This window comes from Equus caballus, chromosome 8, assembly GCF_041296265.1.
Source record: "Equus caballus isolate H_3958 breed thoroughbred chromosome 8, TB-T2T, whole genome shotgun sequence".
In the NCBI taxonomy this organism is placed as follows: domain Eukaryota; kingdom Metazoa; phylum Chordata; class Mammalia; order Perissodactyla; family Equidae; genus Equus; species Equus caballus.
This window is the reverse complement of record NC_091691.1, coordinates 21825740-21967787: the sequence shown is the minus strand read 5'-3', so window position 1 is coordinate 21967787 and position 142048 is coordinate 21825740. Positions and strand designations below refer to the sequence as shown.

The 142048-nt window shown below is 49.9% G+C and overlaps 2 protein-coding genes, 1 long non-coding RNA gene and 1 pseudogene across 7 annotated transcripts; 2 read left to right on the top strand and 2 right to left on the bottom strand.

The window, feature by feature from the left end:
• The first annotated feature begins 21594 nt into the window (after positions 1–21594).
• RPH3A (rabphilin 3A) lies at positions 21595–117156 on the top strand. Of its 4 annotated transcripts, none has more exons than XM_003365490.5 (22): positions 21595–21733; positions 22276–22396; positions 55586–55674; positions 59757–59768; positions 68539–68685; positions 84666–84795; positions 86067–86153; positions 86621–86786; positions 89189–89227; positions 89325–89477; positions 94892–94978; positions 96662–96724; positions 97755–97994; positions 100169–100248; positions 103201–103275; positions 104683–104792; positions 106677–106803; positions 108948–109004; positions 109715–109869; positions 111069–111150; positions 114088–114184; positions 114980–117156. In XM_003365490.5, the coding sequence occupies exons 3-22, from the start codon at positions 55604–55606 to the stop codon at positions 115108–115110; spliced, it is 2109 nt and encodes a 702-aa protein (XP_003365538.2). In that variant the 5' UTR covers positions 21595–21733; positions 22276–22396; positions 55586–55603; the 3' UTR covers positions 115111–117156. The 4 variants fall into 4 exon arrangements, with proteins under 4 accessions (XP_003365538.2, XP_070131564.1, XP_014583080.2 ...); XM_014727593.3 differs by lacking the exon at positions 21595–21733 and adding an exon at positions 21847–22126; XM_070275463.1 differs by lacking the exon at positions 59757–59768.
• Positions 114681–117061, bottom strand: LOC111774649 (uncharacterized). Its single transcript, XR_002809724.2, has 4 exons — positions 116914–117061; positions 116297–116493; positions 115255–115361; positions 114681–115038 (listed from the first exon to the last, which is right to left on the bottom strand). It is a non-coding gene; the product is annotated as an uncharacterized lncRNA (long non-coding RNA).
• Positions 117157–120972: 3816 nt separating the features above from the next.
• Positions 120973–139309, top strand: OAS1 (2'-5'-oligoadenylate synthetase 1). 2 transcript variants are annotated; one of them, XR_011441244.1, is made up of 7 exons: positions 120973–121725; positions 122559–122847; positions 133251–133435; positions 136627–136859; positions 137513–137666; positions 138068–138315; positions 138808–139309. XR_011441244.1 is itself a non-coding variant. In NM_001082489.1 (6 exon segments), coding segments are annotated over 6 exon segments (1197 nt in total). In that variant the 5' UTR covers positions 121491–121548; the 3' UTR covers positions 138967–139306.
• On the bottom strand, positions 128684–129623 carry LOC111774648 (dual specificity protein phosphatase CDC14B pseudogene; annotated as a pseudogene).
• Positions 139310–142048: the final 2739 nt, after the last annotated feature.

The window sequence follows — 142048 nt, the reverse complement described above, 5'->3', positions numbered from 1 at the left end:
TACTCCCTATTCACCTGCCCAGATCATTCTAGCACTTATGTTTGTTGCCAGGACATTGGCCCCAGGAGGACTTTTGTGTGTCATGTTCCCTGCTGTATCCCCAAGTGCCTAGAACGGTGCCTGGCACAGTCAGAACTCAATATTTTTTGGATGAATAAATAAATGTTAGCTCTTACTATAACTGATAAGACTGATGAGACTTTTAATCTTTTTATTTCCCTCTCATGGATGTCTCTTGCAGATTTCAACCTGACACCTCTTTGAGGCTCTTGTTTGTTCCTTCTAGCTTATCCTCACTGGGCGCTGATTTCAGAGGTAAACATTGTCCTTCTAGTATAATTATGAAGTTTCTCTAGAAGATAGTTTAATCTCCCCTTGAGTTTCATCTCTCCTTTTCTTTAAAAGGCATCAAAACCCTCTACTGAATTCTACACTCTAATGAAATTCGTTTCCTAAAGCTGATGTGGAAGCTAATTTGTGTAAAGCTGTCAGTTGGAAGGTTTTGACGTTAATTGTCTCAGCTAACCTCGTTGAGATCTAACCACATTCCGTTTAGTGCTTAAAAGCTTATCTCCCCCTTGCTATCCGATAGGGTGCGAGCCCTGCCGTATTCTCTCTCGGGTAGAGGAATGTGGTTTTTGTTGGTTTCAAAATGGAGATGGAGAGCTAAATGGTAGCAGGAAGAAATCTTAGATTGGGAGGCAGATTTTAGACCTTGGATTCTAGAAATTGCTCTGAAGTTGGCTGACTGTATGGCCTGGGGTCTGGCTATTCTTTCTGAACCCTTTGGAGGGGGTACATTCTGAAATAATTTTTAATTATATAAGTAATACATCAATGCATTTTTTAAAAAGTTAAAACTTACAGGGCCAGCCTCAGTGGCCTAGTGATAAAGTTCGGCATGCTCCACTTCAGTGGCCTGGGTTTGGTTCCCTGGGTGCGAACCTATACCCCTCATCTGTCAGTGGCCGTGCTGTGGTGGTGGCTCACATACAAAAAGAGGAAGATTGGCAGCAGATGTTAGCTCAAGGGCGAATCTTCCTCAGCAAAAAAACAAACCGAAAAACCACCACAAACTTACAAATAAAACATCCCCTTTGACTATGACTCTCCCATGCTCCTGAAGTGTCCTGTCATTTGTTAGATGTTTATATTTCCAGATAATTTTATGTGCATTTGTATATTAACTTACAGTATTGTTAGATGAATGTGTGTTTTACATAAATGTGCAAGACTGTCATACTGTGACCACAACTTGCTTTTTCCATCCAACATTATGACTTGAAGTTCTTTCCATGTCAGTATATGTATATTTTTATATTTTTGAATAGCTTCATGGGGTTTCTATTAGTCAGTTCAGGCTGCTATAATGAAATACCATAGACTGGACGGCTTAAACCACAGATGTTTATTTCTCGCAGTTCTGGAGGCTGGAAGTCCAAGATCCAGGTGCTCATGATTCAATTCCTGGTGAGGACTCTTCCTGGCTTGTGGATGGCTGCCTTCTTGCTGCGTCCTCACTTGGCAGAGAGAGAGAGAGAGAGAGACAGAGACAGAGAGAGGGCTCCAGTGTCCCTTCCTCATCTTGTAGGGACACTAATCCTGTCATGGAGACACCAGCCTCACGGCCTCATCAAAACCTAATTATCTCTGAAAGGCCCCAAGAATATTCCATCGATATTCTTACTGATGAATGTTTAGACTGTTTTCCTGTTTTCCCTATTACAACCCGTGCTGCAATGAGCATCCTCGTTCAGGCCTCCTCTTTCAGGTGGACACTGAGAAATGGAATGTCTGTATCATAATCCCATCATTCTTCACGTGATGAAATTAAAAAAGTTAAATTTTAAATCATTTCCAGTTTAACCCAGGTATAATTGGGGTCTCACGTGGCCCAGTCTTTGTCCTGTGTCAATTCAAAGAGACAATTTGACAGAAAAATTTAATCGAACACAATTCCACTTTTTTACCTGGTTGCTCAGGAAACCCCCAAAGGCAGTGGTGTGGTGGGAGGTGGGGGGGTCAAAGCCAGGAATACATTCTATTTTGTGAATTGGTTTGTTTGTCGTTTTCAGGTATAATTTCAGGTGGAATGGAGTTTATCTTTGTTGAGTTTGGCAAAGCAGTTTTATATTTTTAATTATAAGTACACACATAGATAAAAGGTAGGTATGGTTGCCAATTAAAAGGCGGAAAAGGGTGGAAGGTTAGGATCTTCCCTCCCACATGTGCTCCCTAGTTCTCTTGCCAGAGACACATGTTACTTGCATTCTCTTCCGTATCCTCTCGTCTAGCAAAGCAAATCGGCTTAAACACAATTGGTAACATACCAAAATAGTTCCCATACTTGTCTTGTTAATTTTTTAACTATGGGAAAATTCCAACATATACAGAAATAGAGAGAATAGTATGAGAAATCTCTCTGTACTCATCATTCAACTTAACAGTTATCAGGATGGTGCCTTTGCTTTGTCAACTATATGGTACACCTTGGACCTCGTTCCATTTCGGTTCGTCTGAACTTGCCTCATTTCTTTTCATTGTGGCTTACTATTCTATAATGAGGATGTCCCATAATTCATTTTACCAGTCTCCTACGATGGACATTTACATTATTTCCCATCTTACATCACTACAAACAATGCTGCAATGCATATCCTTTTCCATCCGTCTTTGGGCACACGTGTGAGTAAATCTGTAAGGAATTCCTGGAAGCGGAATTGCTGAGTCAAAGGCATATGCGTTTAAAATATTGATAAAGACTGCCAAACGGCCCACTAATGGAAGTGCGTTAATTCTCGCTCTCACTAATGTCTATGAGATGCTCATTTCCCCACATGCTCATCAACACAATCCGTTATCACAATTTTTATCTTTAAAATACTCTCTTCTAGTTATGTCTTCAGCAGTGTTTTTCAAACCGAGAAGTGAGATCTGTTTAGTAAGCCGTAAAGTCGATTCAGTGGGTAGAAATCATCCTGGAAGAGAACGTATGAGAGAACATCGTTTACGGTCCGGGGAAGTGTTGCTTTGTGAAACGCTTGCTTTGGTTTCACGTCTGTGTTCGTGTGTGTAAATGAGCTGAGTTGGGATGTAAGGTGTAGTTCTTACTGTGCATCTTGTTCTAAAGAGTCCGAAAAACGTTGCTCCACAGTGATGGCAGCGACGTTCTAGAACAATCTTCTCTCACTCTCAATTCTCATTCTAAAATTAAAAATAAGAAAATCCCCTCAATCCTCTCTTTCTTGGAGTCCTCCTTTCCCTTTCATCTCCAGTCCTGTCCTCTGAGACGCAAATCCTTTTCAGTCCCTCTCTCTCCGCTCCTCCCACCCACCTCACCCTGTCGGATGTGAGCTGGTGTAGACGGACTTCTCAGAGCGCCTCCGGGAGGGGCTGCTCAGGACTTTGTTTCCCAAACGGGGTGCTGTTTACATTCAGGGCACATCAGTCTTCACGGTGAGGGGCTGTCCTGTGCGTCACAGGGCATTTAGAATCCTTGGCCCTGGACACTGAGTGCCAGGAGCATCCTTGTGGTTGCTGCAGTAAAGAAGCCCCGTGCCCACTTTCCTGTGTTCCCCCTAAGGGGCTGTAGCATCCCCAGTGGAAAGCCTCACGCAGGTGCTGGGGTGGTGGACACAAGGGCTACAGCTGTACCGTCACAGCTTCCGTCTCCGTCACCTTTGCCTTAAGTCCTTCCTGCTTCCTCTGCTTGGAACACTCTAAGCCCCCAACTCCCGTACGTGTACACACACACACACACGCACACTCACACTGCTTGGCCGATTCCTCTCCTCATCCCTCAGGTCTAAGCATCACTCATTTGGGAGGTGCCCCTCTTAGTCTCTCCTTCCTTTCATCTCGCCCTCCACAGTTGCAATTCTATTCTATTTCTCGTTTATTTCGTTTATGACCTGAATCTCCCTCTAAGGTTTACGCTGCTCCCTGAGGGCAGGGACCCTGGTTGTCCCATCCACAAGCGTATCCCCGGCATAGTGTCTGATATCTAGAAGGCACTCCATAGCTACTTCTAGAAAGAATGATTTATAAATGTCCTCCCTTAGTATCAGAAGCGGTGCTGACGGCCCAATGACCCTCTCCTAAGGGTACTGAGTAATCCTCCTTCCTTTGGCGACTGCGGCTTTTTGTGGTCCATGAAGTGAGAGTCGGAGGAAATGCGGATGAATTGTCCTGGGCGGGCGTATCAGCCAGGGGCCTGGCAGGAACGGAAGCACACTCCATCCAGGAAATCTGCAGACGATGAGAGGACTATTCACCAAGACGGAGGCAGGGTTTAGGGAACCTGCCAAAGATGTACAGCGACCTGGGGACTTGATCCAGCAGGAGAAGACTACCACCTCTAGGTATTAAGAGGGGAGGGGAGAGAGAAGTTACCTGAACCTTGAGAGAAAGTTGTGGAGAGGGCCACTTGACAGGGGATGTGTGGCATTTGGTCAAGTGAATTGGCCAACCTATGATGACCAGAGGGAGAGGGCATGGGAATGAATACCCCAGTCTCTCTCTCCTCCCATCCTCACGTCTCCTGCCAGGGCCTCCCATTGGCTGAACCCAATGGGCAAGGGAGCCCAATGAGGCAGTCTACACAGGTCGGCCTCCTGAATGCTCAGTCCACACAGAACAGAATGGACAACGGTGGAGAGCACTCAGGAGGAGAAACAGAAGAAGATGGGACAGTGACTTATCTCAGGGGACAGTAATGGGATGGCCTTGAGAGGCCAAGGAGTGGAGTGGTTAAGAGCGTGGGCACCAGAGCTTAAGTTCCTGGGCTTAAATCCTCCCTCTTCCCCCCACTAGGTATGTCACCTCTCTGTGCCTCAGTTTCCTCATCTGTAAAATGGGAATAATAGTGGTGCCCACTACATCGAGTTGTGTGGGCATTGAATGTGTTGTACAACATGCCGTGTACTTAGATTAGTGATCGACATGTGGTAAGTGCTCCATAATTGAGAGCTCTTATTAGTATTATCATTGGAGGCATTGTACTCCTAGGCTTGCACAGAAATTTAAAAGGGAAGGAGAAAATGAATAAGACCTTTAGTTGAGGGATGGGGCTTTGCAGAAGCAAAAAGCAGTAGAATATAATGACAGTGGAATTGGTTCCCTGGTGCAGAAAATATCTCCCTCTTTCCCATTAGGAGGCCTGACCCCAGCTTTGAAATTTTGATTGCTAGCACAAATTGAGTTTATTTATTTTTTTCTCACTTTCAGCACTGTCATCTTTTTTTTTTTTTTTAATAATCTATAGGCTGACGGAACATATTTGAATGGAGAGATTAAATGAGTTTTCGTTTGCTATTTTGAAATGTTTTAATCCCCTGAAGAGAAAGATTAAAGCTCTTCACAGAGGGTCGGGGTGTATTTCTTTTTTAAATTAATGCTGATATCCTGCCGTCCACAGAACCTTCCTGCATTTCCTGGTGTCAGGGGGTAGAATAATTTCATTGCCCACGTCACTACTGGGCCACAGTGACAGGGAGGTGAGGGTTGGGGGAGGGCTGAGGCTCCTGGAAAGAAAAATCAACTAACAAATCTACTTCATGAAGAAGGCGCCAGGGAGGGGAAGGATGCTGAGAGGTACAAGGGCTGCCCTGACAAAAGAACACCAGCTACGTCGGGAAAAAATATACGGTTGTGAGCTGCATAATGACGTTTCAGTCAACAATGGACCACATAGCTGGTGGTGGTCCCATAAGATGAGTACCATACAGCCTAGGTGTGCAGTAGGCTGTGCCATCGAGGTTTGTGTGAGTACACTCTGCGATGTTCACACAGTGATGAAATCGCCCAATGATGCATTTCTCAGAACGTATTCCTGTCATTAAATGATGCATAACTGTATATTTCTATTTCCATCTCTACAGATAGATAGATAGCTATCAAGATAAATATATAGATATAGACAAGTAGATATTTCAGAGTAACAAATTTTTAATAAGGGTAAAGAGTTTGGAACGAACGAAGAGCTCTCTCAGGCATGAGAGACAACTTCTCAGACTGCCACTGGCATATAAAGTGCTATGATGATTAAATGTGAACAAAATATTCATGAGAGGGGAACACTAAACGTCGTCCGGCTGCCAATATCCTGGAGACTTCAGAGAGCACGGGGCTGAGAGTCCAGAGGCCTGGCTTCACCCTCTGGAGCCTCCTCTCTCTGGTTTGTTACCCTCCCAGGACACCGAGCGCCTCTGCCTCATATCCTAGTTACAATATCTGCACTGCTTACCTTACAAGGTGTGGGTTGGCAAGTGTGAAAATCCCTTGAAGAATATAAAATTGTCTATAAGAACATAGTAAACGTCGTATATGTTTAAAGTGTAATAACAAGCAAAGATAAGCATCCGCTCATCCAGTAGCATTCCTTGTGCATGTACAGGGTGCAGATGCTGTGCCAGGGCCTGGGGATACAGGGGTGACAGCTCTGAGGGAGAGAGATAAACAGGGCTAGATGCGCAAGACAGTAGAGAGAGACTAGAATTAAACTATTCTGCCATTGCATCTTGGTGGAGACAATCTCTTAATTTTAGATTAAGTCACATACGCATGTTAAAAAATGGAAGGTAACCACTGAAAGAATAGAAAGAAAATATAACTTCCCTACTAGCAGTGGGGGAAATAGCAGCAGAAGAGGCGGGGGGGGGGGGGGGTGGACCATGTAAAAAGCAGGTAAACAGAATGCACAAAAGAAGATGGTACAGCAACCTCCAATATATCCGTAGTCATAACGGATAATATAAATGGTCTAAACTTGCCTGTTAAAAGCTGGAGATCAAAGATGGGAGGTGGACGGAATCCAGCTATGTCTAACACATAAAAACAGAGAAAGATTGAATTGAAACTCATAGTTGTGTCAAACACATCTTTTTTTACTGCTGGCATTTCTCCTTTTCTCTAGGGACCTTATAATAGAGTAGGGATGGAGTTAAAACCAAGGAGAAGTTAGAGGTGGGAGAGAAGAGAAAGGAAAGAGCATTTGTTGATTCAGCTCCTGTGCTGGGTGGTTTTGAATGGGAACAAACTTGCTCAGGATAGAAATATTGATTCTGGTATAGCCTATTAGGCAAACACTCAGACTGTGGTGTCAGACAGATCTGGACTTGGTTTCCAACTCATTTATTCATTCATTCACTCATTTCGTTAACATTTATTGAATATTCACTGGGTGCTAAGAAGTCTGCTGGGAAGTCGCTGTGATCTCTCTCTGACTGAGTTTTCTCATTCTATCAGTTGTCTGTTTCCACAATAACATCATGTAAGAAACAACCACAACCCCAGGGGCACATAACAATAAACATTTATTACCACTCACCAGTCTGTGGGTTGCCTGGGAGGACGTGCCGATCTGGGCAGGGCTTGGCTAACCTTCCTGGGCTTGCTTCTGGGCTGTGGGTCCCTGGAAGGTCAAGAATGACCTTGGCTGGGTCCATTTCTGCCTCATGTGGCCTCTTGTCTTTCAGCAGACTAGTTTGGGCTTATCATCCTCAAGGGAGGAAGCATAAGTTGGAAGGACCCTCCAAGTCCGGGCTCCTGGCATTCTGTCGGCCAAAGCAAGACGTGGAAGAGGGAAGAAATTGACTCCGTCTCTTGATGGACAGAGCTGCAAAGTCACGCTGCCATGTGAAGTCACGTTGCAAGTGCTGTCAGTACAGGGAAAGGAAGAATTAGAGCCATTTTTGCAACCGGTCCACCACAATCATCTTGTTATACACAGATAATATGAGCACCTCCTTCCTAGAGCTATTGGGAGAATTCAGTAAGATCAGGCATATAAAGCAGTGATTTTGAGCCAGGCTTGCAGGAGGTGCTCTGAAGGTAATAGCCATCATTGCTGCCATTGCTGTGATCATTAATGTTATTATTATTATTGATCTGAGTCCTCCTCATCCCTGGGCATCTGCTCAGTGCCGTTCAGAGGTTCAGATCTCCTAGGCAGCTTTGTTTCTGCATGCCTGATTGCCTTTCCTCTTAATAAAGGAGCAAGTCAGTTGACGGAAAACTTCCTTGATTTTGGAACACAGATGCCACTGTGTGTTAGCATCCCTTGGCCATTAGCTGTCAAGGCAGCCAGGGCAGAGATCTATTTAAAGAACACGTAGGTGCCTTTGTTTTCTTGCCATCAAAGCTGTGCCAGGGATGGAGACACATCTGACACAGGGGCAGAAGGGTCCTGATGTGGGGCACACCTTCCTTCTGCCATCTGCATTTACTCAGGAAAGGGGAACGGATTGCCTAAGGAAGTTCAGTCTCCTCGTGTTAACTAAGGATGCCAGTAGCTAAAGGTGAATCGTTTATTATATATTTTTATTTCTAAAGGAGAGAGATTGAGCCTCGAGTTAGAAATGCCTCACAGGCTGCAATTTTACTAAATTCTGTGGTCCTACTCACAGTGCCTCAGCAGGCTGATGCTCTTGCATTGAGCTAAGGGAAAAGGCATCATTGAGTCTCGGCTTCGTGGAGGCTCTTGTTTATTTCCTAGCAAAGAGTGGCCAAGATGTTTTCACCCGTGTAGGACAAACCTGAACAGTGGTTGATACTGTGGGCCTGACATCAGGCTCCCCCAATGGGAGGCATGAGCATTTGCAAAAAGAATCGACCTTTAAGGGAGGAGAGCAGAACCAACTTATTGATAGAAATCTCCAAAAATTTTAATTTTTTTCAAAGAAGGGGAACCCCTTCTTTTGAGTTTTATCCCAAAACAGAAGAAAAGCCAGAGATGGGATGCGTTTGTGATTCATCAGAAAACAGATTTTATTTCTCTTATTTTTAGAGGGAGCTGTCTAGGTACCGGGTTCTGTCGAACAAGAGAGGGATGATTATATTTGGAAATCCTAATTGTGGAGCGGCCTTCTTTAAAAAGCAGCCTAAAGCCAGACTGGCTCCCACTGATGCTTCTTTGGGTGTTTCTTTTTTCTCTTTAATCCTTCTGACACTCTGAAAGTAGTCCACACATAGAATTAAAAGAACCCATTCTGTCCATCCTTGATATTTACTTGGCTTTGTAGCTGCTTTCCAGAAGCCACGATCTCATCGTTTGGCCCTCACTTTGAGGAATGGTATCAGGAAAGTTATGAATTTAATTTTTTTTAGGGGGCCAGCCCCATGGCTGAGAGGTTAAGTTTGTGCTCTCTGCTTTGGCGGCCTGGGGTTCACCAGTTCGGATCCTGAGTGTGGACCTAGCACTGCTCATCAAGCCATGCTGTGGCAGCATCCCACATAGGAGAACTAGAATGACCTACAACTAGGATATACAACTATGTACTGGGGCTTTGGGGAGAAAAAAAAACCCAAGAAAAGTCGTGAATTTAATTTTTTTTAGATGGAACACTTAACTCAAATAGGCTAAAATAAAAAACCCCAGAATATGTTGGCTTACATTATGGACAAATGTAAGAGCTTCAGGCATGGCTGGATCCAGGCGCTCAAATAACGGCATCAGGAATCAGTTTCTCACTTTGCTGTCTCTTTTGCATAGACTTCAGTCTTAGGCTGAAGGGTGGCAAAGATGCCCCTCAGCAGCTCCAGGCTTAGCAGCATGGTAACCCCAATGTAAAAGATATACCTCCTTCCTAAGACAACCAGCGAAGTTTCTCACAGGGATCTCACTGGCTTGCATTGGGTCACATGCCTTTCTCTGTCCCAAACATTGGCCATTGTGGCTGATCCACTCAGTGGATTGGTCAGGCTTGGGCACGTGCCAACCTGGAGTAGAGGGAGGCGTCAGCTCCACCCAGGCCCCAGGGCCAGCTATGCAGGAGGGATGTTGACTAGAAGGGCAGTCAGGAGCAGGGACGTGTGTGCTGATCAGGCAAAGGCAACAGGTGGTTTCTGGGATAATCCAGTCCAGGTCCTCCAGACACCAGGACGGGATGGAACCTGTAAGGACTTAATTAGGGAAACACCTGTGGAAGAAACGAGGCAGGCAGCCAGGACGGCTTGGAGAGCTGTCAGACCAGGCGTGAAGAGGAGAGGGAGGAAAGGTTGGAAGGGAGCATCCGTGCAGTCTAAAGAAATTTCAGCAAGGCATCCAGGAGTCCTCCAGCCATCGTCCCCATCAGAGGAGTCCTGCGTCTCCCGTAGCAGGCCTGTTTCGCATTCCTGCTGCGCTCCGTTGCTGGCAGGGAGCAGCCCCTGGGAAGAGTGGCCTCGTTTGCACCGATGGATTTCAGAGCTCAGCAGCTGGGGCCCTCAGTCAATTAAGCTTCCTGCAGCTGGAGGTCTGCAAGGCACATTCTCAAGGCTGCCACAGACAGTAACTCATCTTTATAAAGTACCTGATAGATTAAAAGGTGCTTTCATAGCTGTCGGCAGGGTTGATCCCCTGTGATACAAATAATATTATTGTCCCCTCCTCCCATCTTACAGACGGTGAAGGCGAGGCAGGAGAGATCATGATTCGTCCAAGGCCACTCTACTGGTCAGTTAAGAGCTAGCGCTCGTACCCCGACCATTGCCTCCCTGCCCGTCACACTCACTCTGCACTGGGTTGAATAGTAAGCCACCCTGCCCCCACCCACCAAATTCACGTCCGCCTAGAGCCTCATAATGTAACCTTATTCGGAAATAGGGTCTTTGCAGATATGATTAGTTAGATTAAGATAAAGTCATACTGGATTAGAGAGGGCCCAAATCCAATGTGACTGGTCTCCTTAAAAGAAGAAGAGATTAGCGCACAGACACAGAAGAGACAGAGGGACGAAGGCCATGGTGACGGAGGCAGAGACCAGGGCAATGCAGCCACGAGCTGAGGAACACCAAGGACTGTTGGCAGCCCCCAGAAGCAGGAGAGGGGCGCGGGACAGACTTCCCTGGAGGCTCCAAGAGAGCACGGTCCTATCAACAGCGTGGTTTTGGACTTCTAGGCTCCAGAACGAGGAGGGAAGAAATTCCTGTTGCTTTAGCCATCCAGTAGCCGGTAATTTGTCATGGTGGCCCCAGGAAACTGATACGCCTCCTACAAGAAGCTGCCACCCTCCAGTTCTCTTTGTTCACACTGTGTGACCTGCCCCCAACCCAGCCCCGTCTAACCAGCACTGCTGACTAGGTAAATCCAAAGCCACAGAGTCTGCTCGGATAGAAGAGGCATTGAAACGCTGAGACAAGACGACCTGGGTCACGTGCAAGTCTGAGGAAAGAGACTAAGATTCTTTTTCAGCCACTTTCCTCAGACAAGGTCGTGAAACAAGGAAAGACTGAGAAAGTGTCACAGATTGAAGGAGACTAAGAGACGTGATGACCAAAGGTAACGTTGGATTCTAGGACAACCGAAAAAGACGTCAGTGAAATCCAAATGGAGTCAGTTAATAGTTTTGTACTGACATTAATGTCTTAGTTTTGACAGATGTACCATGGGAATGTAAGACGTTAACATTAAGAGAAGATGAATGAAGGGTATAGGGGGATTCTCAGCTTTTCTGTAAATCTGAAATCATCACCAAAAAAAAAAGAGAGAGAGAGAGAAAGACAAGAGATGGAGAAGCAAAGCAAAGAAATATCCTGGGGCCACTCAGAGACAGGGAGAAAACTTGGTTTGTGATGTACTTCTTGTAAATCATACGAGGTCTGGTTAGATTTCATATCCTATCCTTGGATGCATCTGTCCATCCATCCACCCACCCATCCACCCATCCATCCACCCACCCATCCATCCATCCACCCATCCATCCACCCATCTATCCATCCACCCACCCATCCATCCATCCACCCACCCATCCATCCACCCATCCATCCATCCATCCATCCATCCATCCACCCACCCACCCATCCATCCATCCACCCACCCACCCACCCATCCATCCATCCACCCACCCACCCACCCATCCATCCATCCATCCACCCATCCATCCACCCATCCATCCATCCATCCACCCATCCATCCACCCACCCATCCATCCATCCATCCACCCATCCATCCACTCATTCATCCATCCGCTCATCCACCCACCCACCCACCCATCCACCCATCCATCCACCCATCCATCCACCCATCCATCCATCCATCCACCCATCCATCCATCCATCCACCCATCCATCCACTCATTCATCCATCCGCTCATCCATCCACCCACCCATCCATCCATCCATTCATCCATCCATCCAACAAGCTTTCATTGAACATCTATTATGTATTAGGCACTATTCTAGGTTCTAGGGATAAAGCTGTGATAGACTATTAGGTATCTGATCTCATAGAACTTATACTGTGGTAAGAGAAACGGACTCCATCATCTATCATCTATCTATCTATCGATCTATCAATCTATCTATCATCTATTTATCTAAATTAACAGTAAACTATCAGATGGTGATGAGTGCTATATAGAAAGCTAAAATAGGCAATAAGGGGGAGGTCATCAGAGAAGGTCTCTCTGAGGAAGTGACTTAAGCTCACACCTGAATGACAAGAGGAGAACATGCCATGAAAGAAAAGGAGGAAGTGCCGTACAGGTAGAAGGAAGAGCTGATGCAAAGGCCCTGAGGTGGGAACAAGCTTGGGGGTTTGATAAACAGAACAAAGGCCTGAAGCTGGAGCATAGTGAGAGAGGGCATGGGGTAGGAGATGAGGGCAAAGGGGCAGGGGGTGGGAGTGGGGGCAGATGATGTAGGGCCTATAGGCTGGGTAAAACCTTTTTTTTAAAAAGTGCAGTGGGGAGATCTTAGAGGGGGTTTCAAGAGAGGGAAAGTCGTATGTTGGTTCTGAGGACACGCCTTTGGCTGTGTGTAGAGAACGCGCTGGAAGGAGATGGGACTGGAGGAGGCAACTACAATGGTCCAGGCGAGTTGACGGTGGCTGGGAGGCTGGGGTCTGGACTCCACGAGATCCATCTTTACAATAAAGTCCCTTTCGCTCCAGCTGCTCTGAGGGGTTTCTGTTTCTTGCAACCGAATATGTGCTGATTATGCCTGAGGTCGTCTGATGCCCCAGCTCGGGTTCCCCCATGCTCTGAGGTCTTCACTGAAATTAGCAAAACTTCCCCTTAGTATGTCTGACTTTCCTTATTCCTGTGTGCACCCACTTTCTCTCCTCTGTGTAACCAGCCCTCTCAAAATCCCTCTCTCCTTGGGGTCCACCTTGGCCTGACCTCTGAGAAAACACCTCCTGACCCCTAGTGTTTCTCTTCTTCCTTCAAAACTTACCTGTCCTGCGCCATTTTCTCAAGTCTCTTTCCCGTGCTAGGGACAGGCTGATAAGCGCAATCTTGCCAGGCTGGAGAGGGGTATTTTTTCCAGATAACAGTGGTGTTTTAATGGTGATTTTTATTGCTTTCAGACTCAGAAGGCATTCATCGAATGCTTACTATTTGCTTAACTCTATACTGGGCTCTTTCACATTTCAATGCCCTCTAATCCTTTTAAACACTAAGGGAAGTAGACACTCTTCCTCCTTTTGACAATGGAGGATGGAGAGGCTCAGAACCTCTGCTCCCTTTCCCTGCAATGAATTATGGGAGTATCAGGATAGGCCAATGAGGAGAAACGATTTTGTGCTTTGATGCTCCTCAAGGTTGACTTGAGAATGACATATAAATTCTTATGAAAAGTACCCTCTGGAACTTATCTGGTTTCTCTGAAAAACCAGTAGGCATTTTGGAATGCAACCAGACTGTGTCCCCTGGGGCTTTCTCTGTCTTCCTTTCCTGTGCTAGAACGGGCTGGCACCGAGGTTCCTGGGCTTGCTGTCTGAGTGAGCAGGAGTGTTGCATGGGGCTTCAGCTTTAGAAGCTTCAGCTCTGGGGCTCGAGATTTGCCGCTGACCCTCCCTGCAGGCATCACTCCTCATCTTTTCTCCAAGCCTCCTCTTTCCTGGGGTCCGGTCCACGAGAGGGGCCCTGGGGGAACTGGTGCCCTGAATTTCTGCTCAGTGTGTGTTCAACACAAACAATGTGTGCTGAGTCCCGGCTTGGGTACTTGCTAATGGATAAGTTTCACAAATATCCTCTCTGAGCCTCAGTTTTCTCATCTGAGAAATGGAGATCAATCTCAGGACTTACTTCCCAGCGTTGCTGGAAGTATTAAACCATAGCCTGAGTGTAAAGAACTTAGCTGAGGTCTTGGGGAATTGCTGTTATCATTCTTTGTAAATTATGGGGAAATTTACTATCAGGAACCAGAAAAGAGGAACTTCAGTCTGGACTGGTGTCATCAGAGAGGTCTCCCAGAGGAAGTGGCCTTGAGTCTCTAAGCTTGGCGAGAGCAGGAATTGGTATCCCTTTTGCGTCCTTCTGTGCCTAGCATCTGGCACATAACTTGGTCCTCAGCATACGTTTGTTGAGTGAATAAATGAGTGACTGGCCAAGACCTTGAAGGAAGGATAGAATGTATATGAAGATGGAACTTTTCGGCATGTGTTTCTTCCCAGGGACCATACTTATTAATGGGGTCAAACTATAAATACCATTTTCTAGTTTTTTTTTAAAATATGGGGATTATGTCTTTTCAGGGTTACACCAAGACTATCACGGTATGGAGCTGCTTCACCTCCCCTGGGATGGAATATGCCACAATTTATTTAAATGAGCCTCCTATTGTTGGGCATTTAGGTCGTTTCCAGTTTGTCATTATTGTATGCAATGCTGTGATGATAATCTGTGTACATATGCCTAATTATTTCCTGTGGTTAAATTCCTTGAGAGAGGCTCACGGGGCACATGGCTGGTGCATGTAGTTTCTCAGTTTGTGGACACATGGCGCCCACTCACCCTCCAGGAAGCCCGGGCCGGTTTACCTTGCCACCTACCCACCCGCTAATCTGATGGCTCATCGGCTGCCTGAAAGACGGCCTCTCACCATTCCTGCAGCAGTCCGCACTGCCTTGCCTGCCCAGCCAAATGGGCTCCGTGGGGAGGGCCAGCTGTCCCTTTCTCAAGCCTGCTGGATATCTGTCGTGTCATGTTAGGATTACATAAGTATGATGTCGAGAAATCTCCTTGGAGAAGAGATGCTCCCCAGATGTTGGAGCAAATGCTGGAGCAGGGAGGGAGAAACGCTCAGGGCGCTGGGAGATCAGTCACGTGGCATGCCCCCTGCCCCCACTTCCCTGGTCCCTTGTGGAGGTAACCTCGCTCAGTCTCTCCCCACCTCACACACATGGCAGAAACCCACGTCCTCTCTCTGGCAAGCTTCTCACAGCTCTTTTATAGCACTTGTCACACTGTTTTGTAATTTGGGGGCCTCTTTTTGCTTTCTCCTCTTGGCCTGTAGCATGGAGGGGTGGCATCTTACCCATTTCAGTATCCCAAGAACCTGGCAGAGGGTCATGATAAAAAACTAATACAATGAGGATGATAATAATAGTAACTAATGTGTTGAGGACTTAGTCTGTGCCAGGCACTTTACACACTGTGCCAACCCACTGAGTGGTCCCCATAAACTAATGATGTAGGTATTATTATTATCTCCATTGTCCCGATGAGGATACCAAGGCTCAGAGAGGTGAAGTGACTTACCCAAAGTCACACAGCCAGTGAGTGGAAGAGGCAGGATTCAAACCCAGCTCCCTCTCATCCTTGTGCTAGGTGCTTGGTGGGTCTCTAAATGATGCTCTAAATAAGCCACCAACTGAGGAGGCAGCTTTCCCTCTGCTCCTCCCCAACACTAGCTACTGATGGGAGATCTCAGCAGAATTGAGGAACCGGGTTAATTCATTTCCAGGGAAAAGCCAGACAGGGGCTTTGAGAGGGTCTTCTTGGAGGAGGGCTTTGAAAGACCCGACAGGAAATAGCTCTGTCTCTCCTGCCGGCCCCACCTCCTGTCACAGTGCCTGGGACCCCTCCCTGGAGGAGTCATTCCTTCTCTGTCAGAGCTTAAAGCTCCCTTTGAAAATGTAGATTCTCGCCGCAAATGTCAGCCCCTCCATCCTGAACGCCTTGGTGGGTGTCAGGACATCTGAGCTTTCTACTCAAGCTGCTCTCCCTCATGCTACTCTTTTCTTTCCACTTGCCCAAATCCAGCCAGCTCAAATGTCACTCATCAGGCTGGTTCCCCGGCCTCTCCCAGCTCCTTCAGCTCTCTCCCTCTGGTGTCGATCATCTGGGATGACGATCTAGACCAGGTCCTGCTAAAATTGTTCAAAGATAGCCGCGGGTTGAAGATACGGGGCTCCTCGCAGAATCCTGTGAACTACTGACATATCCCATTTATGATAATTAAACCTGCAATTTTGGGTGGTCAGATGCCCCCTTCCTGAGACTGCAGGAAGATAAAAGATACAAGCATCAAAGTTCTAAGAATAATTCACTTATCCAGCATTGACCAAACATCAAATTTGTTCTGGGTCCTGAGAACTCAGAGATACGCAGGACTGAGCTGTGTTCTTGGAATGTCCGGTCCAGTGGAGGAACCAGTTATGATGCAGGCTGGACCCGGGGAGAAGCTTAGGCTATATTGTAGGGGCTCAGATGAGGGAAGTACATATGGGCAATCTTTGCTATGTGTTAGTTATTTATTTGTTATAGACCGGAAGAAGATTCTGGAAGGGCAGTGAGAGAGGCGAGATCCTGCATCCTCCCTTTATTTTCTTGGCATCAGACTGTGCTTCTGGCTTGACCGGCATAACTGGGAGGCCGCCCCTGAGAGATGCAGTTGCTGAGGGGTGGGGGTTAGGTGAGCCCAGCCCAGCTAGAGGCTGATTTCAGGGCAGATAATGCCATTGAGGTGCTGGGAAGAAAAGAGAAAGTCAAGCTTATTTTTGCCCTACATTACATCCACTTAAGTACATTTGCATAGAAGAAAACGTTATGTCACTACTGGAATGGAAATACAGCATTTCTCTAATGCACTTTAAAATAAAGATGTCACATTTAAACCTTTAAAAATACGCATCCACAGATGACCTAACTTCATCTTTTTTCTCTCAGCACAGCACATCTCACCCTTTTGGAAAACACCTCTCTTCAATAATAATAATATTCATGAGAGCAACAATAATAACTAAAGATGACCCCCACATAGGGCTTTCTCTGCCAGCCATTGCTCTGAGTGCTTTTACATACATTAGCTAATGTGATCCTAATGGCAGCCATATGAGGAGGTAATGTTATTACCCTCCACTTTACAGATCGGGACACTGAGGCACAGAGAGGTTTAGCAACATCCTCCAGGCCACACAGTTTCTATGCGGTAGAGCCAGGTTGGAACCCAGCCGGCCTCGCCCTAAAACCTGGCCTTTTCACCATTTCATTATACTGTCTCTGCCAACGCTCCTTCCTCCAGGGCCTCTGGCAGCTTTGGGCAGGTGCTTAACTAGACTCCTCGAGGAAGAAAGGGGTCCAGTTCTATGGATTGGAAATCCCCTGTCTTAAGAGCTTGGCTCTCCGAGTCCTGCAGCGTCTTCCCTGCAGTCACCTTCTCTTCTCCTGAGGGGGCTCGTGGGCTTCCCCAGGCCTCGCCCCTCTCCCGGTGGGAAGGGGTCTCTCGGGGCACACAGGCCAGTCTCAGCCATTGTCTCTTGCTTGCTTTCTCTCTTTCTCTCTCTCTCTCTCTCTTTCTTGCTCTCCCGTGTCTCTGCTCCATCTCCTTTTGTCTTGGACTGATCCCCTGTGATGAGTTGTGCCCTGGAAAGCTGCAGTGTGACACTTCTCCCCTTTTGTGTTCCTGATGATGGCTTTTCCCCAGAGGCTTTTAAAAGAGAAGGAGGGAGTGACAAGAGCGCTGTGTGCCCTGGCGGTGGCATCCAGTGACAGAGCCTGGCGGTCGGGCTAAAGCTTCGAGCGAGTCCTTGATCTTGTGGGGTCTCTTTCCGCGTGTACATGTGTGCAGGTGTGCACACACACACACACACGCACACACTGCGTGTTTGGAACAGGCTGTGATATGACTGAAGGATTGGGCCCTCTGGCTGATTTGCTACGGGGTTCTTATTGTAGGGTCCCCTGACAGCCTTACGGTACTGGTTTCCTACAGCCACTGTAACAAACAAAAACAAAGTTAGTGGCTCAAAACAACACAGATTTATTCTCCTATAGCTCTGGAGGCCAGAAGTCCTAAAACCAAGGTGTCGGCAGGGCTGTGCTCCTTCTGGAGGCTCAACGGGGGGATCTGTTCCCTTGCCTTTTCCAGCTTCTAGAGGCTGCCCTCATTCCTTGGCTTGTGGCTCCTTCCTCCATCTTCAAGGCCAGCAACATAGTATCTTCACCTGTCTTTCTCTCAGTCCTACACTCACTCCATCCCACCTCTCGTCCATGACCCTCCTGCCTCCCTTTTCACTTATAAGCTCCCTTGTGATGACTTTGGACCCACCCAGATAACTCACGGGAGTCTCTCCATCTCAAGATCCTTAACTTAGTCGCATCTATAGAGTCCTGTTTGCCACACAAGGTGACATATTCGCCACTCTGGGGACTAGATCATGGACATCTTTTGGGGCCATTATTCCGCCTACCACTCTTGTTAACTGAAATGGGAACATTCTCACTTTCTGGGCTGTCTCATACCCGTCTCCCTGGGAGAGAGCAGAGCACAATAGGCCCTGAAACAAACTGTTTAGACTCACACCCAGCCTCCCCCCTCTTCCTAGCTGTGTTACCTTGGGTAAATCACCTGACCTCTCTGTGCCTAATTTCCTCATCTCTAAGAAGGGCAAATAATGTACCACAACTTCATTGCCCTGTTATAAGTCATGAGTAGTCCTGGGGAGATAAAGCATGCCACCTGGGGAATAGTAAGCGCCAAAAATAAACGGGAGAGACAATTATAATTAGGAGTGCCATGTAGCATACAAGTTATAAACTCAGAGGGCCTTGGTGCAAATCCCAGTGCTACCATTTATGAACCAAATGGCCTCGGGCTAGTTGCTTTAGGCATCAGAGTCTGTTTTCTCATTTGTAAAATGCAAATGAAACTATTGCCATCTTAACACATAGAACCGCTGCGAGGATGAAATAATAATGCGGTGCGCATACTCGAACATAGTGGGAAGCTTTGGTTGTTAATAGTTATCGCCACCGTCATCATTGCCTGTCTTTCCTGGAGGTGATGGAGAGTCTTAATGGGCTGCCTCTGGCCTCAGCAGGACAAGGACAGGACAGGGCAGCTTGCTGAATCCAGGGCGCTGAGAAATCCCTTTGCAGTGCTCCGTCTTGGAGAGGATCAGAGCCCGGCCGGGCTCAGCCTGGAGGTGTCTGGTCTCGAGGCTTCTCTCTGCTGCAGGGCTGTCGAGCTTACCATGGCTGCTGGTTCTTTGAACTCCCCAGGAGCTCTCAGAATGGAAGAGGCGTTTGGAGATGGGGACCAGAGAGGTGGGAAGTGTGGGGGCAAAGTGCCCTGAGAAGGCAGGGCGAGTTCCTCGATGGTGTGGCCACCAGGGACAGTGCACAGCTCTGGTTTCAACCGTATTATTATTTTTTAATTTTGCTGCAAAGTCCTATTTCAATGAAGGCTTGGGCAGATGCCCAGTATGCAAAACAGCTAAAAGCCAACTGCTCTGGTTGAAACCAGGGTATGTGGGGGGCAACTCAGGCCTCCTTTTCACTTCCATGGGGGCCTCTGGGGGGCCCAGGTTGAGAAAAAACTAGAAGGGTGGCAAAAGCACACAGGCTTTGGAGTCACACAGACCCAGAATTTGCATCCCTGTCTGTGCCACTCCCTGGCTGTGTGAGCTTTGGCATTTTACTTTGCCTGTCTGAGCCTCAGTCTTCTCATCTGAAAATGGGACAATAAGAGCACCCACCTCACGTAGTTGGGAAGACAGGAGATGGTCACTGTAAAGTGCTTAGCACAGTGCCCGACACACGGTAGGTGTCTAGGCATTTAGCAGGTGGTAGCTATTTTCACTCCCTAGGGGAGATCTGAATTCATGACAGACCCTCCCAGAACATGTGCCTAATGCCCACAGAAGCCATGACAAGCTGGGTAGACATTCCTTGGGACTGAGAGCCCAAAGGCCTATCTTTGGGGCTCCTTGGGTTCTGATTCTGCCACCAGCATCCTGTGACTTTAGTCCCTCTCTGGGCTTCTTGCCTCACTCTTCATATGTTTACTGAGGGTCAACTATGTGCCAGGCACTGTCCTAGGCATTAGAACGCAGGCCCTGGCATCTGAAAGGCAGAGTTCCAGATTCAACTCTGCCACTTCCTAGTGCTTTATTACGGGCGAGTCACTGGCCCTCTCTGAGCCTCAGTTTCTCTGTGCGTAAAGTGAGGGGATTGAACTTATGTCATAGGGTCTCCCCAGAAAAGATTGAATGAGATCCTGCCAAAAAATTGTAGAATGCCTTTGAACTTGGCTCTGAGAGAGAGACATTCTGAGGATGAGCTTTGGGATCATATAACCCTGGGTTTGAATCCTGTGTCTGCCACCTACTGTGTAAGATTATGCAAGGGACTTAATTTCTTGAGTCTCAGCTTCCTCGTCTGTAAAGTTGGGATGATAATAGTACCCTCAAAGGGTCATGATGAGGATTCAAGGAGAGGATACCTGTAAACTTCCTAGCAGAATGGCTGGCACATAGTCATTTCTCAATAAATGGTAGCTGCCATCATCACCACCATCTCCATCATCATCACCATCATCATCATCTATAACGTGAGCTCTAAATGCTCTCTAAGATCCTACTTTTCAAGGGAAGAATTAAGTGACAATATGGTAGCTCACCCTGGGCCATCTCAGTGAGACACTTTGGAGGAGGGGCCCCAGTAGAGAGAGTTCTCCTTCATTTTGCAGAGAAGCTGTAAACAGATCCCGATCCCCTGGAGATTTCCTGTTCTTTCCCCACAGTCAGCAAGAATAGGACCCTTGAGATCTGGCACACTGGAAGCCATGGGAATCCATTTCTTTTTGTGTGTTTCTCCTTTTAATGACTTTGTTTTCGTGTCCATATAGTGATTTCACTTCAGAAGGCCAGCATGGATCTTTTGAGGATGGGCCTTTGGCCAAAGCTCACTTGTCTGGTTTAGACCTCCTAGAACCTCCCAACTCATCCTGCTCAAACCACGTGCTGAAAGGTGAGGCTGGCACATTCCACCCTGGGGTGGCTGTCAACTCCTTTCTCCCTCTGTCAAAACATTTGAATTGTAGGAGGGGTTGTGGATCATGGGATCATAGCACCCTGCAATTTGAGTGCTCTTAATTGTTGCTTTTTAACCTCTTGCTTCCTCTCTTTAGGAAAATCGGGTAACCACATCCTCATTTTACAGATGGGACTTGGGGACATTAAACGTCTTTTCCAAGGTTGTGCTGGGGCTGGACTTGGTTCCCAGAAACTTGTCAGGTCCTTATTCAATGAAGCCATCCTACCCCTTAGAAATTTCTGTTTCCTAAGCCTCATCTTTCCTGCTCTGAATTCCGAGGCACCCAAGGTCCAGGTCAGAAATCTGCAGCAATGTGAATGAGGACAGGTCAGCTGGGCTGATGTGGGGGGGAAAACCTCTTGGAGGCTCCCACACTGGGGTCAAACTCTTCTCTGAGCCGAGAGGAGTAGTGAAGGTCTGGGGGCGTGTGTGGGGAAGGTGCTTCGAAGTCACAGCTCCTTTGCTCTGAGAGCGAGCGACAATATTAGAACAAGTGTGGGGTAGGTAGGCTGTCACTGATTTCACTGTGTGGTGTCGAGAAGTCCCGTCCCCCACTTCCGTGGACTCCCCCTCTCTGCTCTAAGCATCCAATAACTTAACTTCGCTGCCTGAGGCTTCGCTTCCCGCCGGTCCCCGCCTCCCCGCATCTTAGCGCTGTCCGCGGTGCTGATCGCCAATCTCCTGATTGCCGTTTCCACCAGCTGGGATCTCTGGTGCGCCCAACCTCTCCGCCCGGCCTCCCACCTCTCCTTCTCCAGGCACCTCATGCATAAATCACGGGGCGGGGGGGAGGCAGGCTTGGTTCCCCCTGCGCCGGGAAGCTGCTGACCCCTCCCTCGCTCACACAGGGTTTTGCAGCAGTGGTGGCAGCCGCCACTGATTCGGGCACTGGGGAGGCAATTGATTCGTCTACCGCTAGCAGCCCGGAGTTGCCTACGCGGACGCGGACGACAGAGAGAAAGAGAGAGAGAGAGAGAGAGAGAGAGAGGGAGGGAGGGAGAGGCTCACAGAGCGAAAACCTTCTTCCATGTGGAAGGCAGTCTGAGGAAGCCACTGTCTTTGCCTTGTCCACCGACGGGTTTCAGTTTTCTCCTCTTCTAGCAGTGGTATTTCTTTTCATCTTGGTCCTGCACAATTTAGGGGTAGTTGTGTGTGTATGGGGGGGGGGGTGGGAAAGAGGGAGAGAGAAAGAGTGCTCGTGCTTTGATTTTATTTTGGGAAGAGTAGGAGAGTCAAATGAACAATTTTTTTTCAGGCACCTCCACCGAGCTTTCAAACCAAGTCATTGGGAGTTAGCATCTTCCTACCCAGCAGGGAAGGGAGGAGTTGGCAAGAATTCAGCTCGCCCATTCCACCTGAAATCCGCTGGTGTTGTGGTAAGTGATATTCTTCTCAGTTGCGCAAATGAGTTAGGGGTATTGGAATCCCAGTTGCGATGATGTGTGTACATGAGCCGATGGGATGGAGGGGAGGTGGGAGGGGAGGGGTATGGAGGAATAGCCATGTTATTTGCCCACGTTCTGCAGTGTTTTATTGCCTAAATGGTACCCCAAAGCCAGATGAGATTTCAGCTCAGTGCCCAAGGAGGGGGTAAGAGATGCTCATATTTTAGGCAATGGAATAAAATTTGTGGCTTCTGCCCAGTTTGCCCTCTTCCTTGCAGCAGAAGCTGGGAAAGTAGCCGGCAGTTCTCTGAGAGAGTTAACCCTTTGTGGTGCTGGCCAGCCTGGCATAGAGGGTCCCTGTGTGTTCTGATCTAGCGAGTGGGCACCTTGGCCCTGGATGGGAAAGGGTCACCCGAGGCTGGAAGGTCACCTAGGCACACCAGGTGAAGCTTGTATAGGACAGGGCTTGGATGGTACCATCTTCCAGGGAGGTAAAGGAATAATTTAATTGTGGTGTTTTTTGCAAGCTTGGCTGTTCTAAGCTTCCTGGGAGTCATGAAAGGACCACAGTTTGCTTGGCGTGAGTGGTCAGGCAGGCCAGAGGGGAGCAGCCAGCTGTCTGCTGAGCAGACGGTGTTTTATTTTCACAGGTGGTGTAACCTGTAAGTTCAGGTATGGGGGAGTATATCCTGGCATCCTTGAGCCTGTCTCTGAGTAGGAAAAGAAGGGAACAGGGTTTGTTCAGATTCTGGGGAAGGGCTCCAGCTTCAGATCCGTTCCAGGGCAGGCCATGCTCCACTCTAGCTTCTGTTTCTGAGATCCTGATGGAATAAGCCTGCACCAACCTGTTAGTGAGGAGGAAGTGGAGGTCTTTGTGACCGAATCCAGAAACCCACATTTAATTTTAAAATGCCTTTGCTGCTAATCTGTGACCCATCAAAAGGGGATTTCTCTTTGCGGTCTGCTTTGATTACATCTACCTTTCTGGAAATGAACGTCCTTATTTTTAGCATCTTCGTCATTATCTCAGGGGCCACCTCAGGCTTCTGCAGCCCCAAGGATTTCCTCTTTAGGTTCTTGCACTTAGAGGTGGGAGGAGTAAAACATCAGCCCCAGAGACCAGAAAGCCTGAAATGGGAGCCGGGCTCACTCTGCAATTTTCTCCAGCCCCAGAGCCAAGTGGGGACGCCAAAATCCCAGGGCGTGCGCCTGGTCAGGCAGAACATGTGAGGCAGAGGGGAAGGTTGCTGGGTGGTTAGTGCCAAAGATTTGGTCCTCAAAATCCCAGGTTTCCCTCGCTAGGTGACCTCAAGGAGGAAGTTGCCTTAGTCTCCTCCTTGGGAAGTCTCAAGTGTGAATGATGAATGTGAGGAAATTTGGTTTAAATAAGGAGCCACAGATCTGGCCATGGGTGATATTTAAAATATTGAACTTTGGGCACTAACGGGATCAGGATGGACCATGGTGGGGCCCTGGCGTGGGGGATCTTAGGGGTCCCCTGCTGTGCTGAGTGTTAACCCTTTAATTGCTGGATTAAGGGGAGGTTTGGGGGAGCCTGGGGGGGGCATCAGGGGGACCACGGGGACCTCAGTGCAGCGTCTCCATCCAGCGCGGGCGTATTTTAGTGTTTTAATGACTGGGTTAGCCATGCAGTACGTGCCGGCCCAGCTGAGGTAGCCGGGACTCGTCGTCCGCATGTGGGTGCTTTTCAAACACCTCCTTGCAGCCTCACTTCCTTGGGGGTGGCTGAGATCCAGGAGGCTGCCCTCCCTCCTCCCCAGCACATTTGAAATGGTGCATTGTGGTGCACCAGGCAGAGGGAAACGGAGGCTTCTGGAAAGAACCTTAGACTTGGATCAGGAGACCCGGCTTGCAGCCCCAGCTCTGCCTCCCCTTTCCAGGCCTCCGTTTCCCCATCTGTGCGATGAGGAGGTTGGTCTAGGTGGCCCCTAGGCCCCTTTTAGCTCTGAGATCCTGTGACTGTGTGATGGGGGGGTGTGTGTGCTTGCACACTTCTAGGAAGCATCAGCCCAGTGTTTGGGAATTTGTCATGTGTATTGAGGAGCTCCTGTTTGGGGTGAAGGGGGATGGGGGTCTCTTATCAGATCTTTGCCGGGTTCCTAGAATCCGGTGCTCAGCTGGAGAGAGACCTGCTTTATTCATGGCCTCCGATTCACAGACATGCAGATCTGTGGCCCTTAAAGGCCCGCTAGAGACTTATCCCAGGGGTGGTGGCCAGGACCCCTTTGAGAACCTCCACTCTGAACGATGCTTATTCACGCAAACACACAGCATCAGGAGGTTCGTGGACTCTCCCTGATGCCTATCCGAGCACCCCAAGTTCAGAACCTCTGATCTAGGCTTCACGGGTCTCAGAGAGGGAAAGCAACTTGCCCAAGTGCGCCCAGTAAGTTATGGCACAGCAACACCAGCATCTACCATCATGAAGACAGGGCCTCACCCCGCACTCCTGCCTCTGGCTGCCTCCCACCTCCCCCACCCAGGTGGGGTGCACACGGAGGGTTTCAGCAGCCCTCTCCAGCCTGCGCTGGTGATCGGGAAGCATAATTGTGGCAACAAATGTGGACATTTCCTTCCTCACTGGCAGGAGACAGGCAGCAGCCCGAGATAATGCAGTTCCAGCAGGGTGGCCTGGAGAGGCCGTCTCACCGGCTCGCTCTGCCTTTTTCCCTGTTCTCGCTGCTCCTACACATCCAGGCTGCCCGTTCCAGGCTGCGTGTTCTGGTTGGGCCGGCTGCTCCGGGGGTTATTTGTAGGATGTGGTACTTAACCCTCTCTCTCTCTCTGTGGGTCACAGAGGGTTTGTGACTTTCTAATAAAAACCACCCTGACATATGGACCTGTCTTCTGCTCTTTATCCCCTTGGAGCGGGGAGCTGGTGGTAAATGCAGACAAATCAGGAGTCGATGTGAAGACGATGAGAAGCAAACAGCACGGTTTATTTCTGTTGAGCGCTGTGGATGTAACCTGGGATAAAAATAAATCCGGGACCCAGTAGTGGTGGGCTGGAGCCAGCGAGCTTCAATTACTCAGCTGCCACCCAGGATGGAGATCCTTGACGTGCTGGAGAGTGAAGGAGGCACCACAGAAATAGCCTCCTCTCCTTCCTGCCCCCCCACCCCGCCTCGTCTGCCTCCTCAACCAGCCCTTCGAGGGGCTGTGGTGTGGGACTCTGGGAACAGCCAGACCCGAGTTCGAATTCTGACTCCAGTGCTTCCTTGCTGGATGACTTCAGGCAAGACTCTTAACCTCTCTAAGCCTGTTTCCTCAGTTAGTTATATTAAGGTAGTATGGTGTGGTGGCTAAGAGTGTGGGCTCTGGGGATAGACCTCTTAGGTTTAGATCCTGGTTCTAGTACTTTCCATTGTGTCAGTTTACCTCTCTTGGCCTCAATTTTCCATCTGTAAAGTGAGGATAATAAAGAAGATGTGGGAGTTTTAAGTTAATGCTTGCACGGTGCTTAGGACTGAGCTGGCCAGGAGTAAATAGCCAACACACGTTAGCAATGGGGACGATATTGATGATAGTGACAGTGAAATTACCCCTGGCTGAAACAGGAGTGGGGTGAGGTGGAGGAAGGTGGATCCTTCGGGCCAGCTGAGCAGCTTTGGGACCCAGGAGAGACGCCGTGCCTTGCAGACAGGAGGCTTCCCGTCCACTTATTCCCTCCGTGGGCTGCGTGCAGTTGCTGGAGGTCCCAGACCTCAGTTTCTCCATCTGTGAAATGGGCATAATGACCTTCTTTCCTTAAAGCTTATGAGGCCCCGAGGAGAGACAGCGGCTGTGAGGGTGGTGGGCAGGCTCTGGAGCGAGGGGCCCAGGAGGGGAAGCCCCGCTGAGCTGTGAGTCTTTGTTCCTCCAAATCCTGGGGAGGCTTTCGCTGAGTCATCCGCTCTCCAGCCCAGAGCCTGTGGATTTTTCCTAGGAGCCGAGCTTTCCCCCTCTTTCCTGCCATGGGGCATGCCCTGCCTTCCACGGCGCTCCTGCACAGGGCTCCCGAGGGGCTGCAAGGCCAGCTCCTCCAAGGCCACGGCTGTGCTGTCTTCATTTTTGGAGTCGAGGTTAGCACACAGCAGGGGCTCAGCAATGACTTGCATGAATGAATGAATGAACGAATGAAACCTCAAGTGATGGACTAGTGGATGGGTCAGTTTGGGGGAGGTGTCTTTGGACTAGGGTCCAGCCAGAGACCAGTATGCAGTCGGCACTTAATTAGCGTTTGTTGATTATGATGTGTCACTGGTGAAGAGTTTGGAAGGCTTTCATCTCGAATCTGCTACACGCTAAGGACAGGCCTCTCTCTCCTCCTGCCAGAGCATCCACTGACGTTTATTCACGTGTTGCACACTTATTGAGTACTTATGGTATGCCTGGCACCATGGTGGGGATTGGGAATAAAATGGTGACAAAGACACAGTCCCTGGGGATTTAGATAAAGTAAGTCACTGCGTACAAAATGTGATCTTTTGGGGGGTGGTGCCAAGAGGGCTTCCTTAGTCGCCCTTTTTAGGGTGTCTTCACTCAGCCCACGGCTCTCTGAAATGCCGTCATTAAAATTTCGTTCCTTATCTTAAGGCTTTGCTCTTGGACGAAGAGCAGATGCTCTGGGGTGGGATGAGGCATCCGGCCTTCTTGGGCATTTCCCTTCGATGAAGAGGAGCTGTGAAATCCTCTGTGAAGAGTGAGGGGAGAGCCTTTCCGGAGCGGGGCGTGGAGTCTGCGCATGCAAAGCTTGCGGGTGGAAGAGAGGGCGGAAGGCAGAGAAAGGCAGCCGTGGCTGGACTCACATCCTGCTGGGGGCTGAAAAGCTCTCGGTGCCCTAAGGAACCCAAGGCAAATTCTTGGGTTGTACCCTCGACCTTCTCCCTCTGAAGCTCTGAGTGCGGGGCCCTGGGACCCGTGTTTTCACAAGCCTCCGCTGCTAAAGGAGTTTTTTTGAAATGTGAAAACACTTTTACAGCTGTTAGTTATAACAGTTCTAGCTGTGTTTCGAGCCTCAGACTCTTTGCCAAGGTCCCCCACCCCCAGCCCACCCATCATCCCCCAGGGGGCTGAGCAGGGTAAGAATTGAGCTGTTGCCTCCTGGGCATACCCCATTTACTTTCTGCTACTGGCTGCCTCAGTTTCCCACAGGAGCTGGCCCCAGCAGGGCTGACCCTGTTCCTTGCTAACCTCAGAGCACTCCAGGGAGTCGCTTCTTTCTCAGCGGGGACCTGGGGACTTAGCTTATCAGATGCTCCGTGGCGAGGCCGCAGTGACCAGCTCTCCAGCCTGGCCAGGCCTTTGGGGCTTGAGGGCACAGAGCTGGCTCTTCTTAACCCAACTCGGCCCTCCGTTTGGGGCAGGGAAATGTGGGAGGCGGTGGTGCCGAGGCACCAGGCTGCCGTATGCAATGTCATTGTGGTTTCCTCGAAGTAATTGTCTTGCTGTCATTAGTTTTAATGCCATAATGCGCGCTTAAATCTCATTGTGATGGAGCCGTGTCAGACTCGGGCTTAGGAATCCGGCTAGGGAGCGGGATGACATGGCTCAGGAAGCTGGTGTTTCTGCCCACCCCTCTGCAGTTAATCAGCAAGAGGAAACCCAGCTGACAGCATCCTAATGCCGTTTGGTTTGTGAAAGATTTATTTGGAGAGACAGGGGGGAAAAAATCTCCTCATCTTTCAATATAATCTGCTTGAATTCGTTCAGCTGCCTTTTCCTATCTTTTTGTCTTTTTTCTTCCTTTTTTCCTTTTTTCCCTCTTTAATGCATCTGCACAACGACAAGCAGCAACTCGTGAATGGAAGCAGCTTTCAGTAGAGAACAGATTATGTAAGCAGGTTTCGCTGCCAGCCTTGATGACGGGCCGGCGTTCTGGGGCTGCTGAGAAGAGAGGGGATTTCCCGAACTTCGTGGGGAGGCCCTCAGTGTGAGATGCTGCCCCAAAGCATCTGCGTGGTCCATTCTGTCCCACAGCTGCCCCGCTCTCTCCGTCTCCCTCTGCCTGTTGGCCTCTCTCTGTCACAGTGGCCTGTGTCTCTGCATCTCTGGCTCTCTCTCCCCTTTTCACTGCCCCGGATCCCTTCCCTATCTTTCTCACCCTTCAGAAATTCCCCATCTCCCTTCTTGTGTTCCCTCTTTCCTCCCCTTCTTTCTCTCTCTCCATCTCTCTGGGCCCTGCTGCTGGCCTCTCCGCTTCCTTTCCTCCCGCTATCTGCCTCTCCTGCTCCTGCCCTTCATCAGCCCGTCTGTGCAGACATGCCCATGGGGCTTGTGAAGGAAATGCATTTGTGAGTCTCCGAGACCCCGAGTCAGGCCTCCAAGTAGGGTGACCAATCGTCCCAGTTGGCCTGGCCCTGAGGGGGTTTTTGGCCCACAGGACCCTGTGTGTTAAACCTGGGACAGGCTCGGGCAAACCTCTGCGTTGAATGATTGGAATTTTGTAGAACTTTCCAGAGCCCAGAGAGGCAGCTTTCTGGGCGAGTCCCCTGCCCTTCTGCTTGGGAGAGGGACATGGTGGTCTCTGCAGCCCTCCCCAGCCTTGGCATTCTCTGCATGGCTCTGGGGCGTGAAGATGACCCAGGCACCAGAGGCCCCAGGCCAGTCAAGGGCAGGGCGCCGACCGCCTCCTCCTTCCCCAATCTCCTCCCCTGACCAGACTGACCGCTCAGCCAGGTGTTCGTTCCTTTGTCACAAGAGGCGATGTGGCGAGACATTGCAGGTGCCTCCATGCCAGACGTTCTCAAACTTGAGCCTGTGTCCGAATCCCCCGGAGGACAACTAAAACATGGAGTTTCTGATGTCAAGGGACCAGGATGGGGCCCAAGGATTTGCACGTTTAACACATCATTCCCGGGTGATGTGGATGCTGCTGCTCCAGGAACCCCACTTTGAGAACCGCTGCTTTCTGCAAACTCCCTTCCCCGTTCATTCATCCCCAAATACGGACCGGATACTGCCATGTGCCAGGCTCTGTTCTAGGCAGTGGGACTCGGCAGTGGGCAGTTCCCTGCCATCCTCGAGCTTACAGTCCGGGGAGCAACAGAGGCAGTACGCAAGTGAATAATCAGCAAGATGATCTCAGACCGTGTCTAGTGCTGTGAAGGCAATGGTGTGACAGCAGAGAGTGACAAGTGGTGGGTTGGGCGGAGATAGTGAATTTAGTTAAAAACGGGTGGCCGGGGAGGTTTTTGGAGATGGTAAAGTTTGGATTGAGAGCTGAGTTTCTAGAAGGAGCCAGAACAATTCAGGTGGGGGGAACAGCAAGTGCAAAGGCAGAGACAACGGTGGTGTCTTGAAGGAACAGCGACAAGGCCAGTGAGTGGGGTGAGGGGAAGTGAGGGTGACAAGGTGGTTGGGGGGCCGGGGCGGGGTCACGTGGGACCTGCCAGCAGAGACGAGGAGTCTGGATTTGGTTTTATGTGGGGGGAAGGCCTTATTCAGGAGAGTGACATGACCTAATTTACAGTTTTGGTAATGATCACTTGGGTTTCTGAGTGGAGAACCGACTGCAGCGGGCAGGGGTGGAAGCCGGGAGACCACCGGGGGGGCCCCGTGATGGGGCCATGGGCCAGGTGGTGGCAGGGATGAAGGGGGTCAGGTTTGGGCTGTGCTCTGCATTAGCGCAGATGGGTCTCACCCCTGGGTCAGACGTGGGGTGGGGGGGTGGGGAGAGTCGGGGTCCACTCTGGGGACAAGGACCCGTTCTTGGCAGTGGTTCCTCAGTTGTGATTCTGGGGCCTTGGCTGCAACCAGGGGCTGGTGGGTTAAGAGGCAAGACCCACAGGACGAGCTGAGTGCGGGGCCTTTCAGGGGAGTCTGCAATGACCGTCCCACGCTGGCTACCATGTGCATCCGCCTCTCCCCGGGGGAAAAGGAGCAGCTCGGGGTTTCTTCCTCCCCTGAGCAGTGGCTGGATTAATCTGTCAGCGTTAAGCAGGATATTGGAACTTGGCGAAGACGATGAAGCCACTGGAAGTGGCTGCCGCCGCTGTGTCAGGCCGGGGTGTCTGGCCAAGTCTTTCTCCCAGAGGTCTGGAGATGGGGGGCTTGTAGGAAAGGCTGATGGGCAGCACGGAAGATGCGAGCTCCTGGCGTCTGCAGCTTGCCCGCTAATCGTTAGAGACCTACCTGTTGTTTACCAGCGCCAGAAGGGAACCATCGGCATTGGGCATGCGCCACTGGAGAATGGCACTTGTGCTGGGGCAGGCCGCCCCTCGGGTGGGAGACTGCAACCTGCAGACGGCGCCACCTGTCCTTTGCTTTTCAGAAACAGAGCCGCTGCTGTTTCTTTAGATTTGTTTCTCTTTCTTCCCTTGGAACATTTCTCTGGCCGGGCCAGGCCTCTGTGGCGTCTGTGCATCCTCTGCAGAGGGGTCTGGGCACATGTCATCTCCTGAACGGTGCATTAGCTCTCTGGAGAGAAATCTCCAGGGAAAAATAACTAGTGCTCGCATGTCGGGGACCAGGAGGGCCTTGGCACCTGATTATAGCCTGAGGAGAGCTGGCCTCCTGTGTGGCCTCTCAGTTTTCCATGGAGAACTCATCCGCACGGAATGTGGGTTTTGGCACGAGGCTCTGAGAGGCATCCTCCTCTCTCCTTTCCTGGTACGTGACCCGTGTTGATCCTCGCTGCCCTCTGTCTCAATTTTTCGTTATTTATTCTCTTTTATCCCCATACTCCATTCCCCTCCCCTCCCAGGCAACCCTTCTATTCTGTTTAATGGACATCTCTTTTGTTTGTATACGCACCTTCAAAACATGTACTTTTAGTCTATATAAATGTGGGGGGGTCAGATAATTAGGTGTTTACATCCCCCCCACATTCTGCCAGACTTATTCTGGGGGGGCATGTCTGTGTGTTGGGGGGCGGTTTCCTGACTGAGGCTGAGACAGTGCCCACCCCGGTGAGTAGTCATTTCCTGATCCACGTGGAGACCCTGGTCCTCCTCTCCAGTCAGCCGCACGAGCCACCTCGGTAGGCCTGGGCTCCTCCTCGAACACTGAGGTGGCCTCTCGAAATGGACTGGTGGCAACGGAAAGGCTCCTCTTGGCCCCGAATCTGCTCAAAGTGTAAGACACTACAGACGCTGTGGTGGGAGACCTCAAGTGGCCAGAGAGGCCCCCAGAGACACCCGAAGGCCTGGCATGGAGCAGACTCAGCTCTGGAAAATCCTGGTTGTCATGGCAGCAGGTCTGGGAGCCTGAGTCTCAGTGGGACACCACAGGCCTGTTCTGGTTGACACGGCCTGTCAGGGCGGCCTCACGTCTCCACTGTAGGGTGGTCTCTGATGCCCTGGCCGGCTTCCCACCTGCCTTCAGCACTCCATCACCCTCTTGCTAGAAAGATCACTGAGCTAAAAGTCTATCCGAGTGGGTTGAAGTCCCAGCCGTGCCACATGGTAGTTGCATCCTGGAGCTGTAGTTTTGTCTGGAAGCAAATGAATCGAGGGCTTGTCCACCAAGGCACAAAGCGGTCACGGGGCCAAGACCCTGCGCTTTGCATTTCGTGAGTCACCTCCTTTAATCCTCACAAAGCCGTGGGAAGGAGGCGTCATGATTATGCCCATTTCGCAGACCAGGACTCTGAGGCCCCAGAGAACGGAGAGGCCTCAGTTCCCCCAAATCCACGCTGTCAATAAAGGATAGAGTCAGGGACTCGCACCCAGATCTTCTGGACACCAAAGTCAAATATTGAACTTTTGTAGCAAGGAAGTGAATCTCCCAGGGCCTCCTTCTGCTCTGTGAAATGGGGTGTGATCAATCACCTGCTCAGAGTTGGTGTGAAGATCAAGCAACTTAGAGATTTTCTTTTTTAAATCTAAAACTGCGTAGAAGTGGATTCTCTAGGGTTCAGCTCCTCCTGGTTTGGATTTAAAGCGTGAATGCCCTTCCAATGAAGGACTGGGCCACACTGATCAGTGGCAGGCGGTGTGCTCAGTGGTTAGATGCACAGCCGCTGTCTCCAGACCTCCTTGGAATTCTGGCTGAGCCACTGGCCCGCCGGTGACCTTGGGCAAGTCACTTGGCCTCTCTGGCCTCAGTTTACTCGCCTGTAAGATAGGAATAATAATAACACCTCCCTCATAGAGTTGCCCTGAGGATTACATGACTTTATATATATTTATATGAAGCACCTGGAACAGCGCCCAGCACGTGGCACACTGTGTAAACGTCAGCTGTTCGTTATTGTGCAGAACTTAAATTAAAAAAGAATTACCTCTAGAGTCAACATTGTGTCACAGTAACCTCCTAGAGAGGAGAGTTGGAATTAGCACCTCCATTTGCAGAGGAAGGAAGGAAGCCCCCTACAGATCAACCAATTTCCCAAGCTCCCAAGCTGAGTTAGGGACCAGAAAAATGTTTAGTGTCCCCAGATGACAATGGCCAAGCCACAAAGTTCCAAAGCGTAGCAGGTGCACCAGGTCAACGACAAAGGGTAAATCCAACAAAAGCAACACAGTGACAGTCACGGACAGGCTGGAAGGAAAGCAGACAGTTCATTTGGTGGCCTCAGGATCCCTCCCGATGGGCCCAGCAGCTGGAGCTGTGAGCGCTTCCCAGTGGTGCAAGTGGACACCACACCTGCTCCAAGCCGCAGCACGCCTGGCCGCAGCACGCCTGGTCACCGGGAGCACCCTCTCTCCCGAGGGCGGGCCGCCAGCAAGAGGGGATCTGTGACGCTCCAGCTTGGACAATCTGGGGCCAGGGGGCTACTTCTCATGCTTTTTTGGAAGTTGGGACCCCTCAAGCTTCTGTGCCGATCCCCCTGCATGTGCCATCAGCAAACCTCAGGGCTGTCTGTTCTCAGCGTCGTCAGTACCAGGCACTATAAGACCCGACTAGTCGGTGGGATAGCCCAGCATTAGGAGCTCAGCATTGAGAGGGCAACACTCCTCGGATTCAGACCTCCCGTTCACCCCTTTCTAGTTGCGCAGACTTGGCCAGTTACCCAAGGTCCTCGTCCCCCAGCTTTTTCCAACTGTAAAATAGGGGTGCTGTTCATAGCACGTATTTTGTAGGGTTCTCGTAAGGATCAAATGGGTTCACGGGCTGAGCTCCCAGGACACTGTCGTTGTCACCATTGGGATTATTTCTTAGCAGCCAGTACAGACTCATTCTCAGATCTTTGGATCTTCCTAATTCAGGAAAGTTCTGGGAGGCCACTCACCTATGCTAGTGGTTTCCAAACTCGGATCTGGCCCATAATAAAGTTCCCACTGGCCCTGGAGAAAGCAGGAGAGTTAGGCGTTTACAGATGGGAAAAATGTCCCCAACTAAATTTTCCTAGAACGGATTCTCCCTTAGCTTGATATTAAGTCTTTTCAGCTCATTTAATGTTAAAATATATCCTTTAAAAATGAAGCATTGGCAATAGTTGATAGTAATTTCTTTTTCTAAGAAAACTTTGAGGGCCCTCCTAGGCAAATAACAAAAATTGCCAACCCTACAGAGGCCCCCTTAAATGTGGGAGGGAATTCCACTCATTTGAGAGGGCTAATTTGGTCCCGTCATTAACCTCAGTGTGTGCGAGAATCTCCTGGGGTGTTTTTTAAATGCAGATCCTTGAGGTCCATCCGCAGAAATTCTGGTTCAGAAGGTTCGGGGTTGTGCGCAGGAATTTGCAGTATAAAGAGTTTCTTGATGATTCAGTGGCAGCTGGTCCACGGGTCTTTCTGGGAGGAACGCTGCTCTTTCTGGTTCTTTACCACGTGAAGCTTCCTCCCCACTCCCTGGGCAATGGGCTTGAATGCCTCCAGTGAGGGAGGCTCAGCACCACGCACGTTGTCGGACAGGCCCGGTGAGCATGCGTCCTTCCTGAGGTTGACTTAGATCTGACCCCTGTCGCTTCTGATCATTCTTCCTCCTGGAGCTTAACTGCAGAAATAAAATTCCTAAGACATAGCCTGATCCTTAAGAGTTAAATGCACGTTAGGAGGTGATTGCATGAGGCTAAGAGTCTGAGCTCGTTTTCATTAGAGGGAGAACTCAGAAGTGACGGTCTAGCCTCCTCTGTGTTGTAATTTGGGCCCCCCTCAACCAACATACAATTGTTCGTTCATTCAGTCAATAAATATTTATTGACCCTCTGTTACCATGGAAGTCCGATGACTTCAGATGCAAGGTGGACTCAGTTTCCACGTTTTCCTCATAAAACGATCAATTTCCCCCAACCCCACAAAATGTTTTTCAGACTTAAATAAATAACCTTTCAGGGATGTAGATGAAATGGTCAAATGCCCATTTATAATATTTGACCCGTTAATTGTATCACACACATACTTAAAATCACATGTTGTATAAAATAATCAGTGAATCCATAAAAACTGTGCTTTTCTGCCCTCGATATATATCGAAAAAAAATTAACAAACCAGAAAAGTAAAGAGAGTTTTATAACTTTAATCAAAGTTGTCTACTGCAAATAACTTTTGGTGAAGAATGGGAAGAGGAAGAGATATCATTTGGAGTTGCCTGATGGTTGAAAAGCTTAGAAAGAATTCACGTAAACTATTTGGTTATTCAGAACAAAGTAAATTGAGACAGGTGGCTTGGCAGTATGAAAAACATTTTAAGGACCTGGATAGAAGGTGAATTTCTGCTTCTGCTTCCTACCTGAGGAGTATTTGGTTGGGGCATCCTTGTCTTCTATTTGGTCTTTTTACGGTATTTGTCAGGCACTGTGCCCACTGCTGGAATATAGTAGAAAGTAATTTAAATTTGGTATCTTCCATCAAGGAAGTAGACATGAATCAGTAATCATGCAAATGGACGAGCACAAATCTATGAAAGCATGTCACAAAGAAATCTGACCTAATCTGGGAGGGCTTCCCTGAGGAAGTGACATTTGATCTGGGAGCTGACGCATGAATAGGAGTTAACTGAGTAAAGGGACGAGAAAAGAACATTCACGGCAGTGAGAACAGCATGTGCAAAGGCCCTGAGGTGGCATTCAAGGATCTGAACAAAGGCCAGCATGGCTGGAACACAGGGTCGGGGGTAGCTCAGTGTGAGATGAGGTTGGTGGTACCTGCAAGGCCATGGTGTGGCAACCTGTCTTTATTCTGAGGGCAATGGGGTGTCACAAGCAAAAGGATGACCCAAGAAGATCTGTTTTGAAAAGGCCTCCCTCATTGCAGCACAGAGGAAGGACTTGGGGAGATCTGACAAATACTCTGACCCAGAAACAGCTTCGTGCATTGGCCAAGCCCGCCACCCCCATCCCACCCTCTTTACAGCGCTGACTCCCTGGGAAGGAGGACAGAGGGACCCTAAGCAGGGAGAGGTTGCGTTCAGCATTTAACCATCGTGTGAGCTCCTCCCTGAAAACATGGAGGATGAGAGTGGAGAGAGGAGGGAGGGATGGTTGCCGGTCTCCCTGGCTTTAACCCCAGCTCTGCTGCTGTGTGACTGGGAGCAAGTGACTAAATCTCCCAGTGCCTCAGTTTCTCCATCTGGAAAATGAAGGACAACAATCCCATCTCCCTCATTGGGTCATCTTGGGAATTTAACAAGGCAATACACATGCTCTTTGCCTGGAACACCCACGGCACGTGAGAGGTGCTCAGTAAACATTAGTCATTATTATTTTGATGACGATGAAATCTCAGAGCTGAACATTCTAGAAAGGATCCTGTTTATCCTTTTCACCCTCTGCCCCCTGCCTCAGCTCCTTCAGGCCTTTCCTCAAACACCACCTCCTCCGGGAGGCCTTTGCTGATCATCTTAATTAAAATCGCACCCTTGCTCCAGAATGCCACTTCCTCCTTCTGTTTCCTATTTCTCCCTAGCACTCAGCACCATGTGACGCACTCTCTATTACTTATTTATTTTGTTCCTTGTCTGTCTCCCCCTACTAGATGGTCGGATCCACCGGAACAGGGATATTTGACTGTTTTATTTACTGCTGTCTGCTCAGGGCACTGCATCCCACAGCATCTGGCACACAGCAGGTGCTCAATAAGTGTTGCTTGGATAAATGAACGCAGACAATGCCATTCTAATGCTCCTTGCTCTCCTTCAAAACCTCACCCGCTCCCGAGGCTGCTCGCACTTACCTGTCGGTTCGTTACACACCAAAAGCAGCAAAAGGAAAAAGATCCCCAAACCCTAGGAGCAGGGTGGGGGGTGGGAGGTGGATGGGGAAGGGGTTGAGACACCAGAGATTCTGGTGATGGGGAAGAAATTGAAGGTCTCTTACAAAACCAGCTCAGCAGCCTGATCTTTTAAACCCGATTAATCGCATTAAGCCTCTGTCAATATCAACATTACCTCAGCCCGGCCGGCAGCTGGTGGAGCAGCAGACTTATTCAATATTTAAGAAGACCTGCATTGCAGGCGGAGGGTTTGGGCCGCGTACGGAAGAACAAGCCGCAAATGCTCAGGGACAGTCTCTTCAGTGGTGGATTATTTTTAAAAGGAGAGGAAAAGAGAAGGAACAGCCCCAAAGCCCCGGCCTTCCCCGATTTCTGGTAACTTTGAACAGCACACCCCAGAGTTTTCGCCCTGACTCAGGGCAAGAGAGAGCCAGGAGAAGGGAAACACGAACCAGGGAATTTGGTTTCCTGGGTCCTGTTTTTCTAGCGTTGCATAAAGCCGTGGTTCTCAGAGTGTGGTCCCCAGGCCACAGCATCAGCGTTCCCTGGAACGTATTAGAAATGCAAATTCTCGGGCTGTGTCGCAGACCTCCCACAGCAGAAACTGGGGGAATGGCCGGGAAGTGAGCGTCAGTCTGCTTTCACGAGCCCCCCGGGGGCCTCGGATGCTCGTTCAAGTTAAGATGCGCTGGCAGAGGGCAGGGGCCCTGAGGAGGGTGCGGACTGGGGCAGGTGCTTCTGAGCGGATGGGCCTCAGCCCCAGCTGCACGTGATCATCACAGGAGGACTTTCGAAACATACGATGCAGGTGTGCGCCACGAAGCTCTGCTTTAGTTGGTTTGGTTGGGATCCTGGAATTAGCCTTTTTAACTCTCCCACCCCCCACGGTTCTAGGATGCAGCCAGCGATGTGCCCCTTTGTTCTAAGGAAACCCCTCTGTCTACCACTGGCGTATCTTGGAAGAGTCATCTGTCCTCACGTGTCCTCATTTGGGGCATCTGTGAAGTGAGACCTAAACTCCCATCTTACGTCAGCTGCAAGGATGTTATGAAGGTTAAGAGAGATGCTATTGTGAAATCTCTGTGGGGCGTGGAAGTGCAGTGCGAATGGAGGAGTTGACGAGGGTCTCCCGGGATGGGCAGCGCCTTTCAGCGGTTCTTGCCCATTCCCTTCTGGTTGCCCCAGCCGCCCCCTCATCATCGTGGGGGACCAGGGCCACAAGAGCAGTCACCATTGGAGGATTTTCAAGAGGCTCCTCAGTTCAGAGGTTACTGCACGTGGGAGAGGAAAGGTTGATGGCAGATGCTAGAGGCAGAAAAACAAGGAGGTGGGTATAAGTTCAAAGCTTAGCGCTGTGGTTGTTGGCAACGAGGACTTCAGGCTAGAACTACCATGATTCTGAGAGGACGGCTACACAGTAACGTGGGCCAGCAGTGTCCCGAGAGCCCGCATGCCTCGCTTCATCCGAGTCTTCCGTCAGCCCTGAGAAGAAGGTAAACTTTAACCCCGATTTTCCAGACAAGGAAAGGGAGCTGCAGAGGGGCCAAGGAACTCGCCCAAGGTCCCAGGCCAGCGAGGGACAGAGCCAGGACCAGCCCCAGGGAAGTGTCTGCATTTAGCCACTTCATATTAAACGGGTCCCTAAGCTGGACTCAGGCTGGCGTCCCAGAAGAGGTGATTACTGAGAAGGCTTTCTGAAGATGTCTCCAGAAGCACCAGGTGAAGCGACTGTGGGACCAGTAAGCATCCTCTCCTCCTCCTCTTGCCTCTGGATTCAGACCCTTAACACAGCGCCTCCTGCTTGTTTCAGCTCTTCATCATACGAGCCTGGTTTTCCACTCAAGGCGTCTACGTCCCCAGGTCCCGTGAAAACTTGTTGGGGACACTTTAGCTTCCTTTCTCGATTTTCATCTGGCGGTTTCGCCATGCAAAACCAGACCGAAAACTCAGAAACAACTGCAAAGCCTCGACTCCTCTTTTAGAGAGAAATGACCCTCCAGCTTTCCTTTCCTCAAGAAAGGGCTGGTAATCAGGGCCAAGGAGACTCCATCCTCACCTGTCCTCAGCTTTGAAAGATGAGGGCCTCCCTGCCCCCTCAAATCAGCCCTCACCAGTGACCCAGTTTATTGCAGAAACTGAGCTGACAGCCTGGCTCGAGAGGAGTCGCTTGCAACACCCCCAGCTGGCTGCAAACCTTTCTCCTCTGAGTATACACTATGGATGCTAGAGATTGAAAATATAAAATAAACCCATTTTCTCCCAGTCCTGGCTCGCTGTGTGATCCGGCTCCAGAAAGGCTGCGTGCTAGATGATTCCTGTCAGTTTGGCGTCCCTGGTGAACCCCCGAGCCAGTATGTTCACTCTCGGTAGGTTTCCACCATTCCTCTTCACCTCGTTTTGCCCCAGAAAGGTGGTGGTGGAGGAACGGGGTTTGAAATGCACCTTCGGTTTCTCGTGGGAGAAGCTGGCCAGGGAACAAGCCGTAATGACAGTACTTCAGAGGTCCTTGGCACTTTTCCTCCCAAATTTCTTCTTTGCGCCAATTATCTCATTATTTGCCCCTTGCCTCTACCACACTGTGAAAAATAAAATAGAAAACAGACCAAACTCCTAAGCATTTGTCCCACTTCATGGTCCTCGTTGCAGGAGGGGAAAGCAGAAGGCTAGGAGCACTTGCTGATTAGTATACAAATGTATGCACCCTTATATACACGCGTGCATATACATAAGGTATCGTATATTTCATATCATTACCCAGTATGTGTGTAGATGGACAGACAGACGGACTAGTTGATTCTCACTGTTTGCAGTGGTTCCGTTCTATAAACGTTCTACATGATCACCGAACTAGCAAATCCTGACCCGTTGCTCCCGGGGGGAGCGCAGGGTTAGTTCTATGAGCCTCTGGTCCCAGTTCATCAGCCAATCCACGTATCCGTGTTTTACATGTGTGTCTATTTGAAGACACCTGGTCTAATATACGTCTCAGTCTGCTTGCGCTGAGATAACAAACTACCTTAGCCTGGGCGGTCGATGAGCAACAGAAATGTATTTCTCACTCTGGAGGCTGGAAGTCCGCTATCAGGGTGCTGGCGTGGTCGGGTTCTGGTGGGACCCCGCTCCTGGGCCGCAGACTGCTGACCTCTCAATGTGTCCTCGCATGGCAGGGAGCAGAGAGAGGAAGCGAACTCTCTCTCGACCCTTCTAAGGGCAGCAGTCCCGTCACGAGGGTCCCACTCCATGAGCTCCTCTAATCCTCGTCACCTCCCAAAGGCTCCACGTGCTCATACCATCACATTGTGAGGGTGAGCTTCAAGACAGGAATTTGCGGGGGCACAAACATTCAGTCCATAACAACATATATTGTTGATTCAGGAACGCTGAACGCATGGCAAACGGCACTGGAACTCAGGCCATAACAAAGCTCGTCTAACAAACGTATTTTCTCTGTAAGACGCATCACAGCCTTCTCGCTCTTGGGAACCCCAGATGGCACTTCAGCACTGTGCTCGGGGGCCGTTGTGAACAGTGAAATCACCAGAACAATGCAAACAACACGACACTAAACAGACCTCAAACAAGAGGCTTGTTTCCAGTCTGAGAGCAGGCATGAGAGGGACCTCGGCTCGGAACACGCATGTCGGGCAGCTCTCTGTTTTTCGGCTGCTCTGTGCGCGTCTGCGGATGACCCGCTTCCTTTTGGGATGACAGATAAATTTCAGGGAGCAGGCAAATTGGCAAATATGGAATCTGCAAATAAGGAGAATCGACTCTGTGTGTGTGTCAATGAGGACGACAATGATGGTAAACGCGTCTCAGACTAGTTCAAGCGACACAAAGGGACTTTTCCTCCTTAGCGTAACCTGAGTCCACCACCTGGCCAAGGCCCGACGCTTTCTAGTGGCTCAAAAATGGTGCTGGCCCTGAGCTCTGATCGTCTCTTAGTGCTGCTTTCTTCCGGGTAGGCCTTGCTCTCGGGCCGGCTTTCTCCGCCTGGAAGGACCCCACCAACGTGCTTGGAATTCGGAAACTCAGGGCTTAGCCCCGCATAGTTCACAGGAATCGTCCTTCACAAGACTGAAAGTTCCGTGGGGGAAAGGAGTGGACACGGCTCCTCCTTCTCCTGGAACCAACTCCCCAACTTTCCTCTAGCGACCCGTCTTTTCCGTGTCTCAGTCCACGGGGTTCAGGAGGGGCTGACCTCCTCTCTGCTGCTGTCATATTTACTGGCTTCCCATTGGCCAAAGAAGGTCACATGCTAAGCCAGCGTGCGTGTGGAAGGGACGACCAACGTGGAGGGCATGTTCGTGAGGACGTCAACTTAATAGTCCGCCACGCTGCCCCAGAATCAAGGCCTATGGTCCACATTTTTCCCGCTGGCTTCACATGCTTTTGACAACTCATGCAAGTCCCTGGGAAGCTGGCTGTGGAGAAGGGGCGTGTGTCCGTGTCTGCCCCTAAGGTGGTACAAATGCTTTACAACTAGACTGAGTGGCTTTGAAAGGAGGAGACACCAGCCCCGCTTCAGATGGGGTTTGCATGTGAGGTCTCCCCAGAAGGTCTTCAAGTCAGGGGACGGGCGGCGACTTCGCTAAGGCAGCTTGAAGGCATCGTGTGTGCATGTGTGTGTGAGCGTGTGCGTGTGTGTGTGGTGTGGGATATGCGTGCTGTATGTAGATACGGACCCTGACATCTGGGGTTTGAATACTGGCTCTGCCGTTTGTTTAGCGGGTGACTTTGAGCCAATCCTTAACCTTTCCCGCCTCAGTTTCCTGGTGTAAAGTGGGCTAATGACTGAGTTGAGAGTTAAGTTAGGTAGCGCCGTGCCAAGTACCAACACATGTAAAGCTCTCAGCGCCGGGCCTGGAATAGGAGGAATGCTCTCTATTTGTTCGGGGTCCAATGAAGAAGGTTGGGGAGGAGGAAGAAGATGCTCGGGGCGTTTAGAGGCGCGCTGTGCTTGCCTCCCAGCCCTACGACTTACGGGCTCTGATTCCGTCCTGGGGAGAGCCAATTAACCTCTATAAACCTCAAGTTTTCTATCTGTGACATGCACTCAGTGGTGTCTCTGCAAGCGTTAAAGAGCCCACGTGTGTCAATCGCTTGGTGTGGCCCCAGGCATGTAGGTGACGGCAAATGCCATTACAGCTGTTGTCATCAGCCTGTGGATGCCGGAGGTGGAATGAGGGTAACAAACTCCTCTCTATTGAGTTCTAGCTGCGTGCCAGGCACTGTTCTAAACACTTTGCAAGTATTCACTCCGTTAATCCTTCAACGTCCCTGGGAGGCAGGTGCTGTTATCGCCATTATTATCATCTCTGGTTTCACATGAGGAAACTGAGGCACAGAGAGGGTTAGTGACTGTCCTAACATCATCCAGCTAGAGAGAGGCAGAGCTGGGGTCTGAACCCCGGCAGCCCCTCTGCCTCAGTGACGAGGGTCGTCACGCCCACCGGCCCGGTGATGCTGAAGACCAAGGGCCTCGTCAACTGCGGAGCGCTCCATCTGGACGTGATGTTCTGATGGCTGTTTCTGTGGGGACAGGGCAAGGGCCAGGGACTTTGTGGCCCATTCCTGGTCTCCAGCCGACACTGACCGAGATTCATTTTCCTGTCACTTGCCCCGCTCGGCGCCAGGAGGGCCTGGGCAGGAGAGGGAGAGGACGGCGGTGGAGCGTCAAGATCTATTATTCATGGGAACGAAGAGAAGCTTTCCGTTCCGTCTGAAGTGGTCTCGGATTTCTTGGAATCCACACTCCAGGGAGCGGCCGTGGCTGGACTGTGTGAGACGAGAGGTGTCCTTCCTGGCTAGAGACTCTGTGACCCACATTATTTTGGGGGGCAGAGGTTCTGGGGGAAGGCCTGGGTGGCACCCGCCTCGGGAGGGTTGGGCCTGTAAAGCCTGGGCTCGGTACCTTTCACTCCCCTGTCGTCCCCTCCAGCCCCTCGACGGCGCCGTGAGGCAGGTGCTGTCACAGCTTCCGTTCTGCAGACGAAGAAACGGAGGTTCTGCGAAGTCAAGTCACTAGCCTGGGCTCACTGAGCTTGAGCTGAGCTGGGGGTTCAACCCACGTCCACGTGACAACAAAGCCTGAGCTTTTGATGGAAGATTCTGTCATGAAATTTGTACCGTAGGTGAAAATGATGGTGACCCATGTGTGTCTGCGTGTGTGTGTGTGTGTGCGTGGTGGGGCTGGAGGTGTAGGTGTGACGGGCGTGGGGTAAACTGGCAGAGGTGCGGGGGTGCTGTGGGTGGGGATGGCACTGCGGGTGGGGGAGGAGGGCAGTGTGGAGGCTGTGTGAGTGTGTGTGGTAGAGGGGCGTGCAGTGGGAGTATGCAGGAGTAAGTCTGTGGAGCCTGTTCTCAGGAGGGGTGGGTGAGTACAGTGTGTGATGTGGGCGGGTGTGAGTGGGCTGCGTACACGGGAGCGTGTGTGAGTGTGGGCAGGCGCAGGTGGATGGCGGGGAGGTGTGGAGGGTGCAGGAGTATGGGCGACGGTGGAGCGGGGATGTGTGTGCCCAAGTGTGTGCGTGTCACGGCAAGGAGAAAAGGCACGTGGAGCCCTTCCTGGGGCCCTAATGGCCTCTTCTTCCCAAGGATGAAGTGAATGATGCATTTTCCCAGGGCAGGGAGCATCTAAGGCCAGAGTACTTCATCTTCCTTTCCTGTCACCGGAGGCTGGCTCTGCCTGCTTGATGAGAGAGTTAAGCAAAGTCAAGGAGTCTTGCCCACACATGAGAGGGAGGAGTCTGTGAGCTTGAGCCATTCCTTTCCAAATGCAGAAAGAGGGCATTTCAGAAAAGCACATCTTCACAACAGCCCCAACAAGTAGTTTTGCTGTTTGTGCTTGATTACTTCTAGTGACTAGGAACTCATTACCCCTCAAAGCAGCACATCCTCTTTTTGATACCTCTGATGGTTAGAAATCTGTTTTTTCCCTTAATCCAGACTCTCCCTCACTATACCTTTCAGCTGTTGGTGACAGGTCTGGCCAGGCGACTGTGTCGTAAGAGTGGTTGTCCAGAGCAGTGGTTAAGACAGTTGGTATTAAAGGGAGACCTCCTGGGTTTATGCCTTGGCTGGCTCCACCATTCCTGGCTGGTGACCTTGGACAAGTTAATGCACCCCTCTGAGTCTTAGGAATAGGAATAACTTCAGAGCCTGCCTCATAAGATGGTGGTGAAGATGGAATGAGGTGGGATATGGAAATTGCCCATCTGCAGGCTGGTGCTGTTAATTTCTATGCCATCCCACCTTTGCTAAGGACAGATCCTCAGGGCAGGATAGTGAGCTAGTCAAGGGCACAGGTTCTGGAGCTAGACCACTGGGATGCCAAGTGGGGCCCCATCATTTACTCGCTGTGTGACCTGGGAGAAGTTACCCAACCTCTCTGTGCTCCAGGTGCCTCACCTGTGAGAGGGGAACAATCGTCGTTCATTGGGTCATTGTGAGGATTAGGTGAGTTAAGTATCTGGAAAGCACCTGGCATATGGTAGGCCCTCAGAAACTGGTCACACACCCAAAGGAGTAAATGGGGAGAGTTTAATGAAGAGGCTATTTACAGACGTGAGCAAACCAGCAAGGTCAAGGGCAACCAGGATGCTGGAGCACCCCAGCATCCAACAGAGGGAGCTAGCACCATCCCCAGGCTAGGAAGGACGTGAGGGGAACAATTACAGACCCAGAAGGGAAAGGGTTGCAGGGCGAGGTCCTCCCGACAAGAGCTGTGACCTTCATCGGAGGGCCATAGCTGCCCATGGTGACCAGCAGGAGGGGTCCAGGGGATAAATACCCCAGCATCTCTTTCTTCCCTCCCTCCAGTTGTCTACTGGTGCCTCCCTTTAGACAAATCCAACCAGAAGCCAGAGGCAAGGGAGCCATTGATGCTGTCCACACAGCCTGGCCTCCCAGGGCACAGAACAGGGCGGAGGGTGAATGGGTCAGGAGGAAATAGAAAATATCCAGCAACGCTGTTATTATTATTACGTTGGACCATACAATGCTGCCACTATGCAACCATATTTGCCATATAAAAACAGCAAATTAATATGCTTCGCCAAACATTATACTGTTTGCACCAACAGTCAATAGAGCTGGGTGGTCAGAAGGCTCATTTATGAGAGACCCAGATCTGAGTCCTCGGCTGTCCCACCTGCCACCAGGGTGACCTTGGCAAACCAGAGCCTCCGTTTCCTCATCTGTCAAATGGGAATGCCACGTCTCCCACGTGTGGTTTATGAAGATGCTCCTCTGATGCGAGGATGGGGCCTGCCGCCATTGTTTTCAGGTGATAAATGGCCCTCTCTGCTCTGAGGATCTCGTCCCAGAGCCACAGGAGGGATCAGGACGACGCCCGTGGTCTCCCTGGCATCTTGAGAGTTAGGGCTGCAGAGAGTCAGTTCCAGCTGAGTTTTAACCAGAAGAAGCTTCACTGCAGCCAGGGCCTGAGTGGCGGCCGGGGGCCATTAGGCTAAATGGCTTGTTTTCCTCCGCAGACCTGTCTAATCGCATTTTCCTGTTTGGGGCAGCGTGTGTGTCTGTGCGCGCACGCGCAGATGCAGAAGTCAGTGCGAGTTTTTCCCCCCGTCCTCGCTCACCACGCTGTAGCTGAAGCAGAGATAAGCTTGTAGCAACACAGCAAAGGCAAGTTTCCACTTCATCAAGGAATCAAGTACTTGGCTGGACTGCGCAGGAGCCCCAAACAGTATTCTGTTCACAGGGTCTGCAGCTGCATTTCGTCAGTCGATATTTGGATTTGTAGACTCAGGGCTCAGACGGATTCAAAACTCAGGCGAGGAAGGAAAAATCTGGCACACCCCTGTCCAGCAGGAGACACTCTCCCCAGGAAGATCTGTTCTGGGTGCTCTGTCCTGCCTTAGTGCATGTCATGTGTTTACCTCCGTGCCCTCATTTAGAATGCACACCCTGTTGTGACTTACTGGCTGTGTGTCCTTGGGCAAATGACTTAACCTCTCTGGACTTCAGTTTTCCTCATCTGTAAAGCCGGGTAATAAAAGATACTATTTCTGGGATCGTTATGAAGATAAACGAGCTGTTGCCTGTGAAACTCTTAGCGTGGCTCCTGGCCCGTAGGGAGCATAGACGGGATGGGTCAGTTTGTGCTGTAACAGCAAGCAGTGCCCAAAGTGCCAGTGGCTGGAACAACAGAGATTTGCTTCCGGCTCGTGCTGCCTGGATCTGGTGGTCAGCAGGGGTGTCTGCTCTGTATTTGTCCTCACACAGGGACCCAGACTGAGGGGACTCCATCTTCGTACATCCGTGACCGTCATGACAAGTAAAGAGGAACGTGGTGAGGACACACCAGCTGCAGGGTTTCCACCTGGGGACTCTCATGGGCCAAAACAGGTCATAGGGTCACTCCCAGCTTCCCAGGGTGAGGGAGGGGCTGTCCTGTCATGTGGTGGAAAGACAGAAATATTTAGTCATCAGCCTTAAGGACAACCACAGCACTCCACAAATGACCCTTGCTTTGGTACAATTATATTGTTATTATCACAACGTAATACACGTTGTTGTTATTTCCATCATTCATCACTGTCATGCTTCATGTACTTACTCCAGCCTCAAAACCCTGAGACATTTCCTTCTAGTGCCGAAGCTGGTCTCCCAACTCTTTAGGAAAACATAACTGAGATAATTATTATTAATAACCACATAAATTAATGATAGCTCCCACTTGACAAGGCGGTGTTTTGTGCCAAGCCCTGGATGAAGGACTTCACATATATTATCTCATTTAATCCTCGCAATATGGTCATGTGCTGCATAACGATATTTCAGTCAATGATGGAGCACATGTGCGGCGGTGGTCCCGTAAGATGAGTACCATGTTGCCTAGCTGTGTAGCTGGCTGTACCGTCTAGGTTTGTGTAAGTGCACTCTATGATGTTCACACATGATCGAATTGCCTAACAACGCATTTCTCGGGACATATCCCCATCATGAAGCGACATATGACTATTATTCTATTTTGAGATGGGTCTTATTATTGGCCCCACTCTACAGATGAGGAAACTGAGGTTCAGGAAGGTGAATACCCTTGCCAGGCTCATAAATGGCAGAATGGGCTTGGCTCCCAGCCCCATGCCCTGAGTTACCTTGCTAAGGGCTCGTGGTCTCCGCCTCCGGACCCTTAAATGGAAGTAGGGTTGTCTGGGTGGAGTGCGCTGGAGATGCTCTGCACTGTCATTGCTGACCCGCAGAAACGGGGGTTCACCATCGGGCCCCATGCTCTTTTCAGTCCTGTGTTCCCCTCCTCCCAGCTCTCCAGCCACCCCGGGCTCCATCCCCATGAACTCGTCCATTCCCCAAACAGTCCATGTCCATGGGAGTCTCTGAGCCTTTGCTCACTCAGTTCTCTCATCCTTTCCTCCATCCTTTATGTCTTGCACACCCCAGCCCATCCTTCAAGGCCCAGCCCAAAGGTTCCTCCCGCTAGGCAGAACCCCACCGCCAGGCAGAACCAATCCCGTAGTCTGTGTGCTCCCCTGCCATTTCGTACATTCACAAATCTAAGCCTTCTCTGGAAACACACACATACAGCCTTTTTGGAGGAGGCAAGGAATTAGTCTTTCTTTTTAATTAATGCCAGCTCTCTCATGCCAACTTTCAATACTGCTGCCTCATTTGTCTTATTAAGTACTTAGTTTTGCTTTTCATTAGTGCTTTTTATTCTCGCTGAATTTTAATTGTCAGTGCAGCGTCTCAGCAGGCCTCGGTGGGGATGCTTTGCAGGTGTTTCCCATCCTCCTGCAAGGCCTGAGCTTAGGTGGCAGTGCCTCTGAAGCAGAGGACGGGGAGGTTCCAGGGGGTGGCTGAAGGCCGGTGTGTTTCCCTCCAGGCCTCAGCCAGTGGTGGCTGCCTTTGAGATCCCTGAGTGCTTATAGGAGGCTGGTCTGTGAAGACACACACAGAGAGCTCAGGAGGGTTGCAACGGTACAAGTTCAATTCGTATTTGACCTGAGGATAAAAAAATAAGGAACATATTGGCTCATAATAGTCAAAAAGGCCAGGATAGATTCAGGCCTGGCTGGATCCAGCATCCCAACAGCATCATGAGGAATCAATCTTTCTCTATCTCTCAGCTCTACTTCCGTCCTTTGACGGGCCTTTCCCACGTGGTGGCAAAAGTGGCCCATAGTGGCTCCGGGCTTCTGTTCTACCAGCTGAGCAATCCCAGTGGAAAGAGAACGCTTCCTTCCATGGAGTTCCAGCGAAAGTCTTAGAGCAGGCCTTCAGTGGTCCAGATTGGGTCCAGTGCCTATCCCCGAACCAGTCACTGTAGCCCACGGGGTGTGATACACTGATTGGCCAGGAAACGGTCACTGGCCCACCTTTAGGGACCAGGTTTGGGTGAGCCCCACGTGAGCCACACAGATTGACACAGAGAGGGATGGTCTCCCAAAGGAAAATTGGGGTGCTGTTACCAAAAAAAGGGGAGATAAATGCCAGACAGGCAAAAACAAGAAATCCCCACGGCAGATATCCACTGTGGCGTCTCACTCAGGCCTGGACAAGCACCTGGAATGTAGACCTTTGCTCTCCTCCCTGGCCCACGCTCAAATCACAGTGACAGTGACCTCCTTGCCCGACATTTGAAAAGCTCTTAGATTCCAAGGTCCCTGTGCACCTGTTAACTCACCCGCTCTTCCCAACAACCCTACAAGGTAGGCACGACCAAGATAGGAATATTTACGTCCTCATTTTACAGATGCAAAAACTGAGGCTCAGAATGACTAAGTGACTTGCCAGAGTCACACAGAAAAGGAAATGAATAGGGGAGCCAGGGTTGGATCCCAAGACTCTGGATTCAAGGCTGGCAATTGTCCTATAACAATAGGTGGCTCTATCAGTCAGCTTTTGCTGCCTAACAAAGCACCCCACAGATTAGTAGCCTAAAAGCACCACCATTTGTTTATCTCATGGTCGTTTAGGTCAGCAACTGGGCTGAGCTCAGCTGGGTGGTTCTTCTGGTCTAGCCCACACTTGGGTGATCTTGGCTGGGCTTGTTCACGTCTGTGGTCAGCTTGCCTGTTGGCTGGGACTGGCTGGTTTGTGCCGGGTCAGCTGCAGTAGCCAGGACAGCCGTGGGTCCCCACCACACGGTCTCACATCCTCCAGCAGGCCAGCCTGGGCTTTTCCTACGGTGACTGCAGGGTTCCCAGGGCGGCAACGGAGGCCAAGCTCTAAACTGCTGGCACTTTTCAAGCCTCTGATTGCATCGCATTTCCTACTGTCCCGTCAGCCACAGAAAACCTCATCGCCATCTCAGATTCAAAGGGTAGAAAAATAGATTTCACCTCTCAATGGGAGGAGCTGAAAGAAGCATGGAGGCAGGTAGGGACGAATTGGGGCTGTTTTTTGCATTCAATCCACCACATCTACATCAGCTTAATGCTCTAGTTCCTGAGCTAGGTGGGAAAGAGTGGGGCAAGACGCACCTTTGGCGAGCGATGCTGGCGGAGGAATTGGAAGTACCAGGGCAGCTGTGAGGGCGTTCAGTGCCCTTCAAAGCACGTCCTGGGAGTTATGGTCCACTTTTGCTAGTAGAGAGAAGAAATGATGAGGATGAGGATGATGGTGATGGTAATGCTGATGATGATCGTGGTGACAATAATTAGCATCCACTGAGAACACACTATGTTCCAAAGACCATGTTGAGTGTCTTGCCTGCATTATCATACCTTATTCTTCACAACGCTCTTAGAGACAGTATAGTAAAGCGATTAAGCATGCAGGGTCTCGTGTCAGACCCTGTGGGTACCAGTTCCAGCTCTGCCAATCACCAGCTGGGTAGGCAAGTCACTTAACCTTTCTGAGCCTCAGTATCCCCACCTGCAAAATGGAAATAATACTAAACCCTCCTTAATGGGGGGTTGGGAGAGTTAAACGAGGTCATCCATGGGAAGCGCTCAGCCCAGGACCGGGCACATCTTAAGCAGCCGTGATGAGGGGGTGGGGGGCAGAGCTGCGATTACCATCCTCATTTTAGCAACAAGGAAACAGACCCGCAGATGGGAAGTCCTTGCCCAAGACGTGAAGCTTGTAAGTGGCAGAGCAGTGGGGGATGGGCTCCGCCCGCCTTAAACGCCTGTAAACGGGGACTGTCCTGTGGGATTCTTTGAAGGCTCATGGCAGGAGCCATCTGTTACTGCTATATGGCAATGGGAGAACCACGTGGAGGTGACACTGAGTTTGCTCTGTTTCAAGGTCAGGGACACAAAGGTGCCTTTGTCTGGAGCGTCTCTCAGGCCTGTCTCCGTCCTTGTCTCGGGCACCAGTCTGCTCAGCGTGGAAGAAGCCCAGGTTCATGCGGGCTGGGGATGTCCCCGCTGCTCTAGGAACAAAGAGAAGCGAGCAGCAGCCTGCACCCTCTGGGAGCAGCTGGACATGTAAGGGATGCTGGGGCTCTGAGCGAGCAGGCTGGATGGCAGGGTGTGCAAGCAACGTGGCGGGGGGGGGGGGGCGGCGGCGGCGTTCGGCTCCGTCAAGTCTACTAGGCAGGGCGGGAGACTGCCATCTTTCTCTGCTGGTCCAGTGTCCCTGCCTTGGCAAGCAGTGTGTAGGAACCCTACGTGCCTGGCACACAGTCAAAGCTGGATGCATGGTGAGACAGAACAGAACGTATTCCACTCATGTCACTTCTCAAAGCCCTTCCGTGGCTCCCACATCATTCAGTGTGAAAGTCTGAATGGGTCTCAGGAGCTGAGGCCCTCACCCCCACCCCTACTCTGATCTCAGCTCCCGTCCATCTCCCCCTTGCTCGCTCCACTCCAGCCACTTTGCCCTCTTTGCTGTTTCTCCAACTTACCAAGCACATGCCCACCCCAGGGCCTTTGCACTTGCTTTCCCCTCTGCCTGGAAAGCTCTGCCTCAGTTATCCACATGGCTCCATCCTTTACTCTCTCCATGTCTTTGCTCAAATATCATCTCTCAGTGAGGCCCCGTCCGACCGGCTATTTAAAACCAACCTTCCTTCTCAACCACCAATCCCCCTTCTCTGTTTTATTTTTCTCTAAAGCGCTCATCACCAGCTGACACATTTCATATTTGACTTGTTTGGTTATTGTCTGTCTTCCCCTCAGAAGGCAAGCAGCATGGCAACAATGATTTTCCCCCTCTTTTGTTTGTTTTAATGCTAGAACAGTGTGTGGCCCAGAGTAATAGATGTTCTATAAATATTTTTTGATTCTTCCCATTTCTCAAGAGAAGCTGGCAGTCCGTATTTTTAATTAAATCCTGTGCTTTTAAAATATTGGCTTAAATTTACTTTCAAACAATACTGCATGGGCCAAGGAAAACATCTTTTCAGCCTGGATCCTGTTCGAGCACCTCCACTCCACCCCCGTTTGAGGCCCGTTGTGTAAGTTGTGTCTCCCACCCCATCAGATCGTCTGAGAGTTTCTCCAGATTCCCAATTGGGCCGCGATGGACTGGACTCAGGGGAGGAGGGGAGGGGCCGGAAAAGAGACAGGGGAGATGGAAGGGACTGGGCACCATGATGGCTGCAGGTTCCGCTGCGAAGCACCTGGTTTAATTCCAAGACTGCGGGGCCGGGAGGCCGACTGTGGCGTCGAGCGCCGCGCAGACAGCTGCCGCTCTCGCCGGTTCCCTGCGGCGCCCTGAAGCGCGCGTGCAGCCCCCGCCAGCCCAGCGCAGCCCCGCCCAGGCGCGCTTAGACACCTGCTGCAGCTCTGCAGCCAAATGGGCTTTAAGAGCTGTTTTTTCAGTTCAACTCAAACCAGCAGAAGGCCTTGGAGATTCCAGGGGGTGGAGGCACAGATCCTCAGCAAACAGTGCTCGCAGGAGCCAGGGCAGGGTCTTTGCCGCGGTTAAGACGCAGGGTTGCCTAAGGGTTAGTGGCAGGCTGTGGAGGTGGGCAGATCGGAAACAATGCCTCGCTCTGCCACTTACACAGATTTATTGAGTCCCCACTGCACCCCCTGAGCTCTATGACTTATGTGAACATTTATTGAGCACCTACTGTATACCACACTCAGGACTGGCTGCAAGGTGAAAATGCAGGGCCTCTTGTTCAAATATTATTAAGAATTTCAAGACGGTGACAGGAGAGCATTAAGCCAAGGGCAGGGTCCTCCTAAGCTCAGGGTCCTTCTCTGCCTGGGTGGCAGGTCCCTGAAGCCAACCCTGTGTGCGCTGGAGGTGCAACTGTTGAACAAATACAGACCCGGGCCCTGCTGTAGGGAATCTTACAGAATAGGTGGACGGACAAACAGCACACAAAAAATAATAATTGCAGATCCTGATAAATATTATAAAGGAAACAAGCAAGATGCAGTGAGAGTAAGTAACAGGGTGAGAGGCGGTAATTTAGAGAGTATAGTGAGTATAGTCAGGGAGGGCGTCTTGGAGGAGGTGGTGTTTGAGCAGAGATGGGCAGAGCATGAGGAGGAAGCAGCCATGCAAGAGTGAGAGAAGACGCTATCGGGGCAGAGAGCACAGCAGAGGCCAAGGCCTGATGGCTGAAAAGGCCAATGGGACCGGAGCGTGGTCAGAGACGCAGGGAGAGTAGCAGGCGGGGGATCATGACGGTTCTCTGAGGTCAGAGAGAGGGTCTTAAATCTTACGTGTATCAGGTAGCCTCTGAAGCACTTCATTATCTTAAAATTATATGTTTTTAAAAAATAGCTGGTTCAGATCCCGGGTGCGGACATGGCACTGCTCGGCAAAAAGCCATGCTGTGGCAGGCGTCCCACATATAAAGTAGAGGAAGATGGGCATGGAGGTTAGATCAGGGCCAGCCTTCCTCAGCAAAAAGAGGAGGATTGGCAGTAGATGTTAGCTCAGGGCTAATCTTCCTCAAAAAAAAATAAAATAAAAATAAATGTTTGTTTTTGAATAGCTAACATATCCACATGGTTGTAGGTACAAAGGGGTATGTTGTGAGTCTCCCTCCCATCTCAGTCCCACCACCCGGTTCCCCTCCCCAGAGGCAAGCAGCGTTATCAGTTTCTCCTGCATTCTTTGCAGAAATGTTTTATGCATATACAACCCCAAATTACACACACATCTTACTTTCCCTCATGCACACAACAGTGTTGTTTTAGAACCTTGTCCTACATCTTGGTCTTTTCTGTAGACAATTTATCTTGGTGAGCAATGCATGTCCATCATAAAGCGTTGCGTTCTTCTTCATGGCTGTGTAATATTCCACCACACAATGCACCATCCTGATCCTGCAGCTGGCCAGTGCTTGTTATTAGGCGTTTAGGTTGCTTCATTGAAAGATTTTAAGCAGGACCTTGGGGAGCCCACTTAACCTCCCTGTGACTCAGTTGCTCAACTGTAAAACGGGATGAGAAGAACATCTACCACGTAAGGCTGTTGTGAGGATTGAACGAGATAAATTTGAAAGGCGCTGAGCATGTAGCACACCTGTGAAATTCCAGCCGGCGATTGTTGCCGCTGTTGCTTTTGTTTCTGAAAGTTGACGGTTCCTTGGAACCTGCACAGGACTGGGGGGCACCTGAGCCCAGGAAAGAGCTAGAGCCTCTGGCTTCCAGGGCAGGCATTAGCTTACGCTTCCTGAAGTTGCAGCTGTAGAACCGCATTGAAGCCAGGGCTGCAGGCCTGACCGAGCGAAGCCTGTGATCTCGCAGCGTCTCCGGGCGGGGCTCGGGGTGGGCAGGGCTCTGCTTGTTTCTGAGGCTGAGAGGCGGGAATATGGCCCGGGGCGCCACCAGTCACCAGACACTCGTCAGAACCCAGCAACCTGAAGCCAGGGAGGAAGGCAGTGCGGGTGTGAACAAGAGTGATGGACGGCAGACGGGCTTGGGAGGCGGTGTTCGAGTCCCGGCTTGGCTGCTTGGCAGCTGTGTGATTTTGAGCAGATGGCTTCATCACTCTGAGCCTCAGCTTTCTCCCCTGTAAAATGAGGATAACACTACAAATCTGGGAGTAGGATTGGAAGGATTGAAGTACATAACGAAGGTATGGAATGTGGCACAAAGCAGGCGCTCAAGAAATATCAGTTACTCTTGTTGGATAAACCATAGGAGAAGTAAGAAAACGGAATTACCTTTTTACAAAGTGCTTCCTGGGTGTCAGGGTCCGTGACAGGTGCTTAAACTCATCGGCTCGGTGACACCAATGTCCTGCCGTGGTCTAGGGCTGGAATCCTGCACTATTTACCCGACCACACACATCTCTGCTCTTGCTCCTTTGTCAGTGGCTGGATTCCCTCTGCTGGTCCTCCCTGGGCCTCAGGCCTCCTGTCCAGGATGGCGATGGTTTCTCTGCAGTGGGCAATGGGAGAGGCAGGGACGGTCTGAAAACGCCAGAGACTTTCTCCATTTCTCTTAACTTCCCCTAAATCCAACATCTGGGCTAGACTTCACGTAGTGTCGTCTGTAGCCAGGTAGGAGAAATCTTAGGGCCACGCTCTGTCAGATTGGACAATGGTGAGGTGGCTTGCCCAGGGTGACAATGCCCGGGCGATCAGAGCCCTGCTTTCATAACAGTCTCCCTTCTACTCCAGCATGCGGTCACGTTCTCCACAATCAGAACGTGAGGTGAGGTTTCTGGTGCTGGTGGTGGACTCGGGGAAGCAGGGCAGGGCAGTGGAGGACTCTAGGCAAGGATGTGGCTTCAGCTGGAGTCTGGCGTCAGCCTGATCCCATGGGGCACTCTGGAGCGTGCTGGCCCCACACAGCTGTCCTGCCTGGAGACACGGGGGCTGCGCTTTTATGTTCTCCCCTTGTCAGTCAGTCACCGGCTTTGGGCTGCTCCCTGCAGCAGGAGTAGCTCCTGGGTATCTCTGAGCAAGGCAGCCGCTCTTGTTGCTGAGGGCAGTTCTCTGGAAAATGGTGTTGCCGCGAGCCCTTAGCTACTAACATGCCTAGAGGCTGAGGGTGGGCACGCCACCTGTCAAGGGCACCAGCAGTGTCTGCCACGCCCCCTCCACTCCACCTGCCTCTCCACCCGAGCCCGGGTCTGCTGTCCACACACGACCTCCTTTCTCTGGGCCTCCTCCTCCAGTTGCCCAAATGGCCTCCATTACTCGGGCGTCCTCTCGCCTGGCCCAGGCCTGCTCGACCAGGCCAGCCCTGGGTGTTAAGTGCTTTGAGAGGCTTGAGTGGCCAAAGCTGAAATAAGCAGTGCTGTCCAGGGTGGCTCCTGGCCTGGAGGGACAGAGATGGATGGTTTCCATGGGGCTGCCAGCCAGGGAGTTTGGACTTTGCAGGCGGACTTTCAATAGGAAGTGAACTCTGGTGCGCAGGACTGGCGGCAGGCCAGGCTCCGCCTCGAGGGCAGCAGAATTTGGCGATCAGAGTTCCTGCGAAGGCACTGTGGATCTCTTGCCTCCATCCTCCCTCCCTTCCGGGTCCTCCAAGGGCTGTGTTTCATCTCTGCTGCAAAGCACGAGGGGAGGCATTGGGATGAACGTTCGGCCATGCAGACCAGGGGCAGCCAGGGACGCTCGCTAGCAGGGAACGAGGCCCTCGGAGCCCAGCTGGGCCAGGGGACCCAGGGCCCAGGGCCGCCTCCTCAGCTCTCGGTGCAGGCAAAAATGAGACTCTACGGTTCTTTTCAGCAGGTTTCCTTCACAACGGGAGCCACTCTCCTTTCATTTTGAAGTGGAAACGGTGAAATGGTCATATTAATCTGAGAAGGTTATGTTAGCCCCACGGGAGCAGATGAAAAGGCTTGTCAGTGATGGGCTTCCCTCCCACGTGTCCACCATCAGCCCCCTCCAGCTTCACCCACCTGAAGATTGAGCAATTCCAAAGCCTGCAGGATGGGAAAGGGTCCTCTCCCCATTCCCCTCCCAACTTCTCAACCATTCAGCTTCCCACAACACGCGGCTGCGGGCTTTGGGATGGGCCTCTCTGTGGTGACCCTTTTCTGCCGCTGGGGAGCTGTGAGTTCCAGTAGGAACTTTCCTGCTCGGGGCCTGAGATTCCCCATCTGGAAAGTGGCGACACTGGGTGAAGTTCTCTTTCTTCTCTGGATCTCCTGAGCGCCCAGCAGAGAGCGGGGACTTGAGAGATACTGAGTGGCTGAATGACTGGGTGACGTCCTGCCTGGGTTGCTGTTTTGCAGGAACGCCTGACTTCTGCCATGACGGACACCGTGTTGAGCAGCAGCTCAAGCCGCTGGATGTGTCCCAGTGACCGACCTCTTCAATCAAAGTAAGTCGCTGGGTCTTTTGGGGAGTGGCTTGTTTGGGGCCCCTGAGGTCCTGATAGATCTACGCTTAAAGGAGAAAAGGAATGGCAAGGAAAGAAATAGGGGTCGGGGAAAAGGAAGCTGGTGGGAATTTTGTCTTGGAAACCTCTCCACTGATCTTACTGCTTTGCAAGGGTGGAATAACCAGATCAAATTCCGAGGTCCATGCCCCAAATTAGAGGTGGCCTGGGGAGTGGTGGGCCCGCTGACCCCGGTGGTTAGAACCACCTGGTTTTAGGTCCTGGTTTTAGATCTGAGCTAATTTACTGTGTGATCACAGGTGAATCTCTTCCCCTCTCTGGGCCTCAGTTTCCCCATGAATCAAATAAGGAAACTGGGCTTGATCAGAGGTTCACACTGGCCTCCAGCTGACTCTGACTCACGGAAGTATGTTTTTGATTTTTGGCCCGATCGTTTGAAAATTGGGAAATTTCACGTCAAAGTAACTTCCCATTTCTGTATCAAGAATTTACTTATAAATAATTTCTTATTTATAAGAAATTACTAGACTTGAATCAGTGGTGTGCTGGGTCTGTATGATTGTGGCTCAGGAACGCTGATGTCAAATTTTCAGGAACTTTGCGAGCCAGTGGTTAAACACAGCCATTATTAAAAATTAAGTTATCTAATTTTACAATTAAATTCTATTAAATATAAAGGATATAAATACTCAAAATTCATCACTTCTTAATTCTTTTACTGCATTTCATTATTCTCTATGTTAAGTATGTCTGCTATACGTGTAGGGTAAAATACTATATATAATGGCACGCTACTGAATATTTCTTCCCAGTTCTGCATTCGGTGACATCCTGTTGGTATGTGAAATCAGCCACAGTGGGGCTTTTTCCCCAGAGATTCAATGGTTAAAATCTGCCAGCACACCACTGCCTGAAGTCCTTGACAATCTAAGTCTGTTGTTTATTGTTCCTGCAGAGTTTCACTCATAAGGACTTGTTTCTTTGGACGCTTGGTCATTTTTTATTGTGAGCTCGATCTGAGGCTCCTGGGGATCTGCTTTGGGGATAGTTTCCTTCAGAGAGATTTGCACTTGCTTGGCCAGGAGTCAGGTGTGCTGCTCAGCCAGGAGGACCTCAGCTCCCTTGGAGGGTCCCGGCTCACTGCAGGGGTCTCAGACTCGGCTCCCATGCCTGGTTGGGAGCTCAGGGTCAGACTCTGGAACGTGGTGCTGGTGTCTGCATGGGCTTACGGCTCACAGCTCCCGGTTCTGGATTCAGTTTGCTGGGTTTTCATTTTCTTTTCTAAAAAATTGCCTTCTGAAGGTATAATGAATGTACCTTCAACAGAATGCATTTAGAGTACAATTTGGTAATTTAAAGACATATGTATATACTCATGAAACTGTCACGATCTGCATCGTGGATAAAGTCACTCACCCAAAAGCTTCCTTGTGCCTCTTTCTCCCCCCTCTCTCCACGCATCCCTGGGTAGTCACTAACCTTCTTTCTGTAACTACAAAGTAGTTTGCATTTTCTAGAATTTTATATAAGTGGAATCGTACACTGTGTCCTCTTTTTTGGGGAGAGAGGCCTCTCTTCTTTCACTCAGCATAATTATTTCACCATCCATCCATATTATTTTCACATTAACAGTTTGTTTCTTTTCATTACTAAATAGTATTTCATTGTGTGGATAGACCACAATTTGTTTATTCATCTTTTGATGGACATTTGGGTGTTTACCGTTTTGAGTGAGTACAAATAAAACTTTGTATAGATGTATGCTTCCCTTTCTCTTCAGTAAACACCTAGCAGTAGGATGTCTTGGTTATATGTAGGTGTGTGTTTAACTTTTTAAGAAACTGCCAAACTGTTTTCCGAATTGGTTGTACCATTTTAGATTTCCACCACGAGTGTATGAGAGTTCCAGCCTCTCTGCCTCCTCACCAGCACTTGATACGATCAGTGTTTTCAATTGTAACCATTCTAGTGCGTGCATAGAGGTATTTCTTTGTGGTTTTAATTTGCATTTCCCTAATGACTTATGATGTCAATCATCTTCTTATGTAGTTTTGCCATTCATACAACCTGTTTGCTGAAGTGTCTGTTTAAAACTTTTGCCCATTTTTAAATCAGGTCCTTTATCTTCTCATTATTAAGTTTTACAGGTTTTCTTCATATGTTATAGATAAAAGTCCTTTGTTGGATATACTTTCTCTCAGTCTATGACTTGTCTTTTCTTTTTCATAACAGAGTCTTTTAAAGAGGAATAGTTTTGTTGTTTTGGTTTGGTCTTTTTGAGGAAGATCAGCCCTGAGCTAACATCTGCTGCCAATCCTCCTCTTTTTGCTGAGGAAGACTGGCCCTGAGCTAACATCCGTGCCCATCTTCCTCTACTTTATATGTGGGACGCCTACCACAGCATGGTGTGCCAAGCAGTGCCATGCCCGCACCCAGGATCCGAACCGGCAAACCCCGGGCCACTGAAGCTGACTTAACCGCTGTGCCACCAGGCTGGCCCCAGGAACAATTTTTTATTTTGATGAAGTCTATTTTTTGGTTTTGAAAAGGGTATTGGAGAATTCCCTTACTTTCTAGAAATCCCAGAACTGCAGTAAAAAATGTTCGCCTTGATTTATCAAGGAGCTAATTATATATTGGAGAAGGTCTTTCTGAATATTTAGTGTGCTCACATTCTCTGAAGCAAGAGCCCCTGCTGTTTCCTACTTTGACCTGAAACCTCCTCCAGTCCTGAGTTTTACAGTTTTGAAGACACTGTTGAACTCTGTGGGTCCCCTTTTCAAAAGCAAACGCCCAGTTTCCCAAGCCCCTTCCTTGACGTCCTCTTGGAGCCAAACTTCTTTGCAGAGAATATTCTATCAGCCAAAAAGCGTGTCTGTGTAAGATAAACGGTTGCCTGAAGGATGTGTAGGGTAAAATATTTATCTTATTTCAGAAATGTCAGTTAATTAAAATCCCATCCATCAGAGTTTACTTTAGTCAATATGAAGCCAAACAATTTACCTTACAATTAAATTAGAATGATTCAAGCAGCCTGGACGCCGCTTCATTAAGGTGCTCCTGGGCCCCTGTGACGCATCTTGGCATTCGGAACGCATCCGACCGGCTTGATTGCAACTGCATTTTCTTCCGATATTAAAATTATTTTCCAATAAATGCTAATGGGTGAATTATAGTCATCGCACATGATTTCTAGTCTGCTGCAGGGGTAATGTGCGAATGCAGACGCTTCTAATGTCTTTCTCCAGTAAATTAAGAAGCCAAGTCTTAATTAACTGCTGGCTAGCCAGATACACTTCAGGCTTTTGTGATTTTCCAATGCCTTGCTCTCTCAAGCTCCTTGAATCCCACCACGGTGTTTGAAACACAATTGCGATTGTGTTAGAAAGAACTGAATGTGTCTGCTTCTTGCAAGGGTAGGGCAGTGGTTCAGCTCTTTATAATGGGAATAAATGGGGAGAAACACTGGAAAGCTGATTCTTCCATAGCTTGCAAGTCTGCAAGCATGAGAGTGCCAGAGATCGGAGGTGGAAACTGAGGCAGAAAGAGAGGACGTGACCTGTCTGTGGTTGCGCACCTGGTGAATAGAGATGCTCGTCTCCTTTCTAGAATGGAAGGACTTGCTTCTCCAAACTGGGGCACTGCAAGTTTTCCTTCTGGATAATCCAGTTATCGTTCAGGGCTCATTGCCCTCCTCAAAGGGCTTCTAGTCCCCCATTGTCTGAAAACAGGAACCGAGATTGAAGTGGGCCGTGCTATCATGAAGTGATTTCTCTTTGGTGCACCAAACCCATTATTCGAATATGTAAATGATCAGCCCGATTAATTAATGAACTGAACTAATTGGTCATTTTAATCAACACTGTGGATTTTACAACCCTACACTCGAGCAGCCTTGTTTTAGATGTGCTGGAATAAGATAATAATGAGCAAAAAATTTGGAAGTAGGTCTTCATATTTAAACCGTGTGGTTGTTGCATCTAGACAGTATTGGTGGTGTTATCAGATTTCTTTCCCAACTTTATTCACTTTTTCCTTTCTCTCTTTTCTTTGCCTTCCTTCAGTGATAAAGAACAGTGAGTATTTTATGACACTTTTATTTCTCTATGAGCTGAATTTTGTCTCTTTTCTGATCAATATGGCTTGCCCCTAAGGAGAGATGGTTAAAAAAGGAACTAGCAAATTTTACATATCTAAAAAAATTCCAAGCTATTAAAAACACACACACATGCCTCTTGAGAAAAAAATTATGAAGTTTCAGAAAAATATCTTGATAAAAGGATGGCAAGTGTTCCTTAGAAGAGCCCTCGATTTAAATCTTGTTAGTAACATGTGGTTTTCAGCAAGTGTATTGACCACTTTCTGTGCCCCTGTTTCTGCAGCATTTTGCGTGGTAACAGTGTTTTTAGATGAAGAAAATGTTAACTCAGATAACCGCTGTCATTAACAAAAGATGATGATGAACAGAACAGAGCTAATGGGAAGTGATGAGTGGTACATATGGTCTCTGTCACCTCGGGAAGTCAGCCTGATCTCCCAGGGGGGTGCCTTCCACACAGAGGTCCTATCTTTGCTCACAACTTTTGTGTTTGAAATTGGATTCATTTCCTAAATATGCGTGACAGATTGGGCGCTGGGTCCAATGAATGAACAATCGGGCTGCAATGCAGACTGGGCTTCGGTTGCGTGTGCACATTTAGAAACCACGGAAAGTCATTTTTACCCTCCCCATGATGGAGAGCCTACCTCAGAGCCACAGCAGAGCCCTGGGTCTGGCGTCAGAAGCCCCGGGTCTGAGTCCTGCTCTGATGTTCAGTGTCAGTGCGTCCTTGGGCACTGCCCTTCACTTCCTTGAGCTCTGGCTCTCTCCTTTGTAAAATGGGTATGATAGCCCTGCCCTTCCTCCCTCGCCAGGTGGTGGCAGGATCAAACAAGATGCACAGGAAAGCTTTGCTAACTGTAGAGCACCAAACACAGCCAGAGGAAGGTGTGAATCACAACCTTGCCTTACCCTTCTGTATATATATACATTGTGTGTGTGTATGTGTGTATATATATATACACACACACACACATTATATAAATACATTGTATACATACGTTTTACATATATACCTTATATGTATACATTGTGTGTGTGTGTGTATGTATATGCATACATAGCACTGACATAATGCATCCAGCTTTTTTGGACCCAAATGACCACATCATCGGGCCCAGAATCCTCTAAAGATTTTCTTAACACTGATAAACACTTAACTAGGCTCTGTGCCTCAGCTTCTCCATCTGTAAAATGGGAGCTTTGAACAAGCTGATTGCTAAGGACCATTTGAATGTTCTGCAGTCTCTGTTGTTGGCTGGGAAGACTCTGGCCAGGCGACAGCTGCTGCTTATGAATATCGTGAGTCTATTGTTCAGACATGCCAGGGAGAGAGACCGAGACGTTGTCAGATTATAAATATGAACATGGGAAGAGAGAAGTTCATGGTCCAGAGGGTCCCAAGGCTCTAGCAGGCTTCCTGAATGCTGAAAGTTGAAAGGTAGAGTGTATGTTCATCCTTCCTTCCTTCCTTCCTTCATTAACAAATACTGAGTTCCCACTATGTATCAAGCACGGTGCTAGGCTCCAAAGATACAGAGATAGCCAAAAATACAAGTATGTGTCCAGTGGGGTCTAAAAACAAATAAATAGCCAGTCACCAGCAAATACACTCCAGTGTGCAAGTTGCTATAATAGCAGCGGGCTGTGGGAGCACAAGGACAGGCACCTAGCCCAGACTTGGGGGTCATGATGGGAGAGCTTCCTGGAAGAAGTGATGTGTAAGCTGAGACCAGGTGAAGGAGAAGCAAGATGGAGACAAGACAGAGGAGTTCCAGGTAGGGGAATAGCATGTGCTAAGTCCAAAGATGATAGCATGGAATTTTAGAAGAACTGATGGAACACAGACTGGCTTGAAAGATTAGCAGGACGCAAGATTCCCTTAACATTCTGAAAGGGGTGGGGGCCACAGCATCCCTCCTGCACCCCCTTTAGTCTGGTAGGGGTAGATTTCAGGCAAAAGGGCCTTTGTCCCAGCAGGCGTGTGTAAAACATTTTGTGGTGCAGCTGCTCTTCCTTCCCCGTCCTTTCCTTCAGGATTCATTAAAATCTCATTCACTGAGCTGTAAAGAGATTTCCTGCTGACACCTGCCCTTATCGGCATCCTCGGGGGAGGGAGGGGAGAAGGAGGAGAAAGGAAAGAAAAAGGATGAATTTTCCGCACACCACTGCTGCTTAATGCTTCAGAACCTTCGTGCCCCGACAGCACTTCGGTCCTCCTGCTCCTGTGGGAGTTATCACTGATTAATAGAGACATCTGCTGGGTATTTATTACGTGACTATAGTGCGTGTGAAATGAAGGATTGAGGTGGGAGGCCAAAAGGGGATGGGAGGGTGTGCTTTGCAGTAGTTTAGGGGGACACATCTGTGAGGGGCTTCAATCCGGCGTCAGGACCAATGTCCTTAGGAGAGGCCACTTCTGACCCTCTCTGGATGACCTAAGCAGGTGCATGCACAGGGGAGATGAAGCGTTTCTAGAATGCTGCTTTTTCGAGCCTCTGACTGTGCTCCCACCACATGTTTCTCTGCAACCCCCTGCCCTCTTCTGAGCAAAGGCATCTGGAAAATGAGCAGGTCAACCACAATTATCTTTAGACTTTTTGTTAGCAGCAAAACTCTTCCTCTGAATAATATTTTATTCAGAAGCTAAATATATAAGACAGACAAGTGGCAGTGGCTAAAGACCTTTAGTGGTTGAAAGCATTGAACAAGTCATGGTAAACTTCATGCAACTGTGATTTAAAATAATACCAAACTGTAAAATAAACGCAGGGAGTCAAACAAGCTTCACATTTGTGTTGCTGTTGCCATCGTGGATACTGTATCAGTTAGCTTTTGCTGTGTAACAAACCATCTTAAAACTCAGCGGCATAGAACAATGGTTTATTCTCAGGGATCTGGGCTTGGCTGGCGGCTCTGCTGATCTTGCTGGGCTTGCTCACGTGTCAAAGAGCTGATCCAGGATGGCTGTTGCTAGAACGGCTCAGCTCTGCTCCACATGCCTCTCACCCCCACGGTGTGCTGTCCTGGGCTTGTTGTCATGGTGATGGCAAGGCTATAAGAGAGCAAGCAGAGATGCACTCGGCCTTGGCAGGCTTAGCCTTGGGACGGGCACACCACCACTGCCCTGCATTTTATTGACAAGCAGGTCGTCAGTTTGGGAAGGATTTGAAGGGTAGGGAAATAGACTCTGACCCTCTGTTGGGAGCAATTTCAAATTCACATGGGAAAGCACAAGGATGCTTAGAAGGAGGAAGCATTGAGGTTTTCAATGCAAAAAATCATGCCTTTATTAAATATCAACTATTAAATCATTTAACATTTTTTCTGTTTATTTTCTTTGCTGGCATCCTTGCCTTGCTAGTGCTGCGAAGCCAGCATTGCCATCTGGCTGAAGCGAGGGTGGAGGGCCTGGTTCCCTCCCGCCCTGTCCCTCTTTGCACCGCTCCCCAGCAGCCCTGGGAGATCCCTCTGGGGAGCTGCAGAGCAGTTTGAGAACCGTGGCATAGAGAGTCGTGGGGAAGAGGAGGCAGCTGCCTGTCAGTGTTTCTCCAGTAATCATTGTCCTAAGTGTGTGAATAAGAGTGGAGACAGCCAGCCCTCTTTGCCCTGAGCTGGCTTAGCCAGTAAGCCAGGGGTCTCTCCGTCTGCAGCCTTCGAGGGTCAGGAGTGGCCTCTGAGGGTCCCAGCAGGAAACAGACATGAAATCATTCCTACTTAACAGATTGGGAAACCGACATTCAGGGTGGCGCAGAGCCCAGTACACACTGCTAGTAGCTGGCAGGTCCAGGGCTCCAATCTTGAACTCCGCCGGCTCGAGGAGAGCTCAAGAGGACCCACAGTAGGCCCTCTGGGTGTTTTCTGGATTGGACACGATGCTCTGAGTCACTTGTCCAAAGAAGCAATACTTTGGTCTCTAGCTTTGGTCTTTGACAAGGTTCCAACACTGGATTCTGGTCTTAAGGACGTGGAGCTGGGATCCTGTGCCCAGAGTCCTTTGGCGAGAGAGCCACCGTCCTGTCACAGGGACATTCTCGAGGCCCCAGGCTCACAGTGTTCCCCGGTCCCGGGGAGGCGCGGTCAGCCCCGTTCTCTCCCTTGAGAGCAAAGGCTTTGCTTTGAAAAGCCATCTCGTTTCCCTCTGTTTGCTTTTGGAATTAAAACAGGAAAATCCACAGGAGGCTTGTGAGTCCCCACTGAGACCAGTCGGCGACATTTTCAAACACTGGATGAGCTGTTTGTCAACTGTGTGTTTGGAGCAGCGGATGGGGGAAGGGCTTGGAGCGGGGCCGGCAGCCTCCAGCAGACCGTCTGCTCATCTGCAGATGGAGGCAATTATCCTAGGCGGGCCGTCTTGGGAACCTCCATCCCTGCTTATGGTTTTGGAACCATGCGTGTCCAGCAGCACTGTTTCCTGCACACGCTGACCCCAGTGAGTTGTGTGGTGGGGTGAGGGGCATTGGCTTCAGGTCTGGGCAATGGCTGACCGTGCCCATGACCAGGTTGTGAGCTGCAGGAACAGGCCCTTGGAGGGGTCTCTGCTGGGTATGAGGCCCAGCATCTCATCTGTGCTCTGTGTTGGTCACTGAGCTGCTTTGCAAAGGCAGGAAATAAATGGAGGGGGGTCAGAAGGGAAGGAAGGAAGAAATGTAGGAATGAAGGAAGGAAGAATAGGGGCAGCTGAGACATCCATTTCCCTGGAAACCAGAGGGACCTGGGGAGGAGGCTGGATTAGGTTATGGCCAAGGCAATTTGGGAAGGACAAGTGGTCTTCATTATGCAGGAGTCGGGGTATCCTTTCAAAATAACAGAAAGAAACATAAGAGGGATATTACTGCACCATAGGGGAGATCTTTCCAACAGAACAGCATAGACTCCTTATAAGAGAGTGAGGTCTCCATTGTGGGGAGCATTCAAGCGAGGCTGGAAGGACCCCTGCTAGGGAGGCTGCGGCAGATAGACTTTCAGGTGATTCCCAATGGTCCCCACCTCCTGGGGTTCGTGCCTTTGTAATCCCCTCGCCTTAAGTGTGGGCAGGACCTGGGATGTGCTTCTAAGCTATAGAACACGGTGAACAGGATGGGAGGTCACCCTCGTGATTACGTTGTGTTACCTAAGACTCCGTCTCTGTCAACAGGAGCTAGAGATTCACCTTGCAGGCTTGACAAAGGAAGCAGCCCAGGGGATGAAGTTGGGAAAGTCCACTTGGTTAGGAATTGCAGGCTGCCTCCAGCACCTGGGGTGGCCTCCTGCCACCAGCTAGCAAAAAGCCAGGCCCTCAGCCACACCACTGCAAGGAAATGAATTCTGCCACTAACCCAAATTTGCCTGGAAGCCGATTCTTTTCCAGTCAAGCCTCTGATGAGAATGTAGCCCAGCTGACACCTGATTGCAGTCTTGTGAGACGCTGAGCGGAGGACCCGGCTAGGGGCCTGGACTCCTGGCCTAAACTGTGAGATAATAGACGTCTGTGTGGGAAGGCCCTACATTTATAATAATTTGTGATGCAGCAATAGAAAATGAGGACAGACACTGTGGATGGGGCTCTATGTCCCCAGTCTCTCTCCTCCAGCTGGGCTGGTTCTCCAGTTATCCACGCTGCAGGACGAATACCTCAGACTTAGCGGCTTAAAACGACAGAAACCATTCATTGCATCTCAGTTTCCGTTGATAGGAATTTGAGAGTGGCTTGGCCCGGTGGTTCTGGCACACGGTGACTCATGCAATTGTGTCATATGTCAGCTGGGGCTGCCGTCATCGAGGGTTTGACATTGGGCTGGAGGATCCACTCAAGTTGGTGCTGGCTGTTGGCTGGGGGCCTCAGTTCCTCTCCACATGGCCTCTCCACAGAGATGTCTGAGTGCCCTCATGACGCGGCAGCTGGCTGTCCCCAGAATGTATGACCCGAGAGACCAAGGCAGAAGCTGTGATGTCTTTTATAGCACAGCCCTGGAGGTCATACACGGCCACTTTCAGCATATTTAGTCGGTCACACAGGACCAGCCGGCATTCAGTGTGGGAGGGGACCACACAGGGAGGGTGTGACTGCCAGGAGGCAGAGATCCTTGGAGACGATCCTGTAGGCTGCCTCCCTGTCGATCTCCCTTCACCTCCTCAGACACGCTGCCCACTCTCTCAGCTCCAGGCCTTTGCGAAGACGACCCTTCTGCCAGGTCCAGTCTCTGCCTCTGCTTTCCCTCGCCGGCTCCAGCTTATCTTCACCGTCTCTGTAGGAGCCAGCCATAGCTTTGTGGGGCCTGAGGCTTATAAAGCTTAGGGCCCTCTTCAAGATAAAGAAAGCAAAATGTCTTGCTTTTGCAAATTTTTCAGATCACATGACCATTACTAGGGCCCTTCTCAGTCTTGGAAGGTGCCTGTGCCCACAAAAGTTCCTGAATTTAAGCTTTGCCAGCATCACAGTAAATCCTGTTCAGCGTCTCAGAGGAGATGTCACCTCCTCAGGGAGCGTTCCTTGGTCCCCTAGACTAAGTAACTTTCACTGCTTTGGTCTCCCCATGGGTCACACATACAATTAGATGTTTAACAAACCTTTTGGCCACAAGGCACCGTATCTTATTCAAAACCTCTACGTGCTTACTCTCAGACGCTATTCTAAATGCCATTGACATAATAGTGACCCAGACACGTCCCTACCTGCCCTCCTGGAACCTACATTCTGGTGGAGGAAGAGAGGCAACAAACGGGTAAATTGCAAAAATCTTTAAAAAGATAATTTCAATTAGTGATGGCTGCAGTACAGAAAGTGAACCTGGGCAATGGGAGACCAGAGAAGACCTCTCTGAATGACGAGAAGGAGCCAGCCATGGGAGATCTGGGGGGATAAGTGTTCCTGGAAGGGGGCACAGCAAGTGCAAAGGCCCTGAGGCAAAAACAAGGTTTCAGTGTTCAAGATTGAGCAGGGAGGCCAGTGTGGCTGGAGTGAAGGGAGAGCAGGGGGCAAAGAGGATGAAGAGGCAGGTTAAGGTCAGATCAGGTAGGATTTTGCAGATAGGCGAGAAGATTAGGTTTTATTTTTATTAAGGTCAGATTCACATAACATAAATTAGCCATTTTAGAGTGTGCAATTCAGTGGCATTTTGCATATTCACAATGTTGTGCACCCACCACTCTGTGTAGTTCTGGGTTTTATTCTGAGTCAATGAGAAGCCACTGGAGGGTTCTGAGAAGGGGGTTGAGCGTCTTTAGCATCTGTTCATCTCCGGAGGTCCCTGCTCCTGGGCCAGGTGCGTTTCCACCAGCATTTCCGCTGCCTCCTTCACTTTCTCACAGCAAGACTCGCCCCAAGGCATCTGCTCCCTCTGCTTCCACCGTCTTCCTTCCCTGCTTTTCAGAGCAGACCAGCTAAGGTGGGAGCATGGGGCCTTTCATTTCCAACTTTGAGTGTCAAAAGGCGATTCCACGCAGCCCTCACCCTCTGCCCAGCAGCCTCTGGTCCCGGCACCATCACGGGCTCTGCGGGCAGGTGCCCCATTCTGCTGCTGTGGAGGGTCAGCACACAGCCTACCTGGGGCTGAAGCCCGCCTCTGCGCTTCTGGCCACGTGACCTCGGGCAAGAGGTCTGATTTCTCCACTTCTGACTCTCCTCACCAGTAAGTAGACAATGACAATCCCTGCCTGTAGGGATGCTGTGAGGGTTAAAAGAGGAAATTCGGGCATCTAGTAGGGATGAGGTGAGGGATAATGAGGTAATGCAGGCACACAGTAGGGATGTAGGAATAATGAGGTGATGTGGGCACACAGTAGGAATAATGTGAGGACTAAATGTAGTAATGTGGGCACATAGTAGGGATGATGTGAGGAATAATGAGGTAATGTGTGCACACAGTAGGGATGATGTGAGGACTAAATACAGTAATGTGGGCATCCAGTGGGTGCTATGTAAGTGTTTGCTTTAAAAAAAGGAAAAGCCATAAGAGCACAGGATGGAACTCAAAATGCTGCAGGAGCTAATGAGGCTGGAAATCTGGATGTTTATGTGAAGTCAAGAGAGATTTCCAGGGGCCGGCCCGGTGGCGCAGTGGTTAAGTGCGCACGTTCCACTTCAGCAGCCCGGGTTTTGCCGGTTTGGATCCTGGGTGTGGACATGGAACTGCTTGGCAAGCCATGCTGTGGTAGGCGTCCCACATATAAAGTAGAGGAAGACGGGCACGGATGGTAGCTCAGGGCCAGTCTTCCTCATCAAAAAGAGGAGGACTGGCAGCAGGTGTTAGCTCAGGGCTAATCTTCCTTAAAAAAAAAAAAAAAAAAAAAAAGAGAGGTATAAACCTAATTGGCAACTAGTTTAAATTTCTATTTAAAAAAAATGTCTGTGGTCCAAAAAAATGTCTGTGCCAGGCTGGGGTCCACCTGGGGCCCAGGGCTTCAGACGGCCCTCCCAGAATTGCTTCCGCTCCAGCTGTGAAGTCTACTGTTCTGGCTTCTTTTCCTGAGAACACCGTCACCCTGCAGGTTCCCACGGGCTTCCTGCAAATGCCGCTTATGGGGTGTCTCCCACGTGCTACACCCTTAATAAAAATAAACTCATTAGGACCATGTGAGGAGGGGACGTGTGTCCCGTTGTACAGATGAGCAAACTGAGGCTCTGGGAGACATGAGCCTTTTGCCCAGAGTCCCCCAGGAGGGATTCGAACTGACTTACCAGACTCCAGGGGCTTCAGCCTAACCACTACTCCACCTTGCCTACTGGGCTTCTCTCCAGCCTCACTCCTTCCCAAATTACCTTTCAGGCTCCAGACAGGCTGGTCCGTCCACCCCAGCGGCCAGCCCGACAGACAGAGGAAGCAGGAAGAGCTGACAGATGAGGAGAAGGAGATCATCAACAGGGTGATCGCTCGCGCCGAGAAGATGGAAGAGATGGAGCAGGAGCGGATCGGGTGAGGCCTGCCATTCCCGGCGTTCCGAGAGGCCCCGAGGCCGTGATGCTCAGGGGCTGTGCTGGGGCGGGGCTGGGCTGCCAGTGGGGCTTGTCATCTGTGACACGCCAGGCCACCCACCCGGGCAGAATGGAATCCTTGTTGCACGAGGGGCTGGGGACTGGCCCGGGAGGGGGCTTCCTTCCTGGGGGAGGGGCATCATCTGATGAGGAGATGGGAGAGTGTCATCGGAGGCTGGATGTGTGTGCAAGCACAGGGTGTCTTTGCCCATTTCAGCTACACAGAAATATGCTCTAGAGACGTTGGCCATGTGAATGCTGGAACATGCAGCCGAAGGAGCGAGTGTATGTCCGAGGGACAGTGCGCAGAATGGCACATTGAAATGAATTATATAAGAGAGCTGGAGAAATCAATCCGGAAAGGGGAGCCAGCATGGGAGGAGGGCCACAGAGGTTAACCTGGTGGGTCTGGACTCGAAGAACCCGGGTTCTGTCCAGCTCCCCGCTTGCCCGCTGTCCATTCTGAGCCTGCCGCGTTGTCTCTCTGAGCTTGGTGTGCCCACTACTAGAGTGGGAGAAATAACAGTAACTATCCCATGGGGTGTTGTAAGCAGTAGGTGAAATGATGCGTGTGCAACCTGGCCCGGGTCCTGGTAATACGTCATGTTTAATAAATAGTAAGAGGAAGGAAAAAATGGGGTTTGGAGGGTAGACATTTAAAAATCTGTATAGGAGAGAAGCAAGGGCTGTAAGAAGGATGTGTGACATGTGTGTCAGAGAGTGACGACATCAGTGAGCAAGGACGGTGCTAGAGAGAGGGAGTGGCGTGTGGGTGGGCTTGAGAAGTGAGGAGCGGGGGTCGGGTGATCATCAGTGAGGAGGAGTGAGAGGGGATGGGAGGAGAGGCCATCTGTGTGTAAGGGGAGCTCCTGGCCGGGTTGGGAACTTCAGCTGCCAGCATGCCAGGCCCCTAGAGTGGTCCTCGGAGATTGGATCTCCACTGGGAAATGGAGGGGTTCTGGGGTGCGTCCTCCCACCCAGGCCCTTCAGCCAGGGGCAGCCTTTGCCAACTGCTTACAACTGATTTAGGCCCCGAGGTGCCCGTTTATCTCCCTCCCCACACAGTCAGCTAGGGCTTAAGGAGGTTCTTGAGTGGAAAATGATGCTGCGAACATGCAGGAAGTGGGTCCCTTTGCTTTGAGCCTCTGCAGATAATTTTGCTCAGGGTGCACTGGGGAGATCCGAGGCACTGTTGACAGTTGACAAACACCCACCACAGCCTGTCGGCTTCATGCTCGACCCTCCGTCAGCATCTTCAGGAACTTGCTGAAGGGATGGATCTCGAGAGGCCTGCTTATGGGATTCAGCTTTTGTTTTGCTTTTTAAAAGATATATCGGGAGTGAGCAGTTGTCTAGGCTGGAGGTCTTGGAACATGTGTGTGAGTGTGAGTGTGTGTGTATGTGTGTGTGTTCACTTCACCCAACAGTGGGCCTCAGCCTCAGAAAGGAGGGACATGGATGTGAAGGGTAAACGCTTGGAAGCAAGAACTCCCCTCCACCTTTTTCCTGCATGGCACTTGCCACCAGCTAACACATTTTGTGTTTTACACATTTCATTTGACTATTGTATATCTCTCCCCGTTAGATTATAGCATTCCTGAGGGTAGAGATTTTTGCCTGTTTTGTTCACCACTGAATCCGCAGAGCCTGGCACATAGTAGGTGTGCAGTAAAATATTTGTTGAGTCAATGAGTGACGATGGCGGACGATGCTGCCCCCAATTTCTTTCTACGTTTCCTGTGGCCAAGAGGCTGGAGAGTCCAGAGTCCAGGTTCCCAGGGAAGGCACTCTGATTGGCTGGCTGATGTCAGGGGCTATCCCTCGTCCAGTGAGCTGTGGCCAGGGGTGCCGGCCGTGTTGTACAAACACAGCCACTGGGCTGCCTCTGGGGGCGAAGTTAAGGGGGTCTCTGTGGCCTGAGCAGATTCCAGCTTGAACATTCTAGAACAGAGTAGGTGGGATCTCTGCCTTGTCTTCCATGTCTTCCTACATTGCCTCGAGTAACCTGATGACATGGTGGAATAGCCAGTGGTTGATGCCTGGGGCCCCAGAGTCAGAGAGACCTGGGTTCAAATTCCAGCTCTGCCACTTACTCCCTGTGTGGCCTTAGGTAAGCCACTTTACCTCTCTGTGCCTCAGTTTCCTCATCTGCATAACAGGGATAGCATGAGCTGTCCTTCTTGGTGAGTGTTTAGTTAGTGCATGAAGGATCATCATGGTGCCTGGCACAGAGCGCATGTCAATGAGTGGTGGCAATCATCTAACAGTGCATTTGCTCAGGAAGCTCAGTTTTTGCCCCTGGCCAAGGCCTCCGCTCTAGAATTATGCCCCGAGACTCCTGTTTGGCGAGCCCTGGAATTCTGGCAGCCCCTAGCTTCCGCGGCAAGGGATCTGAGAGGCTTCCAAGGAAGCAGGGCCAAGCCTTGGTGACAGAGTGTGTCCCTCTGCTGAGATGGGGTGCTTGCCGCTAGAGCGGGGAGGGCGTTCCTGGGGGATTCTGGCTGTGGCCGGTTCCCTGCACTTCCAGCAGCCAGCCCTCGCTGGCAGCATCGCCAGAGGCAAACCCAGCGCTGTTTGTGTCCTGTAAGCGCCAACCTGCCCTCACTTTGTTCTACCCATGGTTCCCTGGAGCGGGATCAGAGCAGAGTCAGATGAAAGCAAAGCCACGCATCAGACAAGAAGCGAGGCTGCAAACGGGGTGCCGTCAGGGCTCCCTCTTCAGAATCCGAGGCTCTCGGTTAGTGAGGCTTGGCGGCCTCAGTTTCCCCACCCATCCAATGAGGCCGGTCAGTCTGATTCTCAGGACCTTCCTGCTCAGACTCTGTGGCATTTGGGGGTGTCTGAGGGAGGACCCCGTACTGTGTTGCTGGCTGCCCCTCTCAGAGTAAATGAGCTCCTTCTAACTGTTGAAATGGCAGATGTATCTGGGGACCCTTCTGGGTCCAGACACCAGCTCTGTGAGGCTGAAGCTTCTTTTCTATTACACGGGAAAGCCACCTGGGAGAGGTGTGAAATCGTTGTTAATAAACGTAATAAATAATCACCATAGTGGGTATCATTTACTGAGCACCTACTGTGTGCCAACCTCTGAACCTAAAACCTTCCTATGGGCTAACTCAGTAACTGCTCCTCTCAACCTTATCAAGTAGGTGGCATTATTATCCCCATTTTGCAGGTGAGCAAACTGAGGCTGAGAGAGGTTAGGTCGCTTGCCCAAGGTCACACAGGGCCAAGATACACAGCCCTGTCTGGCTGACCCTCAGAATATTGCTCTTAACTATTAGGTGTCATTCCTGAAGTCTTGGCCCCAAACTCTTAGACTCTGCAGAACATGGAAATTTTAAAAGCTCAGGTTTGGAGGAGACGTTTGGGGATCTAGAACCCCTTCTGTGCTGGGCCAGTGATTTCTTCCAGATGGTATTAATCTGTTTGCACCCCCATAGCTGCCAGAACTGGTCTCCAGGCTCCTGGGGCTCTGAGAGTGCGAGGGGAGAATGGCCCTCAGGCCTCCCGGGGGGGCTGCCTCCCTGGGGCAGCTCGGCAGGAGTCAGCCACCCCAGGCAGCCCCGCGGAGCACCAGGCCCTGCAGCAGACCCGAGCTGGTTCTCTCCCTGGAGGCTCATTGCTTCGACCCGAGGGGTTCTCTACACCTGCACTCTCCCCTCAGCCCTCAACCCAGCTCTGCTTACTTCAGCATCCCCGGAGGGAGAGACGATGGCCAGAGGGAAACTCATCAGACAGCCTCATTTTGCCCCTGTGTTCTGTGTTCTAGTGCTAAGCGGGATCTCAGAGTTTATTTTGCATGCCCTTCCTGCTGCAGACTTTCTATATTAGTTAGGACACTTCGCCTGCAAGAAAGGAATTTAATCCAGCTAAATTATTTCACCTACTGCTGCCTAACAAAACACCCAAAACTTAGTGACTGAAAGCCACAATAGTGTATTATTTTTCATGACTCTGGGGGTTGGGGATTCTGGCAGGGCTCCACTGGGTGGGTTTTCTGATCCATGTGGCATGAGCTGGGGTCGTGCACTTGGCTGCATTCAGCTGGTGCCTGGGTCCCATGTCTGTGCTTCATTGCTCTCTAAGTGGTCCTCTCTCTCCATGGGATCTTTTCTGATTCAGTAGTCTGGCCTCAGCTCCTTTACCTGGCAGCTGGGTCCCGAGCGAGCAAAGATGGAAGTTGCCAGGATTCTTAACAGCTAGGTCTAGACCTGGTAGGGCAGCGCTCCACCACGTTCTATTGGAGGAGGGAATGGATCCCGTCTCCTGTGGGGAAGAATGACTTACGTGTCCAGGGAAGGGAGGCATTTACGGTGACCACCTTTGCAGACTCCAGCACTTTCTGCGAAAAGGAGAATGTAATATCAGGCCACAGAGATATCTCAAGGGATCCGAGACGGGAACACAGCCTAGCCTCATGAAAGGTCTGCTTCCCGACCCACATGTTAGAAAATCCTAACCCATTCTATGTCCCCAGTTGTCATAGCTTTTCTTAGTCCTAATTCCAAGTTCCCAGGAAAGAACTCTGATTGGCCCAGCTCACCCTGAGTGCCTGCCCCTCATCCAATCAGCTGTGGCCGGAGGTGCCAGGCTGTGCACACACGGCTGGCAGTGCTCGTCCTGAGTCTGCAGAGGGCCTCTGTGACTTGGACAGACACCCATGGCGTGGACAGGGGAGTTTTAGAATGTATTAAGTCTGGAATTAAACCCTTGCCTGGGGAAATCTGTGTTTGCGGATTTTGTTTTTGTTTTTCCCATAGTAGGTCCTGCATCCTTATTACATTTCCTTCTGTCCAGAGCCTCTCAAAGGCGTTTGCTCACTATCCTGCCTGCAGAGGGAGAGGCAGCCAGGTGGCTTCCATTCGAGGTCAACTTCTCTAAACAGATGGGCCCAAAAAAGTAATTAGGATTTGTCATTAACCTGGGTGTCCAGATGCTGTGATGGAGGAGGAAGTCAGAGAGACAGGGGCAGACCTGTTATTGACAGAATCTGTTGGACTCCTAGCACCTCCCATCTCAGTTCCACCATCCTCTGTATTGCTGGCACAGAATTTTTCCAAAATGTGGCCAGAGGGAGAAGTGAGTAATAATGCTTGGAACTTGCTGCTTCTCATTAGGCAGGTGTCTTTCCTGTGGTTCGACAAGCCAACAGAAAGCCAGATGCCACTCTCCTCTTTCTAAAGGACCGCCCACCTTTTTTCTTTTTTGAACTGGAGTCCTAGACATTCTGTGGATAGGGTTCCGGGGTGCTCGAGCCTCCTGATATTATAGACATATTTATGCATGTGCCTATGTACATTTTTTGAGAAGAAATATTCATAGATTTCATCAGGTTTGGGGGAGACTCGGAACACCCCAATGTTCAGAAATCCTGAGTACCCCAGTTTTCCCAGGGATTGGATCAACGCTTTCTAATGTCCTCCAGACTTAGTACCTTATGGAATTGGCTCGGACGAGATGATCATGGAAATCTGCTTAATTCCTTAATTAGCCCAGTGCCTGGAGAACAAATGAATATGTGTTGAATGAATGATTCACGGTGAGTGAACCCTAAACCCAGCTGACGGAGCCTCTCATGGGATCACTGACCTCAGAGGGTGAGGCTGGACCGTGTGGTCTCCGAGACTCTTAGCCCAGGGTTTTTCCAACTCAGCACTATTTACATTTGGGGACAGATAATTCTTTGTGGTGGGACTGTCCTGTGCATTATAGGATTTTTTAGCAGCGTCCCTGTAGTAACCCCCGTCCAGCAATGACAACCCAAAATGTCTCCAGACATCCCCATTGCTTCCTAGGGAGCGACATCACCGCCTGTTGAGAACCACTGCTCTAGCCTTTTGTTGAGTGGTTCAAAAAAGGGAGAAGAAACAAACTCCAAAATTTTCCTGCAACCACACTCACCTTCTGGGGAACTCTTAACAAGAGCCCCACGTGCTGGCTCTGCGCTCAGAGCTTAGGTAGATTCATTTATGTAATCCTCACAACGACGCTGTGCATTAGGCCATGTTATTATCATCCCCACTTTACAGATGAAGAAACTGAGGCACAGAGAGTTTAAGCTACTTGCCCAGGGCCACACAGTTAATAAGCAACAGAATTGGGATTACGAACCCAGGTCAGCGGGCTCCAGGGTTAGAGTCCTGTTCTGCTGCTTGAGAGAGACAAACGTTTATGGCAGGCACTGTTAGGAACTTCCCAATATGTCACGGTCCTTTAGTCCTCATAATGTCCTTGCCGAGGGGCAGACTGTGCTCTCTCCTTCATGGCCGAGAGGACTTGGAGAGGTAAGACGCGCTCAGGGGCACACAGCTGCTTCACGGCCAAGTCAGACTCTGAACTCGAACGTGTCATTCCCCTCATCCTGTTGCCTTTTGGGGTGCAGGTAGGGAGGCAACTGACAGACGCCTACAGGGGTTTCAGAGGTCAGTAACTTACGGGGTGTCTGAGGTATTCGCTCAGGTTAACTGTGCCATCTTACACACTTCCTCCTCCAATGGGACGGTTCACCCCTCTCCCCTGCAATGACCCTTGGGCCCCGCGGGCCTCAGCAACATGCTCTCTCGACTCTACGTTCTACCACGGGAAAGGGCCAGTGGAGGGTTTGAAAGAGCCCCAGTGGCAAGCACTGCCATGAAATACAGACTTTGTTCTCCTACAGCCGGCGGCAGCATCTGGGCAGCTGGACCTGGCCTCCAATCCCATCTCTGCTGCTCGCAGGCTCTGTGTCCTTGGGCAGGTGACTTCCCCTCTGTGTGCCTCGGTTTCCCCATCTGTAAAAAGAGGATGAATAATAGAACTGATCTCACAGGTTGTAGGTGGCTTAAAGAAACTATATGCGTAGGGTGCTTAGCATAGTTCCTGGGTACCGTTGCTATTTCTGGGTTGGTAATGGCCAGCGCCTTGCCTGGCCTTGACTGCCTTGGCTCGGCTGACTTCTCTGTCTTTCTGTCTTGGTTCCCTCGTTTCCAGCTCTGAGCTGGGTGACCCCCTTCCCTACAGAGCGGAGGCCCAGGCAGCAATCCCATTCACAATCCGTCAAGGAGAGGGGTTAGGATCTACGGCTCCCTGGGTGGCGGCAGTAACCAACAACAGTGAGAATTAATGAGTCTGAGATGCACGCCCCCTGTGTGCCAGCCGCATCGCTGCATGACAGAGCGGCTCGGTCACTTAAGGACAGGCTCCTGAGAGAGCCTGGCACCGGGGCCTCAAGCCAGCCCCCGCCACAGTAGCCGTGTCCCTGTTCACAGCGAGTGGCCTGATCTGAACTTCCGAGAGTGCCAAGTTTAATAAACTTGACGGTAATATCCCCCCCGCCCAGCGATTAGGGTGAGGAGAAAAGCAGCATGATTCTGGAATTGATGGAGTGTGTGTGTGTGTACGTGTGTGTGAGAGTCAGACAGACAGAGAGACAACATGGCATCCTCTCTCCCGCTTTGCTGTGTTTTTATGAGTCATGCAGCCGTGGTCGACCGCTGCTCTAAGACAGCTGCTCCGGCCCCATGCTGTCCGTGGTGGAAGCCCGGGTTTGGCCATTTCCCTCGCCGACTCAGGCATTGGTGCATAAACCCGTTGTACCTTGACAGGCTATCTCTCAGCTCTGCAGTGCGCCACGTTAAGCCTGCTTCCTGGCGCCATCGTAGATCCGTCGACATTCATCGGGATGCTGTGGCTCTACTGGTTTGTTTGAAAGCTCAGAGCAGTTGCCCGAATGTTTCCGAGGCCAGTTGGGACTTTTTCAGGGAGCCTGAGCTTAGCAAACAGGCACGGTCAGGCCCACCGTTGGCTTATATCCTTGTCTGCAGAAGGCGGCCAAACGGGGCTGGCCTCCCTGCAAGGGCAGAGGACGGGCAGCCTTGCCTGTATTCCGTATGTAGGTGCTGAGCATGCACGTGCACGTGTGTGTGTGTATGTGCACTCACAGGTGCATGTGAACACGTGCCTTTACCATGTGCCTGTGGGCATATGTGCTCCTATGTGAGTCCCCGTGCCATCCGTGTGTATTTTGAGATGGGCACATGAATCTCGTCAATTTCCAGTCTCTGCAGCCTCTTTAAAAGCTTTAGAAAGACAGATTTCATGGGCAAATTATAGTACTCTGGTTACATAGAAAAAATGTGAGTAAGGGGAGTTATAAAAGCCACAAATTTCCAGAAGAAATGATTAGCAGCAACCATTACTGCGCAGGTACCATGTTCTGGGCATTTTACAAACACTCTCATTTTATCTTTGCAAAAAAATCCTGGGAGATAAGGACTTTGTTCCCCTAATTTACAGAAGAAAAATGGAGGCTCAGAAAGGTTGAGTAACTCTCTTGAGGTCACAGAGCTAAGAAGTAGCAACGTCCGCATGCGGACCCAGGCAAGCTCGCTCATGAATTGGCACTCAACACCTGCGTCGTAACTGCCTCCTATTTCTAAATTCTGAAAGTGTATGTGTGGAGGTGTGTGCTTGTGTGTAGGGAGTCTAGGCTTCCCTGGGGTTGAGCACCTGGAAAAGGTGACTTGAACCTCGTGGTGTCCAAAACCTGGCTTTCCTGGTGTCCCAGCCAGGCAGGGAGGAATTGCCCAAACCTGGCCTGGAGAGGAGGGCTGGAGCCTGATTCACACCTGAATCAGGTGGAATGGGATGGGGCAGGAATGCAGGTGTGGTGGGGAGAACATGCCCCCCCCCCATACATCCACATCCTAGTCCCTGAGTACGTGACCTTACATGGCCCAAGGGACTTGGCAGATGCGATTAAGTTAAGAATCTTGAGATGGGAGATTGTCCTGGATGATCCACTGGGCCCAATGTCATCACCTGGGTCCTTGTAAGCCGGAGGCAGGAGGGTCAGAGGCCCAGCAAGATTGGAAAATGCAACTGCTGGCTTTGAAGATGGAGGGAAGGGGTCACAAGCCAAGGATACGAGCAGCTTCTAGAAACTGGGAAAGGCAAGAGAACGGATTTCCCCCTAGAGCTTCCAGAAGGAACGCAGCCCTGCCAACAGCTTGCCTTGGGCCCAGAGAGCCCTGTGCCAGACGTCTGATCTCCAAACTGTTCAGATAGTAAATATGTGTTGTCTTAAGCTACTAAGTTTGTGGTAATTTGTTCCAGCAGCAAAAGGAAACGGACACAGGGGTTGGCTCCTTGAAGCCTCTAGTGCAGTGGCATTTTGTGGTCCCCCTCCCGGCATACTCTTTACCACTACTGAGTTAAACACATTCGGGACGGTCTTGTAGTTTCAAGAGCCCTGGTCCCACCTCATGTGTGGACAAAGCCCAAGGACCTGCCTGCCTCCTTCTAACTGGAACCATGGCAGCATCGGAAACTGCCTGCTCCGAGCCTCCAGGGCTCCATTCACGTGTCCACATGTCGTCTCAAAATGAGGGAAGCTGAGCCTCCGCGGCTCAAAGCCGTCTAATGCCGTCACATCACTCAGACTCGAGACCCTGTTTGGAGTGGCCCCTCCCACCGCTCCAGCCTCACCTCCTGCCATCCAGCCCAGCAGCCACACCGAACATCTCGCAGGTCCTTTGCACATGCTTTGCCTTCTTCTCCCAGTGCTTTTCCTCATCCTCTTTAGTGGGTCGGCTCGTCTTTATCCTCGGGTCTCAACTTAATAGTCGCTTCCTCTGAGGCCCCTTCCCAACTGCTCATGTCCCTCCCTTATGAGTTCTCACAGCTGCCTGTCCTTGTCCTTCAGGGTACTTACTAGGAGTGTAATTATGATGCTCTATGTGATTGTTTAAACGATGTCTGAGACCCTCCCTAGAAGGCCAGCTCCATGAGGGCAGGGACCACATCTGTTGTGCTCCCTGTCGGGTCCTCACTGTCTACTTGCCCATGGCAGGTGCTCCATAAACGTTTGTCCAGTGAATGAAGAGCCCGTCTGTGTGCATTTGGACAGCAAGCTCACACCGAGGTGGGAATCCACTTCCCACCACCTCCAGAGTCATCTGCTGGTGCCCAGAGGAGGGGACAGACCCTTTCTGGCTCCTTTGGGAGCATCGTGGGGAATAGGAGGTGCCCTCCCAACTTCACTGAGTCACCAACAGCTCCCTCCAAGCACGCAGCCCGGTGACAGGTGTGCTTCCTGGATGCGAGGCAAGGGTCGTAGGTGTAAAGCTAGTCGGGATGTAGAGACAGAACCAGAGTGACAGCCACTTACAGTGTCCAGGGAATTGGGCACTTAACGTGGAAACATGAGGCAGGCAGACAAAACCAGCCCACCCGTGCAGACAGGTCTTCTCTTAGTCATTGAGGGTCCCTCGATTTCAAAGCACAAGGGGAATTCTTGGTGTTTCGGCCTCAGGATCTGAGGACCCCTGAATGTTGCCCCAGGAGGAAACTTGAGGTGCATCTTATCGAACCCCTCACATTATAGTCTAGAAAGAGGACGCCCAGGGAACAAAGGCTTTTCAAGGTCATTGACTGGATAAAAGGTAGAATTCAAACCCATGTCCTCTAACCATTGGCTTATGTTTTCCCTTCCTTCAAAAATGCACTTTCTTGGGGCCAGCCCCAGGCCTACTGGTTAAGTTTGGCACTTTCTACTTTGGCAGCCCAGGTTCACGGGTTCAGATCCTGGGCACGGACCTACACTGCTTGTCGGTGGCCATGCTGTGGTGGTGACCCACATACATAATAGAGGAAGATTGGCACAGATGTTAGCTCAGGGCGAATCTTCCTCAGCAAAAAAATCAAAAAAAGCCCCCAAGTACTTTCTCTTCTAATGTAAGGATAATACACATTCACTGTGGAAAGTTAAGGAAGTATAGGGAAGTCCAGCTAATTGGGTTATTAAGGAGAGGGGGTGGTAGAGGCATTAGAGAAGGAAATAGGAGTTACTTATAATCCCACCACCAGTGGTAATTGCTCTGAATATTTTAGTGTGTTCCCTTCCTGATTTGTTTGTTTGTTTGTTTTGTCCAGTGCACACAAGGAGGATGTCCACATGACCATGTCCAAACCCTACTTACACGCTGATCACAGCTCTGCATCCTGGGTTTGGGGTCTTTTCCCCACTTATAATAAGGAGAGCATTTTCTCATGTGATTTGTCCCACAACCTCCTTCCTGCAGCATTTCTCCATGTGTGGCCAGGGATTCACCAGCATCAGGACCCTACAGAGAGCCGCTCCCAAACGCAGACTCCCAGGCCTCACCCCAGCCCCGCAGCATCAGTGTCTGAATGTTGAATGCTCTCCCCAGGTGATCTAGAAGCACCGTAAATTTTGGCAACATCCCTCCACACAGCAGATCTCAACAGGGCTGCAGGCTGAAATGCTGGTACCCGTGGCTGAGAGGGTTTTGATGGGGCCCCATGCATTGATATTCTCTTAATGATCTCTGGGAGATTGACGTGAATTGAGGATTGAGAGCATCTTCCGTGATGTGTTTAGGGCCCTCCTGCCAAGACTGGGAACAACAAACGTGGCTTCTGGGGCAAAGAAGCTGAGCTGCCTTATCACCAGGATAAAGACCCATTTGTGACTCATGATCTCCCGTAACATCATTTCGATTTAGCTTCCTGCAAAGTTTATTTCCAAGTTTATACTCCTTGGCGGTTGGGGCCCTCCATGTTGAGGTCCCAGCGTCTGGGGCTTCAGAGAAGGTGTGCAAGGGGCAGGCTGCTCACCACGGTCTTCGAGCAGAGAAAGGGCTGCCCGTGCCCCCCACACGCTTCTCTCTTTCTTGGTCTGTACTGAATCCACAAATAACAAGGGTGCCCGAGCTGAGACATCTGAATAATGATCTTAAATCTGTTGTTTTTCCGTGCCATTTGCTGCCACTGATAGAAGCTAATGAGACACTCCTAGTACAAGGTGTGTTAATAGGGCTTTTCGCCATTTAGGATTGAATGGTGGAAGGAGCGGGCATCTTGGTAGAGAGGCTAGAATGGGGGTTTGCAAGTGGTGGGTGAATCCAGGGCCTTTATTTTCCGAGGGGAGTCAGGGAGCCTTCTGAGTTCCCAAGCAAAGCACACCGCAGTTCAGAACTGGATCTTTTGTCCCACTCTCTCTTCCCGAGCTGGGTCGGCAAGGCTTGACCTGAGGCAGGAGGTCCTGGGGGCGTCATGGAAAGAAAGGTGATTTACTGAAGCAGAGAAGTAGATTCCCGCCCTGGCTGAGTGACCTCAGGCATGCCTCTCACCCTCTCTGTGCTTTGGGACCCCTAATGATAGAGTGGGAAGAAAAAAACGCTAACCGTTTCCTGGTGAGGGCAGTGGGGGAAGGAGACAAGAGGTGAGAGCAAGAAAGTAGGTGTGTACAAGAAAAATGTCACCACGTAATTACCATCCTCGGCCTCTGTTAGCTCACTTCAGTGTCTTATTGAAAGGTATCCTGAATTTCACCTGTTCCAGACAACTTCGAACTGTTTCTTTAAACCATGGAACCAACTTTCCAAAGGAAATCTAATTCAATAGCCCAAACAAACCAAAGTGACAAGTGCAGAGAGGCTCTGGCTGAAATGGGGTCTCCTGGCCCCTCAGAATCCTTCCTAACACACCACGACAGTGGGCGGCCCCTAAACTGCCTCGAAGGAACCCTGGGGTGCCATCAAGCACAGTTTGACAACAGCTGGTTTCGCCTAACATCTTCTGTTTCGTAGATGAGGAAATTGAAGCCCAGAGAGGCAAAATCTGGGGGTAAAATCCAGATTTCTCGACCCATCTTGAGGATTCTTGGGAGAACAAGATGATGGCTCAGCTGGTGGTGCGTTGTCCCAACCTCAGGGAGCGAGAGGCAGGTGGGGCAGAGCCGGCTGGGGTGACAGTGTGTGTGTGACATGGTACTTCCAGTGCTGGAGGCTCCCTTAGGGTGTGGAAGGCAGGGCCACTGAGCAGAGTAGGACTGGACTGCTCCAGAAGCTCCCGTGGCTCTGCTCGGCGGTGGTGGCACGAGGTGGAGCAGTGAAGGACAGGGACTCAGGAGCCAGGCTGCCTGGCTCCGAACCCCAGCTTTCTCTACCTCCCAGCTGTGTGACTTCGGTAAACCTCTTAACCTCTCTGTGCCTCAGTTTTCTCATTTGGAAAATGGGGACAAGAATGTTCCTTAGCTTATAGTGCTGCTGGAAGGACTCGTTAAGAAAATCCAGATGGAGTGCCTGTCTCCACGCCTGGCACACAGTGGGGGGCTTGGTAAACGTTAGCCACTGTTATTCTGGGTGTTCTGAGACCTCGGATGGGGGCTCGCTCCTGGTTGCTACCGCCTCCATCCTCCTATGAAAGCAATTTCTAGGGAAAACACGGGGAGGGGGACAGGGCATGGGGGAGGGGAGAAAGGGAAGAGCGGGCTGCCCTCGGGTCGGCACCCCCTGCTCCCTGAGCAGCTCTGTTCCATCTGGTCACAGCGGGGGCCCCAGAGCCCACAGGCTGCTGTTGGCTCTTCCTTGGGTGCTGAATGGAAGACGAAGGGAGAAGCTGCTGTTTATAACTCGCTAGCAGAGCGTTTTCGGGGGCGGGCAGGAACGCGGGGGGCCTGTGGAGAGAGTGAGCATCATGTAGCTGCCAGGCAGCGCTGGGAGGGAACTCCTGGAACCCGTGATGCCCGTGTCCCATCCCAGTGGCTCTCACGCTATCCCACTGTGTCCTCAGCTGGGATCCAGGCCGTGGAGGGCTGGGCAGTGGCCGGCTCCATCCGTGTCCTCTGGCTGTGGCTGGAGTGGGGATAGTGACATCTTGTTGGAGGGAAGGGCAAGGACATGACTTCAAGCTGGTGGGAAGTGTCAAAAAAACCACCCGAGACCGGCCCAGGGTGCCCCGCAGCTGTGCTTGTTACACAGCCTTGCCATTTAGGGTGCGCCCAGGGACCAGTGGCATCATCCGGGAGCACTTGGGAACCTGGGAGCTTTCTAGAAACTCCAGCCCTCCTCCAGACCTGGAGTTTCAGAATCTGCATTTTCACGAGATGGCCACATGATCTGTGTGCACATGAAGTTTGAGAAGCCCTGGTATGATGCACATGAAACCGGCTTCTAATTTTGTCTCTGCCACTTTCTAGCTGTGTGACCTTGGGCAAGTCATTTAACTTCTCTGTGCCTTGCTTTCCTCACACGTAAAATAGCAGTGTCTACCTCCTAGGGTTGGGAGGCAAAGCACTTCGTACCCTGCCAGGCGTATCGTAAGTGCTGTATAAGTACAAGCTGTCATCATAAGTCACTTGATGCTCAGGTCAGCCTGCGCTGGCTGGATATAAATGTGGAAAGTGGGCTGCCCTCATTCATTCATTCATTCACTCATTGGTTCAACCATCGTGTGTGAACACTCGCTCTGGGCCAAGGGACATAGCAAGGAATGGGACAGACAAGGTCCCTGACCCAGGACCCCATAGTTCAAGGGGCAGCCAGAGATGGACTCACAATTAACTACGTAGTCAATGCGGATAATCTCACAGTTACTTATACATGTGACAAGCGCTGTGCGGAAGTACAGGGTTGTTATTAGAAGAAATAAAATGGACGGTCAGAGAGGCTTCCAGGAGGAAGTGATAAGTCAGCTGGAATTTTGAAGCATGAGGGGAATCTTGGCCGGTAAAGTATGTGTGTGTGTGTGTGAGAGAGATCACAAATACGTGTGTTGGGGTGGAGACTGTATTCCAAGCACAAGGAGCAGAATGTGCAAAAGTACTGAGGCAGATAGAACTGGAACTCCAAGACCTGAGTAACCAGAGCAATGGTTCTCAATCTTGCGTGTGCGTCAGGATCCACAGGAGGCCTTGTTAAAACAGATTGTTGGGCTCCACCCTCAGAAACTCTGATCCAGTTAGTCTGGGGCAGGGGCCCAAAGATGTGTGTTTCTAACACGTTCCCAGGTGAGCCTGATGCTGATGGTCTGGTGAGTACACTGAGAGAACCATTGAAGGAGAGCGTTGAAAGCAAGACCAAGAGGGAGGGGGCTGGCCCGGTGGCGCAGTGGTTAAGTTCTCATGTTCCCCTTCGGCGGCCCCGGGGTTCACTGGTTCGGATCCCGGGTGCGGACATGGCACCGCCTGTCAAGCCGTGCTGTGGTAGGCGTCCCACATATAAAGCACAGGAAGATGGACACAGATGTTAGCTCAGGGCCAGTCTTCCTCAGCAAAAAAGAGGAGGACTGGCAGTAGTTAGCTCAGGGCTAATCTTCCTCAAAAAAGACCAAGAGGGAGAAGAGGTTTAAGGTTTCACTTGGGGCCAGATCACGCAGGGCGTGGAAACCTCGTGAAATGGGAACCAATTAAAGGTTTTAGAGAGTGGAGTGGGAGTGGCATAATCAGATTTATGTTTTAGGAATGGCACCATGGCTGTGGTGGGGAGAACAGATCACAGAAGGCGGTGAATGAAAGCAGGGAGATTATTAAGAGGTTACTACGGTCCCCTAGGGGAGATGACGGTGACTTGAAGATGGAGAGAAATGGGTGGATTCTAGACATGTTAGGGAGGAAGATGCAATAGAATTTGGTTGGATCACTGATTATCAGGGGAAGAGGGGGTCGAGGAAGACCCCCAGATTCCTGGTTTGAGCAAGTTAGTGCCATTTCTTGAGAACAGGAGGAGGTACATTAGAGGATGGGGAGCAGCCGAGATGGAGTTCAGTTGAAAGCACAAGTTTGAGACGCCTGTGAAGACATCGAAGGGAAGACATCATGTAGACAATTAGATGAGGAGATCTGGAGCCCAGGAGGCAGTTTCCTTGGAGGAGGTGACAGGAGATAGAGAGGACTAGATAAGGTTCTTAATCTGCAGTCAATAGAATAGGTGGGAGATATGGGATATGGGTTCTGTGATCTGAAAATGTATCAGAATGTCATGTGCATGTGCCTCTTTCTGGGCAGGGGTCCAACAGTCATCATTAGATGCTCAAGAGTCCGTGACTCAAAGAAGGGTAAGACCGTCAGCCTGATACTGTGGGAGATGCTGGTGCTTCCTGGTAATAAGGTGCTTATTACCCTGTCTCTGCTTCCAGGCGCCTGGTGGACCGTCTGGAGAACATGAGGAAGAATGTGGCTGGGGACGGGGTGGACCGCTGCATACTGTGTGGAGAACAGCTGGGGATGCTGGGCTCTGCCTGCGTAGTGTGTGAGGACTGCAAGAAGGTACCACTGCCCTCCTCTTCCCTGCTCATCACGTGCAGAAGGGCCAGGCCTGGGCTTGAGCCCTGAGGGTCCCTGGGTCTTGGGGATGGTGCTTGGATCCTGAAGAGTAGTTGCCAGAATGCGATTCCTTCTGGGATGCTGCCATGCCTGGCTGTCTTCCGAGGTACCCTGATCCTGGTTCCTCCCCTGGGAGTCACTGTGACCCTTCTGTCCTCTTGGAGCTCAGCTCTATCCAGGATGCACTTGGGAGCTTGAAGTGGGACATGAGTTACAGTTGAGCATGCAAGTCTCCTGGGTGTGGCTTAGCAAGTTATGCCTCAGGCTAAAGAGCATGCCGGGCATGCGTCTACACCTCTGTGTATGTGGAAGGCTTACCCAGCATTCTCTTACCCTGGGTTATAGTGCAAGTGACTTAGAAAGCCCTTCTCCAGCCATGTGAGGACCACCGGGCTTCTTGAGCCTTCATTTGTGAAGGGGCCTCCCTGTACTTCTCCACCCTGTACCCTCTCCTCAGGCTGTCTGCCCTCAACAATTCTAGGACAGAGATACGACTATCCTTGGTCTGTCTAATTCCCAGGAAAGGAATTCAGGGAACAACCCAGCTGGAGACTTCCATAACATCACTTGGCAATTCCTGCTTGTGGTCCAAGCATTTAGAATGCGATTTTGGGGAAAGTTTATCTATTTAGAATGAGATACTGGGGAGAGTTTATTCCTAAAAAACTTGTCTGTTGCACCCAGATAGTGAGAATTTTGTCACCTAGTAGGCTTTCCTATCTGCCTAGACTCCAGGAACTCAGCCAAAAGTGTGATGCTGCATCACACAGCCGTGGCATTTACTCACATAACTTCCTTCTCCTTGAAGAGTTGAACCTGTAGTCTGAGTTGTCTCAGATTCATTTGGGAAAGGAAGAAAAATAAATTAGTAAACAAAATGGATATATGGCCTCTCCTCTTAAAAAAATCGTGACAATGATCTCCCCTGTATGGGTGCTGAAAACTCAGACCCAAGGGGACTCTTGGAGAATTCCTTCATCCAGTGCTTGGGGGTCATTCCAGTTCTTGTTATTGAAAATTAAGACCCAAATTGTAACTTTATTCCAACCGGCCTTTGTTATGGGAGGGAGGTGAGACAAGGAGAATTGTAGCTCTTTACATCCACCAAGACAGAATGCATCTCCATTGCTACCCTTCCCGGCCACTTTTCCTGCTCACTGGCAGCTCAGAGCCTGGCCTATGTGAGTGTGCACTGGACTATGTTTTGTCCCTAGAATGTCTGCACCAAGTGTGGGGTGGAGACCTCCAACAACCGCCCGCATTCCGTGTGGCTCTGCAAAATCTGCATCGAGCAGAGAGAGGTGAGTGCACTGGCCCCATCTGGAGGACCTCCAGTCTTTGTCCAGTTCTCCCTTCCTCTCTGGGACCAGGGAGACAGGGTGGCAGTTGGGGTCTGGGGAACCTGGTCAGGTATGTGTCTTAAAGGGTTGGTATAAAGGGAACCAGTTCAGCTGTGAACCCTGGCAGAAAAAGTCCCTGAGTTTTTGAGTGAATTTGGCCATGCCACCTTATGCCAGTTCATAACCTTTCTGATATTCAACTTTCTCCATCAAGAAAATGCGTATACGCAGGCCCTCTCTCTTGAGTGTTCAGGGATATTGTGTAAATCAAATAAAAATTGTAAAAGACAGTGTAGTGGTAAGAAAAGTGTCCTGGCTATTGTGCCAGTGTGCTGTGGGCAGGGAGCACAATTCCAAGTCCGCACTCACGAAGGCAGGGGCAACAGTGCTTGGCTGCATGTCTTCATCCTCTACGTCTCCACCCCCAGGTGTGGAAGCGTTCTGGGGCGTGGTTCTTCAAGGGCTTCCCCAAACAGGTCCTCCCACAGCCTATGCCTATAAAGAAGACCAAGCCCCAGCAGCCGGTCAGCGAGCCCGCCGCTCCCGAGCAGCCTGTCCCCGAGCCCAAGCACACCGCCCGCGCTCCAACGCGAGGTAAGACAAAACAGCTTCTCCTTTCAGGACCAAGGACAGGTCTTGGTAACTGGTCTACCTGGAGGACGTCCTGACATCGTCAGATCTGTTTTTCTACCCAGTTGGTGGACAGCCAGCCTCTGGCCTGGGGTCTAGGACATCTACGGCCCCTTCACAACTCACCATGAATCATTATCAAGAGGGCAGCACAGGGAACTCTCCAGCAATGCCAGGCTGCCAAAAGGCTTTGTTGTCATCCCTGATGGAGTATTTAGAGGTACAGAGGAGGTGGAAACTAAAATTAGGAACTGATAGAGACTCCTACAACCAAAATACACATGGAACCCACGAGAGATTAGGGGTCCCTGATGTTTCTTCTATCAATCATGGACAAATCTGAAATTGAGCTAATTAAAAGTGAAAGATGAATAGAAAGGAAATTAGTAAAAGAAAATTCCCACTACTGTAGATATTATCACTATTATCCAAGTGTCATTATTAATTATTAAATTTATCATGAAAAGGGAGAGGCAAAAGAGTAAAAAGAAAAAAAGCAACCACAATAAAAACACATTTTAATTGAATGGGGACACTAGGACTGACCAGATGAGATCCTCGCAATAATTTCCGTTAACACTAAGTGATAAATCATCAGGTCTGAATGACGGTTCTGGCATTGAGTGCAGGCAGTGCTTCTGAAAGGAAGATCAGAGTTGAAGGTCTCAGAAATTGAAGTGCCCAACCATATTTCCCATGAGATAACTTCTCAAGGTACCCAGTGCAATGCCTGGCACTCAGAAGGCATCCAGCAAATGCTTTCCTCCTGAGAGGGCTTGAGCAATTTCTGCTCCTTGCAGAGAATCACCAAATTGTCAATACACACTGCGTCCCTGAGGAGCTCCCTGTTCCACCACTGGAGCATTCTTCTTTCTGGTTAAGAGTTACTCTCTCTAGGCTAAGAAGATTGCGCAGCGTATCTGTCAAGAGCTTGGACATCTGAGGCCAGGAGGGCCTGAATTTGAATTCTAGCTGTGCCATTGACTAGCCCTGTGAGCTCGGGCAAGTAGCCTAACCTCTCTGAGATTCATTCCTCATTATAAAATGGAGTTAATAACTCGTTGGGTTATTTTGAGGATTAAATGAGATACTACATGTAAACTGATCTGCAGAGTGAAGTACTTAGTAAGGGTTGGCTAATATTATATAATGTTAATCATCTATGTACAGACTCATAAAGATGCACATGTAAACAGTATGAATTAGCTTATTGGATAAACTCTGGACAAAACAAATGACTCTGAAAATGTAGTTGACGTAACACCCATGCACCTCACAAGGAAGAAGTAACATCACCACTGTGACATGGTGACACCTAAGAACTTATTGGTAGTAAGATGCGGTGCTGGCGAGTGTGTGCAGAAGTGGGGACTCTGTGTCTGTGGGGAGGACAATAAGTCACCGCCAGCCTTTTGGAGAGTAATATGGCAGATTTATTAAAATTTGAAGTGTATATACCATTTGATCCAGCGATTCCTCTCTGGGACTATATCTAACAGCAGTACAAGTACCAACATGAAAAGATACATGCATAAGTATATTTGTCGCATCATTATTTGTGGTAGCAAAAACACTGGAGAAAACTAAATATTCAGAAATAAAGGAATTGTTGAATGGATTATGATATATCCACACCATACCATAGTAAGCATCTTTTAAAATGGAATGGTGTAAACGTACTTTCTAGTTTTGGAATTACGTCCAAGATAGGTGCTTTCAATATTCTTTTAGCAAACATTTACCCGACACCGATTGAGTTCCAGGGTCTGCTCTATGTCCGAGGGATACAGGGGTCAATGGAACAGACAAGATCCCTGCCCTCATGCAGCCAAAATTCTAGTAGAGGAATCATGCTCAGCAAACAGCAAATACCCATACAATATAATATGAGGTAGTGATACACGCCCGGAGGAAAATGCAGCAGGTAAAGGGGACAGATGGTGACTGGAGGCTCCATGTGGGATGGAATGGCCAGAGAAGGGCTGACGGGGAGGGGCTCTTTGGGGAGACCTCTGACTAGAGTGGTAGAGCGGGCCCGTATCGTGTGCAAAGGGCTTGAGGCTGGAGCCGGCTCAGTGAATCCTGGGGAAAGCAAATTAAGCAAACAAAGTAGATTCTAGAACCATTTGTAGCCAACAACCCCAGTTTGTTCTTTCTTAGGGCTGTGTGTGCTCATATGTGTTTGTGCGTGAAAGGAAATACCGTGAGCCTATAAATGGGGACTCCATTAACTGGGGGTTGGGAGGGGAGATTTTAATTAATAAAAAGTTGTTGGGGCTGGTGGGTGGCCCCTTTGTGAGCTCCTTGAGTAATGGCTTTCCAGAAACCATTGAACAGTGCCCCTCACCCATTTTCTCTCTCTCCAGGTGACACTGAAGACAGGAAGGGCCCAGGCCAGAAGACAGGTGGGTCCTGCCGACTCTCTTCTACTTTGGGACAGGAGTCCCTTCCATCCATTCCCCCGCTGCCCTTCTTGCACTCAATTCATGCTTTCCCTTCCAGGCCCCGACCTGGCCTCGGCTCCTGGGCGAGGAAGCTATGGGCCTCCCGTGCGCAGGGCCTCCGAGGCGCGAATGAGCTCTTCTAGCCGCGACTCAGAGAGCTGGGACCAGGGCCATGGCGGGGCTGCCGGTGACTCCAGCCGGAGCCCAGCAGGTGAGAGAGATGGGCAAATCCAGACAGGCTTCCTGGATGAGGAGAATCCACGGGAATGGGGAGGACAGTGTTTTTATTCATTTGTTCCTTCAGTATTTATAGAGCACCAACTGTGTGCCACATTCTGTTTTAGATACTGGTTCTAGTCTATGGTAGAGGAAAGCCAAGACCGGAAACATTTCTGTCTCACAGTTTTGCTTATATCCTTTTCTCGCTCCAACGCCATGTGTAAGAACAACATGACGTTTTTGCCCTCCTCCTCAAAAGCTCTGGGGGAAATGCCCCTCGGCTTTGAGCAAAGTAAAAACACTGCCCTCTCACAGGTCCATCCAAGTTCTTTCTTCCCTTGACAAGTGGCCTCTGCTGGTCCGTGAAGATGGGGGGGTCAGCACGGCCAGATGTCCCTCACAGGTGCTCCCATCTCCCTGGGTGCCCAGCACCTCTGGCCTCACTCACGGTGCATGGGTGTGGCAAGAGTGCCCACCAGTGGGAGTCCTTCAATCCCGGCCTTTGAAAGAGATGTCTACTAGACGGGGCAGATCTCTGCTCCTTGACCCCTTTTGGGAGACCTCAGAGCAGCTTCATTTCTTCGTAGTGAGGGCATGAGACCGGACCTGAGTTAGACGGGCTGACTATTTCAGTCCCATGTTGACCTCTGGCCTTCTCTTCCTTGATAGTGGGTTCGTGGCTTAGCACCTCAGTTCCTTTTCTTCTTGGCAAGAGAGCTAGGCACATGCTCTGTGCTGAATTGACAGCCCAGGCCCTCTAACGAACCTAAGATTCAGGTGGGCAAAGAAAGATGAATTTCTCAGATCCACCACATCAGAGAATGTTTACTGAGTGCTTACTATGTGCCAGATGCTGTTCCAGGCTCTTCACGCGTTATCTCATTTAATCCTTATCACAGCCCCAAAATGCAAGTACGAAGACTTTTCTTATTCCCATTTTAGAGATGGAGAAACTGAGCCCAGAGAAGTGATGCCACTTGCTCTAGGCCACACAGCTGACAGCTGGTTAAAATGGAAATTAAACCCATGTCTGTCCAACACTAAAGCCTGTGCTTTTTGTTTTTCTCTTCCAGAGGTGAAGTTTTGTGGGTTTTTTGGGGGGGTTTTTTAGATTTTTTAAAATTTTTTCCTTTTTCTCCCTAAAGCCCCCCACTACATAGTTGTGTATCTTTAGTGGTGGGTCCTTCCAGCTGTGGCATGTGGGACGCCGCCTCAGCATGGCTTCATGAGCGGTGCCATGTCCACACCCAGGATTCGAACTGGCGAAACCCTGGGCCACCAAAGCAGAGCACGCGAACTTAACCACTCGGCCACGGGGCCGGCCCCCAGAAGTGAAGTTTTTATTGGCAATGCTTTTTTAAAATCTTTTTTTATTGTGACTAAATATACACAACATAAAATTTACCATTTAGCTATTTTTAAGTGTGCAATTTAGTGGCGTTGAGTATGTTCACATTGTTGGGCAACCGTCCCCACCATCCATCTCCAGAGCTCTTTCGTCACCCCAGAGTGAAACTTTGTCCCCATTAAGCACTGACTCCCCGCACCCCTGCAACTAATCGACTTTCCATCTCTAAGGGTTTGCTTGTTCTAGACGTTTCATGTAAATGGAATCACACAGTATGTGGGCTTTTATGGCTGGCTTGTTTCACTTAGCATACGGTTTCTGAGGTTCGCCCGGGTTGTAGTGTGTGTCAGAATTTTACTCCTTTTAAGGCTGAATAACATTCCGTTGTAGGCATAGCCCACATTTCGTTTATCCATTCATCCACTGATGGACATTTGGGCTCTTTCCACTTTCGGCTATTGTGAATAGTGCTGCCATGAACATGGGTGTACCAATATCTACTTGAGTTCCTGCTGTCAATTCTTTTGGGTATATACCTAGGAGTGAAACAGCTAGATCACATAATTCTATGCTTAATTTTTTGAGGAACCACCATGCTGTTTACCACATCAGCTTCACCATTTTCACATTCTCACCAGCAACACACAAGGGTTCCAGTTTCTCCACACCTTCACCAACACTTGTTTTTTTCTGTCTGTCTGTATAGAACCATCCTAATGGACGTGAAGCTGTGTCTCGTTGTGGTTTTGATTTGCATTTCTGGAACGATTGGTGATATTGAGCATCTTTTTACGTGCTGACTGGCCATTTGTATATCTTCTTTGGAGAGATATCTGTTCGAGCCCTTGGCCCATTTTGAAATGGGGTTGTTCATTTTCTTTCTTGTTGAGTTACAGGAGTTCTTTATATACTCTGGATATTAACTCTTCATCAGATATATGATTTCCAAATATTTTCTCCTATTCTGTTGCCCTTCACTCTGTTGATTGTGTCCTTTGATGCACAGACATTTTAAATTTTGATCAAGTCCAGTTTATCTATTTTTTCTCTTGTTTTCTGTGCTTTTGGTATATCATATCATGCCAAAGCCAACGTCATGGAGTTTCCCCTCTATATTTTCTTTTAAGCATTTTCTAGTTTTAGCTCTTACATTTAGATCTTTGATCCATTTTGAGTTAATTTTTGGAGAGCAAAGCCTGTGCTTTTAGACTCTGTATTATTTTTGCCTCCCGAGGGAAATGACAGCCACACGACATTCCTAAGCCAGGTTTGGATCCTCTGTCCCTTGGGAGTCAGTGTAAATGTTCCTCTCATCTGTGAAGCTTCCAGCATCTGCCTGCCCCACCCTGGGCCGAGTTCATCGCTCCCTCCTCTGAGCTCCCAGGGTCCCAGCACATGTCCCTAGTCTGCATTTCTCACTGTAACTCCAACAGCTTGCAGCCTGCATCTCTCTCCTGGTCGAACGTCAGGAACACGAAGACAGGGGAGCAGCAGATCCACGTGCCTTAGTGCGGGTTAAAACTCTTGCTTCCCCTGCCCCGTTCCAGACCTTGTAAGTCAGAATCCCTGGGGTTAGGGCTCCAGACTCCACATTCCTTAAGCAAGCTCCTCGACTGATCTCAGTGAAGGCTGAAGCTTGAGAACACTGCTTAGAGCCTGAAAAGTCAGATTAATGAGTTTGGACTTTTTCCCGAGGGTGCCAGGGAGCCACAGAAGGATTTTGAGCAGAGGAGGGGCCACCATCTTATATTTTTATATCACTCACTCAGCACACAGATGGCCATGTAATAGGCATTCAGATCCTGGTGGCACTGAGGTTGGTCAAAGGGGCCTGGTGCTCCAAGACACGTGTCTCTGCCACCCTCTTCTGCCATCTGAGGAGGCGTGATTGCACCCCTTCCTGATCTGCTGGAGTCCAGACACCCTTGCCGTGGAATATCAGTCACGCCGGCAGCCCTCAGTGGGGAGCCAGAGTAGAGCCAGAGTCCCGTAGGGAGTGCCAAGGATGGCTTCCCACTCCAGTCCTGGCCCCTTGACAAGGATCAGCTCAGCTCTGCATTTTCCACTTGGTATCCCGATGCCCCCAGCGCCCCCTTCTCCGAGGTCTGCGACCTGGAATGAGGACCACGGCATAAACCAGAATTGTTCTGACTTTTCTTTATGCCACTAAGAGGTCTTTTCTGCATCAATGTCCCTTTCCCGTTGGCACACCCCAACTCTGTGCATCTTCAGGGACGAGCACAAAGGCCACCTCCACACGAAGCTGTCCCCATCGCCCGGCTGGAGGTCGCCTCTTCTGCCTCCATCCCCTGCGATGTTGCTTATTTACATACCTGGTCATTCCAGTCCAACGCTAAGTGCGCAAACACCAGAACAAAGACTGTGGGGTCAGGTCCAAGCTCTGCCGCTTACCAGCCGCGTGTTCCCATTTGACAGGTCAAGACACCGGGCTTCCATTTACGTGTAAAATGGAAATAAGAGCAGTAAGCATTCTTATCTCCTTGGGCTGCTGTAAAGGTTTAAGCGACCAATGCTGGTAAAGGGCTCAGCAGAGCCTGGCGCACGGTGGGGCCGCGTGCCGCCTACTCTCTGTCCACCTCCTGGAGCAGGATAATCGCTAAGGACGTGGCTTCCGGAGTCAGATAGACCTGGACGGAGGTCCTAACGGCTTCCTGGCTGTGTGACCTTGAGCACACTTAACCTGCAGTCCCTCAACTGCCAAATGGGCACCGTACTACCACAGGCGACATCACGTTGTGAGAGTTGCATGAGCTGATGCTCAGGGCCGAATGCGTCTGAAGCGCTCAGCGGATGTCATCTATTCTTGTTCTCTAAACTGTCCCTGGGTGACGGGCCATGTGCTCCTGGAGGAACGAAGGTGGTGTTTTCTCCATCTTTGCACAGGGACTGGCACCTGGTAGACATTCAATGAATACTTGTTGAATGAATAAGTGAGTGAATGAGCAAGGACCCAAATGAGCAAACAGTAGTGCCACTGCAGGACCCTGAGACGGGACCTGGGGATTGGTAAGCCCCCAGCCAGAGGTGGCAAAGCGCTGTCTGTCCTTGGCATTCAAGCCTCTCTCAAGGGAAAAAGGCTGGATTCAGGAAAGGTGGGATCCAGCCCAGTGAGATGAGAGAGGTGGCGCCTCGTTCCAGGAATGTCACACCTGCGTGCCAGGAACTGCCGGGTGCATCATCCCATCAGTCCCCTCGCAGCTCTGCAGGAGGTGGTGGCACCCAGTGCTCTCAGGCCGACTCCACCAAATGCCTGAGTTCAAACCCTGCCTCAGCCACTGACCAGCCAAGGGCCAGTAGGTGAGCCCCTCATCCCTCTGTACCCTAGTTTCCCCATTTGTAAAGTGGAGATAATAAAGCGCCCACCTCTGGGGGTGTAGACATTAAATAGATTCTTATATGTAAAGGCCCTGGCACATGGTAAGATTAAATAAATGTTAACTCATTATTATCAAGTGAGTAGAGTTGTTGCCTCCATGAGGCGTCTGAGGTTCAGAGAGGGTGAATGACCAGTCCAAAGTCACACAGCTTATAAAAGAAAAGCTGGGATGCAAAGCTGGGTCCCCATGCAGCTGGGGCCCAGATGCTCTCAGTAACAGTACCGTAGTATCAACACCTGACAGAGTGGAGTGTTAACTGCAACCAGGTGCTGTTCTGAGCACTTGGTGTGTATTGTATGTTGTGTCTCCTCCACCACCCTGTGAGGGTGGGACTATTATCCCCACTGAACAGATGAGGAGGCTGAGGCCCAGAGAGGGTAGGTCATTTGTGCAAGGTCACACAGGTGGAAGCAACATCACAGAACCTGTGCTTTCAGCACCCGTGTGGCTGTGACTTGCTGGAGGGTCTGAGTATCGGAGAGAGAGAACGCACGGGGGGAGGAGAAGAGGGTCTCACAGAGCTGGGAGCATCGGGGGGCCGCATTCAGTTCAAATCCAGAGGGCCCTGCCTGCTGCCGGCTGAGCGGTGCCCTGCTTCTTCCTGCTCCTACTGTGCGTGTGTGCGACATGACGGGCTGTCTCCTCTCCCTCCCCCTGCAGGTTTGAGACGGGCCAACTCAGTCCAGGCCTCCAGACCTGCCCCCGCCTCGACGCAGAGCCCAGTGCCCCCTCAGCCTGGGCAGCCAGGTACCTGCCACCCACCCGCCCGGGCCGTCACTCAGCTGTGACCCCGACACCACCTGGCTGTGCTCGTAGAGCCCCTGGGGTTTCCGCAGAGCTGCAGCCACCACCACACCCCAAGCTCTCCTGAGGCCCTGACGCTGGGGAGCCCTCTGGGCTGGGCAGCCGGGTGGGGCGGGCAATGCGAGAAGTGACCACGCTTCCTTCCCCAGTGTGTCCCAGCTCAGACATCGTCACTGCACTGTCACAGTTTTTACCACACGCTCCTGCCACCTGCCCTCTTATTTCCTGAATATCTTTCTTCAAATTGACTCACTTTCAAACCATAACTGAGACAAGTTGCCATCACAAACTCATCAGGGAAATTTTAAGGACGTGGGACTTTAGTAAAGAGGCAAATGCTCCCAGAGGGTGTGTGGGGTTCCAGAAGAAGGGGGGGGGCAAAGAGATGAGTAATGTGGGACAATCTAAACAAACACAGCTTGTGTAAAACAGTAGAGATAGTGCCTAATTGGTGCAGTCAAAAATGTGATATTTTTTAAAAAACCTATAGTCGTGGTATACACGGGAAACCAGTATTCCATGCCGTAAAGAGAGAGTGAATTCGTTTGCTGGAGCTGCCGTGACAACGTGCCACAAACTGGGCAGCTTAAAATAACAGAAATGTATAGTCTCTCGGTTCTGGAGGCGGAAAGCCCGAAATCAAAGCAGGGCAGGGTGGGCTCCTTCTGAGGCTGTGACGGAGATGCTGCGCCAGGCCCCTCCCAGCTCCTGGGGGCCTCCGGCCCTCCTTGGCTTGTGGATGGCATTCTCCCTGTGTCTTCACAGCGTCTTCCTTCCACGCAGGTCCCTCTCTGTGTCCCAATTCCCCTTTTCATATAAGGACATAGTCCTATTGAATTAGGGCCCACCCTAATGACCTCAGCTTAACTTGGTCATCTGCAAAGACCCGCTTTCCAAACAAGGTCACATTTACAGGTGCTGGGGGTTAGGACCTGAACGTCTTTTGGGAAACACGATTCAGCCTGTTGCAGGAGTAATAATAAAAATTAATGTAATGGAAATAAAACAATGCAGTGAATTTCTGGGCGCTCTGGCCTCCTGAGGATTCTGAGCCGGAGGCCTGTTCTCTTTTGTTCAAAAGGGAAAGTCACAAAGAGTGAAGAATTGTTACAGACCAAGTAGCGCTAACAGACTTTCTCCGTGATGGAATCAGTGTTGAAAGGCAATGGGAACGGGAGAGACTGTCTCACTGTGTCGTTGACGTTAGTTCGTGCCCCATCCCTGTGGCTCTCCCCCACGCCCCGCCCCTCGGGAAATGTAGAGAATCCCCTGGACAGGTAATGACCCTACAGCAGTGGTGGACTCAGAGTGTAACCTTGCCCTCACCTCGCAAGCGAGTCTCACTCTGTTTGTTCATCAACATCATGGCAGCCAGTGAAACACAGAGAACGGGGGCCACCACTCCCATTCCACACAGGAGGCAGCCGGGGCCCAGGAAGGAAGCTTTGGGGCCTTTCTGACCCCAGAATTCCCCAGTGGGGCCATTCCTGCAGCCCCAGATGCCTCTGCCCATCACCTGCTGTGCCGGGCCTGTGTTCAAGTCCAGGAAAGGAGGGGGGTGAGGACGAACCCCAAATGCTGCCACCTTCTCTGCTTCATCCTCCTTTCTCTCTCTTCCCCGCTCAGGGCCCCCAGGAGGCAGCAGACCCAGCCCTGGGCCAGCAGGACGTCTTCCCGACCAGAGACCAGGCAAGCGTGCACTTCTCCGCATGCCTGCCTGAGTGGCCGCCTCTCCCCTGCTTCCCCATGACAGAGCGGGGGGCTGCCCGACCTCCGCCCGGTCTGCACCCTGAGACCTGTGTGATGAGCTCTCAGGGGCCCCTCTGATTCCAAACCTCTGGATAGCCCATACCAGACCAGAGAGCTGGAAAACCACAACACAGAGAGTAGTTAGGAGCACACGCTGCTCCTTCACTTCCTCGCTGTGTGACCCTGGGCCAGTCACTTCACTCTCTGAACCTCAGTTTCCTTATCTTTAAAATGGGAATAATATAGAACCTACCTCTCAGGGTTGTTGGGAGGATTAAACAAACTAATACGTACAAAACCTTAGCACATGGCCTGGAACGTATTCAGTCCACACTAAGTGACAGTGAGTATTACACAGAATGTATATGTACCATCACCAGCAGTCACCAAGCTGCAACCTGTGTGTTGCTTTCTGACACACGGGGCACTGTTGTAAGTGCGATACACATATTAGATAATTTTAAAAGTAATGGAACTAGTATTTGAGCATGTTCAGGTGTCAGAATTCCCATTTTGTAGACGAGGAAACTGAGCTCACAGACGTTAACTTGCCGCAGGTCACACAGCTGTGACTCAGACCCAGGCTGTCCGGCTGAAGAGCCCGCCCCGCCGATCCTTCCCACCGTGAGGTCTGTTTTGCCGGCATCCAGATCAGCTCTTGCGACTTGTTATAAAATACAGATTCCAAGGCCCCACCACACGGCCTACTGGTTCTGGGGGGAGCCCCAGGAACCTGCATTTTTGCCAGCTTCCCTAGGTGGCTTTGACAAGGGCAACATTCTGAGAAGAGTGAGGGCATGCCGTGGCCCCCCCCATTGCCTGGGAGTGGCGCTCCTCCATTGCAGGGCTGTGGGCAAGGCTCGATGGGAGCCTGGCACACAGTAGGCGCTCATCACTCGGGTAGTGCTGTAGCAGTAGGACACAGGGACTCAGCTGCTGCTTTCCTGCCCTCTCCCCGTCTTCCCTACAGAGGTGGCTCCGAGCGACCCCGGCTATCCCGGGGCCCCTGCCCCACCCCGGGAGGAGAGGACGGCGGCAGCTGGCGGCTACCCTGCAGTTGCAACCAGGGAGGACCGGACAGGCCACCCACCGGGCACCTATTCCCAAGCGTCTGCCGCTGTCGTCCAGCCCACCGCATCCCCTGCCCGCCAGCCCCCAGCCCCGGAGGAGGAGGAGGAAGAAGCCGACAGCTATGATTCGGATGAAGCAAGTAGGTGGCGCTTCACGGAGGGGTGTCTGGGAAAAGCCACCTCGGGGAATCAGGAGTGGCTCGGGGATAGACCAGTACACCCCGGGGCTCCCAACATGCCAAACCTTATCTATGTATTAGCCAATTATTCAAATACAAATCTGTGTTACTAAATTCACAAAGGACATCAGCTCTCTGAAGATGAGGTGCTGTATATATTTTTTTATTGTGGTAAAATACACAAAACATCAGAGCTACCATTTAAATCATTTTAAAGAGGATAAAACTACATTCGTCATGTGCATTCTGGAGGTTCCTCAACAAGTCAAACGGAATTATCGTATGACCCAGCAATTCCACTCTCAGGGATACATATGTGTGTTTTAATAATTTCCAAAACTCTTTAACATGTATCTTCTGAAAGTAATTTTTTTAACCATGATTTAAAAATTCCTGGACATTTCCTCTTGTGTCCATCAATTCAATGATTTACAAAGTGCCCGCTCGTGCCCCTCCCCTGGGACCCCGAGTCCTAGGGACACACACGCGCACGTGCACGCACACACACACAGCAGTGGCTCTTCTCCTGGGTGTGGCTGGGGGCAGCAGGGGACAGCTCGGGGGGCTTCATGAGCTGGAGGGAGCAGGGATGGGCAAGTGTCTGGACCCGACGCGTGTTGTGGGGTTGGGGGGACGTTCCGGGAGCTCCTGGTCAGGCAGAAAGACTGGACCCGCTCAGAAGACATGAACCAGGGGCTGTAAACAGTGGCATGAGTTTGGCCCGTCCTGTCACCTCTCCTCGTTGTAAAATGGGAAGCGAGTCCGGCCTCTCACGCAGGGCTGAGGGGAGGGTAAATTGAGGTACCACTGTAAAGCGTGTCATAATTAATCGTGGAAATCTGTCTTACTCTATGGTGCTAAACACGCCTGTGGAATTATGAAGATGTGGTGCGCACAACAGAAGTCGTAATAGTCAGGGCTTGTTGAGCACTTATTTTGTGCCGGGTGCCTTTCTGAGTGTGTCGTGTGCATGCGATCATTTATTCGTCCCAGGGGGCCTGGGCTCACTGCTTTTAGCGTTCAGGTGTCACAGAGAGGGAGGCGGGGTGCCAAGAGGCGCAGGGACTTGTCCAGGCTCGCACGGCCGGTGAGTGGAGGGGCTGTAGCAGATCAGAGGCCAGACCTGGGTGAGAACAGCTGTCCGCTCTGTCCTCTGTGCTCCTCACGGGTCCCGGGCCTGCAGTCTCGGGGAGAGGAGCCTAGGGGGTCCTCCCCGCCATCAGCCATGGGCTGTTTCTGCTCTGGAAATGCACCATCTCTGTCCTGCCTTTCTGCATCCTGGTCCTTCCACCCGGAACAGCACCCACGGCTCCTTCCATCTGCCTTAAGTGTCTTTGCTGACCTGCCAAGCCTGGATGACCCCCCCGGCCCGTGTCTGTCCCTGTGATGAGCCGTCCCCGGTGCTTTATCACAAGCCGTCTCCGTGTTCAACTCTCTACTCCTCACTCACTCACTCATCTCTATAGTTGACAAGGATTTACTGAGCGTCTACTAGGCGCCCAAACTAGTCTTCGGGCTGGGGATCCCACGGCAGAAAAATGACACACCGGGTGGCTGATCTAATGGAACCAGCATTCTGGTGGAAAGAAACAGGAAACATGCCAACGAGTTCATTCCAAATAGAGATAGAGCACCGCGAAGGAGGTGAAATAGGGCGATTGACCATGGTGGTGGCTGCTTTAGATGGAGCAATCAGGGCGGCTTCTCTGAGGAGGTGACCTTTAAGCTGAGACATAGATAATGAGAAGGTGTCAGCCACGTGAGGATCGAGAAGGAGAGCATTCCAGGCAGCAAATGCAAAGACTCATTTATTCCTTCTGCAAATACCGACTCTGTTCCCGGCCCTGTGCCCAGTGGTTCACAGCAGTGAATAAGACAGTCACTGCCCTTGCCCTGGTGGGGCCCTCAATCCGGCAGGATGGGAAGTCATTAGCTAGGCAACTGCACAAATGATTAACTGATGGCAGATGTGCTGAGGGCTCCAAAGAAGAGGAGCGTCTACCAAGAGGAGGTGTCCAAGGCAGGGACTGAGTCTCTTCTCCTCCGTAGGCTCAACGCCTAGCCCAGACACACACAGTAAGTGTTCGGGAAATGTTTGTTGAATGACTGAATGAACGTTCTCTTGGTTCCTTCAGCCACCCTGGGTGCCCTGGAGTTCAGCCTTCTCTATGACCAGGACAACAGCTCCCTGCACTGCACCATCATAAAGGCCAAGGTGGGTGAGGGGGCCGAGCTGGGGACCACTCAGGCTCTCTGGCATGACTAAGGGACTCAGGGAGGGCATGGGGGACTAGGCCTAGCTCCTGTCTGTTGCTTTATCCATCTGTGACAGTGACAGCGATGAGAAGAGGGCAAAAATTAGCCACGGGGGGCCAGCCCAGGGGTGCAGCGGTTAAGTGCGCATGTTCTGCTTCGGCGGCCCGGGGTTCGCTGGTTCAGATCCCGGGTGCGGACATGGCACTGCTTGGCAAGCCATGCTGTGGTAGGTGTCCCACGTATAAAGTAGAGGAAGATGGGCACGGATGTTAGCTCAGGGCCAGTCTTCCTCAGCAAGAAAGAGGAGGATTGGCAGAAGTTAACTCAGGGCTAATCTTCCTCAAAAAAAAAATTAGCCACGGCTGATTCCTTTGTGGGGGGACTTCCTCGGGGGATGGTCCCACAGGGGTTTCACTTAACTGCAGTTGCCTCCCGAGAGTGGAGACAGCCAGCTTCAAGAGCCGGGATCTGCCCAGCCCCGTCCACGGCCTCTGGAGGGGACCACAGAGGTGCCGCCGGGAGGCAGTGACAGCCTGACTGACAGCGACATGCCCTCCGAAAGGCTCCTTCTGCTGATGTGGCTGTGGAGCCAGAGTGCGGCCTGTTGTTGCAGACACAGGGACACTAACGTGGGCGTCCGAGGGGCGGGAAAGGCACACCCGGGTGGAAGGGCGTCTCCACACTGCAGCCTCCTGGGGACTGAGCCGGCTCAACTGCAGACCCCCAGGAAAGCTGGATGATGCCAGCACAATCCCAGGAAGTAACGGACTAGGAGTCCCCACACCCCAAGTCTGGTCCGTGTAGAAGAACATCCAAGACTCAGGAACCAGACTTCCTGGGTTCAAAGACCAGCTCCGCTGCTCCCAGCTGTGTGACCTGGGGGAAGCTGCTTCACCTCTCTGTGCCTCAGTGTGCCCATTTGTAAACTGAGGATAGTAAGAGTGCCTCTCCCACAAGGATGACTGTATTAAAAGTGAGGTGGCCCCAGGTGCCAGCTTGCCCAGGACAGTCCCCAGCCGTGCCTGTTGCCTTGCTGGAATAATTAAGAGCTCCCCCTGCCACTCATAAAATGTCCCCGTTTGGATGATAAATGAGGCGTAAAATGTGTAACACAACTCCCAGATCAAGACATCTCCTGGCCCCGTCACTTCTTCAGTGAGCATTTATTGTGCACCTGCTGTGTGTGTGTATCACTGTGGCGAGCGCTTAGACGCGTTTCCCGCCCCCCTAGAACACAGGGAGTGGGCCACACGCTGTCCTGTGCCGTCTTCACGGGACCCTCTGAGGTCGGGGTCACTGTTAGCTCCGCTGTACAGAGGGGAAAGCTGAGGCTCAGAGAGCCAGAGCTGGGTCTGCGTCCAGCGGAACAGTCTCGCTCTGCGCGCTAACCACTCCTTCACACGGTCTCCTCCTCCAGCTCCAGGAACAGGGGAAAGGACCCCATTAGCCCCCGGGGACAGGGTACGGAAAGCTCAGTGCTCGCGGGTGGGGCTGGTAACAGAGACAGAAAAGTGGGCTGGGTGAGAGACATTAGGGAGTCCTAGTAACTGATAAACCAAGCGAGCGGTCCCCGCCCAGGGACATTCAAAATGTGTAAAGACGCGGTGTCCGCCCATTGGCAACCTCACAATCCAAACGTTCATTCCAGAACCATCTATCAATGCCTGGTCCGTCCAAGGCCCCACCCCAGACCCTGGGATGCAGCGTGAGCCAGAGCAGGCCCTGCCCACGTGGACTGTCATTGGGGAAATTGGGGACCGGAGCATTTCCTGACTGTTATACACCCTCTAGAACTTTCTACAGACTATTTTGTCCCATTTAATCTTCACAACAACCTATGAGGAAGGTTCTATCATCGTTCCCATTTTACACATGGGGAAACTGAGGCACGGAGCCATTGAGTGACTGCACCACACATCGAGGAAGTGGTGCAGCTGGGACTTGAACCCATATAGTCCAGCTCAAAAGCCTGTGCCCTTACCCACTAGCCTCCTCTGCCAGCTCCCTCCTTTGCCCCCCATCTTGTGGCTCCTCTTCCGCCCAGCGGTAGAAACATCGTTCACTCTCCTTGTGCCAGGTCAGAGCTCAGCCTTCACAGCTGCGATCTCGCTTAATCCTCCGAGAACCCCAAGAAGCAGGGCTGCATGGGCCCCATTGAACAGATGAGGAAACTGAGGCCCCCAGCGGCCACAGGACACAACATGTGGGATCCGGGATTAGCGCTGTGAGAGGGGACAGTGGGAGCCCAAGGCGGGACCCCTTCCTCGCCCGGGGCGTAGGGGGTGGGCAGGGTGTATCTGAGCCTCGGGAATTCTGGAGTTGTTCCTGTTAACAAGCCCCACTTAGCTCCCACCCCGGACAAACTCCCCTCCCCTACGGGGTCCATTTGAGCTCATCTCAGCCATCTGAGGGGCCGGGAACTGACTGATCCCCATCACACGGATGGAGACGCTGAGGTCTCAGAGTGAGGCCTCCTTTCCCTTGGCTCCCATCCTCTCCCACCCTTCCTATTCTGACGCAGCTCCTCCCACCCCGGCAATGACAGTCCAACCTTGATGGAGCGCTCGCTCTGAGCCAGGCACTGTGCCACGCACTTAACAGGCGAAATCATGTTTCAGTCTCACCACTCCTCGAAGCGGGTACTGTTCTCATCCCGTTTGACAGGTGAGGAACATGAGGCTCAGAGAGGTGAAGAAACTTACCTAAGGTCACACAGCCAGGAAGTGACATGGCCAGGCTTTAAACCCTGTCTGCCTGATGCACAATACTGCATTTCCCTTCTCTTTGGAGGAGGAAGCACACAGGGTGTCCCAATGAGCAGGACAGGTGCCAGGGGCTGTGCCCCTTTGCCTGTGACAGCTAAGCACCTGGCCCTCCCGGGGCCCTCATGCCATTGCCTTTTCTCTTGCAGGGACTGAAGCCTATGGATTCCAACGGCTTGGCCGATCCCTATGTCAAGCTGCACCTCCTCCCGGGAGCCAGCAAGGTACCATATGGCCTGGATAGCCTCTCGGCAAGGTTGCCAGCTCGGAGCCTAAAATAGCCCTATCTGCCCCCAAGCCCCTCCTCCCTGAGCGGAGGTGGAGTGCGGGTTGGGCCAGGAGTGGTTCTCCGTCAAGCGGCCGGGGCTCTGCTCCTTTCTCCAACCCAGAAACCTGACATCTGGGCAGCTGCCAAAGGCAGGAGGGAGGCAATCGCCCTAATTGCACCCTCCACCTGCTCAAATACCCTCAGTGGCTCCCCAGGGCTGACCACGGTCCTCCTCCCCCCCGTTTACGTCCCAACCAGACACTCCTCGTGTCTCAGTAGAAACGAAGGGCTCTCTCCAGGCTTTAGGGCTGAGCGCTGGAGATAAGTTCTGTCACTGAGAGAGAATGTTCCCACGTCCCGCCCTCCTTTCCCTCTGCTTCCTGCTGGCCTGCAGATCACCACTGGGGTCGGGGGCAGGGGGACGAGGGGAAGTGGGGTTCACTCTCCTCTCTGGATTGACCCACTCAGAGCACACGGCTGGGAAGGGAAGTGCCTTTTTGGGTTTTATTTTTTGCGTTGTGTTAACTGGACGTGAATGTCTTAGAAACAAGGGTGACCACACACTTGGTTCCATGAGCTCGGGAAAACACCATTAAAAATCTCTACAAGTATCAAGTGCCCCCTGAAGGAGGACACACGTGTGTGCATGCGCATGCACACTTTCTTTCTTTCTTTGGATCGAGGGAAGACAGGCCCTCGCCTGGTCATGGCTAAACTGAAGGGCTTGCCCATGGCTCCTTCTAAATCCCCAATGCCATCTGCTTCTCCTTGAGACTCTCTGCTTTGCTCCCCTCTAAATGCAAACTTGCTTTGTCAAAGAGTCCAATGAGTCATTTACATGTTAGTATGAATTAGATTTGTCACCAGGCCACCTCTTCTGAGTCATTTCTAGCATTCTCTCTTAGAGTAAAATGAAAAACTTGGTCCCCTCTAAGGAATTTCAGGCATGGAGGATGCTATTTGGGGAAACAGAAGGAACCATCCCAACACCCCCAGAAATTGTCCCTTCACTGCCCAGGAGTGGGTGCTCTTATTTCTGCCTTCCTGGCCTGTAAATGATATTCTTGTTCTCAAAGGAAGATGGCTCTGCTTTCTAATCTTAGTGGAAAGTTCAGAGAGAGAGCCCAGTGCGTGGAGGGAGGGGTGACCCAGTGTCCTGCATTGGTGATGGCAGTAGCTGTCACTCTAGAGGGTGTCCCCCACTTGTTGAGACCATGCATTTGGGAGAAACTCAGCCCTGGACACTTCTGAGGGGAGTGGACCCCTAATTTACCCATCTACCCCAAATCAGCCCAAAAGACGGGGCTGCAGGGCTGGCTCCCCACCGAGGCGGGTGTCTGTCCGTCTGTCTCTCTGGCTGTAGTCCAACAAGCTTCGTACGAAAACCCTGCGGAACACCCGGAACCCCGTCTGGAATGAGACTCTCGTCTATCATGGCATCACGGACGAGGACATGCAGAGGAAGACCCTTAGGTAACTATGGGGCAGCTGGGCAGGGCGGGGACTGATGTCAGGCAGACCGAGACACGCGCAGCTCCCGGGGCCACCCTTGAAAAAGTTCTCTGTCTTTGAGATTTAATCCTAGAAGCATCACTACCATATCAAAACCAGTGATGATCCTTAAATCATTGGAGACACTTTGCCCTGCAGAAGGACGGCGTGGGTTCCACCCCCATCTGTGGGGTGCAGACAACTTCTTTCTCCAGTCTCTGCAGGGTGGGCTCAGCCCCAAGGGTGTTCTGGCCCTTCTGGAACTTTCACCATTGTTCAACAAATGTTGATGGCTGAGGAGTGAGGTGCCATTAGTCCCCCAGACGGCCTCCCATGCCTTGGGGGGACAAGTCCTTTCTTCCCCTTTGCATATGTCAGGGTCAGTCGTGCCTTGACCGGTCCTTCTGGCCTCCTGAGGGACCTTTCTTGGGACCTGCCCTGTCTGCCTCTGGTCTACTCAGTGCTCTGCAGAGTCAGTAACGAAGGACAATACGGTGTTTTAGGATTCAAGGACACCCGGACTCAAATCCTTATTCTGCCTCTTACTGGGGAAAAATTATTCAACCTCTCTGGGCCCCAGCCTCCTCTCTAAAGTGGGAAACTCAGGGGCCGACCCCGGGGCTGAGTGGTTAAGTCCGTGCGCTGTGCTGTGGCAGCCCAGGGTTTCACCAGTTCGGATCCTGGGCACGGACATGGCGCCGCTCATCAGGCCATGCTGACGTGGCACCCCACATAGCACAACTAGAGGGACCCACAACTAGAATATACACTATGTACTGGGGGGCTTTGGGGAGAAGAAAAAAAATAAAGAAATATTGGCAACAGATGTTAGCTCTGGCGCCAATCTGAAAAAAATAAAGTGGGAAACTCAGATGTTTTAGGGGAAGAAAAATTAATTGAGAAGAAGTCAGCTAAGTTCCTAGACCAATTTTGCAAAGGATGATGCTCAAATGGCCATAAAGTTTATAAAAAGGAGACTCCACTAATCATCAGGGAAATGGAAATTAACACTTCAAGGACATACTATTGCCACTCAGAAAGGCTAAGATTAAAGGCTGGCTAAATCAAATTTAGGGAGAATGAAGAGCAATCGGAACTTGCGTAAACCGCTGGTGTGAGTATAACCTGCAGAACCACTTTGGAAAAACATTTAGGAGTTTCTACTGAAGCTGACCTTATGCACAGTCCGTGAGTCAACATCCTACTCCAGGGAAGATCCCCAGTAGAAATATGTGCACGAGGATAAGAAAAGATGCGAACATCAATGTTCCATAGCAGCTTTATTTATAATAACCCTAAACTCGGAATAGGTCAAAACCAAATGCCCATCAGTAGCATAATTATGGTCTATTGATGCAATGGAATACTATACAGCAGTGAAAAGGACAATTTACTGTAGACGTGGATGAGTCTCACAGACATAATGTTGAGCAAAATAAGCCAAACGTAAAAGAGTATATACCATCCAGTTCCATTTATGTGAAGGTCAAAAACAGGACAATGGATCCATGGGGTCAGAGGTCAAAGATAGTGGTTATCTTTGAGGGAGGTATTGACTAGGAGGGGTCATGAGGGTCTTCTGGACTCTGGAATGTTCTATATCTTGACGGGTTGTGATTACATGGGTATATGCATTTGCAAAAATTCAAGTGGCTATAAACTTGAGATTTGTGCACCTTACTGCTTCTAAATTATCCCTCAACAAGGAGGAAATAAAAAGTACCTGGCCAGTACTCAATAATAGGAAACTGAAATACTCCTATTCACATTCCACATTCCTTGCCAGCATCAATCACAGCTCTCTGTACATGGTAGAAGCTCAATAAATGCTCTTCTTTCTCTCTCCATCTGTTATGTTGACCACAGGATCTCTGTTTGTGATGAGGACAAATTTGGCCATAATGAGTTTATTGGTGAGACCAGATTCTCGCTCAAGAAACTGAAGCCCAACCAGAGGAAGAATTTCAACATCTGTCTGGAGCGAGTGATCCCGGTGAATGGCTTTGCCCCGAGGGCTCCGTGGCGGGAGAGGAGTTTGGGAGGTGCTGCCTTCTCTGGGCCTGCAAAGGGGAGATAGGTCTGGAGGGTGCAGCAGCAGAGGGACGACGGTAGCTGTCGAGGGGAGGGTGGAGATTTTGGGTCAGAACATCGGGGCTGCATCCTGGCTCTGCCCTTCCCTTCCCAACCCTGTGTTGGCATCACTTCTCTGAATGTAGGGTCCTCTTTGGTAAAACTGGGAAAGGCAGTGTGGTGTGGCAGGGTGGCCTGCCTGGGTTCAGAGTCCAGCTCGGCCACTTCCCTGCTCCCTGGCCTTGGCCAAGGGACTGAACCATTCTGAGCCTCAGTTTTGCTTGTCTGTAAAATGGGTGTTATAATAGTACCCACCTCATAGGAGGGTTGTGTGCAAGACATAATCAGCACAGAACCTAGTCCATAATAAGCACTCAAAAATTAACCGTTGTTCTCCTGGGAAAGAATACTGCCTTACCCACCTGTCAGTCATGAGGTCACAGAGCCCCACGCAGATGAACAGGAGGCAGGATGGCGTGGTGCTTAAGAGCATGGGCTCTGGTGCCAGACTCCCTGGGTTTGAATCCTGGCTCTGCCACATACAGTATAGCCTGAGGCAAATTACTTAACCTCTCTGGGCCTCTGTTTTCTCATCTGTAAAATGGGATAATGTAGTGCCGATCTGATGGGGTCTTTTAAGGATTAAATGTGAGTGCATATAAAGCATTAGAAGTGTTCTTGTTAGATGCGGTACTCGCCTTCTGAGAAAGAACGAGGACCAAATCGAGGTTCTCCAATTGGCCTACACCTCAGAATCAACTGGAGATTTTAAAATCAGAGCTTTCCACACTCCGATTTGTGGAGATTTCTCCTTGAAATTGTTGACGTAGGTGGGCACCAGCCTTCCGCAATTTGAGAGAGAATCTAAGTTGCCCTTTTTTACATATGCGCCACCTTGGGCCCAGAGAGGGGAGCAGGTCGCCAGGGTCACCCCAAGTCCATGGCTATGCTCTTGGGCGCCAGCCAGAACCCAGCTCTCCTGCAGCCACCAGTGCGCCTGCTCCCCCCAGGCATCGGGCCAGCTCCCCACGGGGAAGCCACGGGGAGTGGGAGGGGAAATCCTGCAGCGTCCCCCCAGCAGATGGCCGGCCCGGGGAGGGACTATCTGTGTGCCACGCCATATTTTTATAGCACAGGCGAAGGAACGAGACACATAAGGAAAACTGCAGGGAGGAATTTACCCCGAATGCCAGGCTCCAAATAAATCATTGCAGACACCCTAGGAGGGAAGCGTTTCCTCTGCGTCTTTGCCGCAGCTGGTTCCTCGGGCTCCTTCTTCCTTCCCTCACTCAGAGAGTCCGGTTGGTCAGGAAGTGGCCAGGCCCTGCCCTGGAGCATCAGCTCCTCGGTCTGCCCCTCTCGCTGTGATGGACGCAGCCAGCACCAGAGGCACGGAGATGGCCAGACAGGCAGCGGCCGCAGAACTCTGCTCGTCATCTTCTTGTGCTCTTTGCCTTTAACCCTCCTACCACCGATTCCTCCCACATGCCCGGCCAAGGTCAGGGGTCTTGTGAGAGCTCTCCCCTCCCCCCCGGACCTCAGTTTTCCTCATCTCTGAAGTGGGGAGGCTGGATTTAACCAGTGGTTTTCACATTGTGTCCCCCCAGAGCCTTAGAGTCCCACAGAAGGACCTTGTACGTGAGGGACACCAGGATCAATAAATAATTGGGGTGGGGGGAAAGCAGCTGGTGGGCCAAACCCCAAGACCCCTGCATCACTTCAACCAGAGTGGGTGAAATCCTATCTGCTTTATGTAGGGGATGCTTTGCAACTTATTGGCTGTGTGACCTTGGGCAAGTGGCTTAACCACTCAGACCCTCAGTGTCGTCATCTGTAAAACAGAGATAGTAATACAGCATACATCATAGGCTATTGTGCGTTAGTGTCTGTCAAATGGTTAGCGTTATATAAATTTTCACTGAAAGGGAGAAAGCTAGCCTCAGTAGCTTGGAGAACCCACCCTCATGGCTCTGGATGCTGATGGAGGCGTGCAGGGTTTCTGGTCCTTCTTGTGTCGGGAGGTGAGCCCCATAGACAATGTTCTCTTCCCTTTCTGTCTCCTTTAAGATGAAGCGTGCCGGGACCACCGGGGCAGCCCGAGGAATGGCCCTTTATGAGGAGGAGGTGAGCACTGAGGGTGCTGAAGCCACAGGCGGGGTCTGCCCATCTCCCTTTTCTCTCCCTCCCCGGCCCCTTCCCCACTCTTTCTCCTTAAACCACCTTCCTGTTGGTTCACCACGAGAGATGCCCTTGCCCCAGGCCCTAGAACATGAGACCAGGTGGGTGCTCTTCACACCTGGAGACCCCAGGGTGGGGGAAGCCCCACGCTCTCACTCCCGGGACACACCCTTGAGTTTCTCGGCCTTGTTTGCAGATGCTCTGCGGGCAGCTCTGCAGGAACAGGGCAAGGCCACACTCCCTCTGTGGGGGATGCAGGGCAGGCTCTTTGAGCTGTGTGTCTGGCAGAGGCTGGGGTTGGGCTACACATCCACGCCCTCAGCCCGGGTCCCTCGTCCGACCCCACTTCTGAGAGGACTGGTTGGGTCACAGGAGTCTGAACTCAGAGTTGGGCTGAAACCAGGGTCAAGCTCAACCTGTGATCAGAGCCAGTCAGTCCACGTCTAAGTCAGGTGAAGCCACTGGTCCCATGTGCCTGGGGCCGGTCCCCTTGGCTTCCACCGTCTGCTCCTCCCTGGAGGCTGCTGTCCGTGGTTCTGGTTGCGCCTGCGCTGGCCCAGCTCCTCCTACCTCACACGGGCTCTTCCCCAGTGCCCGCCATCCGCATTGCCGAGTCCCCGCCCCTTCCTAGGCCCACACACCCTCTTCTACTGCAGCAGGTGGAGCGTATTGGTGACATAGAGGAACGCGGCAAGATCCTGGTGTCCCTTATGTACAGCACACAGCAGGGAGGCCTCATCGTGGGCATCATACGCTGTGTGCACCTGGCTGCCATGGACGCCAATGGCTACTCAGATCCATTCGTCAAGCTGTAAGTCAATGCCTTGGGACCATGAACAGGCCCCAGAGAGGGTCCTAGACCCTTGCAAAGGGACAACCAGAGAACTTCCCTAAGATCATTGTACACTGAGGCCCAGAGAAACAAAGGAACCTGCCCAAGGTCACACAGTGAGATGGATGCCCAGGACTGGCTAGACGGTGAGAATGGGGCACAGTCAGGCTGGTGTGTCACTCGCCCATAGGAGCAGTTTTGTGGCTCTGTCCCTCCTGTGGGAGAGGGGCTGTCAGCAAGTTGCAGTAGCCCCATCTGTAGCCATTTGGAATCAGCGACACACCGCTCCAGCTGTCCAGAGCCACCACGAAAGAGGCAGTCTGGCTTTTTCCAGATTCAGTCTGGAAATGCTCCAAGACGAGACTGTAGACAAGCCCAGCAGCTTGTCCGTCAGTTTCACGCTCAGGTTCAAAGTTGCATAGCAGGTGACAGCTTGAATCAGAAGTCAAGTGTCCCAGCTCTTAGGAGTTTTTAGCCCACTTTATTTATTTGCCCAGAAGATATTGATTGAGTACCTACTATGTGCCAGGCATTGTGCAAAGGCCCAGGGGTTGAAAGTAGAGTGAGTAGGGAGCGGGGTGAAGAGCATGACACAGGATTTGGCTAGGCTGGGGCAGGGACCCAACCAACATGCTCTAGAGGCCACATCAAGGATTTTGAATTTTACCCTGAGGTCAAAGGGAAGCCACTGGATAATTTTCACCAGAGGAGAGACAGTAATCAGATTTGCATCTTCTCCTTTTTGTCTGCACTCGTGGCATCTCCCCAGGAGTTGGGGGCAGCCTAAGGGGTGATGGGTGGTGAAGTGCCAGGCTCCACCATCCAGGCTCTCAGTTTGATCCATTGTGAGAAAGCACCGGCTAAGAGCACAGACTCCAGAGGCAACAGCTGGGTTCAGTCCCAGCTGTGTGACTTTAGGCATGTGTCTCAACTTCTCTGGACCCTCAGTCCTTGTATGTAAAATGGGTGGTGGTTCTACCGTCTAGGGTTTGTTGAGGATTAAGTACACCTTGGGTGCTTAGTGCGGCACCTGGCATCAAGTGGATGCTCTGATGCACACTGGTCATTATGATGTTGATTCGCTTTCCAACTTGTTTGGAAGGAGCCTTTGGGGTCATCAAGGGGCTGTTCTTACTCATTAAACCCCATCCATAGAAGCCACTTGTGTCTCCTCTCAGCTGGCTGAAACCAGACATGGGAAAGAAGGCCAAACACAAGACTCAAATTAAGAAGAAAACCTTGAATCCTGAATTTAACGAGGTAAGGCTGATCCATTTTTGTCATACTTTGGGGTATTTCCTGTATGTGAGAGAGGAACAAACTCCCTACTAGAATGTTATAAAGCACATCAAAAAGAACTTTTTCTCATAGATCACCTTGAATTATCTAAAGGAGAGGTAATGAGTTCCTTGTCACCAGAGGGAATCAAGTCTAAGACAAAAGCCAACAGATTAAGAATGTCATAAGGAGGAAGCTGCTTCTGGGGAGGGATGGAATTAAATCATCTCCAATATCTTTACCAATTCTAGTAGTCTATAATACTGGAATTTGAGAAAATAAATAAAGGCAGTGGTGCCCTTTACCATACCCCTACTCAGTGCTGTCCTGTCCTTCTCCTTACTCCCCTTGTCTATCCAGTGCATCAGGTCCTGCTAACACTGTCTACATACCCACTGAATGTGCCCCTTCCTCTGTGTTCTCACTGTTACTGCTTTAGCTCGGATCCTGGCATTTCACGCCTGGACTATTGCAGTAAACTCCTGAGTCACTTCCCTGTGCTTGATCCATCCTCTACAGAAGCAGGAGCTTTCTAAATCATGCATCTGCACTTGTCACCCCTTTGCTTAATCCAACAATGGCTCCCTAACTTTGTGACAATCAAGCCCTTTCAAACTCACCTCCCACCCCGCCCCATGTCACACACACCCCTTTCTCAAGTCACACTAAACTCAGTGCAGGTCCTTGGCACACCTCTCAGCCTCTGCATCTGCTCCTCCTTTTTCCTAGGCTTCTCTCTCTCTCTTTTCCTCTCTAGCAAACTCCTAGCCAACCCTCAAGACTCCGTGTGGGTGCTGACCCCTGCCGATACGCTTCCTCTGTGCATCCAGGCTTTATGCGTCCCTCCGTCCTGTGCGGTCCCTCTGGATTCCAATTATCTGTTGACAAGCGTGTCAGAGACTAGGGGTCCAGAAATATCTGTTGAACTAAGAGAGGGTCGAATAAAGGAAAGTGTGGAAAAACAGATGAGTTCTAAGCTAACCCGTATACGTGGTTCCCTTCTCAAATATCCCAAAATAAAGAGAAAGAAGAAATGCACACAGGCACCGTGAAAGACACCAGTCCTGGCCCGGACCCCATCCCTCAGCCTCACTCCACGCCCAGGGCAGACATTCTTCCGTGTTTTAATCTCCATGCCCTGCCCTGGAGCAGCCCTGGGCGCTATTCCAGCGCTGAATTCTCCCTTCTTGGTCCCGCCCTTAGAGATCTGTGTTGGGTCAGAGCCAGCTAGTACTGGTTTTCAGCAAATGTTACAAAGTGAGAAAGGGAAGCTACAATACAGTGTGTTGGTGTTGTTTCATTTCTTAACAACATCCGCCCACGTGTGCGTAGGCGGGGAAGGTACTATGTCAACAGAGCCCAGAGCAGTCGCTGGCTGGCAATCGCTGGCTGGTCAGCGCAGCCCTCGGATTCCCAGCTCCATCTCTCAGCTGGACCCCTGCTTTCCTAACTCTGACTCAAGAATTTGAGTAAGAAGCCACTTCCTGCTGTCCTGCCCTCCCCTCTCCTAGAGTCGGAACACATCACAAAAGCAGAACTCCACATAGCCAAGAAACTCATTAGCAATGGAGAAAATAAGAACTGAGACCAGATACCGTATCTCAGAGCAGTCTGGCGCACAAATATTGTAATCTGTTGGTCCCCAGGTTTTTGAGCATGTGGGGAAATGCACACACTGTGGGTGAGGAAGCAAGCTGGTCCAGCTTCTGAAGGGAAGTTTGTCAAAACACTTCAAAACCTTAAAATTTTTAAATTTAAATTCCATTTATTTCGGCAACAGGTAATATAGTCACATATTTGAAAAATTCCAAATGCGCCAAAGGATATCCACTTAACATCCCCTCCTTTGCCAGCCTCCAGCACCCACTTCTTTGCTTCTGAAGCACAATATTATCCATTTCCAGGATTTATATAAATACACACAAAGCAAATATGTGTGTGGCCGGCTTTCTTATTGTACACAAATAGCATCAAAGTATGTACCCACTGTTCTCCACCTGAAAATTTTGCAAACTCAGGAAAACACTTCTTGGAATTTATCCTAAATAAATCATCGTGGATGGACACAATGACTTAGCCACAAGGGTGCCTTTTATCATATCATTTATGGCAGTAAAACATTGGAAACAAGCTAGATACTCATCTGTTGGGCATTAGGCTCTGAGATAGCCACACGGTTATTAAATGAAGCCATCGGAATGATGATGCTTGCTAACATGCCAAGTTGGTTTTTGCCTTATGTGTAAAATGGAAAAAGAAGGCCAAAATACAGTATATTCATATTATATTTCATATAATCAAAAATATTCATATCAATTTTTAAAAACGTACATTGATGTGGTCACGCCTGGGAATGTTGACAGTGGTTATTCTTGGGTAGTTAGATTGCAAGTTTTTGGGGGTTCTTTTTTCTTCCTTGTTTGTTTTAACAATGAACACGAATGATTTTTATAATTAGGCAGAGAAGTTATTTTAAAAAATCAGATTGTTGGGAAATATAAGCAGCGACCCCTTGTGTCAGTCTCAGCTACCTCAACTACCTTTAATCTCTAAATGATGGAGAGGGGAAAGCCCACTGCAGAAGCTACCAGAATGGAAAGACTGAGCTCATGGCTGTCTGCTTCAAGGAAATTGACCAGGACCAGCTCTTAGAAAAACCCCACCAGCCTTCCCAATTTCAGGCAGAGAGTCACTGAAAAGAGAATTATAGGGTTGAGGGACTTTGTTATATAGAGTGTTTGTTGAAAGAGGATTGTTGGCCTGGGGGGAAAGGCTCAGAGCAGGAAGGCCCCCTTGCTCCCGGCTGCCCAGTTCAAAGGCCTCCCCTCGGTCCATGAGCCCCAGGACTTAGCATCTTAGCTCCTGATGCCAAGGCTCAGAGGCCCCTCTCACTCACACGTCTTCCTCTGCTGCATCCAGGAGTTTTTCTATGACATCAAACATAGTGACCTGGCGAAGAAGTCACTGGACATCTCGGTCTGGGACTATGACATCGGCAAGTCCAACGATTACATCGGTGAGTGCTCCCGGCTCCCAGAGAAAACCCCGTCCTCTGTGCTCCCAGGAGAGGAGAGCCTCACCCAGGCCTGCAGAGGGTTGAGGAAACGCCCTTATTCTGGCAACCACGTTGTCTAAATGCTACGGCCCGACCCGTGGTCCTGATTTGAGTCCAACTTGGGAATACCTTTCTATGAAAGGGCTTACAAAGCGGGGAAGATTGGGTCGTGATCGGTTATTTGCTGCCAGATCCCTTCCAGGGGAATAACGAAATCACAGGAGATGCGGATGTGCAGTGTCCGCAGAAAATAGGGAGCAAAGTCTTAATCGCTTTGCAAGTCCAGGATGAAGGTTCTAGATTTCCCAGTCCCCCTCCAGGTGATGAGGAAGAAGAGTCATTAAAGATGGGGCAGGGAGGGACCTCCAGGCAAGGGACGCAGCATGGGCGAAGGTGTGGAGGCAGGAGGGAGCGGGGTGATGGCACCGACTGGAAATAGACAATGAGCACCCAGAAGCAGTGGGAGAAAAGTTTCAGTGAGGGGGTGGTGATTGGCGGAAGGTCTTTAAAACCAGACAGTGCAGCTATGACTTCGCGCTGCAGCAGGTTCCCGCCTAGGTGTCCTGCAGGCAGAGAAGCCAGGAGTCAGAATAGCATCGTAACAACAACCCTCCATAGAGAATGGATCCCAAGTCGCTGGAGGGCGTCACTCCTTGGTGGCAGATTTTCTCCAACGAGACAGTTGGGTCCGGAAGGAGAGTCCCCTACGGCCCTCCACTCTGACCACTGCCCCTCTCTTCCCATCTTGTCCTCCAGGGGGCTGCCAGCTGGGGATCTCAGCGAAGGGAGAGCGCTTAAAACACTGGTACGAGTGTCTGAAAAACAAGGACAAGAAGATCGAGCGCTGGCACCAGCTGCAGAACGAGAACCACGTGTCGAGCGATTAGGATGGCGCCCAGGTCCCCAGGTCCCCGCCCCATGCCCAGGTCACCCCCCAGCCTACCCCAGCCGCCCGTGTACTCCGGTCTCTCTGCCCTACTCCTCCCCTCCCCCATCCACCCCTGAGCCTGCCTGTGAGGTCTCCCCCTCACCTTGGGCACTGCTGCCAAAGACCTTCCTCCTTGCTCCGCGATGCTGCGATGCAGTTTCTGAATGCTGCCCCTCTCTTGTCGCTCCAGGATGAGCAATTGGGATAGGGCTGGGGAGATTTTTACAGGGAGCTTGCTAACTTAACCTCTCAGTTCAGGTAAATTACAGAGGTTCCTCTTCATTTGGGACTGTTTTTAGACCCTCCTGGCCTTGGACACACACACACACACACACACACACCCATTGCGTTTCCTGTGTCGTGTCTATGTATGTCCTCAGTTGTCCGCAGACCCGGACAAGACTGTGAGGACGGGCATTGGGGCAGAAATAGAGCACCCAGGCTCCCACCGCCTCTCCGTGACATGCACCCCAATGGCCAGGAGAACAGACAGCTGTGTTTAACTCCCCGGTGACTAGGAACACACCCTCCCGGCTCCAGATGCATCCAGAAGTGGACACGCAGAAAACACAAAGGGCCTTGGTATCCCTCGTCTTTCAGGATGTCACTATTTGCTTCCTAGCAAAAAATAACCCCCATCTCTACCCACCTCCTGCTCCCTCCTCCTCTCTCCTTCTCCTTGCACCATGTTAACCTCTCCCTTCCTTCCCCCTCCCTCTCTAAGGGAGTAAAATAGCAAAAGCAAAAAATATCCCAACACAGCCTCACCCCCCGCCTTCTCTCGCCAGCCTGACCAGCAAACTCTGAGAAACTGGCAAAACCCTGAAGCTCCACTTAGGCCCGTGGTCCTTAAGACCACCCACTTCTCCTGCCGGCAGAGCCAGAGGTCTTCAGGCCTGGGCCAGCTGCTGGCGCGGCCCCAGGTGCATAGCAGCATCCCGCAAGCTGTGTAGATGCCCCGCAGAAGGGCTTTCTCAGCCACTAGCCTCCCCAAGTGGGCCCAGAAGGCATTTAGAAACCAGAGTTCTGGGTCCGAGGGGGCCTCGCCAGAGCCCCCAGCCTTGCTCCTCCCTCTGGTCTTAGTGACATGACTCAATGAGCCCCCGCCCTGGCACTCTGATTCCCTGCTTCTCAGACCCTCTCACCTCCTGTCTCTCACTCAGAATTGCCTCCAGTCTCTGTCTCTCCTCGTCTCTCTCTGTCTCGGTCTCTCTCTCTCTCACACCCTCTTCACCAAGTGTGTCGCGAGAATGAAATGGCATCGTGGATCAAAAACTTCAGAGAGAGACAGGTCCTGACACCAAAGGCTATGGTTCCATCACAAATTGTTTAGTCTTCCTTCCTAAAAAATAAAAAGGATGAAAAAGCAAGGAGGACAAACAGTATGAATTTGAGGTTGGGGCCAGGCAATCCTCAGTGCCCTATGAGAAAGGCTTGGTTTTTCCCAACTTCCGTTAAGTCTTTCCCAGTGAAAATCACCCCCCTGTGCCCAAGACCCCACCATTGTCTGGAGAAGTCATCAGATGGACACTAAAACGCTCACTTTCTCCAAACACACACCTGTTGACCTGCCCTCTCAATGCCCTCCTCCGCCAGCTCCCTTCACAATTCATTGGAAGTTACTGATTTGTTGCCTTGAATAACCGTTTTCTAAGCATCTAGCTCTTTGCCTTCCCCAAGATGGCCAATAGCTTCCTGGCTGCCATCTTCCCTCCTGACCCTCTCTCTGTCCAGGGCCCCTTGGCGCCCACCCTCAGCTCACCTTTCCACGTTCGCCCCTGGGAGACAGCACACTGGCTGTGTGGCCCAGGCCTGACGCTGGTGTTGGCGCTGGGACCAGCATGCGGCAGGCTCACAGCGCCCCCAGCCCTGGCCCGCTCTTCCCCCTCTGACAAGTGTAACCACCTTCCTGCCTAGAATACACACACGCCCTCTGGTGCATGCAGAGCCACCCCGCCTCTCTTTGTGATGATGTAGCCAAAAATAAAGTAGGAATACCCAAGAACGCTGGTGGCCTGTGCTCTTCCTTTCTGGTTTCTGGGTGGTCCCCCTCCCCACCAGGACACGTGCTGTCTGGAGAGTCACATGCAGTGAGCGTCATCGTGCTCCAGCCACTGAGGACAGTGCGGCGAGCAAGGCAGATGTGCTCGCGGCTCACGTGGAGTTGGTCTTCCCGTGGAGCTCACCTGGGGCCGGCGGGCAACAAGCCAAGGCTGAAAGGGGCCCAGAGTTCCGTCCACTCACTCACCTGACAGGTGGGCAACCCAAAGCCTGGAGAAGGGACGGACACACCGATGTCTCAGGGCAGCGATGCCAGGAAAGAATCTAGATTGTGGAACTCCTCATGCAGCACTCTTAACACGCTGGTTAACAGTAACACAGCTCATCAAACGGCTCCTTTGTGTTCTAGAATCTTCCGTCCTGTAAGGAGACTTCACGGATAGCCCCTCACTTGAGATTCTCAGCGGTCCTGAAAGTGATCTATAACATAGCCCAAAAGTGTTGAGGCAATTTACCAGGGACATCGGTTGCTTCCCAGAAGGAGCCTCCATTCCAACCAACAGAAACTTCTCTTTTGAGCCAAGTTTGAGACAATTTTCTTTCTCAGCCCCAAAAGGGTGATGCTCAAGGTTAGGGGCAGAAGTCGGCAGATTAGAATCACCTGGGGAGACCTTTTTTTCAAAACTACTAGTGCTCTCCCTGTCCCTTCTCCTCCCCTTGGATTCTGCTGCACCCTGTGGACGAGGGGTCTGTTTGAAAATACTTCCTGGTTGGTGCCCCGTTCTTCCACCTCAACGTGACTTTGCAAACCACCGCCCTAAAGCCCATCCATTTTGCCTACAGTTTAGCCAGCTGCCACCGGGTGGAGAGAGGGACCAGTTAGGGTCACACCAGGCTCCAAGGGACGGCGGGAGACACTTGTTGCCACTCTCTTTCCCTGTGCTCACGGCAGACATCACTAATCTCTCCCTGTGCTCACGGCAGACATCACTAATCAATATGGCACCTTTCCCACAGAGCCGACTAGCAGCCTCTGAATCCTTCTCAACACCGCATTCTACACAGCAGCCACCAGCTGTCAGTCACGGGCAATTGAAAAGAAACCTGATTTCCATCTGTAATGGTTGATCTCCTTCCCTGGGCAAGGGAACAGGCCTAATAGGCTGCGATGAATACACATGAGGAAAGTTCTCGTAAATATTCGTACACCCGACTTGGCTAATAAACAAAACACTTTGCAAGAGACACGGTGGAGTGGTAGAGAGCCCCTGACCCGGGAAAGCACACCAGCTCTTTAATCCGTTCAGTCCATCATCCAAAGTCTGACTGTCACCTTCAAGCTGTGGACGCTGACCGCACTGAGGCCCAGTTTCCTCATCTGGAAAATGGGGACAAGAATAAATATTTCAAAGGGGTGAGACTCAGTTGCCAAGGTCTGGTCTCCCATCAGGGCTGACAAGGGTGAGGCCCAGAAAGGGGACGGTCAAGCGGCTGGCGGTTCCTGGGGAAAGCAATGCAAGCTGGGCACAGCGCCAAGGGGAGGAAACACTGGCCCCTCCTTAGCTCAGTGCGGTTTGCCAGGGGCGTTGTCCTAATAAGGTTAAATAATACACCACACACCATAGAAACACAGATCTCCATGCATGCATGCAAGAGGTATATTTTGCTTGGCTCTGGCCCAAACTTGCTGTGTGGCCTTGAGCAAGTCATCTCCCGCTGTGGGTCTTTGACTCCGTAGGTAAGACATCAGACTTTCATGATTCTCTGACTTGGCTTCCAGGTGCCGCAAATATATCTTAATTTCCCAATCGTTCAGTAAATACCTAGATCTTTCTGCTGAGGGCAGACCCCTGACTGGAGTCCCGTGTTATCTGTCTTGCCTAAGACGGCACAAGAATAAGCCATCTATTATTTCCTGTTCCTGGTTCTCTAATGAGCTTAAAGCTACCTGCAGGGGCATGAGGGCATAATTCTGGATTTTTCCAAGTACCTCCTCCATCTTTTACAGTTGTCTTGCTTGGCCCTAATTCTACGCAATGTTTTATGAAACTCGTCTTTATTGCATCTTTCCAAATAATTCAGTGTTGGTTTTCTAAGGAGAGATCTCATTCGCACTCATGTTGGATCTGTTTGTATATATTCAGTCAAAAGTACACATTTCATTAACAAGTACAGTTGCCATAAAGGCATTAAGGAGCAAACAGAATCTTCGATATATTGCTCACCATCTGGTGAGCCATGGGTGTTCCATAGGTGGATGCCCACCCCCTTCGTGGTTACATTTTGCTTGAGGCGTAAGTCACCATGTCATCCAGAAGTAGTGGGGAGTGTCAATTAATTGATGAGCTCGCTAAGAGAAGAGTGATTCAGAAAGGCAGCTAATTGGCATTAACACACTACTTCATCCGACAACAGCAGAATACACATTCTTCTCAAGCTCACATCCAACATTCACCAAGACAGACCACATCCTGGGCCATGAAACACACCCTCAAAAATTCAAAAGAATAGATATCATACAAAGTATGCTGTCTACAATAGAATTAAACAAGAAATCAATAAAAGAAAGATATCTGGAAAATTACAAAACATTTGGAGATTGAATAACACGCTTCTAACTAACACATGGAGCAAAAAGTCTCAAGAGAAATTTAAAAATATTTTGCACAATAAAAATGGAAAAACAGGGGCCGGACCAGTGGCGCAGCGGTTAAGTTCACACGTCCCGCTTCGGCGGCCCGGGGTTCACCGATTCGGATCCCGGGTGCAGACATGGCACTGCTTGGCACGCCATGCTGTGGTAGGCGTCCCACATGTAAAGTAGAGGAAGATGGGCACGGATGTTAGCTCAGGGCCAGTCTTCCTCAGCAAAAAAGAGGAGGATTGGCAGCAGTTAGCTCAAGGCTAATCTTCCAAAAAAAGAAAAAGAAAAAACAACCAATTTGGGCCAGCCCTGGTGCCCTCGTGGTTAAGCCCAGTGCGCTCCGCTTTGGCGGCCTGGGTTCAGTTCCTGAGCACGGACCTACCCTGCTCTGTTAGTGGCCATGCTGAGCTGGCGGCCCAACATACTAAAAAACAGAGGAAGATTGGCATAGATATTAGCCCAGGGCGAATCTTCCTCAGAAAAAAAAACAATTAAAATTTGTGAGATGCAGCGAAAGCAGTGCTTGAGGGAAATTTTTGGCTTTGAACGCATAGATTAGAAAGGGAGATCTGAACTCAGAGAGGGATGAACAGGCGGAACAAACGAATTTTTAGGGTGGTGAAACTATTCTGTGTCATGTCATAATGGTGGATACATGACATTATGCATTTGGCAAACCCACAGAATAAACACCACAAAGAGAACCCTAATGGGAACCAGAAACTTTAGTTAATAATGATATATCTACAGTCAGGTACCGCTTAACGATGGGGATACGTTCTGAGAAATGCCTTATTAGGTGATTTTGTCGTTGTGCAAACATCATAGCGTTGCTTACACAAACCCAGATGGCACAGCCTCCGACACATCTGGACCGTGTGGTACTTATGGGGGCGCCATCGTGTATATGGTCTGTCACTGACTGAAACGTCGTTATTCAGTGCATGACTGTATGTCAATTCATCAGTTGTAAAAATATGTACCACGCCAATGTTAATGACAGGAGAAATTACGGGTGGAAGGAGAGGGGGCATATGGGAGTCTGTGCTTTCTGTTCAGTTTTTCTGTAAACATAAAACTGCTGTAAGAAATAATGTCTAACAATCAAAAGGAAAAAAAGCATAATGGGATGCCATTTTTATAAAACAGAAGAGAGAGCTGTGTGTGTGTGTGTGTGTCTTAACCTAGAAACGCGTCTGAGAAGGCCGGTACCAAGATGTCTGCAGTGGTCGTCTTCGGGTTTGAGGATCGTGGGTGATCTTTACGCTTCCTGATTTTTCTGCCTTTTTTCTTTTTCTCATATGCACACGCTGCTGTAAAGATCATAGCAGACTATAAAACAATTTTGCCAGCAACAAAAAAAGACAAGGAAGGAAATTTAAAAAATCCGTTTTTAATTATGATTTCTCTTGGATGAGATCCTAATGAGGGTGACAAAGCAACATTTTCCGAGGACAGTCTGAAGAAAGGCTCGACGCTCCGGGCTGCTGGTTAAAGAACCGCGAATTTCAGGGAGTGGAGGAACGAGCTGGGAGGGCAGACGCGGCTCAGAGGTGAAAGCAATGTTTGGTTTGCTAAGAGGCAAAGGAAACGAAACCAAACGGCAGCCCAGACTCGGAAGACGACTTCCTGCTTCCAAGGAAACGAAACCAACAGCAGCCCAGACTCAGGCAACGTAAGAGAGAGAGGCTGACAGTTTCTGGGAGCCAGTCCTGCAGCCACCAGCTCCTCTGTCCCCACCCGGGCGTCACGATGGAGCTCCAAAAGACCCCAGCCAGGAATCTGGACAAGTTCATTGAAGACTATCTCTTGCCAGACACACGGTTCCGCAGGCAGGTCCGAGAAGCCATCGACATTATCTGCAGTTTCCTGAAGGAGAGGTGTTTCCGAGGTGCCGTTCCCCCTGTGCGGGTGTCCAAAGTGGTGAAGGTGAGCTCAGGGCCGCCCGCCTCCCTGGGGAGGGGTTGGCTCCAGGGGCAAGAGTTTCCAGAGAGGAAGGGAGAGAGCAAAACGTCCGGGGCGGGACTGGGGCTGTCTGATGTAAGCACACGAAGAGCAGAACCACAAGCTGTTAAAATAGCCTCCGGGCTGAGCCCCCACATCTGTAATTTTTTAACAAATGCCCGGGTGAAGTTTGTAAACCACTGTCTGAGGCCACACCCATTTCAGAGATGGGGAAACTGAGGCTCAGCTCTGATCAACCATCTGCTAATTAATAGCCAGGCTGGGGAGTCACTGTTTCTGCAGGATCATGAACTGGTTAAGAGGATAAGTTTTGAAAGGAGATAGCACCTATGGCTGTGAAACTTTGAGCAAGTCACTTAACCTCTCTGTGCCTCCGTTTCCTGGTCCATAATTCCCAGTACCTTATAGATTGTGCAGATTCAGTAAAACAAGGCGGGGAAGCCTGGGCTGGTCTACAGTGTATAACAGTATAAGGTAGTAGCAGACAGGGAGTAAAGAACACAGACTCAAGAACAAGGCAGCCAGGGTTTAAACTGCATCTCTGCCCCCCTACTCGCAGTGTGATCAGGCCGATACACGACCTCTCTGAGCATGTTTCCTCGTCTGTAAAGTGGGAACTCACAACAACCGTAGGTCGATGGCAGAATCCTCGTGGGCGCTGGAGGGGTGAAGACTGGAAATGCCCTCGGACCGGGGCTGGCGCTCAAGAATGTCAGTGATTGTTGTCTGGTGATGGTCATTTTACTGAGGGGGGGCTCCTCCCGGTAAAGGTGAGCTCTCCTTCTCACCTGCTTTAGGGTGGCTCCTCAGGCAAAGGCACGACCCTCAGAGGCCGATCCGATGCTGACCTCGTCGTCTTCCTTGACTACCTCACGAGTTTCCGGGAGCAGTTTGAGCGCCGAGCAGAGTTCATCAAGGAGATTCGGAGGCAGCTGGAAGCCTGTCAAAGAGAGAAGAGGTTTGACGTGGAGTTCGAGGTCCAGGGGCAGCAGTGGGCGAGGCCCCGCGCGCTCAGCTTCGTGCTCACGTCGCCCCAGCTCAATGAGGGGGTGGAATTTGATGTCCTGCCTGCCTTTGATGTCCTAGGTGAGCCCTCCAGGCACAGAGGCTCCAGCCTTTGTCCTATGTCGGGACCCCTTTCTCTCTTTTCGTATTTCTAGCAGAAATCTCCCACAGTTTGAGAGTATCACCAAAACGGAGCATCCTTCCAAAACAAGGAGGAGATCTTAGTCTCTCTCCTGGGGCGAGAATGACTAGGGTTATAATCAGCCACGGGAGCAACAGTAAACAGCAAACCGGCACAATGTAGGGGCAAGACGTTTCCTATAGAACAGCTGCCAGGCTGCCTAGCTCTACGTGTGGCGAAGGGTGTGGATTTTATTTTTCTAAAGTGAGGCAGCGCAGCTCTGGCATAAAGTCAATACGTTGATTTCATCTTTCACCCAAAACACGAAGAAACCTCCTCAAACTTCTGCTGGGGGTTCGGATCTCTAGGTAATCTGCAGGAGCACTTGGACAGGAGGCAGAACCTCTGAGAGGCTCAATTTCTACATTAGGAAAACTGATAAAACTACATTACCTGTGTCACACTATTATTTTAAGTATTAAATGATCAACTACATAAGCCCTTACACGGGGCCCGGTACCTATAGATGTTTACAAGCGTGAGTTCCCCCACTGTGCACCAGGCACCCCCGGACACCCCAGTGAACTCACAGTGGTGCACAGGTCAGAGTGTACATCTTTTTGAGGGAAACAGTGACATCTGTCGGACGCCATGCAAACTAATACTATTGCGTGGGCTGTGGAGGAACCAGCCAGGAGGCTCTGCTGTGGTCCAGGTGAGAGATGAGGGCGGCTGGGACGGGGCGATGGCAGAGGAGATGGGAGAAGGAAGGACTGGGGATGGACCTCAGGCTTCCTGGCTCTAAGCCTGCTGCCCTTTCCACCACACCCACGGCCAGTGAGCTTGTCTCCCCAGAGCAACTGAAAGAACCTCAGAGAAGAGCTGACATTTTTTTTTTAATTGCGGTGACATTGGTTTATAACATTATATAACTTTCAGGTGTACATCGTAATATATTTTGAATTCTGTGTAGAGTACATTAGGTTCACCACCCAAAGACTAATTACAATCCATCACCACACACGTGTGCCTAGTCACCCCCTCTGCCCTGCTCCATCCCCGCTTCCCCTCTGGTCACCACCAATCCAATCTGTCTCTATGTATTTGGTGTTGTTTCATACAGCATTTGACTTTCTCCCTGTGACTTATTTCATGTAGCATAATACCCTCAAGTTCCATCCATGTTGTCACAAATGGCCAGATGTCATCGTTTCTTATGGCTGGGTAGTATTCCATTGTGTATATATACCACATCTTTATCCATTTGTCTCTGATGGGCACCTAGGTTGCTTCCAAGTCTTGGCTACTGTGAATAATGGTATGATGAACACAGGGGTGCATGTATCTTTTATGCATTCGTGTCTTCATGTTCTTTGGATAAATACCCAGCTGTGGAAGAGCTAGATCGTATGGTAGATCTATTCTTAATTTTTTGAGGAATCTCCATACTATTTTCCATAGTGGCTGCACCAGTTTGCACTCCCACCAGCAGTGTACGAGGGTTCCCTTCTCTCCACATCCTCTCCAACACTTGTTGTTTCCTGTCCTGTTATTACAGCCATTCTGGCCCGAGTGAGGTGATACCTCATCGTAGTTTCGATTTGCATTTCCCTGATAGTTATTGATGATGAACGTCTTTTCACGTGCCTGTTGGCCATTTGTATACCTTCTTTGGAGAAATCTCTGTTCAGATCTTTGGCCCATTTTTAAAATGGGTTGTTAGTTCTTTGTTGTTGAGATGTATGAGTTCTTTGTATATGTTGGATACTAACCCCTTATCAGATATGTGGTTTGCAAACATCTTCTCCCAATTGTTAGGTTGTCTTTTCGTTTTGTTAATGATTTCCTTTGCTGTGCAAAAGCTTTTTAGTTTGATGTAGTCCCATTTGTTTATTTTTTCTATTGTTTCCCTTGCCCGGTCAGACATGGTACTTGAAAATATGCTGCTAAGACTGATGTCGAAGAGCGCACTGCCTATGTTTTCTTCTAGAATTTCCATGGTTTCAGGTCTTACATTCAAGTCTTTAATCCATTTTGAGTTGATTTTTGTGTATGGTGTGAGATAATGGTCTACTTTCATTCTTTTGCATGTGGCTGTCCAGTTTTCTCAACACCATTTATTGAAGAGACTTTCCTTTCTCCATTGTATGTTCTTGGCTACCTTGTTGAATATTAGCTGTCCATAGATGTTTGGGTTTATTTCTGGGCTCTCTATTCTGTTCCATTGATCTGTGTGTCTGTTTTTGTCCAGTACCATGCTGTTTTGGTTACTGTAGCTCTGTAGTCTATTTTGAAATCAGGGAGTGTGATACCTCCAGCTTTGTTCTTTTTTCTCAGGATTCCTTGGCTATTCGGGGTCTTCTGTTGTTCCATCTAAATTTTAGGATTCTTTGTTCTATTTCCATGAAAAATGTTGTTGGAACTTTGATAGGGATTGCATTGACTCTGTGGATTGCTTTAGGAAGTATGGCCATTTTAACGATGTTCATTCTTCCAATCCAAGAGCATGAAATACCTGTCCATTTCTTTGTCTTCTTCAATTTTTTTCAACAATGTTTTATAGTTTTCAGGTACAGCTCTTTCACCTCTTTGGTTAAGTTTATTCTAGGTATTTTGTTCTTTTTGTTGCAATTGTAAATGGGATTGTATTCTTAATTTCTCTTTTTGCTACTTCGTTGTTAGTGTATAGAAATGCAACTGATTTTTGTACATTGATTTTGTATCCTGCAACTTTACTGTATTCATTTATTATTTCTAAAATTTTTTTTAGTAGATTCTTTAGGGTTTTCTGTGTATAAAATCATGCCATCTGCAAATAGTGACAGTTTCACTTCTTCCTTTCCAATTTGGATCCTTTTGATTTCTTTTTCTTGCCTAATTGCTCTGGCTAGGACTTCCAATACTATGTTAAATAAGAGTGGTGAAAATAGGCACGCTTCTCTGGTTCCTGTTCTTAGACAGATAGCTTTCAGTTTTTCTCCCATTGAGGATGACATTAGCTGTGGGTTTGTCGTCTATGGGCTTTATTATGTTGAGGTACTTTCCTTCCATACCCATTTTATTCAGAGTTTTTATCATAAATGGGTGCTATACCTTGTCAAATGATTTCTCTGCATCTATTGAGATGATCATGTGATTTTTATGCTTCATTTTGTTAACGTGGTGTATCACGTTGATAGATTTGCAGATGTTGAACCATCCCTGCATCCCTGGAATAAATCCCACTTGATCACAGTGTACGGTGTTTTTAATGTATTGTTGTATCTGATTTGCTAGTATTTTGTTGAGGATTTTTGCATCAATGTTCATCAGTGATATTGGCCTGTAATTTTCTTTGTGTTGTCCTTCTCTGGTTTTGTATCAGGGTAATGTTGGGTTTCTAGAATGAGTTAGGAAGCTCCCCTCCGCCTTCAACTTTTCAGACGATTTTGAGAAGGACAGATATTAAGTGTTCTTTGAACATTTGGTAGAATTCACCAGGGAAGCCATCTGGTCCTGGACTTTTATTTTTTGGGAAGTTTTTGATTACTGTTTTGACCTCTTTACTGCCAATTGGTCTATTCAAATTCTCCATTTCTTCTTGATTCAGTTTTGGAAGGTTGTATAAGTCTAAGAATTTATCCATTTCTTCTAGATTATCCACTTTGTTGGCGTATAGCTTTTCACAGTATTCTCTTACAATCGTTTGTATTTTTTTTTTGAATTCTGTTTGTTTTAATTATGGTAAAATATACATAACATAAAATTTACCATTTTTGTACATACATCATTTTCCTGATTTCATTTACTTCTCTATGTTTCCTTTTAGCATCACTGAGCATTTTTAAGGCAACTGTTTTAAATTCTTTGTCAGGTAATTCAAAGACCCATGTTTCTTTTTTAAAAGATTTTATTTTTCCTTTTTCTCCCCAAAGCCCTCCAGTACATAGTTGTATATTTTAGTTGTGGGTCCTTCTAGTTGTGGCATGTGGGACGCCGCCTCAGTGTGGCCTAATGAGTGGTGCCATGTGTGCTCCCAGGATCCAAACCGGAGAAACCCTGGGACACTGAAGCAGAGCATGCGAACCCAACCACTCAGCCATGGGGCTGGCCCCATGACCCATGTCCCTTTACGGTTGCTTTCTGGAGGTCGTTTGAACCACTGTGAAGTGTGCAGTTCAGTGGCATGGACAAACTCACACTGCTGTGCCCCCACCAGTAGCAGGCTGTGTGTGTGTGCGCTCCGTGGCTGGCAGGCACGGCGCTCTCTACGCTGCCAGATCCCACGAGTTTACTGTGTTGTTCAAGTCCTCTATTTCCTTATCTTCTGTCTGGTTGTTCTGTCCCTTACTAAAAGTGGGATATTAAAATTCCAACTATTATTGTACAACTGTTTATTTTTCCCTTCAATTCTGCCAATTTTCCTTCACATATTTAGGTCTGTTATTAAGAATGTAAAATGTTTATAATTGTTGTATCTTTTTGCTGTATTTAACCTTTTACTAATATATAATGTCCTTTTTTGTTTCCTGTAATCTTTTTTGATTAAAAGTCTACGTTGTCTGATATTAGTCTAATCACCTTTGTTCACTTTTGGTTACTATTTACATGAAACATCTTTTCCCATCCTTTCACTTTCAACCTATTTGTGTCTTTGGATGTGAACCGAGCCTCTTTTAGACGGCATATAGTTGGATTATTATTTTCTTAAGCCATTCTTTCCATCTCTGTCTTTTGATTCAAGAGTTTACAACAAAGGTTACAATAATATTAGCCTTCATAATTGTCCATGTATTTACTTTCTCAGAGATCTTTATTTCTTCACAGGGCTTCGAGTGACTGTCTAGTGTCCTTTCATTGAACCTTGAGCATTTCTTGCAGGGTACACCTAGTGGTAGCAAACTCCCTCAGCTTATAACTATCTGGGAATGTCTTAATTTCTCCCTCATTTTCGAGGGACAGCTTTGCCAGATATAGGATTTGTGGTTGACAGTTTTTTCCCTTCAATACCTTGACTATATCCACCCACTGCCTTCTGGCCTCCAAGGTTTCTGAGGAGAAATCTGCTCATGATCTTACCGGGACCCCTTGTATGTGATAAGTCGATTCTCTCTGGTTGCTTTCAAGATCCCCTTGTCTCTGACTCTGGAGTGATTATAAAGTATCTTGGTGTAGGTCTCTGAGTTTAATGCTGCTTAAGAGTTAGCTGAGCTTCTCTGATAGTTACATGCATGTCTTTCATCAAATTTGGGAAGTTTTCAGCCATTATTTCTTCAAATTATCTCTCTGTGCCTTTCTCTCCCTTCTCCTTTTGGGATTCCCACAATCCACACACTGGTCCACTTTACAGTGTGCCAGAGATCCCTTAGACTCAGTTCACTTTTCAATTTTCTTCCTTTCTGCTGCTTAGACTTGATAATTTCAAGTGTCCTATCTTCAAGTCCACCGATGATTTCTACTGCCTGCTCATGTCTGCTTTTGAATCTCATCAGTAAATTTTTCATTTGAGTTACTATACATTTCAGTTCCAGAATTTCTTTTTGGTTCCTTTTTATGTATTCTACTTCCTAATGATGCTTCCATTTTGTTTATACATTGTTCTCCTGACTTTGTCCACATTTTGTTTTAGCTCTTTGAGTATCTTTAAGACAGCTGTTCTAATGTCTTTGTCTAGTAAGCCCACCATTTGGTCTTTCTCAGGGACAGTTTCTGTGGATTCCTTTTTTCCTTTGAATGAGCTATACTTTCCTGTTTCTTAGTATGCCTTGTGAATTTTTAGTGAAAATTGGACATTTGAATCTTATAATGTGGTATCTTTGGAGATTACATTTTGGCTGTTCCCCAGGTTTGCTGTTTTTTTTCTTTTTCAATGTTGAACTTCTCTTAAAATAAATATATTCCTTGTCTTCTTAATCAACTATCTTTGCAATGTACTGCAACGGCACCCTCAGCATTTTCACAAATATCCAGAAATTCTTTGACAATGGCATCAGTAGGGGTGCTGCCATCCGCAAAGAAAAGATCATAGTGATCGAAGCCAGCATTCGTAAAGCGTTTGGCATCATACATCCTTTTATTCAGACGGACAATGGTAGTCACATTGTGATTCTTAAAATATGGGATATAAGCCTCGGGAGAATGTTGGTGGTAACCACTTTCACGTCTTGTTCTTGAATGAGGTCCACAGAAGGCAAGAAATCGGTCTGGTATTATCCAATTTAAATCTCCATTTTCTGCTTTTTCATAATGTTCATATTCATCAAGGTTAAATGAGTTGAAATTAAGGAAGCCATAATGCATTGCCTTCTTTACTGCATAAAAACAGTCAAGAAGTGTAATGTAGAAACTGCAACTCCCATAGGCAGCATCTCTGAAAGGAATATAGGATGTATCTCCAAACATTAATATTCTATATGCTTCTTCCGGTGTTCTCCCCAAATATATAACCATATAACATCCAACAAGGAAAGCAGCATTTGCTTGTTTTCTCTCATCAGAGCCAGTAAAATGAATAATTTTTTTCCTTATCATTGTAATGGACTTTAATTTCTTATTTATCTTGCAACAATATCTGTAAACCATTGCCAGATTGAGTGGTCCAAAATCTGCGTAGAAGTTCTCATATTCAAGTTCATTATCTATGCTGAAATAATGTACATTTGATGAACTCTTTGGTCTGCTGTAGAGAATGGCAAAACAAAGGCGATCTCGGATCACCTCGGCCACCACTGGGGGCCCCCGCGCCCTCCCGGCTCATGACTCCGCGGCATCCGGAGGGCGGGCTGCGCCGCCCACACCCCACGGCTCGCGGCGGAGTTTAAAGGGCGAGCCCACGCGGGCGGCGCCGCCCCGGAGCTCAGGACGCCCCGACGGCCCCGCCCCGGCGGCGGCGGGGAGCGCAGCCCGGCCCGCCCGCCCGCGCCACAGCCAGAGGCACGCGCGCCTCGGAACAGCCCGGCAGCCGCGCCGGAAGGCCAATCGTTTGTATTTTTGAGGTGTCTATTGTCTGTCACTATTTCTCCTTTTACGTCTCTTAAGAATTGCTTTATATATTTAGGTGCTCCCATGTTGGATGCATAGATATTTACCAGTGTTATATCCTCTTATTGGATTGTTCCCTTTATCATTACGTAGTGGCCTTCTTTGTCTCTTGTTATAGTTTTTGTTTTAATATCTATTAGTGTTCTATAAGTGTTGCTACCCCAGCTTTCTTTTCTTTGCTATTTGCATGGAGTATCTTTTTCCATCCCTTCACTTTCAGTTTATGTCTTTATGCCTGACATGTGTCTCTTGTAGGCAACATATATACGGGTCTTGTTTTTTTTATCGTACTGGCCTTTTGATTGGAGCATTTAGCCCACTGACGTTTAAGGTAGCTGTTGATAAGCATATACTTCTTGCCATTTTGTTACTTTTTTTCTGGGTGTTTTGATATTCTCCTCTGTTCCTTTCTTCTTCTCTTGCTCTCTTCTGTTGTGGTTTTATGGCTTTCTTTAGTATTATGCTTGGGTTCCTGTCTCTTAATTATTTGTGTGTTTATTATAGGTTTCTGGTTTGTGATTACCATGAGGTTCATATATAATAACCTATGTAGATAACAATCTATATTGAGTTAATAGTCTCTTTAGTTTGACCTCTTTCTAAAAGCTCTACTCTTTTACTTCCCTCCTCCCACATTTTATGTTTTATATCATATCTGACCTCTTATTTTGTGTGTATGTGTATCCATTACCTTCTTATCATGGAAATAGGTAATTTTAGTGATTTGTCTTTTGACCTTCATGTTATCTTCACAGGTGGTTGATCTGCTACCTTTACTATATTTTTGCCTTTACCAGTAATTTTATTGCCCTGTTTTTTTCAATAATTTTCTTATTCCTATTTGTGGTCTTCTCTTTCCCACTGAAATAAGTCCCTTTAGCATTTCTTGTAAAACTGGTTTCTTGGTGATAAACTCCTTCAATTTTTGCTTCTCTGGGAAACTCTTTATCTCTCCTTCCATTCTGAATGATAACCTTGCCGGGTAGAGTATTCTTAGCTATAGGTTTTTTCCTTTCAACACTTTAAATATATCATGTTCCTCCCTTCTAGCCTGTAACATTTCTGCTGAGAAGTCAGCTAATAGCCTTATGGGGTTTTCTTTGTATGTCACTTGTTGACTTTCTCTTGTGGTTTGTAGGATTCTCTCTGTATCTTTAATTCTTGACATTTTAATTATAGTGTGTCTTGGTGTGGGCCTCTCTGGGTTTATCTTGTTTGGTGCTCTCTGTGCTTCCTGTACCTAGATGTCTGTTTCCTTCCTTAGGTTGGGAAAGGTTTCAGCTATTATTTCTTCAGATAGACTGTCTGCCCCCTTGTCTCTCTCCTTTCCTGCTGGGACACCCATAATATGAATGTTAGTGTGCTTGATGTTGTCCCAGAGTTCCCTTAGACTGCTCTCATTGTTTTTAGTTCTTTTTTCTTTTATCCATTCAGCTCGGGTGATTTCCTCTAGTCTTTCGTCTAGCTCGCTGAGCCATTCTTCTGTATCATGTACTCTGCCATTGAGTCCCTCTAGTGAATTTTTCATTCTCAGTATCGTATTCTTCATTTCTGATTGGTTCTTTTATATATTTTCCAATTCTTTTTTGACATTCTCACTGAGTTCATCCCTTCTTCTCCCAAGATCAGTGAGCATCCTTATGACTTTTTGTTTGAACTCTTTGTCAGGTAGATTGTTTATTTCTCTTTCATTTAGTTCTTTTTCCTGTTTTTTTTTCCTGTTCCCTTGGTTGGAACATATTCCTTTGTCTCCTCATTTTGCCTCTTTCTCTGTGCACATATCTATGTATTAGGTAGGTCAGCTACGTCTCCTGATCTTAGAGAGGTGGCCTTATGTAACAAATGCCTTATAAGGCCCAGCAGCGTGCTTCCCTCTCATGACAAGTTCCAAATGTTCCAGGAGTGACCTCTGTGTGGGCTACATGTGTCCTTCTGTTGTGACAGGTTTGCGCTTGCTGCAGGTGCCCTGGGAGGCTAGGCTGTCCACCTGGCTGGCTGGTTGTAATGCTCAGCTGCATGTGGGTGCTACGGACCCTTCGGTCACTTTATTGGGTGTGGCTGCAAGGTCTAATAGTAAGTTCCTGTTGCAGTTTTTCTGATAAGTGAGTGGGACCCCAGCGAAGCTGGTTGCTAGGCTCAGGGGCTTACAATTGCTATAGGGCTCCCACCTGCAAGGCTGTTTTCAGCTCTCTCAGGATTGCAGCTGAGTGGGACTGGCCCCAGGCACAGGAGCACCCAATTCTTTCAGACTTTGGGAGGTGGGGCCGATCCCCTATGTGGCTATTTGAGAAGCATGAAGTCTTCTGCAGCTGACAAGCCCCACAGCTCACAGGCCCACACACACCGTCAACACAGTCCTACCCCATGCACACTTCCCAGCCCACTGATTCTGACCCAGTTGCCCCACTGCAGAGGCCCCCACAAACTCCACCAACACCCACACACTCCACCCACTCCTCACTCACGCCCTGCCCCACAGAGGCAGACCTACTCGCCTGCCTGCAGAGGATCCGGGCACCCAGTCTATGCAGGCTGACAAGTTGCCCGAGGGCTTCCTGTGGGGTGGGGCCAGTCGCTAGGGTGGGCTGCCTGTCCTGGCTGAGCTGGATTAAATCAATGCTCTAGTGCGCAGGGCAGACCCTGGGCTAACAGGTCAGAGAAAGAACTCCAATGGTGTCTGCCAGCATCTGTGTCACTACACCTCTACTAGGTCACAATATTGGCTGCTGCCAATGTCTCAAACCCTGGAGAGGTATCACCTCTCACTGAGATGCACCCAGAGCCTATCAGCTGAGTCTCTTTTCACCAAAGTGTGCACTTTTCTTTCTGCTGACTTTAGCTTGCATTCTGAAATGGGTCAATTTGTGCTTGGGCCCTTTAAGAGCTGGCTTTTTTCTGCTTATGTCCAATAGCTTTTCTAGGGGTATTCCCCGTTGCAGTTAATAGACAGCAAAGCCAGATATTATGAGACTTTCTCAGTTGTGCTGAGTCCAAAGGAGGCTTATAGCAGTAACACTCCCCACCTAGGTCCCCTGCTCCTCCAGGAGAGGCTGCGTACCTTAGGATTGCTCCTGGCCAGCCGTGAATCTCTCTGGCTTGCGAAGGTGGCTTTTTTCTCTCCAGAAAGGAATTTCTGCCTCTTCCACTTCAGTCAGGACTGCCCTTTGTTGCACGGGTTCTTTTTATCCAGTTTTCAGTTCTTTCTCAGGGGTAATTGTTCCAAGAATAGCTGTAACTTGGTTGTGTCCGTGGGAGGAGGTGACTTCAGAGTCCACCTATGCTGCCATCTTGACACCAACTCTCAAGAGCTGGCATCTTAAAGTTATGGATTCATCCCTAACAGGTCAGGTGACTACATCGTACAGACCTGACCCTGACATATATGTCCTACTCATCAAAGAATGCCAGTCCCTGGGGAAGGAGGGAGAGTTCTCCCCCTGCTTCACGGAGCTGCAGCGAGCCTTCCTGAGGCAGCGGCCAACCAAGCTCAAGAGCCTCATCCGCCTGGTCAAGCACTGGTACCAAAAGGTATGGCCCTCCATCCAGTCTAGGGGAGGGAGGGAGCAGAGGAGGAGGAGGGAGAGAAGGAAGAAAGTGAGGACAAGAGGAAGAGGTGGGGGATAGGGGCAGAGAAGGAGGAGTGGGCAGGGAAGAGGAAGGAGGGGGAGGCGGGGGAGGAGAAATGGCAACTTCATCCTTCTAGTTGCTCTGGCCAAAACCATGCATCTTCCTTGACTTTTTCACACACACCCCCATCAAACCAGTCACCAAATGATGTTGGTCCTATATTTGAAATAGATCCATAATTCATCAATTGTCAGCACCTCTGTCACTCTCCCCCTGCTCTGAGTCACCTTGTGCCACTCACAGGGTTCTGCCCTCCGACCTCTCTGAGCGGGCCACCCCCCCAGGCCACGCTGTCCTCCTTCTTGTTACTCCAAGAGGAAAACCCTGCTCCAGCCTCCAGCCCTTTGCATTTGCCTATTTGGTTTTTATTGTCTGTCTCCTAACTAAAAATGTACATGAAGGAAGGGATTTGTATGTTTTGTTCGTTGCTCTAGCCCCAGAACCTAGAAGAGTGCCTGGCACATAATAGGTGCTCCATAAGCAATTGCTGAATGGATTAACGAACACAAAACATGCACACACACTCACTCACAGAGTCTACCACACTCTTCACAAGGTGGAGAGAGAAAAACCAGGGCTTCAGACGTGTGTTCAGATCCTCCTCTATCTACTTCTTGGTTGTCTGACCGTGGGCAAGCAACTTAACCCCTTCATGCTTCCTGTTCTCTCACTTGCAAAATAAACCACATGACATGGCGCCCGGGAAAATGTTGGTCCCAATAAATGTGGTTTCTCTGAGCCACCACAAGAGCACACATCATAAAAGCTAACACGTATCGAGTGCTTAGCTCGTGCCACATTTAATCTTTTCTGGGTGTGATATGCATTTCTGTTTACTTTTAAATGTCCTATATCTTATCTAATCTTCATGGTGATTCTGTGAGCTGGGTAAGGGTAGGTATTATTATTAAACCCATTTTACAGAAAGAGAAACTAAGAGATGGCTCTTTCAAAATTAAAAGCTTTAATTTTGGTCTTCTGACTCAAGAGTTTGCCTAATATATAACGAGCATTCTATATATTTTTGGATGAATGAGTGAGTGAAAGAGAGTAATTAAGGATAACCTTCCTGCTTTAAAAACAGTACTTTAGGCAAAGCAAGACAATCAGTATTTGCTAGACATCTCAGTTTGCTGTTCCAGGCATTTTGATGAGGGAGCCCAAGCATGTTAGTACTTACAAAAGTGGTTCTTGACTAGAGCAACACTGCCCCCAGGGACATATTGAACATTCATGAGGACAGTTGTGGTAACCATGGTGACGGGGGACAAGAATGCTACAAGAATGGACAAGATAATTAATGGAAAAAAACCAAGAAACTAGTTATTTTACAATGATCAAGACAGTCCTGCACAGCAAAGAATTGTCTCTTTCTCTCCTTCTTTCTCTTTCCCTCCCTCCCTCACTTCCTTCCTTCCTTGCATCCTTTCTTCTTTCTATCCTGTAAAATAATAGAAGAAACTTACAACACTTTAACTCCACTAACCACCATCATGACCACCTCCAACTGATATGCTGCTATGGTTATGTATTTCACGTCTCTCTCCATTTTCGAGTGCCTCAATGCATTATGATTGTTTTACAGAGCCAATATTCATTTAATCTACCCACACATTTATCTTTCTTCACTATCAATTCTTTCCTACATCTCTAGCCTCCCATCTAGGATCACTTTCCTTCTTCCTGAAGTGTGTCCTTTAAGATTTCCTTTGGTGACGGTCTTTTAATAGTAAACGCTCTCCGTTTTTGTTTCTCCGAAAATGTCTTGACTTTACCCTCATCGTTGATGGGTTTGTGGTCACTTCAGTAGATGGATATATCATTCCATCTTTCAGTGTCACTAGTGAGAAGTCAATTGTTAGTCTAACTGTGGCTCCTTTTTGGGTGATCTGTCTTATTCCTCTGGGGGCATTTATATTTTTCTCTTTGTCTTTGATTTTGTTTAGTTTCAATCTGATGTGTCTTCATGATGACTGCTTTTCATTTGTCCTGCTTGGGGTTCATTGGGTTCATCATTGGGATTCCTGAATCTGTGGAGAGATGTCTTTTATCAGTTTCAGAAATTCTCAGCCATTCCCCTAAAATATGGTCTCTGCCTCTTTCTCTCTCTGCCTCCTGGAACTCCAAGTAAATGTACGTTAGACCTCCTCACACTATCTTCCATATCTCTACACTCTCTTCTATGTTTTCCATCTTTTTGTCTCTCCATGTTTTATTCTGAATAGTTTCTTCTAATCTACCTTCCAATTCATTAATTTTAGCTGTCTAATCTGCTGTTGAATTATTAATTGCAGTTAGTTGTAATTTTTTGTTCTAGGATTTCTATTTCGTTCTTTTCCAAATCTGCCACATTACTTCTTATGGTTTCTGAGTCCCTACTATTTCAAGCTCTTCATTTATTTCTTTGAATGTAATATTCCTAGTTATTTTAAAGTCTGTATTTGATCCTTCAATATTTAAAGTTTTGTGGGTTTATTACTATTTTCTCTCTTTTCTGTTAGTTATCGCTCTTGCTATTTTGTTTCCTTGTGTACCTGGTTATTTACGTGCTGGTCATTGTACGTGAAAATAGTTTGAGGCTTTAGATTATATATCTTCCTTTGGAAAAAAATTTGTTGGCTTCTGTAGGCTCTTAGGAACTCTACAAGTCCTTTGTCTTAGTTAATTCTCCGAGTATCCTTCTGAGGTAGGTGCTACTATTACCATTCACTTGGCAGATGAGAAAAAAGAGGCTCTAAGAGTCTAAGTTGTCTGCTCAGAATCAGACAATGGTGGAGCCAGGATTCAAACCCACATCAGTCAGAATCTAGAGCCGAAGCCCTTACCCAGGGGTCAGTAAACTTTTTCCATAAAGGGCTAGGAAGTAAATATTTTAGACTTTGTGGGCCACATAGTCTCTGTCACAACTACTCAACTCTGTCTTTGTAGCGTGAAAACCACCACAGACGATGCATAAATGAATGGCGTGACTTTGCTCCAAGAAAACTTTATTTACTAAAACAGGTGGCAGGCTGTGAATTTGGCCCACGGGAAGTGTGCTTTACACGAAAGCTGGACAAGCCCATTTTCCCAATTGTTTTTCCTCTTCTCAGTGCAAGGATAAACTTGGGAAACCACTGCCAGCACAGTACGCCCTGGAGCTCCTGACAGTCTATGCTTGGGAACAGGGAAGCAGACAAACAGAATTCAACACAGCTCAGGGATTTCGGACTGTCTTGGAACTAGTCCTGAAGTACCAGCAGCTTTGCATCTACTGGACAAAGTATTACAACTTTGATGACCCTGTTATTGGACAATACCTGAAAAGGCAGCTCAAGAAACCCAGGTATTCTGTCCCCACATGGCTCAGCTCTCCACATCAATGAACGCCCAGAGCCAGACACAGCCCCTTGGAAATGGAGGATGTGGGAGGGCTCCACATTTACTGGTCATCTTCTGTTGCCAATCATTGAGCTGGACACTTTAGTGCTACCATTTGATTTTAACAACCTCCAGCCCCGTGAGGCAGGCACCATGCCAACCACTGTATAGATGAGTAAACTGAGGTTCTGAGAGGTAAGGCGCTTGTCCAAACCTTAAGAGAAAGTGAGTGAAACAGCTGACACAGACATGCTGAGCATTCCACACGCCTTGTCTCAATCCTCATGCCACATCCTTTGAGGTCGGTGTGTTCAGCTCTCCCCGTTTCACAGATGAGGAAACTGAGGCTAGTGCGGTCAAGCGACCTGCCCAAGGGCACACCACTAATAAAGGGCCCAGGTGAGATTCAACCCCAGGTCTGTCAGGCCCCAGTGTGAGGCTCCTTCTCCTCATGCTTACTGCCCACCGTGGGGTGGGGCACTCAGGACACACCCCAGGCAACAGTGCCCCACTGGGCTGGTCCTCCTGCCCTGGGTCCCAGCCTGCCCCAGGCTGGCGTTTGCTCTGCAGGAGCATCTACACTCCTTCACTTGTCCCTCTCTAAACATTGCTTTTCAGGCCTGTGATTCTGGACCCGGCTGACCCCACAGGAAACGTTGGTGGTGGAGACCCACGCAGCTGGCCTCGGCTGGCACAGGAGGCGAGAGCCTGGCTGAGTTACCCGTGCTTTAAGAATTGGGACGGGTCTCCAGTGGGCTCCTGGGACGTGGGGGTGAGACCTTCAGCTTCCTCCTTGCCAACCTTCCCCCGCCTCCCTGCCGCTTGGGGCCTGCTTCTTGCTAGAGGTTGCTCACATTCATTGCTAGAGGTTGCTCACATTCATTGAGTTTCAGGCTGTGCTTCATACTTTACAGTCATTTTGACCCCGTTTGGAGGGTTCCTGGAATTTTCACATCCCTTGTCCAGAGTTCGTTCTTTAATTAACGTTGCCTTGCCTGGGGGTAACTCTGTAACAGCTGCTGCTGGCGCACCCCACTAATAATAATGATAAACACCCACCGCTCACTGAATATCCGCTTTGGGCTGGGGTCCTGTCCTCAGACCTTTAACACACGTTGTTTCATTAAATCCTCATAACACCCCGGGAGGTATGTTTTCTACTCCCATTTGCAGATGAGAAAAGGAAGCTCAGAGAGGTGAAGTCACCTGCTCGAGGACACTCAGTTAGGGACTGGTAGAGCTGGGATTCCAACTCGGTGGACTCCAACGCCAGTGCCCAACCCACTATGCTAAACAGCCTGCCTTGCATCCCCCCCTACTTAACGTGACAAATGGGAGACTCAGAGCAGCTGACTGACATGGGTGTGTCACACAGCTAAGTGGGGCACAAGGACTCGAACTTGGATCTTTCCACTCCCAGGGTAGGGGTCTTCCTCATGCGGGGGTGGGGGGTGATGACGTCCTAGGTGGGTTCCCTGGGAGTTTAGAGCGCACGATGTTAGCGGTGATCCACTGGAATCAAGGCCCGCGGAAGGGAGGGGAAGGAAGCAGGAGCGGGCGGGCACAGGGAGAAGTCCACCTGGGTTGCAGCCCGGGGGCAGTCTCAGCCCTGGAGCTCAAACGGCCCTCGGAGCTGACCTTTAGCAGACCGAGGCGGCCAGGCCTTTATACCCGCCGTGGATGGGTCACCGGGCGGGGCGCTCAGGCGGGGCGTGGTCTTCAGCGCGGGGCGCCCTGCCACTGAGGCAGCCCCAAGGGGCGGCCGCTGAAGTCCGTCCGCTCACGGCCTCCCCGGCAGCCGGGGCTTGCAGGTCCTTCCTTGAGGGGGCTGCAGGTGGCACGTCACAGTGTCCCCCATAAATGCTCACTGAGACCCAGGGCAGCTCTCCAACGTGATCGTGTGCTTGCTTCAGCCTGAAGAAGACAGCGAGGACGACACTTTGACCTGGGCTGAGCGCGCATATTACCAGTGCGACCACGGACGGCGCCCTGAATTCCCGCAGACCGGCAGCACGCCCCAGAGGGCATCCGCTCCCGACGCGGAAGAGAACTGGACCTGCACCATCCTCTGATCGCCGGCGCAGCGTGGAGGAGAGGACTCCAGAGTCGGGGGGGCCAGCCCCCTCATTTCCTGGGCGGGATCTTATCGGCTGTGACTTGGCATCAGTCCTAGGACCAGAATCCGGGTCTCCTGACCCCTCTTCCTGCTGTTCCCCTCTTTCTCGCCCTCCCTAGGTAGCGCTGCCCGCAGCCTCATCCCGCCACAGCCTGTTTTCTGACAATATTCTCTGAGAGGCAACAGTTGAGGTTTAGACAAAAGAGTGGAAACTCAGCCTTGACTTTCTTCTGTGTGCCTGGTGAGAAGGTTATGGTCCAATTTATTATCAATAACAATAAAAATAATAGCAGATACCATTTGTTGGGTGTTTATTAACTTCAGGGCACAGTGCCAAGAAGTATGTGTGTGTGTGTGTGTGTGTGTGTGTGTTTGTGTGTGTATTCATTGATTCAACTAAAAATATTTATTGAGGGGCCAGCCGGGTGGCATAGTGGTTAAGTTCACACTTTCACTTTGGTGGCCCAGGGTCCCCAGGTTCGGATCCTGGGTGCGGACCTACACACTGCTCATCAAGCCATGCTGTGGCAGGCGTCCCACATATAAAGTAGAGGAAGATGGGCACAGATGTTAGCTCAGGGCCAGTCTTCCTCAAAAAAAAATAAATAATAAAAATTTATTGAACACATACTACGTGCCAAGCCTTGTTCTGGGCACTAGGAACACGACAAAGAACCAAACAGACAAAAATCCTCAAAACCTCTGCCTGCGGAGCTGGCATTCGTGGGGAACGTTTTAATATTGGATAGCTTAGGATTCTTCCAATTTTCAATTACAAATAATTCTGAGGCAAGCATCTTTGGTTCATCTTCTGTCTACATCTCTGACCATTTATCCAGGGAAAATTTTAGAACTGCCCTGTCTCACCCAGTGGTCACCAGTCGCTTGGGGCTGTTGAGCACTTGAAATGTCGCTGGTCCAAACTGAGATGTGCCGTAATTGTAAGATATACACTGGGTTTCTAAGACTTTGTACAATAAAGAAAAAAGGAACATCACATTCTTGACAACTGATCATTTTTTATATTGATCGTATGTTAAACTGACAATTTTTTGAGATATCAATTGAATCAAAATGAATTTCACTTATTTCTTTTTACTTTTTTAACGTGGCTGCTAGAAACTGTGAAACCACACCTGTGGCTTGCATTGTGTTTCTATTGTTGGCTCTGCCCCAGAGGGTGGATCACGGGGTTAAAGAACAGGCTTTACTGACTGTCACACTGTCCTTGGTACCAAGAAACGGCATTTCATTTACAAGACTCCAAAATATCAAAACTACTGTAATTACTCACAAAAGGACCGAGCATGCTCTTATCACCTGAGCCACTGGTCACCTGAGTGGCTGGCAGACAGTCTTTGGTTTGTCCCTGTTGTATCTCTCCTTTGAACCCCCCAGCATCGCTGCGAGATGGTTTTATTAATAGTCTCATAATAATGAATTGAGGTTAGGGCACTGGCTCGGGGTCACCTGGCTAGTGAGAAGCAGAGTCGGAACTGGACCCTTGTCCTCTCGTGTTCCTGTCACAGCCACTCTTGCACAATAATCCAGCATTGGCGTCTGCTTCTTGGAGTTGCCCAGACCAGCACGACACCTCTGCCCCACCTTCAGGTCGGTGCATGCTGGTCAGCGATTCCTGGCTGCGATGCAGAACTGAAGCACGGTGCGCAAGCGCCCAGCTCATTACCTCTTCTCGGTTGCTGTCCCTGCCTGCAGCTGGGCTCCTGGACGAAGCCGCCATTTCACCACCTCTCCACCCCCTCTCAAACCTCATTCCTGCCTCTCGGCCGGTGCTTCTCTATCAGTGTTGCCTTCTTATGTTCTCTGTTTTCTGATGCTTTGACACCTGGGGCCTTGCTGATCCTGGAGAGACTGCCCCTCCCAGGGCTGGCTGATTCCTGCAGATAGCAAACAGCTCACATGAGAGTTCGCTTTTCATGGCAAACCAACCAATCCAGAGCCGGGCTCCGAACCACCTCCTTTATCGCTTTCTCAGGATTCTTAAACTCAAGCCGCAATCCACCTCCCCTGCTCACCCCAGGACCAGGCACCAGCCAGCTCAGGACAGCCCCTACGCTCAGAGCCCACTGAGACTGTTCAAATCAGCCCATCCTAAACCCGCTGACCCTGCGCCGCCTTTCCCACAGAAACGACATAAAAGCTCCAGCCCATGTTTTCGAGCTGGCTCCCTCCGCCCCACAAAGGACACAGGTGCTTCCCCGTGTGGCCCTGCGTGGCCGGGCTGTGCCCTCTGTTTCTAGGGATCTGTGAGGATAAACCTCCTCCTTCATGACAATATTTGGTTATTGCCTTTAACATCAGCAAAATAAAGAAATCATTAAAAAAAAAAAAAAAAACCGCTCCCACAGTCCCTTCCTCCAACCCATTCCAATTTGGGGCCCGTCTCTGCCCCTTTTCTCTGACTCCGCCTGTCTCCCTGTGCATGTAGAGTTTTTCTAAAAATGGGATCCTACGCCCTCTCCGGTTCTGTTACCTGCTCTGTCACATTTACATACTTCTCCCTCCATGCTGATAAAAAAATTCCGGCTCACGGGTAATGCTGCGTTGCATTCCACCATGAGGATAATCCACCTGCATTGTCTTCTGAGAGTGTTTCATGGTCATCAACAATGTTACAGTCGTCAGTAGATTAATTGAATCGGTAATTAGTTGCTTAATTGAAAAGCCACATAGACCATATGGTAGTACTTTTGAGTTTTTGGAGGAACTCCCAGACTGCTCTGCAGTGGCTGCACCATTTACATTCCCACCAACGGTGCACGGCCCCTCCAACTCCTCCACGTCCTCGCCAACACCTGCATCTTTCGTCTGTTTGATAATAGCCGTTCTAACAGGTGTGAGGTGATAGCTCATGGCTCTGATTTGGATTTCCCTGATGATTAGTGATGTTGAGCATCTTTTCATACACCTGTTGGCCATTTGTATGTCTTCTCTGGAAAAATGTCTATTCAAGTCCTTAGCCCATTTTCTAATCGACTTAGTTTTTTTTTTTTTGCTATAGAGTTGTAGGAGCTCCT

Bases quoted from the DNA above. Each gene is read 5' to 3' on its own strand.
- RPH3A (XM_003365490.5), top strand. From the start codon at position 55,604: ATGACGGACACCGTGTTGAGCAGCAGCTCAAGCCGCTGGATGTGTCCC. The intron at 104,793-106,676 runs GTAACTATGGGG...TGTTGACCACAG, and splicing joins ATGCAGAGGAAGACCCTTAG to GATCTCTGTTTGTGATGAGG. The intron at 106,804-108,947 runs GTGAATGGCTTT...GTCTCCTTTAAG, and splicing joins GTCTGGAGCGAGTGATCCCG to ATGAAGCGTGCCGGGACCAC.